Genomic DNA, 144179 nt, shown 5'->3' on the forward strand with positions numbered 1-144179 from the left:
AATCACCACCTGGTTTATCCTTGGACGCATCCTTAGGAACACTAGTACTTGCCATTTCACCCACATTAGATGTTTTTGTAGGACTCTTATTCTTAGTATCTCTTTTCTTCTTCTTCCCCGACATCGAATCAACAAAAGTAGGTGGTTGACCAGACCCGCCACCAGTTTTTAATCTATTAATACGATCAGCAACTTCTTGAAAATTGAAAGAACAATCTCTCTTCATACATGCAACAAACCATGCACACCAAAACCCAAACAGCCACGAATATCAACACAAAAACTAAAAAACCCTAAAACTAGCAAAACCCTAATCCATAATGGTACCCCAATTCAGATAGCGAAAAGGGTATATCTAGGTATAATCCCGCAGGACTGATTAACCCACAACTCTATCCAATTGAAATAACCACAATGGAAACAAGGCCGGCCGACGAAAAAGGATTGAAAAAAACCCTAAAAACTGAACAGATCCGAACGCATAGATGAAAAGAAGAACACAGAAGCTCTAAATCACACCTATGGAATTGTTAAGATCGAATCAGAATTAAGGGTGAAAGAAGGAAACGAAAATCGCCATAGTCTCCTTTTCAAAGAGTTTTTTCATAGTACTCATACCCAAACCGTATGTTCAAAACACAATGTCCAACCATAATTGATTTCGATAACATTTAGCCAAAGGCATAATTTGATGAGTAAATACTTGAGCCACTACTAAGACCCTTTCAAGTCCAAATAATGATGATAATAATTTGCCCCGATAGATTATGATATAAAGGCACATGTTGTCAATCATGTGCAATAATTAATAATAAAGGAGTCATGCCATGGAGACGACTAAATATAAAGTAGATTAGAGCACCCCACGACCGACACCGTTGAAGGCGGCCACGTAGGCGGCCAAACAACCTGTCACCGCTGATGTGAGTGAGGGGACGAAACCTAGTTGCGCAACCCTCTAACTATAGGCCTCAATGAGCTAATAATAGTGTAGTGGGGACTAGACTTTGACAGTACTCAAGCTCATCATATATACTACATTGAACATACATCATAATTTCCATTTCATAAACATTCTTTCAAAGTATCATTTCATAAAATATAACAATTTTAATTATTATGTTTTTCACCCCGAAAGTAAAACACATAAAAGAGTTGAAAGGGGGCTATACCTCACTTGTTTCGAGAGTTAAAGAGGGCTGATTAAATTCGTGAACTTCGCCTAGTGGTGTCGCCCCTCAAGCAAGCCTAAACCATAGTATTTAAATATACACAACGTAAGTGTGTGTTGCATACTAGTAAACTAGATCATGAGATGTACGCTAGTAGACTTGCCCATCTTTGGTTGTTGTTTAATTATGGAATCCAAGTGCATTATATCGTTCACATCATTTGGTTGGAAGATATTTGGTGGTGAAAGTTATTTCTCATTATACAATTTTGTACGTTTATTGGAATTTCGGTAGGTTGGCTTTGTTTTATATATAATTTCCTTTGCATACTTTGTTTAATAATCATATTTGACATTTGTGATCTTATAATATAAATGTTAATATATAATTCTGATTTTTATTCATTAATTTCATTTAATATTATTGAATTAATTAGTTATTCATTTTATTGGTTTATTAATTAAATAATTCCTTATAATTATTTTGAAGTCCTTAAATTATCTTAAAAATTCATGGATAATTATACATGGATTATTTACTGATTTTTATGCTTTTTGATTTATAGCATTTTGATTTATACATTTATTTATGCATTATTTCTATTTATTTAACAATAGTGATTAATTAGTGACTTTTATTTAATAAATTACCTTTAAATTATATAAAACTTGATTCTTCACTTGTAACTATTTTTCTCCAGTAGATTTTAGTTACTTTCACCATTAGTTATGTAAATTTGATCAAGTTTATGATTATATGATTCATTAATTAACTTATACATCCTTTAATTACCATTTTAATCCATTAAATCATAAAAATACTTAGAAATTACCACACAACCTTTTGTCCAAAAATTCCAGGCCTTTCTAGGCAACTTTTAACAAAGAAATTTCATATCAACTTAACTTCTCTTGTGCCTTGCTTGTTTGAGGACTTTTTGATCAAAAATCGTTTACCGAAAACGCGTTTTAAGCCTCATTTCTCAAGCAATTTAAGTACTTCAAAATGGGTTTTCATCCTTATTTCAATATTTATAGTAAGTCCATCATTTCAATATTTATAGTAAGTCCATCATATTTTTGTGTTTCAGGTCGTGATAGTGGTGTTAGTGTGATATGTGCAATTTTGTGCTTTCGGTTAGTGATAAGTTGACCCGAAAAGGTGATTTTTGAGCTTGTTATTGCCATGAGTCATATGACTTGAGTTTTATACATATGGAACCACTTATTTACAGTAAGTTCATGAAATTTTTATGGTCATTTGATCATAGTGCAAGTGTGTGCTTAAAATGCATTTTTGCAAGTTTTCGGTTCTTGATTTCTAGCTTATTTTAACATGTTTTGATCCAAGCTTTATTTCCTTGATATTTTATCACTTTTCCAGAATATTAACATAAATACTAACATATTTTTCAGTTATGACAAGTCCATGTCTATCTCATAATTCAGCAACAAATCCAACCTTCTTAAATCTAGCATTCATGAAATTATCTCAACATTTTAACAATAAATCTTCATCCATCTATAATCCATCAACATAAACACATATTTTTATGAAAATTTACAGAAAATATGAGTATAAAGATTACATAAAACATAATCATCTTTTCATGCAAAAGTTACTTTACAAACTAATAACATATAACAACACTTTTTGATGCAAACTTTTATAGATTTAACTTTCAACAATAAAAATCTAGTTTTTAGTACAAATTCCAGAAAAATATATCTTCAAAATATACAAAAATATAACCATCTTTCAAAGGAAAAATCACTTTAAAAGCTATTTATTCTATAACTACATTTTGGGTCTTAAACTAGTTAAATCCTTGGATCTTTCTTTATGGATTCAACATGCATGAGCATGGAAAGAAAGATCCTATCAACTTTTTCCTCATCAAGTGTATATTTGTAAGAAAACATGAAGAAAACATAATCTTTTGATGAAACCTTTTTAATATAAACATAAACAAAATAAATCTAGTAAAGAGATGAAGATATATACCCTTAAAGAACAATTTTTTGATGAAGAAAAGATGCAGATTTTTGTGGCCTTTTCTTGCTCCAACTACCCTTATTCTAACCTCAAAACAACCCTTAATCTATAGCTTGATATAACCCTCGCTTAATCTACTTGAACCCTTATTATTGATATGAGTTTAAATTGATTTTTGTCTTGCTTTTTCTCCCTTTTGGCTGCCAAAAATGAAGAAGAAAATAGAAGGGAGAAAGTTGTTTTGAGAGAGTAAATGATTTGTGTGTGTAATGTGGTGTTTAGTATGTGTTTGTGGTGCGTTCCAAGACTAAAAGGCATGTAAAATTTGAAAAGGAGATGTATGTGTGTGGGTGTATGGGGAATGGCCAAAGAGAGGAAGAATGAAGGGTTTTTTTTATATAAAAGTTGTGTAAGTATATATGTATAAGTTATATGTATTTGTTTTATAAGTGTAATATGTAGTTATTTGTTTATATAAGTTGATTAGTTAGTCTAGTGTACATATGTGTGTGTGTCGTATATATATGTATGTATGTAAACATTTTTGTGTTTTTAGTTTGTTACATGGCCCATTGGTTGCATTTTTGTATTCATAAAAGACTTTTATATATATATATTTATTATTGTTCAAGCATTATCATGTACTTAAGGAGTTATAAATATTTTTATGATGCTCATGACATTTTCATGACCAAAAGTTATTTAGTTGGCTTGATGATTAAATTGTTGGACATTTATAAGAATTTTTTATTGTTATCTCAACTTTTGAGACTTACTTTATCATTAATAAGTTGATTAATCATCAATAATATTTTTGTTCAATGACATTTTATTAAATTGAACTTAACACTAACAATAGCTTTAGATTGCTAGTTTAGGGGCATTATCTACTAGCTTCAAGTATAACTATGGCTTGCAGGATCATAGACGACCTAACTAGCATGTATATAATATTTAAAAAATAGGGTTGTTACATCCTTACCCCCTTAGAAGAATTCCGTCTCGGAATTTGAATTTGCTCGGGGAGTAAGTGCGGATATTTCTCACGTATGAAGTCCTCACGTTCCCACGTAAATTCGGGTCCGCATTTCATATCCCACCTAGCCTTGACGATAGGGATTTTGCTTCTCTTAAGACGCTTCTCATCGCGATCGAGAGCTACTATTGGCTCCTCACGAAATTGGAGCTTATCTTCCACTCGTAGTTCTTCGAGTGGGACCACTTTCGAATCATCCGCTACTCATTTCTTTAAGTTTGACACGTGAAATGTGTCATGGACATCTCCCAGTTCTTGGTTAACTTCAACTTATAGGCTGCGGGGCCTATTCTTGCAACAATTTCGAGTGGCCCAATGTATCAAGGGCTCAACTTTCCTCTCTTGCCAAACCTTACGGTTCCTTTCCATGGCGACACTTTTAGTAGCACCTTGTCGCCAACTTCAAATTCTAGGGGTTTTCTTCTTTGATCCGCATAGCTCTTTTGCCGATCTCTTGCGGCTTTAAGCTTTTCTTTAATGATTGCTACCTTGTCCGTTGTCTCTTAGACAAAATCGCGGTAGCAAGGCTTCTTTCACCCGTTTCTATCCAACACATGGGTGATCTACATTTACGCGCGTATAAAGCTTCAAAGGGTGCACATTGTATGCTAGAGTGATAGTTATTTTTATAAGTAAATTCCGCATATGGTAAGTGTTCATCCCAACTTCCACTAAATTCTAATGCACAAGCTCTTAACATATCCTCCAACGTTTGTATCATTCGCTCACTTTGTCCATCCGTTTGAGGGTGGTAAGTCGTGCTTAGTGCTAACGTTGTGCCCATTGCCTCTTGCACATGTCCCCAAAAACGTGAGGTAAATCTACCATCCCGATTGGATATTATGGACAAAGGCACGCCATGTAATGTTACAATCTTCTCAACATACAAGCGAGCTAGACGCTCGGTGTCCCAATCTTCTTTGATGGGAATGAAGTGGGCTTATTTTGTAAGACGATCAACAATCACCCATATAGCATCATGACCTTTCTTTGTTCGAGGCAATTTCGTCACTAGGTCCATTGCTATTTGCTCCCACTTCCATTCGGGAATTTTTGGTTGCTTCAAAAGACCAGATGGCTTTTAGTGCTCAGCTTTGACCATCATACAAGTCATGCATCGGCTCACATATCGAGCTACATCGCCTTTCATTCCAGGCCACCAAAAATCCCTTTTTAGGCCTTGATACTTCTTATCCGCGCCCGGATGAATTGAATACTTCGTATTATGAGCCTCATTCATAAGTACATCTCTTAAACCATTCACTTTCGGTACCCAAGCTCTCCCAATGAAGTATAAAATACCTTCAGCATCCTTATTAAACCTCATTTCCATACCACACAATGCTTCATTCTCAATATTCTTCCCTTCAAAGGCCTTTGCTTGGTCTTCTAAAAAACGATCTTTAGAGACATTCTTACTTGCAAGTGGCTAATTCTTGCCCTTGGCACTTTAGTATTCACCTTCTTACTAAGTGCGTCGGCAACAACATTCTCCTTCCCGGGATGATACTTTATTTCACACTCATAGTCATTGAGTAGCTCCATCCATCTCCTTTGCCTCATGTTCAACATCTTTTGATCAAAGATGTGTGCAAGCTCTTGTGATCGGTAAATATGGTGCATTAGTGCCATAAAGATAATGTCGCCATATCTTCAAGGCAAATACCACAACTCCTAACTCCAAATCATGGGTCAAATAATTTTTCTCATGCGGCTTCAATTGCCTAGATGCATAAGCAATGACCTTGTCCTTTTGCATAAGCACACAAACCTGGCTCTTATACCATTAGAGTTAGCGGAATAATTAACGATCGTGCAGAGAGTCAAAACGATAAAACTCAGACTGCTAAAATAATTAAAACTTATAGAAAATATAAATCTTAAAACTTTGAACAGATTATAGAACTCAAACTCAAACTTATATTGAAAATATTTAGAGAATTATCAGACAAGAGATATGATTAGGTATTAGCCGGGTGCACTTGTGGGCCCCATAGTCACTAATTTCAACCTATTATTCTCCTTACTTACACACCATTCCTTTAAAGGAATTATTACAAACGACAAGCAAAGGACTTATTACTATCTTTGCTTTGGATACACACCATTCCTTTAAGAGGAATTATTACTGACAACTAGCAAAGGACATATTGCTATCTTTGCTTTGGATACACACCATTCCTTTAGGAGGAATTATTACAAATAACAAGCAAAGGACATATTACTATTCTTGCTTTTGACAAATTCCATTCCTTTAAAGGGAATCAAACAAAGAGCATAGTAACTTGAAGATACGTGAAAATCTTGATGATTGATGATGTGGTTAGGTCCATTATTTCCACTGCTTCATATTTTGGATTTATTAAGGAATTTTGGGCTGGACTTCATTTGTTGGACCGTCTGCACCATTTTCTTCAGAAATGAATTGTGATTCACTTACTTGGTCTACTAGCCCTTTCTTGACTTCTTGGGCTTTGGTTCCCCAGTACTTCTTGAACTTTGAGTCCAAGAGATAGTATGCCTTTTCTGTTCCGAGTTCTACACCTCTTATGATTTGTGTTAAAGCAATGAGGCCTTGCTTGACTTGAGATTCTTGTTGGGCTGTGTCATAGCCCAGTTGACTTCCATCCCATAATTATTTGAGCGTTGTATTTAAAAGTTCTAGGCCTTGAGTTGTTAACCCTTGATCTTCCTGGTTAAGGCATTCTTCGTTTCCTGCAATGATTCATTAACCAACCTTGACAAATTATCGGCTAATACATTCAGCTTGCCATCAATGTGTTCTATGTGGATATGAACCCCCGTTCCGGTGAAATAATCAACAAAATTCATCAACCTAACTCTTGATGGCTTATTTTGGACAGTTTTGTTGTAGAAACTAATAATTTCTTGGCAATCTGTTCGGAGTGTTACTTCGCCTTTTCCAATGTAATAAATTTTGAAGGATTTTAATCCTTCCATGGCAGCATGAATTTCAACATCTATTATGGATTTTATTGGATTAAACCTCCCACTAGCGTAAGCACACACTTTCTCATCTCTTCCTGGGTCATTCTTCTTGCGTTTCCATTTGCAGACTGCTACCCATCCTTCCATGCATCCGTCCGTTTCGATGATCATATACGCATTCTCTGGAGGGATTTCCATATCTGGCAAGTTTTGTACTTGCCTTTTGATTTTGCGGAAGATTTCCTAGTCGGATTGCTTCATTTTTTTATCACTATGTGGACTGGTCTTTTCATACAAAGGCCCCAATAATGTTCCCAGCTTTGGAATATATGCCCGGGCATAATTAAGAATTCCAAGCCAAGAACGCAATCCCTTCTTATTTTTCAGGTTTTCTTCATCAAGTCCAGCAATTTTCTTGATGATGTGAGGTTGAAGCTTAATTCTTCCGTTACCAATTATTGCCCCAAGGAACTCTACTTCACGGACAGCGATTTTCATCTTATTCTCTGATAAGATTAACCCATTTTCCTTGCAAATTTATAACATTTGCTCCAGGTGCTTTGCATGACTTCTCTCATTATCTGAAAATACGAGTATATCATCAATATATACAGCCATACAGTTTTCATATCCTTTGAAGCAATGATCCATTTTTTGTTGAAAAATTGTTGGAGCATTCTTGAGGCCGAATGGCATAACAAGCCATTCATATAACCCATCTGGTGTAATGAAAGCGGTCCATGGAATTGAACTTTCTTCCATTGCCACCTGGTGGAACCCGCTCTTCAAATCAAACTTAGAGTAGATTTTTTAATTGCCAATCTTTTGTATGATGGTGTTAATACTAGGCAGGGAGTACTGCTCTTTTTAAGTATTATCATTGAGCGTTCTGTAATTGAACACATCCTCTCTTTCTATCTCCTTCCCGGTCTTGGGGTCAACCGATGTTCCAGAATTGACCATCATTGCTATGGTCCTATGACGGCTTTTGCTTGGTCTGATAACTCCCAATGTTAGCAAGGCTTTGATATGCTTCTGAAATTGCTCCTTCATGGCCGGTGTGACATGGCTTAGGGGTTTATCTTGAACTGTGATATCATGATTAATGATATCCAATTTGCACTTGATCTGGTTCTTTCGCCAATGCTTCAATGGTTCCTCCCCAATATAACCTTGTTGCTTTAACCTTTCTAATAAAGGTTAAACTTCTGTTGGAATGTTATACTTGTGTGACCAATATTGAAGAACACAGCTTCACTTATGGCCAAAAACTCATCTTCTTCTAGCTCCATTTCTTGTATAGCACATCCTTGTATCTCCGCTTCTGGCTTTGTCTGGATTGTTATTATTACCTTGTAGAAAGTGACTGTATTACCTTCTAAACGATCCCCTCCTTGTTGGCTTTTAAGAAAATTACAGCCAATCAGCATTTCTATGCCATCACGATCCCACATTCCCATAGGGAAACAATATGTAAACGGAATTCTGAATTTGTATTCTCCTATCTCCATTTGTCCACCTTTCAGCTTTTCATCAACTTCTTGAACGGAGTTAATTCCTGAGAACTTAACGGAGTAAAGGCATTTTTCAATGGCCTTTACCGGAACAACATTTCTGTCAACATAACACGTAGTACATCCTGTGTCAAGAATTGCTTTGACAGTGAACCTTTCGACACCTGGGATGTCAGATGTGACAGGCAGATTATACCTGTTTATGACTTTCTTCTTCTTAAGACCCATTTTAACGGTCTCTAATTCTTGCACAAGGTTAGCTTGCTCAATAATAACCAGTGCATGCTCCATTTCTCTAACCTCATCTACTTCTGGGTCGCTATCAGCGTAATTCTTCAGGTTAGCTGGGTTCGGCCCTCTTCTTTTCAGGACTTCCTTATCCTTTTCATTATTAGGATCAAGTAATCCTGTGTTCTTCTTTAATCCGCTGGTACCTTCCTTTTCATCTTTGATTTTAAGTGGTTGATTTTGTCTATTAACCAATTCCTCACATTCTTATACCAGCTCTTCTTTCTTACTTTCCTTAAAGGCGCCTTTTCCTTTAAGGTCTTCTGCATCTTGCTCAAGGCTCTTTTCCATCTGCTTCTTAAGCCTTTCATTTTCGTTTGAAAGATGTATACAGTATCTAAGCAATTCATTAAGGAGCTCATCTTTATTGTGATAAAACTTTTCTTCTGGTGGGTCTGGGGTTACTTTTAGTTGTAAGTAATACTTTGAGCATAACTTACATGCTGTTAGTAAGCATTTTGTACAGTGACTTCTGACCCTTTTTGTAGTTTTTAATCCGCAGTAAGAGCATCCTTCATTTTCTATGGCTACTTCGGAGTTTATTGCCAACTCATGTTTGATACACTTTTGCTCATCATTTAATGGCAATGATGACCTCCAATTTGCATTTGGTGATCTCGTAGGAATTTGGTTTCCTTCTACGAATGCATATCCCCATTCTTCGGGAAGCCCTGTTGTGAGAGCATTAGCTATATATTCTTTAGTCTTTCCAGCCAATTCCCCTTCAGAGAGACTGCAAATTCCATCGAAATCTTCATCGCCCATATCTACAAAAACAACATCACAGTCATCAGGTAGCTCTGTTTCTTTTAGCATGGCAGCTCTTGTCATATTTCCTCTCGAGCTTTTGCACTCCCTTGCAAAATGGCCTTCTTCTCCACAAATGAAACATTTGCATTTGCGAGTTCTCATTCGGTCAGCATGCTTTGTTTTGAAGACTCTAAGATGAGAGTCATGAGGTTTGCCTTTGTACTTTGTTGCCTTCCTTAGGCCATACTTCTTGTCTGTTGAGTATTGGCCAGAAATTTTTATTTGTCCACAAAAGGAGAGATCTTTTAAGCTTCTTTGAAGGGCAGCTTGACTGCACATCTCCTTTAGGTAATTATAAGTAAACCATATTACAAGTACTACTGCCGCTGTTGTTGATGGATGCTTTTCATACCACTTCTTTCTTATATCATTCCCCAGTAGTGGAGGCATTTTCCGAAAAAGCTTCTCAGTTGTTTCTTCAAAATACATTCTTCCGGACTTTGCAGCTAATTCCTTAAACTGGTCTAGATACCTAAAAATGTCTTTAGGGTTATCACATGTTAACCTTTCAAGATCATTATAGGCCCTATTTTGTTCCTCTGTGCTCCCTTGATAAGGATCTTCAAGCAAGAATATCCTTTTTATTTGAGAGAGGATATTTTGAGTATCGTCAGCAATTTCTACCAGAGCTTGATAATCTTCAGGGAACGCCATTCGCCATTGAATGAAAGTCTTCTTTTCAGTATCTTCGGCCTTAACCTTAGATAACTTAGTTTTTATCACATTAAGATCAAAACTTGGAATCTGTCCTGTTCCAATGGCTGGTGGATAACCAACCTGACCCATTAATGGCTTAGTAGGTGGTTTATAGCCAAAGGTTATGCTACTATAACCTCGTTCTTGTTTTGCTCCAAGCTTTTCTGCTGCTTGTACAAATTTCTGCAATGAGGGGTAATCCCAGTTGGGTTCTTCACCTTCTGTTTCCTTTTGATCCCCCGTATTTTTGCTTCCTGAATTTTGCCACCAGGTCACGATTTGCATCAAACCAAGGAGTATCAAAGGTTTCATTGTTTTCATACTTTTCCTCATAATTCTCCTTAAAAACATATGGTAACGAGCATTCATCACTGTTGTAAGTTTGTACAGGTGTGGGATTCCAGTTAACAGGAGTATTACCAGGTTCCAATTAATCGTGAGAATATCCTGCTAAATAATCTTCATCTTCAGATTCCATATCTTGAGGGTTCTGTTCCTTGCATTAGTTGGGACTGATCGGACGCAACAGAATTATCCTCACCTTGCACCATATTATGGTTTTGATAGGACGCTACGGAAGATTTACCATAAATCTCACCACCTTCTGCATTGAGATGATGATGCAAAGTTATCATCTCATCTTACCAATCATAGTCCTGCCATAGGCTTTTGTTTTTGGAAACTTTTTTTGTGCGTATGCGCCCAACACCTTTTTTTTTTTAGGTAAAGAGGCTACCCCGGTGAATTTTATAACAATCAACCAATAATTACAAGTAACGTAACAGAGTGCCACATTAGTTTAATACATATGATAGGCCATATGTATTTTGGAACAAGCTAATAAACTAGCATACTATTAATACATTACATTCAAATAGAAATTAAAATGCTTCAAAGTAAACATCTTGATTAGCCATCTTCAAGAGTGAGCTCATTTGGTAGTTGCCATTGAGCCATCAAACCTTGCACACTAACAGTAGCTTTGAATCTCATGGACATAAGCTTCAATCGTACCGTATACTTGATCACTTCAGCTAGTTCAGATGGAGTTCTTCGAGTTGTAGTGAAAAGCCAACTATTTCTCTCCTGCCAAACAAAATAAGATGTAGCTGCAACTAAAAGTTTAGCAATTGTGACCTGCCCTGATTTTTGGGGCTGCACAATTAGCCATCCAGCAATACTATCCCATATGTTTGGGAGGTTTTGTAGTCCAACAAGGGACCTGACCTCATTCCACACCTGGACCGAGTAGTAGTATTCAAAGAATAAATGCGAGTGCGAATCGAGACCATGTTGACAAAGAGAACAACACATGAGCATGAGATTAGTTTCACTCCCCACATCCCATCGTTTCATTTGATCCTGCGTTTTAAGCTTGTTTCGCATGACCAACCATAAGTGAAAGGCATGTGTTGGAATACATTGAGGAACCCAAACCAAATTAACCCATGGAATAACATCACTTCTATGTCTAATAGAATCCCATACTCTAGAAGCAGAAAAATCAGCTTCTACGCCATACCGATCACACCAAGTTATAGAGTCATTGCCATCTTGAATTTGTGCTAAAGGTATATTAATAAGTACAGGAAAAAGATCATACCATGCTACAGGAAACTTCCACTGTCCATTTGAGAGCATATCTGACACATTATCTTTCAAAGAAAAACCCGCATTTGCAATAGCTCGTGGGGATACATGCTGAATGAGTGGGCTGTCCTGGCACCAATTATCAAACCACATTGAAGTAGACATACCGTTACCTATTTCAGATCGAACAAAAGGCCTAATCAGGGGTCTAAGTTGGAGCAACTTGCGCCACCCCCAACTGACACCTTCTCGAAGAGGTACATCCCAAAAGTTCCCGTCCTTTCAGCTTAAAATCATAAACCCATTGAACCCAAAGAGAATCTCTCTTATTCAGAATCACCCATATATGGTTAGACATTAACGCTTTATTCATGTCAGCGATTCTTCGAATGCCAAGACCTCCCTCATATTTTGGAAGACATATTGCCTTCCATGCAACCTTGGCCTTACCTCTTGACGTAGTACCATGAGCCCAAAGGAAATCACGCATCTTTTGCTCAAGTTCAGCAATTATTCTAGCAGGCAGAATAAACACGGAGGCCCAATAAATATGCATTGATGATAAAACTGACCTTATTAATTGGAGCCTACCCGCAAAAGATAACAACTTGTTTCTCCAATCACTAATTCGCTTTTCCATCTTTTCGACCAGGATCCTACAATCCTGATAAATCAATCTTGAGGCAATGAGCAGGACACCCAAATAACGTATTGGCAGCTTACCTTCCTCGAAAGGCATAATTGAAAGAATAGACGACTTTGTGTAATCCGGCACATTACAAAAGAAGGCTGTACTTTTTGGGAGACTTGGAACCAATCCCGACATATCCTTAAACGCATTTAAGGAATCCATTATGATTTTTGCAGAATCGACATCACCCCGTGAGAACAAGAAAAGGTCATCAGCAAAACATAGGTTCGCAATCTTCTGTTTTTCACACCGGTTATGAAATTTGAAAGAATTTGACAATTGAACCGATTGTTGCAATAGAAGAGTCAATACCTCCATGACGAGGGTAAATAGGTAGGGTGACATAGGGTCACCTTGCGGAAGGCCTCATTTGCCTTTAAAATAACCATAGAGGTTTCCATTAATCGAGAGGGAGAAGGAAGCAGTTGACACACAAGTCATAATCCATTTCACCATAGTATCATGAAACCCAAACTCATGTAAAATAGCATGTAAAAACTGCCAATCCACAGTATCATAAGCTTTCTGTATATCTACCTTAAAAGCACAACGAGGTGGGCCTCTATCCCGATGATATTCATGCATCAATTCTTGTGTAAGTAAAATGTTATCAGAAATACGTCTATCAGGCACAAAAGCAGACTGATTTATACTTACAACATCATGCAGCCCTTCCTTGATGCGGTTCGTAAGAATCTTGCTTATACACTTATAGATAACATTACAACAAGAGATAGGTCTGTAGTCATTTACCCGTGAGGGAGTCGGAACCTTTGGAACCAAAGCCAAAATAGTATGGTTTAATTCCTTCAATAAGCAGCCATTTAAGAAGAAGTCTTTAACAGCCTTACAAATGTCGCTGCCCACAATATCCCAAGAGTTCTTAAAGAAAGCAGAAGAGTAACCATCAGGTCCCGGGGCCTTATTATCCCCGATAGAAAAAATAGCAGCTTTAATTTCATCATCAGAGACCTGTCTTACCATATGCACGGCTTTTTGAGCTGAAATCTTTTTAGTAAAGAGCCCCTGCGTAGGTAGCTGGTTCGAGCTGCCCTCCACACCCAAGAAATTCGTGTAATGATTAACAAAAACATATTGCACCTCCCCCCCTTCATACGTTACTCCATTAGCATCTGTGATCATCTCAATACGACTCCTATGATTCTTTGCTTTAACAGAGTTATGAAAATAAGAAGAGTTAGCATCACCAACCTGTAGCCATTCTACTTTGGACTTTTGCTTTAGAAACCGCTCCTCATCCAATAATGCATTCTTGTAATTATTTAAACACTCTGATTCTTGTTGACGTAATACAGAACTAGACGGATCCGCATCAATATCACGTTGGAATGCATCAAGTTGGTTGCGTAGAACTATTACTTTTTGATGAATATTTCCTTGTTTTGTAAGCAGGTTTCGCATGGGAGTTTTCATCATTCGAAGCTTCTTCACAACTTTAAACATATTATGACCATCAACCTCAGTTTTCCACCCTTTCTCCACCTCATCCTTGAAACCAGATTTATGAACTAGGAAATTAGCAAACTTAAATGGCTTCGGACGGTCACGAGAAACACTTGGAAGTTTTAGGATACACGGTGAGTGATCTGATACACGATATGGATGGAAGATGGCAAAAGAAGACGGGTATTCAGTTATAAATTGGTTATTACCCATAATTCTATCAATCTTCTTCAAAATACCCACACCCTTCTTTGGTTTCTGACTCCAAGTATAGTGTAGGCAAGAACTATTCACATCCATAACCTCTATTTGCTCAACACAATCCTTGAATTCACGCATTCCAATATTGATCGTAGAAGAACCAGCAAATTGATCTTCCAAATTAAGAGATGTATTGAAATCACCTAATACTGCCCATGGGTTATCACGAACAAAATTATGGTGCATACATAGATTATTCCATAAGGCTCTCCTGTTCTTGTAATGATTATGAGCGTAAATGAATGAACAACAAAGGACCTTCTTATCGACATTGAAATTAATCTGCACGTGCACGGCTTGGTCAGTTTGAGAAAGAACCATAAGATCAACTATATTCGTATTCCATCCAACAATGATTCGTGTTCCTTTTGAACACAAATTACCATTCGACATCCAATCCCAAGACATGCAAATCATTTTACAGATATTAAATAACCGAGAAACATCAACATGAGATTCCATAATTGCACAAATATTCAAGCGATTTTCTGTAACCACTTGACGAACCTCTTTTTGCTTTAGAGGACGGTTCAATCCTCTTATATTCCACGCTACAACACTACCCATTGGAACCTTTTTGACCAGGAGTGCTTGCCCCCTCAGTAGTAGTTTTTATATTTTCTGTTCCTTCATTATGAGTAGCTGTGGGAGTAGTCGCTGATGCCATAAACTTAGTATTTTCAGTTTCATCATAGACCACTTCCACATTTTCATCATCAGATGCTTCCCCAGATTCTAAAACAGACTCTAATCTAGCTTTTTAAGGATCCGAAACCCGCTCATTATTGGCCCCATCACCATAATCAGAAAGAAAATCATACGGGTTACTAGTTTTCACTGACGAGGTAGAAGAACCATCAGCCTTATCACTCTTGGAATGATCAGGTTGCTTGTCATTTTTCACCACTGGTCTATAAATTTTTGTCGGAGCTTGTTTTTTCATTGGAAAGCCTTTCTTCTCTCTACGACCTTTTATTACTTGAAACCCATCATCACTCGATTTGGCAGGTTCCTTGGAAACAACTTTCACTTGTTTAGGGCATTGAGCATCAACATGCCCAAAAATACAACAAGAAACACACCGGGGAGGCTTCCACTCATATTCCAATGTTACTCTAGACTTTGTGTGTCCCCCACCATCCATAGCTGGAATTGCAATATTAAGCGACTCTTTTAACTCTTTATCAGCTGAATTTTGATCATTGCTCGCGCAAAACTACTCCTGCCCCAAGACTCGGTACACATAGCAGTTGTATATGTATCTAGCATTTTTGGAATACCTATTTTAGAAGCTAGCATACTAAGCCCATCATCAGAAAACACAACTAATGGAACATCATGTAATTTCACCCATATAGGGATAGAGAAAAGATCCTCCTTCTTAAGATCAATTGTAGGTGACCATGGTTTTAATATGAGTGGTGAATTGCGAATTAGCCATGGGCCATCCTCCAATAATTTGTCCATACCATCCTTCGATCCAAACTTAAAAAAGAAAAAACCTTTTGAGTTCATCATCACACGTGTCAGACCATATTTCTTCCATGAGTTCTTCACAAAGTTTTCAACAACGGAGTAAGCTATACGTTTACCAAGAAATTACCCATATAATGTATTCATATATCGATCAGCAGTTTTCTTGATAGCTTCTAAAGGTATAACTATATCAACATCATCAGTAGAACTGTCAACATTAGTATGCCTGAAATTCACCTTAGAAGTTGTGTTTTGAGCCTCCACCACTTTTGCATACGAACTTGGCCCTGAATTGTGTTCATGTTGGACACATTTCTCCTGTACGTTCTTTTTAACCTCGGGCATGTGTAGAGAATATCCATATTTTTCATACTCCTTTACTGTCTCTACATTCACATTTTTTCCTTTATCTATAACAGAATCCAATGAACTAGCTACTGGATCATTAACAACACTACTTGGTTTACGTGGCATTGTTAAATGAGCAGGAGCTTTTTCTTGTGTTCCATCTTGTCCAGCCATCGAAATAGTTGTTGCAACCGAAGCAGGTCCAGGAGTTTTGTTAGTGGTAGGAATACCACCACCTGATGGCTGATCATTAACAACATTAGTAGCATCTGATCTTAGCAGCAGTTGTCGTCCCCACCCTTGATCCAGTTGTACTCGTATTAGGGTTTCTAAGAATCCTGCGAACAGGGACTTTCCCATCTATTTTCTTAATCTTACTCGCTAGACCATCACCTGAAGTGGTGTTTTTTGAAGCATCTGATCCCTCCATAACTAAATTACCATGAATAAGACATGCACACGAATAAACACGAGCAACAATCAAAGTGACTATATTAAGAACTGGTTCAGCGAAAAGAAACGAACCCTAACCCTAGAAAACCCTAAAATGTTAATCAGATCTCTTAATCAATTAATAAGCTCAATTGATCTAGCTGGACTAATCGAGTTAGCCGCGACCAAAAGCTTGTTAATCAATCAGAAAAAGGAAAAACGAATTAGGGTTTCAGCGACCAGAAAAGCAAAGAAAAAACCCTAAAAACACGAAATCTAAACTAAGAACAGCAACTACCTATGATCAGATCACCAAAAGAGATACAATGACCACAAATAATCACCATAAGTAGCTAGAAATCATGAAATTAGGGCTAGAAAAGGTGAAGAGAGCAGGTCGCCATTAGGGCTGCATTGGTGTTAGATCGTTTGACTCAGGAGTTCATGCATAACTATCATCTGGATAGAGGCCCTCCTCATTGTGCTCTTAAAGTTGACATCTGCGCCCAGCACCTTCATCTTCACTTTGGGTGTTGCTTGAATTATCATAACTAGCCATTTTTCTTCCATATTCTAAAATACTTTTATCTTCATCTTCTGAATATCCGACACACACTACTTTTGTTTCATCAGTATCATCTTCTCCCCAGCCTGTTGGGATTATATCTTCTATGGATATTTCTGAACTTGGTGGTGATGAGTATTTCACCATGTAATCATATTTTCCAGATGGTTCTCTGAGGGTATCCCAAACTTCCTTCTTCTTCTTTTATTGCTGGATTGATCTTTGTTTACTTTCAGCTTCATACCTTAGGATAATCTCAGGGGACATCCCATTATTAAGGAAATGTCTCCTTTCACGCTCCATGCCTCTGTTGTTGTAGGCAGGTTCTCCAACTGCTAGTGCTGCTTTATGGTTTGTAAACCTTAGAGAGACTATTCCATCTGTGTGTGTTCCAGTACTAACTCTTCTCGGAACTTTTGGTTGCACCATCTTGCTTTTCTTCAGGATCCACCTCCGGCCTTCTAATTGGGCTGTTGTCCATCTATCACCCGTGATTGCACAAATTCCATTCGATACAAGGTATTCAAATACGTTTTGAACGTTGTATCTGAATCCTGTAACACTGGTATTCGTTATTCGCCCAATCAGTGCTTTTGTGATAAGCAAGTTGGACTCTCCACCTACCCATTCTTCATATCCTCTTGTCTGGAATGAAATTTGAAAGTGATTTCAAAAATCTTGAATACTAGTCATGATATCAGGGACAATATTTACGAGCTGAGTTCCATTGCTCATATCTATTTCCATGGTACCAATAATTGACCTGTCATCGTTCCATCTTGTATCTCTTAAAGCAACAAGGACCATTGTTCCTGCTTCTCGCCTATGCATTGCTTGGACTCTAACCATGAATAGTCCAAGGTGTATACCTGATTGCTTGAGATCTTTGTATGACACATCATTAATGAGACTAATGTCCTTTTGATCACCTTCTTCTATTATGAGAACTCTTTCTTCGCTGTAATGTTGGTAGACTCTATGCCTAGATTCAGACCAGCCTCTTGATTCATATAAGACTTCTGCGGGTACCAAACTTGCTTTTCTTCTGTTTGATAGCTCCAACTCTTCGTTGGGATCTAGCTGACTTTTTATGGTCCTGTTGTAACTTCTGCTTCTTAAGGATCTTGGGATCCTCATTTGGAGTTGGTGATTGAGGCGACTTGACTGCCGGTAGTCACGAATTTGATATTCTTGGTTGGATATAGGGTTTATTGTATTTCTTCCACTAGCAGCCCTTACTGCTAAAGATTTTGACCTATTCATTTTGAGGCCTTAGCAGATTTGTCTTTCTCCCTTATTAGTATCTTGTAGGGGTCTTCAAATACGTAGAACGGGCTTTGCTTCTTTTCAACTAGTGGCTTACTAGTTTCTCCTGGCTTCCAATTCTCCAACTTTTTTACAACGTCTTCAAGTACTTCTGTACTTTTACCTTAATCAAGGAGCTTTGTTAGTCCCCAGTTTACTTCACCGAGTTCTTCTTTTGTTCTTTAGGTATCTTCAGCTACCTTGACTAGCAACTGAATAATGGTGTTGTTTTGTTTGACTAACTTATTAAGATTAGTCCCTGTTGTAGCCTCTGGTTTAGTAAAACTAATTGCTGGTGGTTCAATGCTTTCTACTGATTCAAGTGCTTCTTTATAGACTTCTGATTTTCCAGTGAATCTATAACCACTCATGTGGTGAGAAAGTACTTGATTTCGTTAGTTAGCTCTTTGATCTCTTTGTCTTAGACTTCAAGGTTTTCAGTTAACCTTAAGGCTTCAGCTTTAGCTATTTTGGGTTGTTGTGCTATTTGTTCGACAAGTTTTGTAACTTGTCTAACAGTGAGTGGTTTTTGATTTTCTATTTCTGAGGTGAATTGAGTTATCCTTCTCAGGATTTGGTCTTGGTTTCTCTTGAGGATTTCAATGTGAGCTTCATGATTTTCAAAGGTTTTATGGATTTGGTGCAAGTGTTTGAGGATTGTTATATTACCTAAATTAACTTGATAAAATATTCTACTAAGGTTATTTTCTAAAGATAAAAGATTATCTGAAATAAAGTTTAAATGAGGGTTTTCTGAGGATGAAACATGTTCAGTTTCTGAACTATGAAAACAATAAAAGGAAATATTTTCTTTAGTTACTGATTTACTATAATTTGGTAGTTCTAGATTTACATAATCAAGGCCTGCAACTCGGGATTTATCATACCATTCCTGAAGAGTATTTTCATATCTTTCGGACATAAAGAAATTTTAAACAAAATTATCTTTTATTAATTTATCCTCAACCGTACTACCTCTAGGACTTATCCATGCCTATACCTTCCAGTCTTTTGAACAAATTAATAAAACTAATTCTATAAAATCATTAAACTTGCTTGAAAGAAATTTTTAAATTAAGAACGCAGGAATTTTAGTAGACTTACCTTGTTGCAGTTCTTGAAATGGCTTAGTTAGCCATGACGGTTTTGACTAACTCTACTAAGTCCTTTATTCGACCCATCACAATACACCACAAATCCTTCCATTCCATCCGGCAGTGCTAGTATTGGCGCTTCACACAACATGTTCTTAAGTGTTTGACATGCTTGCTCTTGTTCTTCACCCCATTCGAATTCTCTCGACTTTTCGGTCAATTGGGTCCAAGGTACCGTAATTTTAGAGAATCCTTGGATGAACCTCCTATAATAGCCCGCTAAACCTAGAAAGCTACACACTTCCGTAGGTGTTTTGGGTGTCTCCAATTTCTTGATCGCTTCTATCTTAGCCGGATCCACACGGATTCCCTCTTCGTTCACAATGTGTTCAAGAAATTGGACTTGTCGGAGCCAAAATTCACACTTAGAAAACTTAGCGCATAACTTCTCGTTTCTAAGTAACTACAAGATTATTCTTAGATGTTTCTCATGTTCATCCTTACTTCTAGAGTATATCAGAATGTCATCGATTAATACTATCACGAATTTGTCTAAGTAAGGCCTACAAATTCGATTCATTAAATCCATGAAAATGGCAGGCGCATTTGTGAGACCAAATGGCATCACTAGAAACTCATAATGGCCATAGCGAGTTCTAAAAGCCGTTTTAGGTACATTTTCTTCTCGTACCCTCAATTGATGATAGCCGGATCTAAGATCGATTTTCGAGAAATGCGACGCTCCTTGAAGTTGATCGAACAAATCGTCTATTCGTGGCAGCGGATATCTATTCTTGATCGTCAATTTATTCAACTCCCTATAATCTATGCACAATCTCAAAGATCCATCCTTCTTCTTGACAAAGAGAATTGGAGCACCCCAAGGTGAAGAACTAGGTTGGATTAAACCTTTATCAAGCAATTATTGCAATTGTTCAGAGAGTTCTCGCATTTCGGAGGGCGCTAACCTATACGGTGCTTTAGCTACGGGGGCTGCCCCAGGAACTAAATCGATCGTAAACTCCACTTGCCTCGTGGGTGGAAGTCCAGGTAGTTCGTCAGGGAACACATCTAGAAAGTCCCTAACCAACGTCACCTTGTGAGGGTCCTTACTTTTTACTTGCTTATCCACCACTTGTGCCAAGTATGTGTGATATTCTTTACGTAAATATTTCCTTACCTTCATAGATGACACTATCTTGGGTTGGAATCCCGCCTTATGGCCTTGTATTATAAGCACTTCATCATTATCTAAGGGAATCCTAATGACCTTTTCATGGCAAAGTATTTCAGCACACATTTTTAACAACCAATCCATTCCTACTATCACATCAAAGCTTCCTATTTCTATGGGAATCAAGTCTATATTATAATCCTTCTCATCTAAAGTTAACTTACAATCAGAGATAATTTCCTTAGTCTTATACTTGTTTCCATTAGCATATTCAACATAGTAAGTTTCATCAAGCTCACTAGGTTTCTTATTAATTAATTCTTTAAATTCAAAAGAAATAAAACTTCTCTCAGCTCCAGAATCAAACAATATGGATGCATAGACATTATTGAACGGAAACATACCTACGATGACATTAAGGTCATCACGTGCCTCATTCGCTCCCATCGCATACACTCATCCTCTTGCTTGACCTCCTTGATTCCCGCGGTTCTGATTTGCATTGTTTCCTTGATTCGCATTGTTTGCTTGATTCCCTCCATTTCCTCGGTTCACTTGATTCCCATTGTTGCCACGGTTTGCTTGGTTCCCACGATTTCCAACATTCCTAAAGTTACCACGGTTGCCATTTCCATTCCTACGGTTGCCTTGTGCTATCCCCAACCTAGGACATGCATTCCTCCAATGGTCCATGGCTCTGCATTCACGACATCCTCCATTGTTTCATCCAATTCTTGCTCCACTCCGACAGTAGGTGGCGAGATGCCCCATCCGGTTACAAGTCATGCAATGCCTACACTCACCAAGATGGTTGTATCCACAATGATTGCACTTTGGAGGCTTCCCACGGTTCGGGTTGGGGTTAGCTTCCGCAACACCATAGTTCCTCACAATCGTTTGCCTTTTGAGTCCATTCCCCTTATGATCACCGAATCGGTTTCCTCCTCCTTGTCTTGAGCTTGACTCGCCTCGCGAGTATTTCCCGGTTCTAACCAAATCATTAACCAACCTTGTTGACAAACTCATTGCTTCTTCGAGTGTGGTGGGGTTCGTTGCCGTGACCATCAATCTTACCTCCGATACCAATCCATAAATCAACCTTTCAACCTTCTTTGCCTCGGTTTTCACCATGTTGGGTACTAACACACACAACTCGTGGAAACGAATTGCATATGCTTCCAGCTCCATTCCTTTCATAGCATGGTTCCAAAATTCGATCTCCAACTTTTGCACAACTGGCCTAGGACAATACTCCCGCTTCATTTTTTCCTTGAGTTGCTCCCAAGTCAAGGCATTCATCACGGCTTGACCCCTCGTAGTGACTTGGAGGTTCCACCAAGCGAGTGCCCTTCCTTGGAGCTTGCTAGCCGCAAACTTGACATGGTCGGCCGGTGCACAATCAATGATATTCAAGATGGCCTCCATGCTTTGGAACCATGTGAGCAAACCAACAGGACCTTCCGTCCCATAGAATTCCTTGGGGTTGCACGAACTGAAAGTCTTGTAAGCATTTATATCATTCACATTACCTCCTCCATCTTGCCTTCGAACCGTGTTAAGTGTGGCGGTCACACTCTCCGCAATTTGAGTAGCAATGGTCGGCATAACGGAGTTGATTTGTTGAGAAATGAGGTCGGCTAGCTCGGTCCTCCTTCGGGCCTCTTCCTCCTGGCGCCTAGCCTCAATACTTGTCTCTTCGCCGACTCTTCGTGGGGCCATGTCTCTACAAGGGAGAACATAGTTTAGTCATTCGTATATAGAATTATATGGCATAGACTTGACTCACGACTTTTGATCTCACACGTGTGTGCCTAAGCTTCCTAACGTATGGAGGTTTCATTTGTTCACATATGTACATATATCTCATTTCATATTCCTTTTTCTTAATCATTACTCACTCATCGCTATGAGTAAACAAGAGGTTGGATGAACTTAAAACACATTAACCATATTTTTAGGTTGTTCAGAAAATTTCCAGAATCTGTATATGAACTTTAAGCACGTAAAAGTGGCCCAAAATGGACGATCTGGGCAAAACTCATAAAATATAAAATGTAGCCCAGTGAGTTGAGTTTCTCCTCCAACTGGAATCAGGTCAAAAGACCAAATAGAACTCCAGATATGGCCGTTCTACCAAAAGTGGTCAGAACTGTTTTCCGTGTTGTAACTATAACTTTGTAATAGGTATAACTAAAATACAAGGAGGATAATGATGGTGTACCCATCCTATGACACAAAGAGCCTGCCTCTCGAAATATTAACAGAATACCCTGCGGAGCGAAGGGACACCAAATATCACACAATGCAATAAAAGAAGGAACTAATTATCCATAAATAAGGGGATTCGATTCCTTCCTTAAGAGCAGATAATTAAGGAAAAAGTTGAAGCCAATCGAAGACTTAGGAAACCCTAGAGAAAGTCTACTTTTGGCCCCAAACATTTCCCGCTCGAATTATCTCCTATAAATAGGAGCCCATAAGACCTTCAAGGCACAATACAACACGTTCACATACATACTTCAAAACAATCTTGTTCAATTGGCGTAAAGAGGCTAGAACCCTACCTTCGGGACTGATGTCTTGATTTTCCCTGTTTGATCTTGTTAATATGTCCCTCTCCTTGGTTTCTAATCAAGTGATGTGCATGTTAGAGTCTTTCTAGGGCTTCTTGATTGTTTTTCATTCGTTTCTTTTTCCAGCCAAAATCCTGATTGTTTCAATTGTTTTCCTGATCGGTTACCTTGCTTGGACCGCGGCTGCCTTGTGTAGTTTAGCTAGATCAAAGAGTGAGTTAACAGGTTAAGGGGGCAGTTTTACGATCTAGGGTTTTTTTAGGGTTTAAGGGTTTTATTTTCGTCTTTTCTGTTCTTCATTGAGGTTATTTACTACGTTTTTGGTTCTTGTCTGCATGTTGTTTATTTTGCAATGGAGAGATCGAAAACTACTGGAGGAGATTTAGCTAGTAGAATTCGCAAGATCAATGGTAAAACTACTGCCCCTATGAGAGGTGCTGTACGAAACACAAATCCAAAAAAGAGTGCGACTGAAGCTAAACAGGAGTCTATTGGAAGAGAAGGAAGTAAATTTAATGTTCCTCTAGGCAGTGATGTTACTGGTTTAACTCCTGAAGGTACTGTCGATGATCCTAAAAATCTTGACAATAAGAATGCAAGTAAGCAGGTGAATTACGAGGATTTCATAGTCCCACTTAAATCTGTTGTTGCGGAAAATGATTATCTAGCTCATGGGTATCCTAGTGTAGGGCAACATAACTTTGGGACTGTAGAGGAAAAATCTACTCCTATACCTCCACAAGTTCATACGTCTGATAGCTCTCATGTGGAAAATAGTGAGACTGGTCAGCCTATTTTGGCCGCATCAAGCAACCTATCTGAAGGAGCTGGGATAGAGAAACCCATATCGTACGCAAGAGCTGTGCAATCTGAACAACCTGAGCCTACCAAAAAGAAAAAGGTTAATTTTCGAACGTTGAATGTAGACTCAAACATTGAAGGTATTGATTTGCTTATTCCGAAAGAGACTATTATTTCAGCTAATAGCAAATACAATAATACCTTAGTTGGTTATTTTCTTGGAAAACGTCTTGCTTTTCCCGTTGTTGAAAACTATGTGAAGAATGCTTGGGCTAAGTACGGGTTTAAGCGTATCATGAAGAATTCATCGGGTTTATTTTTCTTTAAATTTGAAGAGAAATCGGGGATGGATGAAGTGCTGAAACTAGGACCTTGGTTAATACGTTCTGTGCCTCTTTTTCTGAATATTTGGACGCCGGATTTTAGTATTCCTGATGTAAAGAAGGTGCCTATTTGGGTGAAGTTACATAATGTTCCACTTGTTCTCTTTACAGAAGACGGTCTTAGTATGTTGGCAACTAAACTGGGTAGACCAATTGCTTTGGATGATTATACGAGCTCCATGTGCACTGAATCTTGGAGACGTAGTAGTTTTGCACTAGCTTTAATAGAATCAGATGATGAAAATGATATAAAAACTGAACTCAATGTTGGTATTCCGAATATGGTTGGAGATGGGTTTTTGAAGCAAATTATACAAGTTGAGTATCAATGGAAACCACCACACTGCTCTACTTGTAAGGTTTTCAATCATGAAAGTGACCTTTGTCCGAAAAAACCTAAAACGGTTATTCAAGGCGAGACTCCTGAGGATGAGGAGGGTTTTACTATGGTTTCAAGGAAGAAAACGAAAGGTAACGTTGCATACCAGGAGAGACACATCGAAGGTGTTAAGCTTAATAAGCCGAAGCCGCATTTTATTTATAAAGCTCTACCACCTAAGCAGAATGCTGCATCGGCTAGTAATACTTATGGGGTACATAATGTTGCTTCATCTAGTACAACCAACACGTCTGGTGGCAGTGGGCATATGCAAAAGCAGGATATATTTACTAGCAACCCGTTTAAAGTTCTAGACCAGGATGAAATGAATGACCAAGTGGTTTTTCTGCAAAGACTTATGATGAAAACACTAGGAAGACAACACCATATGATGATTTAAGTGATGATGATGAAGTCGAAACTGTTTTGATGAATTTGGGGGACAAAAAGTAAATACAAGGGCAAGCACTCCTGCTGTCAAGGTTCCCAATGTATAACATCGCTTCTTGGAATATAAGGGGATTGAACCATTCCCCTAAACAAACTGAGGTTCGACAGATTATTGCTGAAAATAAGTTGTGTGTTTGTGCCATCTTGGAATCACACGTGGCTTCTGATCGGCTTCAAGCTATGTGTTCTAAAGTGTTTCCTCGATGGAATTGGGCATCAAATGCTAGTTTGTGTGATAAGGGCTCTAGGATTGTTTTGGGTGGGATCCTAACATGGTTGATGTAATGATTTTGTCCCAAACTGATCAAATTATCAATGCTCAAGTTATGTTAAAGGATGATAAGAAAATGGTTATGTGTTCTTTTGTTTATGCCCATAATCAATATATTCAATGTTGTGATCTTTGGAACAGTTTAGGGATGCAAAAGGCATTTGTTCACAATCACCCTTGGTGTATTCTCGGAGATTTTAATGCGGCTCTGAATTTGGAGGATAAATCAACGGGGGGTTCGGGTATGGATATTGCTACGAGGGAATTTAGAGATTGTGTCAAGCAGATTGAAGTCTCTGATGTGAATAAAATGGGTTTACATTTTACTTGGAATCAGAAACCTAGGGGCGCTTCAGGGCTGTTAAAAAAGATAGATCGAATTATGGCGAATTCTGAGTTCACTAATGTGTTTGTTGGTGCAGTGGCGGTTTTTCAACCTTATCGCATTTCGGATCACGCACCTGCTATTCTAAGACTCCCCATGAAGTCAAAATTCAAGCCCAAACCGTTTAAATTTTCTAATGTTTTGATTCATAATGCAGATTTCAAGCAGGTGGTTTCTTCAAATTGGAATCTTGATGTGCCAGGTTTTTATATGTTTCATGTAGTTAAAAAACTCAAGACCCTGAAAAAACCTCTTCGTAAGCTCATGTACGAGAAAGGGAACCTTCACTCGAATTTTGATGTCCTTAGAAAAGAACTAGACGAAATCCAAAAAGCTTTAGATATGGATCCATTCAACAACAATTTGAGAGATGAACATGCTACCTACTTTCAAGCTTTCAATGATGCTTTGATTAATGAAGAATGACTGCTAAAACAAAAGGCAAAGGTTGAATGGCTGAGAGTAGGGGATTCGAACTCTGCTTATTTCCACAATATTGTGAAAAATAAAGCAGCAAGAAGTCGTATTGATATGGTGGCTGACTCAGAGGGTAACTTCATTAATGGCGAGAATGTGATTCATGCTTTTATTGCTCATTATACGCAGTTTCTTGGCCAAAGTCATCCTGTGGAGGGGCTTAAAATTCTGGATCTTTTTGATCGAAGACTACCTCAAGATAAAGCTATTGATATGATTCGAGATGTTTCAGATGAGGAAGTGAAAGATGCTATGTTTTCCATGGGGGATGATAAATCTCCTGGACCGGATGGCTTCTCTGCTTGTTTTTTCAAGAACTCCTGGGATACAGTTGGATCGGATGTTATTAAGGCTGTTAAAGAGTTTTTCTATTCGGGAAAACTACTTAAAGAACTGAATCACATGATTATTGCTTTAATCCCCAAGGTTCAATTTCCATCCAAGGTTACTGATTATCGTCCTATTGCGCTTTATAATATACTTTTCAAATGCATTACAAAAATTTTATCTAATAGAATGAAGGATTATCTGAACTTTCTTGTTTGTGATAATCAATCTGCTTTTATTCCTGGACGGAGGATCACTGATAATATCTTATTAACACATGAGCTTTTGCACAACTATCATTTGGACAGAGGTACACCTAGATGTGCTTTTAAGGTTGATATTCAGAAAGCTTATGACACTGTTAATTGGGATTTTCTGAGGAAAGTGTTACTTGGCTTTGGATTCCATCCACGTATGGTTTCTTGGATCATGGAGTGTGTTACTACTGTTTCGTTTTCTCTGAGTATTAATGGCTCTATTCATGGGTTCTTTCAAGGTAAGAGAGGCCTCCGCCAAGGTGACCCTTTATCACCGTATCTTTTTACTTTGGTTATGGAGGTTCTTACCCTCATTATTAAGAGGCAGGTTCGTCTTTCAGATCATTTTGTTTATCATAAAGAATGCAAACAGCAGCAAATTGTTAACTTATGTTTTGCTGATGACCTATTCCTGTTTCTGCATGGTAATGTCACTTCTGCTAAAGTGATTGCTAGAGCTTTGAATGAATTTAAACAGGTCTCTGGTTTAACACCCAGTTTGCCGAAAAGTACAGCCTATTTCTGTAATGTCTTAAATCATGTTAAGCTGGAAAATTTAAGGGTTCTTCCTTTTGTGGAAGGCACGTTCCTGGTAAGGTACTTAGGAGTTCCTTTGGTGACTTCTAGGCTTCGATATCGTGATTGTAGCGAGTTGATTGCTAGCATTCAAAATCGACTGCAAAACTGGAGAAACAAGTTCTTATCCTTTGCAGGTCGCTTACAGCTTATCAATTCAGTGATTGCTTCTATGCATGTTTATTGGTCGTCTGCTTTCATTCTTCCTTCTCAAGTCGTTAATGAAATTGAAAGATTAATGAGAGTTTTTCTATGGAAGTCTGGCGAATGTGGAAAGGGTCAATCTAAGGTCGCATGGGAATCCGTTTGTCTTCCTAAAGAGGAGGGCGGTTTGGGAATCCGAAATATTGAATCCTTTAATATTGCTCTTATTTCTACCCACATTTGGAATATTGTTGCCAGGAAGGAGTCCCTTTAGGTTCGTTGGATTCATTCATACAAGCTTAAAGGCAAGACGCTTTGGGAGATTCCTATCAGTGGATCGATGTCCTGGTGCTAGAGGAAAATCCTACAGGCTAGAGATGTTATATGTTCTCATTTGTGGTTCTCTATTGGAAATGGTTTAACTGCGTCGGCTTGGTTTGATATTTGGTGCTCGAATGGACCGCTTATTAATCAAGTTTCCTTTAGAAACATTTATAGTGTTGGTTTTAGTCCAGATGATAAGGTTGCTGATATTATTGATAACGAATCCTGGAGATGGCCTGATAGTTGGGAGTTAGGTCAAAGTATACAAGTACCGGTGTTAAATGATGGGAATGACAAACTGTTTTGGCAAGATCGTAATGCCAATCTTCTGGATTTTTCGGTAGGTGTTGTTTGGGAAGATGTTAGGACCAGGAATGTCAAAGTTCCTTGGTACTCGATTGTGTGGTTTAATCAACAAATTCCCCGACATGCCTTTATCTTGTGGCTGATTTTTAAACGAAAACTGAAGACACAGGACCTGTTATCTCATTGGGATGTGAACGGCTCCAATATCGCTTTAAGTTGCCCTTTTTGTGACTTACAAACTGATTCACATGACCATCTTTTTTTTGAATGCTCTTACTCTTCACAGGTTTGGAATTCTGTTAAAGTCAAGGCGGATCTATGCAATGTCTCAAACAGATGGGATGCGATTATGTCTAGTATGCTTCCTTTGGCTAATAAGAACCGAAAATATCCAATATTTGATTTACGATTCCTAAACACTTCGTAGGCAGTCTTCCTATGTCTCTTGACATAAACAGACTGATTTTGGGTATGACAAGCTGTAGACACTGCTTTTGCCCAAAAACTGGTGGGAAGACCTGATCCAGATAACATACTTCTTGCAGCTTCAATTAATGTGCGATTCTTTCTTTCTACCACACCATTTTGCTCTGGAGAACGAGCTGAAGAGAAATTCTGAGAAATGCCAGTGTCAATGCAAAATGACTAATTCTTTATTGATGAATTCAGTACCATTATCACTTCGCAACTGACACACTTTCTTGGTATACTTGAGTTCAATTCTTTTGATGAGTGAGATGATTTCACCAGGTGCATCACTTTTTGATCTGATGAATACCACCCAACAATATCTGGTGTATTCATCAACCACAACTAAAGTTTGAACGTTCACTGGATCAAAGAGATCCATATGTAACATGTGAAGAGGTTCAGTGATGCTGAAGTTTTGCCTGGTCTTGAAACTGGCCAATTTCTTTTTGCCCATCTCACACCCTGGACATGGCTTTTCCTTTTTAAAGGAAATTAAAGGAATCCCTTCCACCAGTTGTTTTTTTGACAACTTATTAATATTCTTGAAATTAAGATGGGATAACCTTTTATGCCACAACCAGTTGGTGTCCTCATTAGCCTTGGCATAGAAACAATGCTCTTTTGGAGCAGGTTGCATGTTCATTATGTACACATTCCCTTTCCTTGGTGCAATCATCACCACCTTCCAATCCTTGTTAAATATGGTACCTTGAGCAATATCGAACAACACCTTATATCCATCATCACAAAGTTGATTGACACTTATCAGGTTATATTTCAAACCATTAGCAAATGCAACTTTTGTGAACTGGACCTGTCCATTATCAATGACACCATATCCTTCAGTTTTCCCACTTCCATCATTACTAAATGTCACTGCCGGTTCATCTTAGACCGTGAACTTTTCTAGCAGGGGCTTACATCCGGTCATTGTCCGTCCAGTAGCACTGTCCAGATACCAGATATTCTTCTTTCGATCGCCCTGCACACCCAAGTAGATGATTAGTTATTTTTGTGAACCCATCTTTTCTTGATGGGTCCACCAGACTTCTCTTGAGAAGTCTCAGCAGATTTGCTTGGGTTGGAACTGGAGGCTGAAACTAGAGGATTATTTCCAGCTTCAGGAGTAAAAACAATTGGTTTGATGGGAACAATAACCTCCTTTTTCTTTTCAGATTTTGCTCCTTTTTGAGCTGATTGTTTTTGTTTTTGCTTTTGTTTCAAAGGAGGAGTTTTAACAATTTGTTTTTCAACTGAAGAAGACGAAGCTCCTTCCAGATTTTTGATTCTGGCAGTACAACTTTGTACCTGCCTTGACAAATTTTGGAGTTGACTCTCCAGTTTCAACAAAAAAATGTTTTCTTCATGCTGCTGAACCTTGGACTTTGGTTCAGCGGAATTCTTAGACTTAGGAGTCTTTGGCTCTTTGGACTTCTGAGGTAAAGGATTATCACCAGCTTCCTTTTTAACTGGAGCTTTAGCCTTTTTGGCTCTAGTTTTGACCTCAACAGGGGTGGTCTCAATGGATTCAGATTTGGCAATGTTAGAGGAGTCATATGGAGTCTCAACTCTAACTGATTCAGGCATCTGGTGAATCGCAGGTAAAACAGCTGCCATCTGGAGATCACCAGATTTTCAGGCAGTTTCTTAAGCATCAATGGTTTTAGAAAATGCATCATAATTTTTACCAGATGCTTGTACCCAAGATTTGATAACCATGTGTTCTTTTTCAAGATCATATTTTAATTTTTAGTTATCTCTTTCCAATGCCTCAAATTTTAAATCTGATTCCTTGAAAGCCAACTGGACACTTTGTAAATCATTAAATTGAATTTTCATGTTATTTAGCTCAGTTAAAACAGTCTCAAGATATCTTTCACAATCAGTTCTCATAGTTTCAACAAATAAATCATCATTTAATGATTCAGCAATGTCCAGTTTCAGTTATGTATCCAACTCAACATTATAATCTCTTACCTTCTTTAAAATGATGTCCACCCATCTTCCAGAAACAACATCATCTTTTACCACTGGTTGTTGATTTTCTAATGCCATGAAACACACATCTCTAATCTCTTCATCATCATCGAATGAGTTATCAGAGATTTACCATTTCCCTTCAGTTTGAGCCATCATGCACTTGTTCTTTTCTTTCTCTTTTTCTTGTTCAAGAGACATGAGGGCAATCTGGGTCTTAAGCTTCTTATATTTGGCCTTATAATCATCAGATTTGACAAAGTTTGGGACAACGGGACCAGTTTGGTTGTTCATCAGACTAGATCTGCATTCCTTCATGAAATGACCTTTCTTACCACACTTGTAGCAGATAAGATTGGTTTTATCCAGAGAATTGGAACTGGAAGCATTATTGGACCCATTAAATCGATTAGATTTATGCTTAAACCTGTTAAAGGTTTTAGCAATCATGGAAACTAGATCATCATCGTCAGTTTCCTCACAACCATTACTAAGATTAGTGGTAAGGCCAGAGTTCAGTAAGTTGTTTAACATCTCCTTCATAGAATGTAACTAGACATTCTCAGCAGACATTAAAGCAGCACAAGGTTGCCCAGTTAAGCTGGCGACCTTGGAACTCTGAGCATGGTTTAAGGCATCTTGCTCAGCCAATAACCTTGTAGCATCGTTATCTTTAATGAATCTGAAGGCTCCATATAGGGAAGCAAGAGTATGGTTGTGCAAGGTCTTACCTTGTCTTAAGACAAGAACCATGTGTGCCCATTTGGATGGCAATATATCACAAAATTTCTCAAGAAGAATATCCTTATCCTTCTCCACTCCCAAGCCTCTAAGTTGATTAATCAGGCCAATAAATCTGGTGTAAGTACTAGTTAAACTTTCATTGGGAAGTGTAAAGAAGGATTTATACTTCTTGTTTAATACAACCTTTCTGGTGACAATGGTGTCCATTCCTCCTTCAAACTGGAGAACTAATTCATCCCACATGGATTTAGCACTAGGAAATAACACAAGTGTTGGAATTAGTTCCTCAGGAACAGCAGCAAGGATCATGTTTTTCAGTCTGGAAACAACCAGCTTACGATCCTCGTCTGACCAATGTTCCTCAGACTTTTCCCTGGTACCTCTTCTCCCAGTTGGGTCTAGAAGAGGACTAACACCACTGGACATGGGTATATATGGTCCATCCTTGAGGATTTTCAACATATACCTCTCTATCCCACCAAAATGCAAGGGCATTCTAGCTTTCCATGTACCAAAGGTCTCACCATTCCCATCGAATTTGGGAACTGGAGTATTGAAATAATGTACATGGACGTGGCTGGCTCCAGGTGTAGGAGGAGGTGGAGGATTGGTATTCAAGGGAGTTGTAACATTAACATTAGGATTAGTTTCATTTTGGGGACCAGAACCATTATCACCTTCAGCAGCCATCAAGCAGACCTAGGTTATAGAATTGAAACAATTCAACCTGCCTGCTCTGATACCACTTGTAAGTCCCAACTATTACTAGATGGGTGCTGAAGACACCTCTATGTCAATGGTGAGTGTACTTTGCAACACTATCACTTAATCTGGATGTGACCAGTTTAGAGTGACTAGTGTACCAGGTTAACTGGAATGTTACTTATTAAGATGACAAGTTTGAATAAGTAAATACAATGCAATAAGGTAAATGACAAGTGAGTAAATATGGTGAGACAATATGTATTTTTCAAGTGTATTTTATTTATTGATTGTTAAATAAAATACAAGGTTGTTGCGGAACCAAGATAATACAAAGATGTAAATATCCTAACAACCTATGAAATACAATTGATCTATACTTGGAAATTCTCCTAACAATCGAAACACTTAAAGTTGTGAAATGTCCCTTTTTACTATTGAGAGAATATTGCACAAGTTCACCAATATTGCAGAATGTATGTGTTTGCAAAGTTGTTGAAATGCTTGGGCAAGGACCTTTATTTATAGTCGAAGTATGAGCATTGGGATCTCAACTTCGACGTACAAATATGGTTGACAGCACACAAAAGTATTAGTAAATAATCCTTTGTGTGTGCTAAATAAAGTAAGACAAAAGGTTACTTTATTCAACCACTCTACATCTTTGCACTTTTATCAACAGACAAGATTATTGTCCAGGTAAAAGGATGTAGTGAAAAGGTCCTCCTCGTAATTAGTGTAAAGCTTTGTAAAGGCATTTACATTGAGGGATTCTCCAATTGATTGATCTGGTAGAATGTCAACTGGGCTTCGCTGCCATTGTCATTCTCTTTCTTTCACTTGTTGTCTTCGACTTCAATTGGAATGTCTTCAGGTATACGTCTTCAGATCTCAACTGGAGGAGTCATCAGTTGCATAAACTGTACATTACAACTGGACTTCAAATATTTCGGACAATTCTTCATGCTCTCCAGATGTAACTGGAGAGATCCAGTTTTCAGCAAAACTGGACCTAACAACACGTTTGATAGAATTAAGAATAGAGCTGTTGATCGTATGAATATGGATGATTGTCATAAACCAGTTAGGGTTGCTACACCTCCAAACCCTAATGCTGAAACTTTTTCTGCTACGAATTCGGATCAATTGGATTCTACTAATGTCAATGCAGGATTCGAGGGAAAAGATAATGGGAATTTGAAGAGATCTTCGACTGATCAAGTTAATACGAATGTTGATGTTCATATTGATATGTCGAATACAAAGCATGAGTTTCCTGCCATGCCTATTCCTCCTACGTATCAATCATCTGATCAGAATCAAAAGAGTACGGAGGGACAAAATTCAGGTAATGGTCTTTATGCTTCGGTTTTGAAGAAAGATAAGGTTACTAATGGACCGAATTCTAGTGATGGCTTTTATGCTTCGGTATTGAAGAAAGATAATGTGCAGAAAAAAGTAAATTTTAGGTACATTAGTACTTATCAGGTAAAGATGGTATTGATTTGGTTATTCCTCTTAAGTCGGTAAAGGAAGTGAATAATTGGTTTTTGAATTCTTTGTATGGTTATTTCCTTGGTACCCGATTGGCATATCATGCGGTGGAGAACTACGTAAAGAATGCCTGGGCGAAATTCGGATTGAAGAAAGTTATGATGAACAGTGTTGGTTTGTTTTTCTTTCAATTTGAATTGGCGAATAGAATGAAACAGGTTTTAGAAAAGGGGCCTTGGATGATTCGCTCAACTCCTTTATTTTTGAACGAATGGACTCCCAATACTTGTTTGACTAAACATGAGTTGAAAAAGGTATCGGGTTGGGTGAAATTGTATGATGTTCCTTTAGCTGCTTATACGGAGGATGGACTGAGTATGTTAGCCTCGAAAGTGGGGAGACCGATTCTCCTCGATTCCTATACTAGTCAAATGTTCGAGGGGGAGGCATAGTTATGCGAGGGCTTTAATTGAGTTGGATGCTTCTCTTGAGTGGAAGGATGAACTGGTAATTGGGTTTCCTAATTTGAATGGGGAGGGTATAACAAAAGAAGTACTAGGAGTGGAATGTGAATGGGAGCCACCTCATTGTCAACATTGTAAAATATTTGGTCATGATGATCTTGGCTATCCATTACAGGTGAAGAAACAAAAGGAAGTGAAAGGTAAAGAAGTTCAAATCGATGATGGTTTTATTATAGTTAATCGGAAAAAGGAAAGAGAGCAGGTGCAAATAGACAGGTGGAAGGGGTTAAGTTAAACAAGCCTAAACCGAACTGGATTTATAGAGCTACAGTGAATACGATCAGGATTCAAAGCAACATAATCTTTCCCGTGAAACTAAAAAGGATAATTCAGCAAAGAATGTTGCTAGCATGTCCAATGTTAAAACTTATTGTTGAGTCTTGGATTCGCTGATAAGACTTACTCGCTGACATGTATAGTCAGCAAGTCTTCAGTGAGCCCAGTGACTCTCTTCAGCGGGATGCATGCTGACCAAATGTTTATCATGGCGGGAAGTATTCAAACCATATGAAGACAAGAGTCACATGGTGGTTCTTCCAACTGTAACATACCTTAATTGGAAAAGGTACTTGTTGGGACCAAAACTTGGGTCTTCTCTTTCATACCCATTTTGGTAAAGAAGACAAAGGCTCTTGCTTGGAAGTACAAGGAGCCAATGGAATGTCGACAACCACCATCTATCACTATCAAAGGAAGACTGTGTTGCCCTAATTCTTCCTCTATATAAAGCAACACAACCTCATTGTATCAAGTGTGTTAGTCACCTTGAAAGTGTGTATCACTTGTAATTGTTCAAGTTTTTAATGTGTCTAGACTTAGCAATTACCTCTGTTCTTTTGTATTCTTGTAAGTCAAGTGTGTAAGATCAACCATGTATTCATCGTTTAATCAATGATACATATGATTATCCTTACATTGATATATTACAATTGAACTTGTTATTGTTCTCGTTATTTACCTGCTTATTTACTTTCTTGTCTATTTTAATTACAACATAAGTTGTGCATTCGTGGACCATCAAGTGGTATCAGAGCCACCGTTCCTAAATCTTTGGAACAAGATCTGTTTGCCTCTTTGTGTTTACATTTAAAACTTCTGCTCTTTAAGTTTTCTTGAAACCCTTTCTTTCTAAAAACAAGAACATGTCTTCTGTTCCCAGCCTAGTGAACACACGTGACTTTGGCTACGTGTCGACACCTCCTAAGTTCGAGCCCAAAGATTTTGGGTCTTGGAAGGAGAGGATGCTTTTTCACATCTCTGGTGTGGAACCCTATTTAATGACCATATTAACTGAGGGTCCATACGTATCGATGTATGTCCAAAGGACTCCAGGAGCTACACCTGAAGCTCCTGAGATAGTCACTGACCTGGTTAAACTAGAGGTTCAATGGACAGATGAAGAAAGAAAGCTGGTAAATCTTGACGCTAGATTGAAAAACATGATTATCGTTACTCTTCCCACTGAAATCATGAAACTAGTCATCAAGTATCCCTCATTAAAGGAAGTATGGGACAGACTGGTCAGCACCTACGAAGGATCTGCTGACCACATCAAAATCAAGAAAATTGATTTGAAAAGAGCTTATGAAAACTTCTTCTCTCTTCCGGATGAAAGTCTTGAGAGCACCTATACTCGCTTTAAAGGGTTGCTCAATGATATGACAAATGTTGGCATTACTCATGATAACTTTGAAGTATGTCATAAATTCATCGACTCTCTTCCTCTTAAGTGGCAAAACTTAAGACAAACTCTTCGTACAACGAAGAAAATCCAAGATTTTGATCTTGAAGAACTTTTTGGCACTCTTCAATTTGAAGAGAGAGCATTGGCTCAAAACATTTGAGCCTCTGCTGATGCCAAAAGACATGTTGGCCCTTCTTCTTCTTCTTCCTCTATCAGCATCTCCTCCCATCCTCTTTCTAACCCTATCGCTCTTGTTTCTACTGAGCCCATCGATCTCTATGATGATGCCACTATTTCAAATCTTCCAGCACCTATTCCGACTCTCATTGATGAGCTGGATGATGAAGAGAAACAGGATTTGTTCAATGACTTTATGGGATTTGCCCTTATTGCTGGTAGAAAATACTCCAGAAGGTGGAACAATTGCAAAACGGTTGCTCCCCTCAAACCTCCTGTTGATAAATCACAAGAAGAGTGCTGGAGGTGTGGCAGAAAAGGCCACTACCAGAAGGAGTGCAGAGTCTCTATTCCCACTCCTGCTGCTCCCAAAACTAACCCTTCTAAATCTGCTGATGAATATGGGAACAAATACTAACAGCTGAAGGCTAAGATGGCTGAAACAGAGGATGCCAAAGTTCCAGCAAAAGGTCTAATTGTTGAAGAACATGATTGGGCTGACTCAGATGACTCTGATGATGACGATTATGTTGATGCCATGTGCCTCATGGCACTTGCTGACAGTGATGCTCTGACAAAGGATTAAGTCTCCTCTAGTCAGTGGGTAAATGTCACTGTTAAAAAGGTACACTCTCTTCTTTCTTCCTCTTCTGATCATGACAAGACCAAAATTATTGAGTCTTTGTCTTGTGATCTTCAATTCGTAGAAAGTCTACGTGCTGAACTTCAATCTAAACTTAACTCTGCTGAAGTAGAGTTAAGTGAAAAATTTGAAAAACTTGTGAAATTGAAAAATGTTCATGTTGAACTTCAATCTCATGAGTTGATGACTCAGAAACTCTAGCTTGAGAATGAAACTCTCAAGGCTGAAGTCTCTAATCTAAAGAAGATTGTGACCTCCTGGTCAAAGGCTTCCAAATTTCATCATCAATGCCTGAGTGAGCAAGTCCCTGCTCAAGTACAAGCAGTGATTGGTGGCAATTTTGATGTTGCTGGCTCTATTGCTGACTCATTTAATGATGATGTAAAGCCTGAAATCTCTATTCCTCCACCGTCTTCATCTTCCATCTCTCAAGAAGAGATGAAAAAGTGGTATTTTGTCAAGGGACAAAATGACTACCATGCTGAGATGGCTTCTAAGGCTACAGCGTCCACAAGTGTGCCCTCTACCTCAAATGTTAAAAGTACCAGTTTCTCAACCAGTACTTTTGACATGTTCTCTCATCTTCCCATAGTTGGCATGATACCACATGAAGGGAGAATACAACATTCTCCACCCAGAACCTTTAAAGGGGATATTTCAAGTAATGGGTATGTATCCATTGCTCCTCAGCGTCAAAGGTGTTGAGCCCTTTAAAAGAAGCACTATTGCTGCTCCCTATGACTATGGTACTCCTCAGCGAATTAATCAGGTCGTTCAGCAACACTCTAGTGCTCAATCTTCCTCTCAGCTGGAACCTACCCATGCTAATCCCATGTCTGAACATGATCATCTAATGAACAGATGGGTTAGGTTCGCCGATACAAGACATCAGCAAGTACTTCCCACAAAGGTTGTACCTGCTGATACTCAAACTCATACAGCATATCAATCTATGCCTTCAAAATCAAATCTAAGGCATATCACTCCTAAAAGAGGAAGACTGCCTTCACAAAATAGGTCTACCACTCCTCAGCGAGGACACTTGCCACATCAGTAGGTAAGGCCTATAACTCCTCAGCGGGGACATTTGCCACATCAGCAAATGAGACCTACTACTCCACAAAGAGGACAAGTGCCTTCTCAGCACAGTCAATCCTTAGTGTCTAACAGGGAGTACCTACCTCATAGGCAAATGAGGTCAGTGACTCCAAAACGTCAAGTCAGATCCACAACTCCTAACCATGTGAATCAGTCTCAGCAGGGTTCCTTTTCTTCCTATCCTGCTGGAAAGCAAGCATCGACCATGATTAGAGGACATCAAAAACCTCAAAATCATTATGGTGAATCCATTCTTGGTCATGTTCCTCAATTGCCCCCTCCTAAACTTAGACAAAGGAATAAATCCAAGTCCAAGCAAAAGAGCAAGGCTTCCTCTTCCTCTTCTCCTCAAATAAATGAACTTACTCAGCGAGTGAATGATCTTTCCTCTCAGCTGAGGGACTTTCTCATTCAGAATCAAGGCAACCCCTCTGACAAAAAATGCTATCTTTGTAGAAGCAAAGGACATGTTGCCTCTGAATGTGTTTTATTCAGCCCAATAGATGCTCCAGCGGTTGTATTTCAACCAAACATCTCTGCATGTACTGAAATATCTTCTTCCTCTACACGGATCAGTGAGAACCTCTCTACTGAACCAGTTATCAGTGACACCTCCTCTGTCACAAATGCAAGCATTGCTGAATACATTGCAGCTCAGCGCTTTGAAATTCCCCATTCTCAGAGGGTTATTTCAAATGCTTGGGGGCAACCTTCAATGCTGGTTGAGTATAGCGCTCCTGATGTAGTGAGCAGCTATGCATATCTTCATAGTAATGAAACCAGCATAATGCCCTCCAATGAAGATAACACTACTCCTGTCTCTGTGGGAAATCACACTACTCTTAAGGAGGCTCTCTCTGAAGAGCCATTATCCTCCCCTGAAGTACCTTCAGTTAATCCTGCTGATATAGCAATGGATGAACAAAGTGAACCCTAAATCCCTTCTTTTCATCCATGCAGGGCTCGCTAGGAAAAGGGGTGTGGTATTTGGACAGCGGTTGTTCAAAACACATGACTGGCTCTAAGTCCCTGCTGGATAACTATACAGAGGCACCTGGTCCTACAGTGGTGTTTGGTGATAACTCCACTGGACAGACTGAAGGGTATGGTCTTCTTTCCAATGGCCTCATAAAGTTCTCGAAAGTTGCTTATGTAAATGGATTAAAGCATAATCTCATCAGCATAAGTCAACTATGTGATGCTGACTACAAAGTAATCCTTGATAAACATCAAGGCACTGTACTAAACATCAACAAGGAAGTCGTCTTGGTCGCACCAAGAAAAAGAGATGTATATCTTGTAGACTTCACTCCTATCAAGACTGATAGTGAGACTTGTTTCTTTGCTAAGTCAGCATCCGAGTTAAATTGGTTATGGCACAAGCGTATGTCGCATGTGAACTTCAAAACCATAAACTCACTGGCCAAAAAGAACCTTGTTCGTGGCCTTCCTCTTCTGTCATTTGAAAAAGATAGACTTTGTGGTGCTTGTGAAAAAGGTAAATGCCATAGAGCTACTTTCAAAACAAAACAAGCTAATTCTGTTAAGGGTTGCTTTCACCTTCTTCACATGGACCTTTTTGGTCTAGTGAATGTCCAAAGTCTAAAGGGTAGCAGATACACTTTAGTAATTGTGGATGAATATTCACGATACACTTGGACAATTTTTCTTAATTCTAAGAGTGATGTTGCTGATGAAATTATCAAATTCATTAAGAAAATGGAAAATCTCAACAGCATAAGGGTCAAAGAACTCAGAAGTGATCATGGCACTGAGTATAGAAACCACACTCTTGAATCTTTTTGTGCTGATCAAGGGATCTCACAAAACTTTTCTTCTACTAGAACTCTTGAGCAAAATGGTGTTGCTGAAAGGAGAAATAGAACTCTTATTGAGGCGGCACGTACGATGCTCAGTGAGTCCTCACGTCCCAGTAGGTTTTGGGCTGAAGCAGTCAACACTGCTTGTGACACTCAAAATCGATGTCTCATTGTTAAAAGACATCACAAGACAGCATATGAAGTGTTAAGAGGAAAGAAACCTCAAATCAAATACTTCCATGTATTTGGTTGTCCTGTCTTTATTCTTAATAATAAGGATCATCTAGGCAAATTTGATCCTAAAGCTGATGATGGTTACTTTGTTGGATACTCTGCCATTAGCAAAGCTTTTAGAGTATTTAATACTCGACTTCAAAAAGTGGATGAATCCATTCATGTAACTTTTGATGAAAGCTCATCTGCTCTTAAAGATATCCAACCATCTTCTACTGAAGAGATCTTCAATGAGTTCACTAATCCTCCTACAGAGGATGCTGACTCATTTGTTGATGCTTCTTGCTCATCTCCCCTTGATTAGCAACTCACTGAGGACAGTTCAACAGATCCTGAGCTGGAGCAAGTTGCTGCTCATATCTATACTATTGAGCCAGTTGAGCCTATCTTAAGGTCAATCCATGCTGCATCAGCCAAACCTAGATCACTGGCTGATGATGTGCAAGTTGATGACTCTGCTGATGATGAGTTTCATGATGCTTCAGCTAACGCTGAAGACATGGAGTCTGCTGATGACCCCATCATTGATAACTCAAATCAGTCAAATGGCTCCACTGATCAAACTCTTGATCCTTCAATTACCATTGATTTCTCCTCTTATTCTTCTCATGCTGATCCCATATAAATGTTTTCCGCTGCCACTCTAGGTTCATCAAGTGTCCCATCACTTAAATGGACTTCAAGTCATCCTGCTCACCAAATTATTGGTGATCCTTAGCAGGGCATTGTGACTAGATCAGTGACTAGAAACACATGTCTATACGTTAATTTCCTGTCAATGAATACTCCTAAGAATATTGGAGAGGCCATGGTTGACCCATCATGGGTTGCAGCCATGCAAGAAGAACTAACACAATTCCAAAGACAGCATGTCTGGTTCTTAGTTCCTCTTTCATGGTGTATCCATATTACGCTACGAAAGGCCTGCCAAACGAACAAGTACTAACCCGTAGCGTTACGAAGGAACCTGCGTAGGAAAGGCACCCAGCTGGAAATAGCACCCAAATAAAGAAGAGATTGCCTAAATCTCTTCTTCCCTAAAATAAGGATGATCAGTTCCAACTAATTTGGGAAGTTAAATCTATTCCTTTAATCATGGGAAAACCTATCTACAAGGGGGTTTCCGTCCTCCTATGGACTCTCCTTCCTATCAATGATTCTTCCACTATAAAAAGAACATAAGACCTTCACAAGGGCAGACGAGAAGAAAGAAAAACACATACATTACACTTTGGCTTTGATTGGCGTAAAGAGGCTTACACTTTACCTTCGGGGAATCGCTAACAATCAAGACACAAACCACAAATCTTCCCTCATCAATCCCTAGCGCGATCCGGTGCACAAACATTGGCGCCATCCGTGGGACACTGCACTTTGATCCTGCAAAAAAAAACACACCATATAAACCAGTTTTTTGTACCAAATTAAGGCTAGGAAAATGGCTGACGTACCACCAGGTTTCAAATCGCAAGTTCAGCGATCAACTGGAAACGAGCCAGTTGAGAACACACCACCCACTTCTGGTCCAGCAATTGTAACACCTGTTGGCGATAATCGACAAACAGGTTCCCTCGTTGAAGGTGGCGTAGAGCGCACTACTCAAACACCAGAAGGCAACGGTAGATTCTCACAGGGATCCCTGGCAAGAAACCCAATGCTGTTTGACCCTGATTATATTATCAGGAATTATATTTATATTCGGCAAACCATGAGCCATCTTAGGAGAACTAGGGCACTAGGTAGCACCAGTAGGGTGCTAGATTTTGATGGCGAGACATATGACGATTACGATGCGGAAACTCCGCCAAGAGGGCTTCGAAGATATCCCAAAAATCCAAGATCCCGAGTTAGAGCCGGATACGGTTTTGACCTAGGTAGCGAGGGACTCGCACGTCAAGATCCTCGAAGTCGGTCACAAGGAGGAAGACCCGAGGGCTCCGGACCCAGGGATGTGCCCTCAGAAGGAAGGACTCGAGATGACACCCGCACTAGGGGTATGGGACCTGAAGATCAGCGTCCCGAAGCACCTCGGGGACAGCCCATTCCAGATCAAAATCCGTAGCACGCTACAAAAAATCCTGGAGGAAACAACAATGGCCCATCACGTGGTGTGCCATAAAACCATAGCATCCCTTCAGGGACAAACACAGGACCTTCGGGCCAAACCTACCAGGCACCTTCGGGTTACACCTATCAAAGGCCTTCGGGACTAACCTTCACAGGACCTTCGGACCAAACGTATCCAGGCCCGTATAACCAAGGATACACTGGGCAGGGTTATGGAAGCATGAGCGGTCCGCAGTATCATTCACAGCCATATGGCAATCAGGCGATGGGACCCCTACACCAGTATTTTGCACCCCAATTTGCAACACAGACCTTCGGGTCGACACCAATTCCAAGACCATACGGGCTTCAGAACTGGGGGGCTCCTACGTACCAAAACGCCTTAGAATTTAGTTTGGTTGGAGGAAGCGTCAAAAACTCACCCTTCGTAGCCTGGATATAGAATTATCCTCTCCCGACAGACTTGAAATACCCTTCGCACCTCGGGACCTACAAAGGAAAAAGCGACCCGGATGATTTCCTGGAAGCATTCGAGGGAGTAGCTGAGATGAAAGCATGGAACGTACCCATTGCGTACCGAATGTTTAGGTATGCTCTCGAAGGGGATGCCAGAGAATGGTTAAAAAGCGTAACGAAAGGGTCAATTGTTAGCTTTGACGACCTCAAAGAAAAATTTAGATCCCAATTCAGTCAACAGAAGAAACACAAGAAAATCCACGTGGCGGCCCACGGGATAAGACAAAGAGAGACAGAAAGCTGTAGATCATTCATCGACAGGTTTACCACCGAGACAGAGGATATAGTGGACCTCGCTGAATCCCAAAGGATGTTAGGACTAATTCATGGCCTCCGGTACAAACCACTGGTAGAGTTCCTATATAGGGACCTTCCAAATACTTATGAACAGGTCCAAAAGAGAACGCATGTATTCTTAGATGCAAGGGAAATAGCTTCGAAGGGGGACAATAGCCCCCCACATGACAAGGAGGCTTCAGCAAAAAGGGGAAAATGGGGAAATCATAGGGAAAAACCTAAATATAGCCCGTACCAAAAGGAAGATAGGGGATTCCACAAGACTATTCTACCAGAACTGAATAAAACCCCAAAAGAAATCCTACTCACCGAAAGCGTGGCAAAGAATTTCTCCACACCACCCCGATTGAACCCAAGGAGCAGAAGAGACACTTCCAAATACTGTGAGTTTCACCAGGATTACGGTCATGATACTAACACCTGTTGGCAACTAAAGAAGGCCATAGAAGAAGCTATCAGCGAAGGAAAGCTGTCACACCTGGTTAAAAGTGTGAGGCAGCAAAACCCCAAGAAGGAGGATGAACAAGGAGAAAAGAAAAAGGGCCCAGAAAAGACTATCTACACTATTTTAAAGAAAAAACCAGTGGAAAGGCGCCCACTCCCAAAGATGTACCGGGGCGATGAAAGCAATATATCATTTCCTTCAACATACAAGGTCTTCCGTGACCCACTGTTAATCACTGCCATCTTGGAAATATCAAAAGTTAAGGAGATAATGGTAGACACAGGGAGTGAATGTAATGTGCTATACGAGAAAGCGTTCTGGAAATTACATCCTGTGTCACGAATGAACCTCAAGAGGACAGAAACTTCGGTACAAGGGTACTCCGGAGAAACAGGTAATCCCATGGGAAAGCTATCAGTTAAAATGACTATCAGAGAGGGAAGGTGGAAGCGAACTGAGAAAATCAGTTTTCTGGTAGTCAGTGGAACTTCCCCGTTTCAGGCAATCTTGGGAAGACCCGGGATACAAAAGTTTGAAATGATCCCATCCGTCATTCATGGCATGATCAAGTACCAATCGGACAGAGGCATTGGAACCTTAGTAACAAAGAACAAGAAGCTATCCGAGGAAGGCCAGGATGGACCCCATTACCTGACATGGAGCGAAGGATCCTACCTAGGTCGTATGGATGGATACTAAGCCACCTATTAAAGGCAAGGGAATTTTAGTAAGGAAATTTTTTTTTATTTTTTATTATTACTTATTATCTTTTATTTTGAAACGCCTAGAGGATATGGTATGTAACCTCAAATATATTATTAAATAAAGGCTTATATTCCTTTTATTTGTGTATCTCTCCTCGTATTTAAATAGAAGTGCATAGGTTTGCGCATAAATTTAAAAACACACAAGGAAAAAGAGACACAACATTAATTCGCATACAATGCAAAAAGAAAATGGGGACGGCCATAAATATATAAAATAATCTTCGGAGAAAATCGCAAACGTTTGCCACAACAGACGTTGACATGTAAAGCATGCTAAGACGGTTCTCAAACCGCACGTAGCATAAAGTACCTTGCTACGTATAGGTGGTTCCCAAACCATTTATAGCAATATATAACTTGCTAGCCGATAAAAAAGGGTTTTGGTTCTCAAACCATGTAAAAGTAAAATAGTTCTCAAACCATGGAAAAATAAAATGGTCCCCAAACCAAGTGAGAAAAATTTTTCTTTTATGAAAAACTATATAAAAACAAAAGGTTCTCAAACCATATAAAAATGGTATATAACACCATATAACGATTCGCAGACAGTGTAACACAAATGCAATCTGCTGCAAATAATTATGCATATATAGCATAAATAGGACTTGGGAAAAGACTGCAGATATTAGTCATAACCACCCTGCATTATATCCACAAATGCAGCACTATAGGAGCTGCACAAAATATTCATGAACACAGCCATCTAAGGCTGTGCAAATATATGTCGATGACATCATATTTGGATCCTCCAGCAAGAAACTTTGCAATAAGTTTAGCTCACTAATGTCTTCTCACTTTGAAATGAGTATGATGGGTGAGCTAACCTTCTTCCTTGGTCTACAAATTCGTCAACTTACTGATGGCATCTTTATAAACCAAGAAAAATATATACGAGACATGCTAGCCAAATTTGATATGTCTAATATCACCACAAAGCCTACTCCCATGTCTCCTCCAAACAATCTTAATGCTGACCTTGATGGTAAGCATGTGAACCCCACCTTTTATCGTGGGATGATAGGCTCGCTAATGTATCTTACAGCGAGTCGTCCAGACATTATGTTTGCTACTTGTCTTTGTGCAAGGTATCAAGCATCACCCAGGGAGTCTCACCTTCTCGCTGTCAAGCGTATCTTCAAATATCTCAAAGGGACATCCTCTCTAGGTCTTTGGTATCCCAAGGATTCTAACTTTGACTTAGTTGCATACTCTGATTCTGACTATGCTGGTTGCATGTTAGATAGGAAAAGTACCAGTGGTGGATGTCAACTGTTGGGGGGAGGGCTGACTAGTTGGGTCTAGTAAGAAACAGCATACAGTTTCCATCTCCACTGCTGAAGTATGTGTCAGCAGCAAGTTGTTGTGCACAAGTACTTTGGATGAAAAACCAACTTGCTGACTATGACCTAGATTTCTCTAAGATCCCCATCATGTGTGATAACACTAGTGCTATTGCTATCACACACAATCCTATTCAGCATTCCAAAACTAAGCATATTGACATTAGGTATCACTTCATTCGTGATCATGTCATGAAGGAGGATGTTGAAATTTACTTCATCCCCACTGATGACCAACTAGCTGACATCTTCACTAAACCTTTAGATGAAAAGAGATTCAAGGATCTCGTCAGCAGGTTGGGAATGCTAAATGGTGAGTCTGCTACTTACACATCTCTTGTATGTTGAAATTTCTTGACTTATATCAAGATCCTCAGCAAGCTCAATTGTGTCTTACTTGCTATAAATCGAGGCAATGAAGAGCCCTAAAGTCTTCATCTAGTCCAGCAGCAAACGACTGCTGGTAAAGACATCTAAAATCCATTGATCCCTGATGCTTTGGGAAAAAGCATAATAAAAGTAATAGGTGCTGAAAGTCCCTATCTAGTCCAGCAACAAACGGCTGCTGGTAAAGACTTCTAAAATCCGTTGATCCCTGATGCTTTGGGAAAAAGCATAATATAAGTAATAGGGTGCTGAAAGTCCCTATCTAGTCCAGCAGCAAATGACTGCTGGTAAAGACTTCTAAAATCCGTTGATCCCTGATGCTTTGGGAAAAAGCATAATAAAAGTAATAGGGTGCTGAAAGTCCCTATCTAGTCCAGCAGCAAACGGCTGCTGGTAAAGACTTCTAAAATCTGTTGATGGCTGACAATTTGCCAAAAATTGTTTAATGCTCATCAGCATCCACTCTTTCTTTGTGGTGCTGATTAAAACTTGGTAACCATTTTTTTCTAAAAAATAAAATAAACTCTTCATTGGATACCTCAATCTATCTGAGTGTATTCCACTACGTATGTTTGTCAATATTTTATTATATATATCTAAAACGGTTACCTCGATTTTCTCCCAAACGGGCAACTTGTACACTGTACGCGCCGTATGAACTTGAGTACAGTTGAAATCGTGATCCAAATTGTCACATCATACTTTTCTCATACGTACATATAAACAATGTCTCACAATTTAATATTATTTTTTTTGTCACGTATGAAAGAGAGTACTTGTGACGACTCACTTTTTGAAGTCATGAGACCCATATCCATGCCATATATATGCAAATCTCTTCCTCTTCACCTTCTTTTACGTTCATTTCTTTCTCTCTAAACTTCCAAAATCTCTCATATTCTCTCAAATTTCTAAATTTCTCTCAAATCTTTCATACTCACTTAAAACATTCATCTTCTAATCTTCTTTCATCTTCACTCTCATCTAAAATGGCTTCTTCATCTGCTCCTAAACAACAAAAATTTTCTTATCTCAACTCTAAGGTATATGATAATGAAGGCATTAATCCTTCTAATCAAGTATCTTTCCAAGCTTCAAAATTGGTCATCAAGGCCAACAACTATCCCCAGATCTGAAGAGATCCCATCTAAAACCAAAGGATACTTCTCTATGTTAGATTTCATCATGGGATGTCCTGCCAGAAAGGCTATCTACTCTGATCCCAAGGAAATGTGTGTCCACCTCTTGAGGGACTTTTGGTGGACATGTGATTATAAGATTGCCAGTAGCACCATCACTGGAATTGTACTAAAAGGAGAACACACTATCTCCATCTCTGTAGACTCATTGAGAGATGCTCTTCGTCTTCCTAAACAATCAGAAGAGCATCCATATGTGGAGTTGGTCCCCATTGGAGTATGGAAGGAATGGTTGTTAACCATTGGGTATGGGACCAACATGGAACCAACACAACCAGTGCACAGCAAACCTCAGAAGAAATATCTGCCAAGAGTATGGAGGCTGCTGTTCACCCATGTAATCCAGTGTCTGGGTGGCAACATTGGCTCTTTCGATCAAGCCAATGCTGCACAAATGCAAATGATATATGCGCTGGCAAATGGTCGCAACATTGACTTTGCCAGCGTAATTTTTGAAGACCTGAAGGGGAAGGTCACAATAAAGAATAGATCAAGCTCTGTGCCCTTTGCACGCTTTCTCTCATTGATCTTTAAAAGGGAGCTGAAGGAAAAATATCTCCCTGAAGGGGCTCAATTCATTCTCTCCCCAAGGGTTGCAAGCTCTGTTTATAAGATTCCTGCTTGCGACCCAGAGCAGTTTGATTCAAAGTATGTTGTGCTCACTCCAGCGATGAAACAGGTACTATATTCTGTATATCCTGAAATCTATAAACCTAACCCTGCTGGAGCTGGTATGTTGATAATCCCCCCAGCAACCTCCAAAGCTCCCAAGAAAGCCAAAACACTTATATCTTCTTCCACTTCACCTTCTGCTGCTGTCCCAAAACAGTAGCAGCGAGTACCAAAGGGCAAAACTACTAAGGTTAAAAAGTCCTCACTACCCAAGGACAATAGAGACCCAGCCAGCCCATCAGCAGCCTCAAAAAAGGCTGCTGATGAGAAAAAGGGTAACCGAAAGCAGCCACCTCAAACTTCTGTAGGCGAGGTTGGTGAAGATCAAGGGCCACCCCAGCCCATTAGAGTTGAGTCCACCGAACAAATTATTCCCTCTTCTTCTTCTCAACCCTCTGAGTCGTTGTCAGCAGCCATATCACAGGTGATGCTAGAGACAACAAAGTCTACGGGCGATGATGCTTCGGTGGTACAACACACTGAAGCTGAGGCACCCGGTTCCCCTACCCCTCTAAATTTTTCTTTGGATGAAAGGATGAATGTTGAGGTTGAAAATATAGAGGATGAAGGAAATGTTGTTTTTGAAAAAGATGATGATGATGAGGAAAGTGATCTTGAGTTGGGAGAGTTTGTTGCTGATGAATTCCAGCTGGATTCCTCCAACCACGCTGATGAAATTGAGGCAAGTGATATGGAGGTTGATGAAGAGGCTGCTGCTGATGATGCAAATGCAGCAGCCATCAACGAAAGTGCTGAAGGAGCACCATGCTCTCCCTTGGCATGCCCTCTTCTTTCCAAAGTGTTCCTGGCTGTTCTTCTGCTGGCAAGCCTGTCACTGAACCCCAAATTGCCAAAGAATTGGGCATTTCCTACTCTACAAATTATTCCGACAGGCTGGCCAGGGTGGAGGACCAGCTCAATGATCTCACCAGTGTTGCCACGATAGCAATTGATATTAAAAATCATGAAGATGATAGACTGGTGGCGACATTGGAAAGCTGGTACAAAAGGCAAGAAGAGAATACTACCAGCATCATGAATATTAAAGACAAGTCTACTTCAATGGCTGCTAATCTAGAAAAGCTGCGCATATACTCCACCATTCTAAAAAGAGATTAGCAGGCCATTAGAAGTTCCTCTCGATCGCTGTGCAAGATTGGCATCAGCACACGTCTCTTGGCAAGAAAAGCTTCCAGCAGCAGTGACTCTGTTGCTGCTGAGATTAAGAAGGTTGCTGACCTGGTTTCTCTTACCACCCAGGTTGAAGATAACACCAAGGCTATCAATGCCTTGGAAACTACAATGGCCAGTCTTCCTCCTCCTCAAGTCTCATTCACTGAGGAAGATCGTAAGTGCCAACAAAAGTTGGAGCAAGAAGTTGGGGACATTAAGAAGATGCTGTCCCAACTTCTTCAGCAGCAGGCAGCCCCAGCAGCAACAGTGAAGGTTGTTATTAATAATACAACCTCCAAGGGGGAGAAAGTAGATGCTGAAATAATGAACCTTGTCACTGAGGAGGTAAACAAAGCAGTTGATGATATTTATAAGTCCTCTGCTGACCTGGTTCTTAAAGAAAAAGATGATACTGCTGCAGTCACCGAAACTGCAAATGAAGACTTACAAATGGTGGCTGTAGTAAATGCTGATGAAGCTCCCCTTGCTGGTGCTGAAGGGGAGATCACTGATGCTCCCCCAGCTGGTGTCGATGGGGAGACAGTTGAAGGTGCAAGTGCTGAGGGGGAGCAACAATTGATAGTTGTTGAAGCTCCTCGAAATGAAGAAGAAGAGGAAATGATTCTTGTGCAGTAAGAGAAGCTTGGGAAGCCGGATTTGCTCAAGAGATGGCTAGGGACAGATCCAGGGAAGTACTTAATATTTTCCATCCTCGCTTCCTTGGAAATGCTGAAGTCTCTAAGATTACAGCAGCACAAAGAAAGCAGTTGACTGATACTGGATTTTTCAAGAGACCCTCGTCTCTGGCTGCTCAAAATGTATCCATCACTTCCCGAGCAGGTAATCAATTCCAAGTCATAGATATCTTATCAATTACTGCTGAGGGAAAAACTCAAGAAGAGGCCCTGGAGGAGCTGGATAGGCTGAAAGCAAATAAAGAAAATGAAAAGAAAAATCTTGAATATATCAAACAGTTGGTCCTCTTAGAGAAAGATGAGATGGATGGAGAGCAAAGAATGTTGCTGACCACTGGTGGGCCTGAAGCTCTCTACAGGCAAAAGCAGCTGATGTAGAACAACTGCTAAAGGAAAAGAGAGAAAAAATTGAAGTGGAGAAGGCCAAGTGGTTGAAGATCATGGAAGATAGGAAGAGGCCTGAGAGGATAACAGCAGTTGAAGCTCATAAAGCTGCCATGGGAACAAAAACCAATCTGAAGTTCCTAAGGGAAGGACACAGCGCTCCAACCAAAATTGAAGATGTAAAGCTGACCAACTTGGGGAGTTCAGAGTGGTATGAAGTTTATATGATTATCAAAGATAAAAAGGCTGCCAGCTATGAACAACTTCAGGGGATGCTGAAAAACTACTTTGAAAAGGCACTGAAGTTCGAAACTAAGTTCAAGGTAGACCTCCCCATGCTGAGGGCAGTCTTTGGATCTCCAGCGGCTGTTTCTTCTTCAGTAGGCAAGCGTGTCCTGAAAAGAAAGCGAACTATGCAACCCTTGCCTGCTGACCTTCCTCCTATCTCTAGTGATGCTGGACTGAATTTGAGGCTTCCTCCAAGGTGTTCTTTTGAAGAAGGAAAAATACTTGAGAACCCTGCTGGCATATTCTTCCAAAATTTGAGAAATGATCAACTCTTTTTTAGAATGGCAGAAATTGAACAAGCATCTACTGGTTTCCTGATCAGCATCAGAAGAAGATTTGCAAAGGTGATTAGTGCAAGATCAGTAATCAGCAAGATTGATGAAGAATTGATGAAGCCAGCCAGAAGAGAAGATCTGGTGCTGAGAACTGCCAAGCAGGAAGACGCTTGGGAGATAAAGGCTGCAAATCTTTAGATGTCTTAATTTTGTAAAAGCTTTATGCTCAGCTTGTAGTTCACTTTGATGATATAAAAGACATCTTTTCTTTATATTACATTCTTCTTACTTACTCAGCAAGTCTCTTCAGCGAATAGGGGGAGATTGTTGAGTCTTGGATTCGCTGATAAGACTTACTCGCTGACATGTATAGTCAGCAAGTCTTTAGTGAGTCCAGTGACTCTCTTCAGCGGGATGCATGCTGACCAAATGTTTATCATGGCGGGAAGTATTCAAACCATATGAAGACAAGAGTCACATTGTGGTTCTTCCAACTGTAACATACCTTAATTGGAAAAGGTACTTGTTGGGACCAAAACTTGGGTCTTCTCTTTCATACCCATTTTGGTAAAGAAGACAAAGGCTCTTGCTTGGAAGTACAAGGAGCCAATGGAATGTCGACAACCACTATCTATCACTATCAAAGGAAGACTGTGTTGCCCTAATTCTTCCTCTATATAAAGCAACACAGCCTCATTGTATCAAGTGTGTTAGTCACCTTGAAAGTGTGTATCACTTGTAATTGTTCAAGTTTTTAGTGTGTCTAGACTTAGCAATTACCTCTGTTCCTTTGTATTCTTGTTAGTCAAGTGTGTAAGATCAACCATGTATTCATCGTTTAATCAATGATACATATGATTATCCTTGCATTGATACATTACAATTGAACTTGTTATTGTTCTTGTTATTTACCTGCTTATTTACTTTCTTGTCTATTTTAAATACAACATAAGTTGTGCATTCGTGGACCATCACTTATAACTCGTATTCTGTCCTTGAGGAGGAGGAAGTTGATAATGTTCCTGGTGGTTTACACCGTCGGGATGAATTTCCAAAAAATACTAAATCCGATTTCTTGAATGACGATAGTGACGATGACCAAACTGAGAATATTTTTGATGAATCTGTGCAGTTCAAAGATAATCAAGTGGGTACTGGGTTATGACTTGGTTCATATGAGTTATGACTTTTTCATCTAGTTTATGACTTTCTTCATCTGGGTTTTGACTTAGTTCATTTGGGATAAGACTTTGTTAATCTGCGATATGACTTTGTTCATATGGATTATGAGATGATGATAATTATGTTATGATATAAAATGTACCAAAATGCCTTTAGATGTTATGAAATATGATATGTGATTATCTGTGATATGTAAGGATAGAGTATATGCATTAATATACAATTTATGATGACCTATGATATATGACATGAAATGCGAATGAATGTGTACGATATGTAATGACACTTAATACGTATATGTGCATGTGTATATGTGATATATGATGAATTCATGGCTTGTACACCTAGTGTAACACCTGTGCTTTAAAAACTTGGATTTTTAAAAACTTTGCCAAACGGCATTTAAAATAAGCGGAAAGGATCACTTTTGAAATCTGCCCCATCCGTAACGGATGGTACCTTTAATATCGGTGTTACTAATAAGCATCATCAAAACAATAAAAGTAAATCCAAGTATGGCACCAACATAAATGCCCACTATTACAAGTCTTGAACATAATCAAAATAGCCGAAAACATAAGGCTATAAGGAAGTCTAAGCATACAATGTCTTTGCTAAGCTTCTTTATTCTTTCTACCCAAGTCTCACCAAGCTAATCTTTACCTAGCTCAAACTTGATTATCCTGAAGGCACAACATTTTCAAAGAACAAGTGTTAGCTAATAAAATTAGCTAAGTAAGATAACATAAATTTGAAAACATTTGCCAATTAAATATATTAACAAAATCTTCGTCTTAAGTTAATATCAGATATATACATAACAACATAACATACACTTTAGGTTCATCATATCCTAAAATATGCCTACACTTTCTTTCTTTATTTTTCATCTTTCTTTCATTATTTCATTGCCAAGACATAGGCTAAGTGACTTACACCACTTACATAAGGATGTGGGGTTGTGTGTAGGCGGTCATAGACCATACATGGAGTCCTCACACCCGACATGATAGGTAAACCATAAGGTGGTCCATCAGCGTCGTTAAGGAAAGACAAAGTCGTTTCCAACTGAATAAACTGTTTATGCCTTTACGCATTGGTGGTTAGTTACTCCACCCGGAATAAACAAACATAACTATGCCACAAGGAGCAACTCAAGTGACCACGTACGCCCTAGTTCCGAGGAACTAGCACGGGTTAAGTTTAACACAAGACTTTACTTTTGCTCGAGACTTCTTAACTTTATATTAGTTTAGGTTACGCTTTCACCTAAACTAATTACATATCATCTTTTACTTTAGGGCCCTTAACGTGCACATGAATATGGCAATCCTAATCAAAGGACTAGTGACTAGGTGATCAAGCCACATATGAAATCTTAACATAAACGTATCATCATTTCATGATCATATAACATAAGCATATCATCATTTCATAATCATCTATCATAATCATATCATCACATCATAATATGTATACTTACCTCACACCTTTGCAACCTGCATAAGTATGTCATACATGATAATTGATAAGTATAATATCCCTTAGCAACCTCCCATAATCATAAAACGTGCATACATATTCGATTGGGAAGTTTAACTTATAAAAACGTGTTTTGTTGTACCATCAGGTGACAAAAGATGTTATCTTACCTCGGTACAGCTTACCAACCAGTTAAGAGTATCTTAGAGTGCTTGCTAAGTGCTCCCGACTACCTATAATCATTGAACGACATAATGAGCTATCAATTACCTGCTACTTATGGTCATGACTCAAGCCTAAATATTTGTAAACATGACCCATGGCAAGACTTGATGCATCGGAAGTTCGTTTAATACTTTAGAGCTTACATAACTCGATAGAACTCAACATTCACTCACTAATTTAACCTTTCAGGAAACTTGACATCATAATAATCTTTTAGAAACATTACCATTAGAAATTAGACTCTCACGATTCCGTAGATAACTTATTTGTCAAAACGGAGTTGCGGTTCAAAAGTTATGATCGTTTAAAAAATGTTAACAAAATCACTCCCTAACGGGAGTTACAAAAACTTTAACGGGAGTTACGAAAATTTGTAACGGGAATTACAGTGGGGGTGTTATCACAAGTTACCACCTAACGGGAGTTACACAACCGTAACGGGAGATACGACGACCAAACGTGAAAAACAACTCCAAAACCTAACCAAACATATCTCCAACGACTTTAACACAACTCCAGGTCTTATGAACATCAAATAAACTTAAAATAAGACCAAAATCAATCATTGAAAACACCAATTAATCCTTGAATAATATACCAACATTATACAATCGATTTAAAACCCGTAATGACCTAAAATCGATTATAAACGTAATTCAATCCAACCCAAACCCTATTACCTGAATTAAATCCATAAAATTGACTTATAGAAATCACAAATCAAAAGGAAATCACCTATATTACCTGTAGATGATCAAAGGGATCCGGAAACTTATCAAAACTTGAAGAAAACACCTAGAAACGAAAGGATTCGATGATGGATTGCTTGAAGGAGGGAAAAGGGGTGGCTTAGGGTTCTTGTGTCGTATGTGTACAGAACTTTAGAGGATTAGGAGAGCCTAATTAACTTTTAACCCCTGGCCAACACTTCCATAACTTCATCTTAAGTCCCTCAACTTCCTAAACGTTACTTTATTTGATTAACTTTCCTACCGGGAGTCTTAATATTTTTAGCACTTAACTACTTAACTTTGCTTCAATTACTTTCATTAATCATCATATTAATCATATCATAATAAACACACATGCATTTACTCACATAATCCCATATAGGGCACATAAACATAACGGACCTAACGTTAACTAACGGGAAGTCAAATAGTCAAACATAAAATGTTTGGGATGTTACAATTACCACCCCCTTAAGAGGATTCCGTCCTCGGAATCTCCTCAGAAATGAATACATCGGGATACTTCTCCTTCATCACGGATTCAGTCTCCCAAGTTAAGCTTTCTCCATGATTATGCTTCCATTTAATCAACACGAGGTCAATCACCTTCCGGCAAAGTTTCTTTTGCTTTGTTTCAAGTATTGCTACCGGTTCATCAACTATTCTTCCCTGCGGATCAATGCTCACATCTTCAATTGGAATAACACTAGACTCCTCAGCCAAACACTTCCTCAAATATGAAACATGAAATGTGTTGTGAATTCCATCCAATTCTGGAGGTAATTCCAACTGATATGCTACATCCTTGACACGCTTCAAAACCTTGAAAGGTCCAATGAAACGTGGACTTAGCTTTCCTATCTTTCCAAAACGAATCACTCCTTTCCATGGGGAAACTTTCAGCATCACCAAATCACCAACTTTAAACTCAATCGACTTCCTTTTCTTGTCGGCATAAGTCTTTTGTCGTTCTCTTGCTACACGAAGTGCTTCCTTCACAACATTAACTTTTTCAGCTGAGATTTCAATGATTTCAGGACCCGTAAACTGTTTTTCACCGGGTTCCATCCAACAACTTGGACTCCTACATCTCCAACCATAAATCATTTCAAATGGTGGCATTCCAATGCTTGCATGATAGCTGTTATTATAAGTGAATTCAATCAATTTCAAGTGTTCATCCCATGCTCCACCATATTCTAAAACACAAGCTTTTAACATGTCTTCCAATGTTTGAATAGTCCTCTCGTTTTGCCCATCAGTTTGAGGATGATAGGCGGTGCTTAAGTTAACTCTAGTACCCAACTCTCGTTGAAGACCCTTCCAAAAGCTAGACACAAACCTTGTGTCTCGATCGGAAACAATGGATAAAGGAACACCATGCTTTGAAACGATCTCATTTACATACATCTTTGCCATCTTGGTTAGTGGTACATCTTGTCGTGTGGCCAAGAAATGAGCACTCATCGTCAACCTATCCACAATAACCCATACCATGTCGTTTCCCTTTGGTGTTCTTGGTAGCTTGGTCACAAAATCCATGGTGATATGATCCCATTTCCATTCTGGAATCTCCAACTGCTGTAACAAACCATATGGCTTTTTGTGATCAGCTTTCACACGTGCACATGTCAAACATCTTTCAACAAAATGAGCAACTTCTCCCTTTATGTTTGGCCACCAATAGATAGACTTCAAATCTGCTTACATCTTTGTAATACCGGGGTGAACCGAATATCTTGACCTATGGGCTTCTTCAAGGATCAACTCTCGGTTACCACCAAGCAATGGTACCCAAATTCGACCCTTATAGGTTTGCAATCCACGGTTATTCATTTCCATGACAAGGCGTTTCTTCTTCTTACCGATACTTTCTTTGTCAACATTCTCTTTCAGAAGAGCCTTAGCCTGGGCTTCCTTGATGCGCTTAAGCAAACCAAACTTGGCTTGGACAACCATACTCATCATTTTGCAAGAGAAATTCTGCACCTTCCGACTTAAGGCATTTGCAACAACATTAGCTTTACCGAGATGATATTTAATCTCACAATCATAATCTTTCAGAAGTTCCATCAATCTTCGTTCTCTTACATTCATATCCTTTTGAGTGAACACATATTGCAAACTTTTATGATCAGTGTACAGTGTACAATTAGTGCCATATAAGTAGTGTCTCCATAGCTTCAATGCAAACACCACAGCAAGTAACTCTAAATCATGTGTCGGGTAGTTCTTTTCATGAGGCTTCAATTGACGTGAAGCATAAGCAACGACTTTATCCCTTTGCATAAGAATACAACCCAAACCTGAAATAAAAACATCACTATAGACAACAAGATCATCGGTACCTTCAGGTAAGGCGAGGACAGGAGCTTCACATAACTTTTTCTTTAACATCTGGAAGGCCTTTTCTTGTGCTTCAGTCCACACATACTTCACTCCTTTCTTTGTCAATTCGGTCATCGGTTTAGCTATACGAGAGAAATCTTGTATGAACCTTCGATAATAGCCCGCTAAACCAAGAAAACTCTTGCTTTCCGTGGGTGTCTTTGGCTGTTCCCATTTGGAGACAGCTTCAATCTTTGCGGGATCAACTTTAATACCTTCAGATGATATGACATGCCCGAGAAACTGAACTTCTCGAAGCCAAAATTCACACTTTGAGAACTTTGCATATAACTTTTTCTCCCTAAGGACCTCAAGAACGGCTCTTAAGTGCTCATGGTGCTCAGCTTCAGACTTTGAATAGATAAGAATATCGTCAATGAAGACAATCACAAAATGATCTAAGAATGGACGACATACCCGATTCATTAGATCCATAAAAGTGGCAGGGGTTTTTCAACCCAAACGGCATGACAAGGAACTCATAGTGCCCATAACGTGTACGAAGAGCTGTCTTGGCTACATCATCCTTTTTGACTTTTAATTGATGATAGTTGGACCGCAAATCAATCTTTGAGAAGTAAGAAGCACCATGGAGCTGATCAAAGAGATCATCAATACGTGGGAGAGGATACTTATTCTTAACCGTTCGCTTATTCAGCTCACGGTAGTCTATGCACATGCACATAGAACCATCTTTCTTTTTGACAAAGAGAATCGGGGCTCCCCAAGGCGAGGAACTTGGACGTATGAAACCCTTGTCAAGTAGCTCTTAGAGCTGAGACATAAGCTCCTTCATTTCTGTAGGAGCCAAACAATATGGTGCTTTTGCAACAGAAGTAGCACCGGGTACAAGGTCAATCTGAAATGTAACCTCACGGTCGGGAGGAATACCGGGAAGATCATCAAGAAAGACATAGGAACATTCAGAAACCACATCAACATCTGAAATAGGAGACTTTTCTTTTCGTGCATCAATAACATAAGCAAGGAAGTGGTTCTTATTCTGTCGAATACATTTGAGAGCCTTCATCAAATTAATGATCTTTAAGCTCCCTCTCTTCTTGTCTCCATAAACTAAAATAACTTTACCATCTGGAGAAGAGAAACGCACGATCTTTTGGGAACATAAAATATTAGCATCATTTTGAGATAACCAGTCCATGCCAATCACCACATCAAACCCAGCAAGAGTAGTAGGCAATAGCTGGACCGAAAAGGAACGACCTTCTATCTCTATGGAACAATCATCATAACCCTCATGAATGTCACAAATAGTACCGTTAGCAATTTCAACTTCTATAGAACAATCCAAGGGTGTAGTAACTTTATCGAGCTTAGGGGCAAACAAAGTAGACACAAAAGACCTATTTGCACCCGAATCAAAAAGAACAGAAGCATGTTTTGAATTAACAAGAAAAGTACCACTTACTACCTCATCGTTATCCTTGGCAGCTTCAACTGTCAACTGAAAGGCTCGAGCTTTAGGCTTTTGGGCAGCCGTCTTCTTTCCATCATCTTTTCCTTGTGGGCAGTCCTTGATGAAATGACCGGTTTCGTGACACCAATAACACTTTGGCTTATCTTTGCATTCTGAAGCAGGATGATTGGTGCCTTAAAAGTACCACACCAATTCTTCTTCGGCTTTGCATTATTGCTGCCCCCACCCCTTAAAGATGAACCTTTCTTGAACTTCCTATTCGACCCATTTGATCCATCATGCTTCCTTTTTGAACCTGATTGCTTGTCATCATTAGCTTTTACTGCAACCTTTTCACTCTTGAAGTCATCATCCAGCCTCTTGGACTCCTTAATCGCAGCAAAAAATGTAGTATGTTGCCTACAAAGACCACGATAGCTAGCAAGGAGACCATCACAGTAAGCCTCAACCTGGTCAACATCTCTACGAACCAAATGACCAACAAACTTAAGCTTTTCCATAAACGAGTGAGCATATCCAGTTATGGCACCAGGCTTAGCGATTAAAGCTCTGAACTCCTTTTCAATCAACCTCAACTCACGAGTACCCACGTATTCTTCCAAAAACTTCTCCTTAAATGTTCCCCAAGGCATAGCAGCTAGCACCTCGGGAGTCAAAGAAACAGTAGTAGCCCTCCACCAATTTCGAGCATTCTTCTTTAACATACGGGAAGCACACAACACCTTCATATCTTCAGGGCAATAACATGAAGCAAACACAACCTCGATATCATCCAACCATTCCATGGCACCCACAGCATCTTAAGTTCCATCAAACGCTTTTGCACCATACTTCTAAAAGCTCTCATACTTAAAGTTATTAGCACGAGAAGCAACCACAACACGAGGCTCCACTATAATTTCAACACCATTTTCATCAGCAACAACATTTTCTGGAGCAACCTATGACCTTAACATGGATGGTTTGGCACGGTTTGAGCCGTTGGAATAGTTTCCATCAGTATGCTCGTCCCGTTGCAAGCTAGCTTCCTTTTCAGCTCTCACTAAGGCAAGTTCTTGTTCAGTTCTTTGTAATTGAGCTCACATTGTCCTTATTTCTTCAAACATTTAAGCTTGAGTCGGAACCTGCTCAATAACCGGGTTTGCTCGTTCAATTTTGGATCTAGTGGGTTGTTCACCGGGATAAGGCCTTCGAATAGGCGGTGGGTTACCCGGATTTCCAGCCCCATTTCGGTTAATAGGAGCGTTACTAGCGGTAGCTCCATCACGTTGACTAGTAGCACGAGTGTTAACCATTTTGTCTACAACAAAATGACGCTGATTAGAGATAAATCGAGTGAATTCAAAAGAGAGGTTAAGGCCTACTTAGCAACCTAAACATATCGTAACATATTCAAGCCTCTAACCTACACTCACACCCATCCCAACCTGTCCTAAAGGAATTTCATCATAAAGCTGGAGCATCAGTACTTAAGCCTATCATGTCTCATACGGTTTAAGTCCAAAATCCTAAGGTCTTGGTTGAATTTTGGTTCACTTAAACCATTTCTCTGATACCAACTTGTAACACTCATCGTTTAAAAACTTGGATTTTTAAAAACTTTGTCAAACGGTGTTTAAAATAAGCGGAAAGGATCACTTTTGAAATTTGCCCCATCCATAACGGATGGTACCTTTAATATCGGTGTTACTAATAAGCATCATCAAAACAATAAAAGTAAATCCAATTATGGCACCAACATAAATGCCCACTATTACAAGTCTTGAACATAATCAAAATAGCCGAAAACATAAGGCTATAAGGAAGTCTAAGCATTCAATGTCTCTTACCAAGCTAATCTTCACCTAGCTCAAACTTGGTAATCCTGAAGGCACAACATTTTCAAATAACAAGTGTTAGCTAATAAAATTAGCTAAGTAAGATAACATAAAAAAGACTTTCGACTATTCAAGATAATCCATACATGAGAATTCATTAGAGCTATTTTTGTTATGGAAAGATAGAGATTTCATTTTTTCCTTTTCTCTCTCTCTGGCAAAAATGGCGACTTGTCCATCCTTTCATGCCCTAATTTCGTGACTTCTTAACTGATTATGGTGATAGATTGTGATCATTGTATCTCTTATGGTGATCTGATCATGATTTTTTACTGTTTTTAGTTAGATTTTAAGTTTTTAGGGTTTCTTTATTCTTTCTTTCGTTCGTCTAAACCCTTGTTGTGATTTCTGTCTTCCTGATTACTTTAACAGGTTTGAGATCGCGGCTAACTTTGTTTAGTTCAGCTAGATCACCACATTCCTGTTAAAGTGATTAAGGGTTCAGTTTCGCTTCCTAGGGTTTGCCAGATTTTAGGTTTTTATTTTCTTCTAGGGTTTTGTTCGCTGGTTTTTCTCTTGTTTGTTTGCATGGGATAATGAGTTCTTCGGAGAGAGATGGTTCTATCAAGGGCAATCTGCCTGGGATTGCCTCGAAAATTAATAATATTGATGGTAGGAGGCTACCGGTTTGGAGTATTCTCAAGAATACTTAATCCAAAGATGGTAGCTCTGAAAAGAAGAAGGTGAAGGTTGATGGGGGAACCAATACTAATTTGAAGCTAGGTGGAAGTGGTAAAACTCCTAGTGTTGATTCTGAAAGCGCAACACTTTCTACCAACTCGGATAGTAGTCAAAATAAGGTTTCTTCTAATTCTGACGTAGTTCCTGAACCTGTGTCTAATCAAAGTTCAGTTTCTAGTGCTAAGTTGGGACAAGATAACGTGGAGAATGGTGTGAAAGTTTGTCATGAAAGTGAACCGGAAAAGTCAATGAACGTTAATGAAAAACCAAAGACGTATGCTTCTATGGTTGCATCTTCAAGTCAAGTTAGGAAGGTTAACTTCAGATCTCTTTCGTTGGAGAATAAGGAAGTTGTGGGGGCTGATATTGTTATACCAGTGGCGACAGTGGAGCAAGTCACTCGCAGGTTTGAAAATACTCTATACGGTTACTTTATTGGCCAGAGACTTGCATTTCCTATTGTAGAAAACTATGTTAAAAACACCTGGGAAATTTTGGATTTAAAAAAATTCTGCGGGATTTTTCTTTTTAAGTTTGGCACAAAAGAGGGCATGAATCAAGTTTTGGAGAGACCATGGCTAATTCGATCAGTGCCTATTTTATTAGATAGTTGATCTCCAAATGTAAATCTTGTGAAAAAGGATATTACTAAAGTCCCGGTATGGGTAAAAATGTGTGATGTTCCTATGGTTTCATACACTGGGGATGGTTTAAGTATGATTGCAATGAAAGTCAGCAGGCCCATGATGTTAGATGCTTACACTAGTAATATGTGTTTTGATTCTTGGGGACGGAATATTTATGCTAAAACTCTAATTGAAATAGATTCTGAAAAAGATTTATGCAAAGAGGTGGTTGTAGCTATTCCAAAGCTCGACAATGGGGAATATTCGTTAGAAACTGTTAAAGTGGACTATGAATGGTCTCCTCCGATATGCTCTGGTTGTAAGGTGTTTGGTCACACTGATCGTGAATGTCCAAAACATGTTACAATTCAGAAACTGGATCACAATGTATCGGTGGACAAAGATGGTTTTACTGCTGTTGTTCGAAAAGGAAAGAAGAAACAAGGGTATCAAAAACAAGCGAGGCATGTTGAAGGGATTAAGCTGCAAAAACCTAAACCACAACTAGTTTATAGACAAAAATCCAATCCACAACATGTTCTTGCTTTGTCAGGCTCTAAGTTTAATTCGGCTTCAAGTTCAAGTGTTCCTGTTAAGAATTCTTATGATTCGCTAGTTGGTGATAATGCGGAAGTGTTTTTAGATGACGAGGATGATCAACCTAAGGGGGCTGATATCTTGAATCAGGAGGAAGATGATAGTGACGTTGAGGTTATTTATGACGAATCAGCCTCTTTTCTGGATAATACTAGAACTTCTGAGGGGGCAAGCACTCCCATTCCAAGGGTATGTAATGTATAACATCACTTCATGGAATATAAGGGGTATGAATCTGTCCCTTAAACAAAATGAGGTTCGTCTTATGATTTCTGAAAATAAACTCTCAGTGTGTGCTATTTTAGAGTCTCATATTAGTTCTAGCAATATTGTAAATATTTGTTCGAAGGTTTTTCGTAATTGGAACTGGTCTTCCAATGGTAGTTTATATAGTAAAGGAACGAGGATTGCCATGGGTTGGAATCTGGATGTGATTGATTTAATGATATTATCTCAAACGGATCAGGCCATGCATACTCAAATTATTCTGAAAGCTGATAAAAAAGTTCTTTTTTGTTCATTTGTGTATGCTCACAACTCATATACTGAGCGACGAAAGCTTTGGGATGACTTGAGAATGCATAAGCTTTTTGTTAAAGATAAACCTTGGGCTGTGTTGGATGATTTTAATGCAGCTCTATTAGTGGAGGACTCGAGTATTGGCTCATCATCTTCTACTATAGCTATGCGGGAATTTAGTGAATGTGTTAATGATATTGAAGTAAGGGATATCAATATGTCTGGTCTTTTTTACACTTGGAATCAGAAACCGAATGGAGGTATGTGTATTTTGAAGAAGTTGGATCGAGTTTTAGCTAATCTTGAATTGTTAGATGAATTTTCTAAACCAAAATCTAATCAGTTCAAGTTCTCCAACCTCTTAGTTCATAATCCTAAATTTAAAGAGCTTGTTTCACTTGGATGGAAGGACAACGTGAAAGGAGTACATATGTATCGGGTAGTTGCGAAGCTGAAAGCATTAAAAAGGCCACTTAAAAGATTAATGTTTGAACAAGGTAATCTTCATAAGAATGTTGAGAAGCTTCGGGTGGAACTAGATGAGGTCCAACGTGCTATGGACAAGGACGCTTCTAACCTCTTTATTCGTGAAGACCATGCTGCAATTTTAAATGCTTATAACGCGGCTATATTAGCAGAGGAGAGATTCTTGAAGCAAAAATCAAAAGTGCATTGGTTACGGGTTGGTGATAGCAATACCGCTTATTTTCATAAAGCAGTGAAAGGTCGTGTTGCCAGAAATAGAATCGATGTTGTCATTGATAAATTCGGGATTAAACATGATGGTGTCGCTGTTTTTAAAGCTTTTTATTGATCACTATTCGGAGTTTCTTGGTAAGCAGGGTAATACTATCCCTTTGAATTCGTTTGAGCTTTTTTCTAAAAAAGTTTCTGATCATCAAGCTATGTAAATGATTCGAGCTATCTCTGAGGAAGAAATTAAAAATGCTATTTTCTCGATGGGGGATGAAAAATCTCCTAGACCAGATGGTTTTACTGCTATTTTTTATTAAAGTGCTTGGGACATTGTTAAGGCTGATATTGTTCTTGCGGTTAGGGATTTCTTCAAGACTGGGAGACTTTTAAAGCAAATCAATCATAATATCCTTTCTCTATTACCGAAGGTATCATCTCTTTCTCGTACGACTGATTTCAGGCCCATCTCACTGTGTAATGTGAAATTTAAATGCATCTCTAAGATTATTGCTAATCGTGTTAAAGGGTGTTTAAATGATCTAATTAGCATTAATCAATCTGCATTTGTTCCTGGACGAAGAATCACTGATAATATTTTATTAACACAAGAATTGATGCATAATTATCACCTGGATAGAGGTATTCCTAGATGTGCATTTAAAGTTGATATCCAGAAAGCATATAATACGGTTGATTGGAGATTTCTACATGACATTTTTGTTGGATTTGGTTTTCCGGGAATTATGGTTGATTGGATTACGGAATGTGTCTCAAGTACTTCTTTTTCGATTAGTATTAATGGTGAGATTCACTGTTTTTTCAAAGGACAACGAGGCTTAAGACAGGAAGACCCTTTATCTCCTTATCTTTTCACTCTTATTATGGAGATCCTTACCTTAATTCTAAAAAGAAGAGTAAGAGATTCTGAGTCATTTATTTACCATCCAAAATCTTTGGATGTGATTAACCTTTGTTTTGCAGACGATCTCTTTATTTTCTTGCATGGAGATGTGGCCTCTGCTTCTGTTATAATGGATGGACTCATGGAATTCAAAGATGTTTATGGTCTTTCACCTAGTTTGGAGAAGAGCACAACATATTTTTGCAATGTATTAAACTATGTGAAACAAGATATTTTGGGATTTTACTTTTTGAAGAAGGCCGATTACCAGTTAAATACTTAGGTGTCCCGCTCGTTTCTACAAGACTGATTTATAGGGATTGCAAGGAGCTGGTGAATAGGATTCGAAAGCGTGTTGATGATTGGAAGAACAAGTTTCTTTCTTTTGCTGGTAGATTGCAACTCATTCAGTCACTGCTGTCCTCGCTGCATGTGTACTGGTCATCTGTTTTTATGCTCCCTTGTAGAGTAATTCAGGAAATTGAACAATTGTTAAGAGCGTTTCTGTGGAGTAGAGGGCAGATTTGCAAAGGGAAGGCTAAAGTAGCATGGGAGGTTATATGTTTTCCTAAAAATGAAGGTGGACTCGGTATTTGCAGGTTAGATCTCTTTAATATTGCTTTGCTTTCATCGCTTATTTGGAGTATTATTACCTTGAAGGAGTCTTTATGGGTTCGTTGGATTCATACTTACAAATTAAGAGGACAAAATTTTTGGAAGGTTACACCTAAAGGAAATATGACATGGAGCTGGCGAAAATTGCTTCAAATAAGGCCAACTGTCCGTAAGTTCTTTTGGCATTGTGTTGGTAATGACAAAAGTACGCCGGCATGGTATGGCACTTGGTCAGATTTCGGTCCTTTAATCAAAGGTATCTTGCCTAGAATGATTGCTAATGCGGGCTTTAACTTAAAATCAAATGTTTCGGATTTGATTGACAATAGAGCATGGAAATGGCCAAGGGAATGGGATAGCGTTTTACAGAATTCAGCCCCTCCTATTTTGCATGATAAATAGACGATGTGGTGTTATGGAAAGATCGAACTGGAGGCTTGCATCCGTTTTCTATTCAGGTGGTTTGGGAAGATATTCAGACAAGAAATCAAAGATTGGCTTGGACTGATCTGGTTTGGCATAAATTTTGTATTCCTAAGCATGCTTTTCTCCTTTGGTTAGTCTTTAAGAGAAAGCTCAAGACTTATGATCTTCTTAGGCCGTGGGATGTTCAGCATTTACCTCCGAATACGGTGTTTGTCTGTCCACTTTGTGATTCTGAACCAGACTCACACAACCATCTATTTTTTTACTGTCATTTTTCTGATCAGGTATGGAGATTGGTTTTATCTTCTACAGGAATCACATCTCAGTCATCAAACTGGAATGTCATCGTGGAAGACTTAATGTTGATAGCCAAAGCAAAATCGTTTCAAACTATCTCGAAGAAATTATTATTAGCGGTTGCGGTGTATCATATATGGCAAGAGCGCAACTCGAGAATCTTCAACAAGCAAAAGAAAACGATTGCTCAGGTTGCTGAAAGTATTGTGGAAGTTGTGTTGACTCAGACCCAAGCTGACCCAGAACCAAGCTGGCAAAAGTTTGATTTATTTACAAAAATGCCACCTCGTTTTTTTTTTAAATCCACATGTCACGTTCTGATTGGTTCATAAGACCTTCTTTCCCTTCTCTCCTTAAGGCACCTTCTTATTTGATCTCTCTCCTATATATATATATATATATATAATTTCTTAAATTGATAGTTGAAATATTTAAAGTTTTACCATTCGCTGTCCTTTCCTTATTTGCGTTCATTTACAACCTAAATCCATGTCATGATCTTAAATATACTATAAGACAGTTGAACTAATAATTTATTAGCCAATCAAATCGCTCAATTTCATCAAATTGATTTTCGCTTATGTCATTATTTAGATTAATTACAAATTAAAAATTATAATAATCGTTAGCCAAATATATTATTATATTAGTATTTATATTAATTTGTAGAAAAAGTTTCATTAATTTACACTTTTTTGTTTTCCATCAATAATTTACACTTTTTAGCTCTGAATACTTAATTTATATTATTTTATCCATGAGAGAATTTATTAAAAGTTACAATCATTTAATTAAAAAAAAAGGTTCCAACATACGGAATATTGTCTATAAAAATTTATTTCAAAACTTTATGACTTATTAACAAATATTAGATTAGATTTTTATAAATTACATTTTAATATTTAGCTATCACAAAACATGGGACGATCACAAAACAAAACATGATTTACAACAGAAGATTACTTGAATACTAAATCCAAATCAATATGAAGATTCATTCCATCTCTAATTAAAATGGTACATAATTTTCTCTTTTTATATATATTAATTTTGTGTAATAATGTTTAAAGTTACAGTTGTCACTCAAATAAAGAATCCTAATTATTATCAAAAAAAATATAAAAAAAATCCTAATTGTTATCTAATTATCATAAGACAGGTGATTGAAAATAAACCTGTGCGTGTTATGGGTCCGTATCATGATCAAATACATACACTTGAATGTCAAGTATGTTTTATCTTTCATAATAATATCACATTATGAGTACAACTTGGTTTAAAATATTCAATAATAAGCATGTGCTTTGTGGAATGACTACGCAAAATAGTTCCATCAATATGTCTCGGCTTATAATGATAGTACGAACCTATGATTACTGTATAAAACTTGTAAAATATAACATATAGAACCGTATATCTTCAAAATTATAAGTTTTTATTATTTAAATTTATTAATATCGTAAACTCGTGTCCAGTTTTGAACACGGGTCTAAAATCTAAGTTATCTTAACTGGATGTCATACAACTAGGTTTTGGCATTAAACTCTTTTAATCCATTTCAACCATGTTTTACTAAATTCAATTTGTCTTTAATCCAATCTGGTTTGGATGATAATACTTAACTTTTCAAACATTCGATTTATCGAATTCTACTATTCGATAAATAATCTAACTTTGTGTTCAACAATAAATTCTCGAACTCATTATTTTGATCACAAATTTAAAATAGGTTACTAGTGAAAATGTTATCTTTTCTCTCGTTATCAAAATTCTTCCACTGATACCTATAACCATTTTTTTGTTTCATTGTTGTTGTACAAGTTCTATATAATCAGCTTGAAGATGTTTCATTATAGAATCCAGAAAATTTTTAGAAAAATATTTATTTACTTTTTGATGTGATTGTGTGTACCGCGGATAAGTTCACATCAGACATACTCCATTATTTTAATAAAAACTCAAATAACGTCGACCAATCACTTGATTGATGTTCAAGTCTTGTTACAATGTATACGTTGATTTATCCATATCAATTAGTTAGGCGTTGACTCCCAATTATAACAATATAGTTATACCAAATTATTTTCTCCCTCTTATTAGCTAGATCCAATTATAATCACATCAATTTCTATATTAAATTAACTCCATGGATCATCATCATAATCAACGGCTTCAATCTGTTCTCACTTTCGTTATCATTTCAAATTTTCTTCTAGTCTCTCACGGCGAAGTAGGCACAGCCGCGCAATATAGCCCACCATTCTTACGTAAGTTTACCCATCAATATCTACATAGATTCATAAAACAGCAAATATTGATGTCTTTGAAAGAGTTAAACTACTGCTATGCCAAAAATGTTTTGTTACAACTTTAAACTTATTTGCGCGATGTTAATTAACTAAACAGCAACAGCGTGTTACGGCTACGATTCTGGCCAGTTTCCATCTAGCAATCTATTTGCCGCCGCTGGTGATGGGATATGGGACAATGGAGCTGCTTGTGGGAGACAATATTTAGTAAAATGCATAAGTGCGACTGAGCCAGGGACTTGTGTTCCGGACCAAGTGATTCAAGTTAGAATAGTTGATTTTGCGCTCTCAACGGTTTCTCCGCCATCATATGAAGGGACAACCATGGTTTTTTCCGACACTGCCTTCGGAACCATTGCCAATTCTAGCGCTGTCTCTATCAATATCGAGTTTCAGCAGTATGTCTCTCTTTGTCCTTCCTCTTTAGTGTTTCATATTGTTTCATTGATTAATTTATGTTATTTGCTTGGACTATTATTTCGTTTAGAATAATATAAGAATAAGAATATCGATGAAGCCATATGAGGAGTGACTTATAGAAATGTGGAATATGAAGTTACCATCAACATCTAATTATTATACTTTTTAGGTGTTTATCATTTCTTTTTAAGAATTTATAATTTTAATATAACTTAATCGTTGAGAAGCTTCTACTTGCGACGTTCTAATTTGAATAAAAGTAACATCTATGCTTTCAAATTAAAATGTGATAGTTATGAAAATGGGTGCCCGCATGTTATGTTTGAGGTATTGTGAAAATATTAATTTCGAATCAAATATTTAATCGTAACTTTTATTTACATGATAGTTTTCAATAATAACAAAAAAAATTAAAATTTGACGAACAAAGAAAATTTAATTAGTTCTGCAACTTTTGTAAGAGCTATTTTAGTCATGGTCTATAATGAAAATAGAGATGTATTAAGACGAAGGATAAATTACACATACAGGTTCTTAAAAGTTTAATGAGAGAATGTCAGTTTCTTTTATACAGGGGTATAAAAATCATTATTAACTATAATTAATAGTTAGCGGTTAACATTAAAGACACAACAATTACATCCAATTAGGTAGTATTCGGAGCTCGAACTACGTATGCTTGAAATGAAAATCATAATTAACTAGATGTTTTGTGATCTCATTGGTCCCGTTGTGATTTTTTTCCTTAAGTTAATATATCTACCGATAAATTTAAACAAGATTGAGACTTCCTTTACTTGACATATGACGCTTTATTAAATTGACGCGTGTCTAATTAAAACTTATAAATTATAACATGGTATTATTTTTATTTGGAATATATATTAACTAAGTTTATTTTAATCTATAAAATATCTTAAACTAATTAGTTGTTTATAATAATAATAATAGTAATAATAATAATAATATTAATAATAATAATAATAATAATAATAATATATTTTTTTCGTTAAGGCCGTCACCCCTGGTAATTATATAAATAAATGGAAAATAAGCAACATAGCTGAGCGCTAATTGACTTTACAAAACGTCCATGTACAAACGTGCAAAACAGAAACAAATGACCATAATAGCAAAGCTAGCCAAACAAGACCTTACAACAGACTTATCACATAATAGAAGGAATCAAGAAAATACAAGTAAAGAGATCTGGAGATCCCAAGCTGCAATAAGCCTTTCCAAATGCGCCTTCCTTTTGTACTTGAATGTAAGCATCTACATTCGCACAGTAGAGAATATAATCTCAGCAAGAACATCAGGGGGCGAGCAATTTTCATAAATAATCTAGTATTCCTCTCCTGCCATATAATATAGACGCTTACTACAAGTATAAACTTATCAATGACATTCTCCATGGTCTTCTTTTTTGCCATATGTAGCAATCGATCAATAATTTGGTCCCAATTGCTAGCCCAAGAACACAAAACAGCCTTCATATTGACTTTATTCCAAACCTACATAGTATAACTACATTCAAAGAAAAGATGATTATGAGAATCCGGTTCAGTCCTGCAGAAAGTACACTTCAAATCCATGTTTTGAGCTAGATCCCACTACATTAGTTGATCTTGAGTTCAATCGTCTTCAAAATGACAACCAAAGAATAAACGCATGCCTGGGGATTGATGTGTTAAATCGAGTAATAAAATTTACAACACACTTACAGGCAGTGGAAATGGAAATAAAATACGTTGTCTATCACCCCGAAGGGTGGATACAAACCAAAAGAAGAATATAGAGAAAAGTACGGAAAATTAAATTGTTTAAACATATAATACAAGCCATCAAATAAGCTGACAGACGACTGCCATCATCCAGCAACTAGCATCATATCACTGCGGTGGAGGTGGAGGTGGATAGGGGCGGTGGCTAGGAATGTTACCAACATCAAATAGGGATCCAACCATCTGCTCAGCAATAGATGGTTTAACAACATCTGTCCCGCCAGCATCCATACCTGCCTGTGTACTTGCAAAACTACCAAAACGAACAGGCATATTTGGTCCCTGTCCACCAAGATCATGAGGAGGAGGTGTCCCAAACTGGCGCTCAGGTGGGAAATAGAAACCACCGCCAACCCTCTGCGGAGGAATGAAAATGCTAGGTGGATCATATGCTGGAATGACTGAGGGTGGGCGATACTCCTGTCCTGTAAACTGGGCCTCCAACATAGGCTAATAACATCGGGAATCATAAAGCACCCTGCCCAATCCAGAACCAACATAAGTCATATCACTACCCACCTGTTGCTGAAAATCATCCATACGGGCCTCAAACCCACCCATATTTGCCTAAAACTGCTACTGAGATGCCCACATCTGCTCAACCATAGTCAGAAGAGGAGAAAGATCAAGTGAACCTGTAGGGGCTGTAGAAAAAGAAGAAGAAGAAGCCTCCGCAGTAGGAGCAGTAGTGGCACGACACTTAGGTCGTCGTGCAGGCTCGGGTTGCGGCTCATCCGCCTCATCCATCTCAACATCAAGATCATCACCATCGTCTCCCTCTTCGCCCTCAGAAGAAACATCCCGAAAATCTATTAACGAATAAAGATCCCTATGGGTTTGGGGTTTAAGCAATCCAAACCGCTTCAAGTCAACATATTCCAAAGGTTTCATGTGCTTCCAATTCAAGTTAAATGTTGCGTTTGCCCTATCTATCTCACAATCAAAGAACTTAACCAATTTTGTGACATAGTGGCCACAAACAAGCTTTCTATCCCGCATACCCCGGGTTCCCATGTGCTTAGCCACCATGTATGGAGCACAAGCCGTCCTATACGGGGCACCTTCATGAAATAACCTCAAAAGCCACAAATCTTCCAAATAAACCTTGTCCTGCTGATTTGAACGCTGGACAACCAAATACACAATCATCTTAAGAAACAAATGCAAAATGGTGCACTGAATCGTGTTCGCCCCTTTCTTGTAATTCCAAATCTCCCCACCAGAAATCTGAGTATAATAAGACCGCTGATCACCATCAGGAAAACCCAAACCGGTCCTAGCTCCCATCTTCAATACCTTCCTAAACAATATTCTTGACTTTGTCAATGGTGCTAACATTAATAGTCGAGTGTACCTCAAGACACCATTCTTTGCAAACTGACTCTCGATTACTAAAGATATCTACCCACATACTAAACTCTTGATCTATAAGGTTACCATTAACATCATTTTCCATACCAACCAGCCGCAAAAAACCTTTAATATCCCCCCATATACCCAACATATCAAGCATATTGCTAGTCACATACCGTGCCTTCTCTATGTCCCTGTGAAGAAATTTTTCCAACCTTTCATTATACTCTGCCTTCTTTTCTTGCGAAACACAAGGCTAAGTAAGCCATTGATGCTCAGACAAGGCTGGAACAGGAGTTGTAACACTCCGCCTTACCACAACACAATATTGTCCGCTTTGCCCGCAGGCTCACGACTTTGTTTCTGGTTGCTCGGGTAAACTTCCCAGAAGGGTCACCCATAAGGCATTGCTGCCGCCCGAGCACGCTTAACTGTGGAGTTCTCCTCTCATCCACAGCCAATACGCCGAAAACGCGTTGTGTTATGTAAGATCAATGATGTCACTTATAGCCAAGATCCCCCTTGTATGTCAGTGATGTATGCTTTCACATCCCTCAACAAAACTCAACGTATTCGTTGAGTCATGTAAGTGCGCCATACACTCCTAACAATCCAAGGGTTGCTCTGATACCACTTATAACACCCCGCCTTATCACAACACAATATTGTCCGCTTTGCCCGCAGGCTCACGGCTTTGTTTTTGGTTGCTCAGGTAAACTTCCCAGAAGGGCATTGCTACCGCCTGAGCATGCTTAACTGTGGAGTTCTCCTATCATCCACAGCCAATACGCCCAAAACGCGTTGTGTAAGACCATTGATGTTAACACCCGTCATTTTTAAAACCTGGATTTAAAAAAAAAAACTTTTGCTAAACGGCGTTTAAAACGTTGCGGAAAAGGATCACTTTAAAACTTCCTCATCCATAACCGGATGGTACCTTTATAAAATGGTGTTACTAACGTGCATCATCAAAACAATATAAATGAAATCCAAGTCTTGGCACAAACATAAATGTCATTCATTATTACATGTAACATAAACGTAAATAATGTAGCAGAAACATAGGCGTTGGGAAGTCTAAGTATTCAACACTCTATGCTAATCTTCTTTATTGCATTTACCCATCTCACGAGCTAAATCTTTCTCTAGCTCAAACCTGCTTATCCTGAAGGACACAACATTTTCATAAAAGCAAGTGTTAGCTAATAAAATTAGCTAAGTAAGATACACACATTTTGATAAAACGTTCTTCATTTTACTTTAATAAAACTTTGTCATATTTACTTATCAAAACATAATCACATTACATATCATCCACAACAATCATAGATCAACCCACACCTCCCTTTTCTCACATTGCATCACATTTCATTTCATATCAACATATACATCATATCATCATATACTTACATCTTAATCAATATCAACATAGACTTACCACTTAAAAGTAACTTTATATCATATCTTGGCATATCACACATAAACTTGTCACACGTATTCAGATTAGCACATATTCTCACGTCACATTGTGATCTCATAACTTAAAGCACATATACTTCTTTCACACACACATACCACACTTAAACATATCGCACATATATGTATAGCACATGTAGGATATATACTCCTAATTGTGCCTATCAACAATAAATCATACTTATAATCAACTTAATCAACGTAAGCAACTTAATCAACTTATCAACTTATAATCTTATCAACTTTGATCAACTTTAATCAACGTATCGACTTATCAACATGTCAACTTATCGTCTTAGCAACTTATCGACTTATCAACTTTAATCAACTTTAAGCATTCCGTTATGTTTTTAACACTGGTGGTTAGTCACTCCACCCGGAAATACTAGATCAACGTAACTATGCCACAAGAAATTACTCAAGCGACTACTTTTTAGTATCCCGTCATGCTTTTAACATTGGTAGTTAGTCACTCCACCCGGAAACATTAGATCAACATAACTATGCTGCAAGGAGCCACCCAAGCGACCACTTTTTAGTATCCCGTCATGCTTTTAACATTGGTGGTTAGTCACTCCACCTGGAAACACTAGATCAACATAACTATGCCGCAAGGAGCCATCCAAGCGACCACGTATGCACTAGCTTTTCAACTAGCACGGGTTAAGCTTAACACAACTTATGCTCGAGACTTCTTATCTTTATTAGCTTAGGCTACACTTTCACCTAAACCAATCACTTATCAACATCTTTACTTTACTTTATATTAGCTTAGGCTACACTTTCACCTAAACAACATCTTTACTTTACTTTAAATGTAGGTATATTCATTACCTAATGAGTTTCACACCTACTTCAACTTATAACCACATTAACGTGCACATCTCATAACATTTCTTCGTGTATCTAGTGAACTAGACATTTCATACTTAAGTGCACATATAAGCCATCACATATCAACATTAAGGCATATCAACGACATTATCAACAACACATATCTTAAACATATCATGGAAACGTAATTATAAGCATCATACTTCATATGCACATATTTACTCTAAATGTCAACATATCAACATAAATCATTTCAACAACACATATCATAAACACTTCATGGAAACATCATTGTAACCATCACACTACACATGCATATAATTACTTCTACTTTAAATGTCATCACAACATAATTAACTACTTCAACATGCATATGTTCCCATATAACCTCCCCCATGACCCGGATAACCCAACACACATAAGATAATCCGATTAAGAGGTTAATTAAAGAAAACTACTTTTATTGTGCCTACAGCGTGAGAAAAGTCATGTATCTTACCTCGATGGAGTACTCAACAGTCACAAATTTGTTTACCGTGCTTCACAAGTGTCCTCGACAACCTATGATACAAGAAGTGTGGATATATAAGTCAACTAGACACTTAAATGCGCTTAGGAACTCTCGCAGGCTGATCTCATCGAGCCCAGAGGTGGTCTCGTCGAGTTCAAGCTACAAAATGCATCAAAGGTGAGACCTGATCACGATCTTGTCGAGCCCACTAGTGGTCTCGTTGAGTTCAGTTTCTAGAATCAGACCCGTCACTTGCAGATGATTTTTCGACCTCTAGACGACCAAATGAGTCAAAACTTCGTTCTTATGAAACGTAGGGACTTAAAAGACCTTTCCAGAAATATAAAGTTTGACTCTTGAAGTTCTATAATGAATGATTTATGACGTTTACAAGATAGGTCTGCAGAAATCGCCCGTAATTAGACCACTTTTGGAAATCGCCACTATTCGGCTATGTATGGGTAAAATCACCAGAAACTTTGTTCATATAGATTCAAAAGGACACATAGACCTTTTCAAAAATATAACATTCATCTTCTAATTCTTTGAACTAAAGGAGATATCATATTTGCAAGATGACTGGAAATTCAGATCAATGAAACCCTTTATTTTCAATATCCCTTCAACCTCCGAACGACCTTAGCAATACCCCACGACCTAAAGAACTCATATACTTACATTATATGACTCATATGATGATTTCACATGATCACTTGTTCCAGGGACACAGGATACAATAACAATACATTAGATTACCCGAAAACCCAAGTAATTGATAACGAAACGTAATCATATCAACCCTAACCCTCAAGGTCGAATTTACAGAGACATAACCTACTTTAAAACTTAATCAACAATAAAATGATGATATAATACCTGTAGGGTTGATCAACGGATCGAAAACCAAGCAAAAACCCTTCCGAAATCCCCCGAAATCGACTATAACTTGAAGAATTGACCTAGGGTTTGTGTGTAAGACTTTTCTAGGGTTTTGGATCTTATTTTTCTGCATTATGGTCATGCATCATGGCCTTTATATACTGAAGCAATTTTCCCAACTTTACATCTAGGCCCTCGCACTTCGTTATAACTTGTTTCGGCCCTAAACGGTTCTTTTAACGCCTACGGGAACACTTATCGACCCTTATATCTTATCGAGAACATTAATTGACTTTATTAATCATTATCAACTTTGATTTCATTCTTTTAAATCAATTTAACACATATCTCACGTAAATCATTTAACTCACATAAGCACATACAAAACACATAGTGACTAACGTCGCTAACGACAAGTTAACGGTCAACGTCAAAAAGTTTTGGGATGCTACAGGAGCAATTGGAGCTTGAGCGGTACTAGAGGTACCCTCACCCGAAGTGGATGAGGTAGTAGCCCGTCTTAGGTTGCGTCCGCCTGTAACTAGGAGCTGCACATGAATGAAAATCATCAAAAGTATTAAACTCCAATAAATTTGTTACCATATAAGAGCAAAGCGGAGGTCAAGTCTGAAATAGGTCAGACTGTGACGCAGTCTTACCTAACTGCGAAGCAGTCTGATCCTCGAAATCTTAAACTGTGGCGCAGTTGGTCACTGCGTTGCACTCATGCCTCTTCAAAACTGCGGCGCAACTTCGACATTGCGTCACATTCATGTCAAATCTGGGTAGAGGCCAAGGCGCGGTAACAACACAATCAAAAAAATTAACCTTCCCACAATTAGGGTTCCTCATAAAGTTAATTAAATTAATTAATAAACCATTAATCCCCATTTATCAACCAACCTTTTTATTGACAAACAAAATCAAACCCCCCTTTTAATTTCTAACCCGAAAAAACACACACACACACACACATATATATATATATAAGCAAGTAATTCGGAATTAGAGGCATCGAAACTAGTAATTAACACCATGGAGGAGAATGTATAGGGAAACAAGAAGAACTTACCTTCTCCGATCTTATCATGACGATTGAAAGTAGAAAAGAAGAAGAAAACTTCGAAGAAAATAGTAAGAAGAAGTGGTCTGTTGGATTAGATATGTGTGAGAGAGAAGGGTTTGAAAATTCTGAAAGTAAAAAGTAAAGGTAAAACAACCCTAGCCTCTTAAGGAGTTTGACCAGATCCGGACCCGACTGCGGCGCAGTCTGCACACTGTGTCGTAGGTTATTTAAATCTGATTTTTAAATTTTTAATTATTATTATTATTTATTTATTTTTTCGAATTTTTCTGAAAGACACATGGACTGCGTCGCATCATACCTACTGCAACGCACCCTTTATTTGTCGAGCATTAAACTGCTTCGCAGTCTTTGGAGACAGGGTCGCTGTCTGAACAGAGAAGACACTGCAGCGCAGTGTGAGGACTGCGTCGCAGGTGAACCCCCCCATACCTTGTTGATCTACCGCGATCGACTTACCGGGTTGCGTGCAAAGCCTCCAAACCTGCAAATCTCAATACAAACACCTTAAAAACATGAAAAATAACAAATTTCACTGAAAAATAAAGAACACAAAACATGGGTTGCCTCCCGCGAAGCGCTTAATTTATTAATGAGTCTTTAGCTAGACACAACCTCATGCTTCACTGATTCATTTCACAGACGACTCCCACATTTTCCTCCTCTTCATGGTAAGCTTCAAGCTGTGACCATTAACAATGAAAGTAATGCCATCCGATTTAAACAATTCAACATAACCAGACGGATAAATATGTTTGATCACAAAAGGACCGAACCACCTAGATGTCAACTTGGGTTGCTTAAACTTGTACTTGGAAAGGAACAACAAAACTTTATCACCGACTTTAAAATCCTTCTTTCTAAGCCTACGGTCATGCCACACTTTAGTTCATTCCTTGTAAAGTCTAGAATTATCATAAGCATGCAACCTAAGTTCATCTAATTCATTCAATTGTAATGATCTTAACTCACCGGCTTCAACTAAGTCCATATTTCAATTCTTCAGCGCCTAATAGGCTTTATGCTCAATTTCAATAGGAAGATGACAAGTCTTGCCATAAAGCAAACGGAATAGGGTAGTCCCGTTCGGTGTTTTGTAGACGGTCCCAAATGCCCATAGAGCATCGTCAAGCTTGGTGGACCAAGACTTTGGGTTGTCTCTTATGGTTTTCTCAAGAATCCTCTTTAATGCCCGATTGGTATTTTCAACTTGGCCACTCGTTTGCAGGTGATATGAGGTTGAAAAACAGTGAGTGACACCATACCTCTTTAGCACCTTAGCGAATTGGTGATTCGCGAAATGGCTTCCGCGATCACTTATTAAGGCCTTGGGCACTCCAAACCTACAGAAAAGCTGTTTCAAAAAGTGAATGACAACACGTGCATCATTCGTTGGCAGGGCTTTAGCCTCGGCCCACTTAGAAACATAATCAACAGCAACAAGGATATACAAATTCCTATTCGACGGAAGAAATGTCCTATAAAGTCTATGCCCCAAACATAAAAAACTTCGCATACCTGAATCAAGTTTTGAGGCATTTTATCACGTTTGGAAATGTTACCTTGTCTTTGACACACATCACAAACCTCTACCAAAGTTTGCGCCTCTTTGAAGATCGTTAGCCAATAAAATCCAACATCATACACTTTCTTTCCGGTGACAAACAGTCCATAATGTCCACCGGTTGTCCCATGGTGAATCATCAAGAATTTGTCGGGTTTCGCCTCCCGACACACACCTCCTTATCATGCCATCTGCACAAATTCTAAACAAAAATGGATTGTCCGAAAAATAATGTTTAATCTCGGAAAAGAATTTCTTCTTCTCTTGAGATGACATCTCTTCGGGAATCATACTTGCACTAAGACAGTTAGCAATATCGGCAAACCAAGGTGCTTCCTCAACTCCAATCTGCATTAAAAACTCTTCAGGAAAATGATCATTAATCTCATGCACTTGCAACTCCTCTCGGTGAGGGTTTTCGAGCCTACTTAAATGGTTGGCTGCCACATTTTCAGCCCCTTTTTGTCTTTTATCTCAATGTCAAACTCTTGCAGAAGCAAGACCCAACGGATAAGACGGGGCTTGGTTTATTGTTTCAAGAACAAGTACCTTAAGGCATAATGATCCGTATAAACAATGGTCTTATTATGGACCAAGTAGAGACGAAATTTATCAAAAGCATAAACAACAGCCAACAACTCTTTCTCAGTCACAGTGTAGTTTTGTTGGGCTGGGTTCAAGGTCTTACTAGCATAGGAAATATGGCGGAAATGTTTATCCTCCCGTTGGCCTAAAATGGCCCCTAAGGCAAAATCGCTAGCATCACACATCAACTCGAATGGTAATGACCAATTAGGTGGAGTCATAATAGGGCCATTTGTCAAATTTTCCATAAGTAAGTTAAATGCGTGAACACAATCTTTATCAAACACAAATGAGACATCTTTCTCTAACAGCTTAGTCATTGGCCGGGTGATTTTAAAAAAATCTTTTATGAACCTTCGATAAAAATCGGCATGACCCAAAAAACTTCTAATAGATTTAACGTTTGTGGGTGGAGGTAACTTAGCTATCGCATCAATTTTTGCTTTATCAACCTCTAATCCTGCCTTAGAAACTTTGTGTCCCAGCACAATACCCTCCTTAACCATAAAGTGGCATTTTTCCCAATTCAAGACCAAGTGTGCCCTCTCACATCTCTCAAGCATTTTATCAAGACTCATAAGACAACTTTCAAAAGAATTACCAAATACAGAAAAGTCATCCATGAAAACCTCCATTGAAGTTTCAATCATATCTTGAAAAATGGCAATCATACACCTTTGAAAAGTTCCTGGGGCATTACAAAGACCAAACGGCATCCTCCTATAGGCATAAGTCCCAAAGGGACAAGTAAAGGTGGTCTTCTCTTGGTCTTTAGGGTTTATGGGTATTTGAAAGTACCCAGAAAAGCCATCCAAAAAGAAAAAATACTCGTTTTCGGTGAGCCGTTCGAGCATTTGATCAATAAAGGGCAATGGGAAATGGTCCTTGCGGGTTGCATCACTCAGTTTCCGATAATCAATACATACCCTCCACCCCGTGATAGTTCTAGTGGGAATTAATTCATTTTTATCATTCAAGACAACAGTCATCCCACCCTTTTTAGGTACAAAATGTACCGGACTTACCCATGAACTATCCGAAATGGGGAATATGATTCCCGCATCAAGTAACTTTATAAGCTCCTTTTTTACAACATCTTTCATATTTGGATTTAATCTCCGTTGTCTTTGCACAACCGGTTTAGCATTATCAACAAAATTTATGGTGTGCTTGCAAAATTCTGGACTTATACCCGGAATATCGGAAATTTTCCACGCAAAGGCCTTTTTATGGGCCTTCAAGACGGTAATAAGTCTAGATTTTTCATCCTCCATCAAAGAAGATGAAATGACAATAGGTAAGAAAGATGTACCTTCAAGATATGCATATTCGAGATGGTCCGGAAGTGGTTTGAGTTCCAAATCGGTAGGAGGGTTTTCTACCGAGGATAGCACCCGTGTGCTACCACTAATGGTGATTTCTTCAAAAGTTTCATCTTCCGGTGGCGTTTCATCAACACTCAACGCCATGATCTCTTACACCATCTCACCAACCAACTCCTGTTCTTCTTCATTGCAAGCTAGCAATGCTTCACCTTCTTCCGTATCCAAGAAATCCATAAGCTACTTTTCCAAAGCAACTTCCGTTTCAACAACATCAATTGTGAAACAAGACTCATCACACGAGTAAGGATGTTTGAGAGCTCTATTAACATTAAAAATAACCCGGTCATCACCGACGCCTAAGGAAATCTCCTTAGCTTTAACCCGGATGATAACATCCGCGGTCATGAGGAATGGTCGGCCGAGAATTAGAGTGACATTAACATCCGCCTGCATCTCGAGAATAACAAAATCAACTGGAAAAATCATATGACCCACCATAATCTGCAAATTTTCTGCTATCCCCATGGGATATTGGAATGATCGATTCGCGAGCCTAATACTCATGCGGGTAGGGGTCAATGCACCTAACGACAACTTTTTGTAAACAGAATAAGGCATTAAGTTAATGCTGGCCGCAAGATCGGCCAATGCCTTATACAACATAGCACCAAAAGAACAAGAAATAAGAAAACTCCCTGGATCTTCCAACTTAGGGGGAATCTCGTTCTTGATGATGGCAGGATACTCGGCACTCATGACTGCCGTATTCGCCTTTTCCAACTTCTTCTTATCCGAGATGAGTTCCTTGAGAAACTTTGCATAATTAGGCATACCTGCAAGAAGATCAACTAAAGGAATAGTGATGTTAATATTTTGAATCAAATAAACAAACTTTATGAAATTCTCCTTGATCTTTGCCTTCCTCAATCGTTGAGGAAATGGTATCTTCGGTTGATACGGTTTAACTGGTGGTTTCTCAACAATAGGCTTCTCAACCGTCTCTGATGGAACGGCCGGTGTCTGCACGGCTGGGTTCGGCTCCATCTCAATCTCATCATCAACAGCTTCATCAGTTTCAACCTGCACTAGAGGAGTAGTAACATTAGGTAATGGATTTGCAGAATTATAAGTATTACCTGCTCTTGTTGTGATCGCATTCACTTGCTCATTTCGAGCATTAGGATGGCTGTACTTCGATTCCGATCCTTGGTTATTCTGCCGAGGCTTAGGATTTTGCCGAGTATTGCTCGACAGTGTACCGGGATGCCTGTTAGAATTTCCTAGCCTCTCGAGCTTCATTTCCAAATCCTGGAGAGTAGCTTGTGTGCTCTTTGAATTTTGATCCAACTTATGAGTCAACCCATCCAGACGAGTAGTCATTGAGTCCCATGCAGAATGCATCTTCTTAGATTCTTCTCCCACCTTTTCATTTGTTGCTTTCTGAGCACCGATAAAGTCCTTCACTATATCTCTCAATTCAGCAGTCGCGTTCTGCTGACTGTTAAACCTGCTGAACCTATTGCCACCAAACCTAGAATTGTTAGTATTAAAAGAAGATGAGAGATAAGAAGTACCTGATTGCCGGTTTTGATAACCGATGTTCTGGCTGTAGTTTCCCTGCTTTTGATTTTGAACATAACTAACTTCTTGAGCCGGCTTGTCCGGGCTATCTTCCGAGTAGTGCATATCTCCACAGTAGTCACAACCATCGGCTATAACCTTCACATCTCTCTCAATGCTCTTGAACCTTGCAGCTTGGCTATCAAACCTCTCATTCATTTGCTTTGAGAGTGCCTTAACTTCAGCAACCAGAATTGACTCTTCACTACTCTCCACCTTAGCCAAAGTTTTACTTCCAGATAACCTTGAGTTTTTCACGGGTTGAAAATTCCTTGGCCATATCATCAAGGATCTTATACCCTTCACTTGGGGAGATATTATTCAAACTACCTCCAAAAGCACCTGTTAGCTCCCTTTTAGATTTCCTTAGTAACCCATCATAGAAGATCTCAACAGTGGCCTCAGTATTTAAGCTTTGCCCTGGACAGTTTCTGAGCATTTCCTTGTATCTTCCAAGCATCAACTACATCTTCACCTTCATCCTGAGTAAATGCCCTGATCTTGTTCTCCAGCTGTCTTTGAGTTCTTATAGAATAGAACTCATCAATAAAACCTTCTCGAAGTTCAACCCTGTAGAATACAAATCATCTAGTTGTTCTTTGAGCCAAGCTTTTGCATCTCCATAAAGAGTAAGTGGAAAGAGCTCAAGTTTCACTAGGTCACCCTGTCCTTCGCCATACTAATACAACCTGCATATCTTTTCAAACCTTTCCAAATGGCCATAAGGATCACAGTTTGTAATTCCATCGAACTTATCTTCTTCAACACTTTTCAAATGATTCTCCTTAAGAGAGAAATTTACCCCAATGGCTGGAAGGTGAATTGGAGTGCCCTGGTTAGCCGGAACATCCCTCCTTCTTTGCCCGTAGGGGCGGTTGTTGGGATCAACTGGTTGTGCTTGATCACCCATTCTTCTATTATGCACTTGATTTCTGTTGTCCCTTGGGATTATAATCGAACTAGGTATAGGTGTCTTATCCTTGTTTTCTTCTTCTTCTTCTTATAAGCTATTACCTGATTTGAGCACACCACTTGCTTCTAAGAAATTAGTGCTGAAATGGATCCCTTCCGATGAATCTTTCTTTGAGAAATGTTGATCCAAATCAATGTCCTGTTGGACTTGTTCTGCAGTTTCTGGATTTATCTTGTTGGATGTAGAGGGCTCCATGTTATTGTTTGCACTAAGCGACGTCTGACTTTTCCCAGGTTTGATAACAGACTAACCAAAGGTCTGCCAGAAGCTTCACAACTACAACACATTAGTTGTGTTCATCAACTACAAAGAACCTTCACAATCACCACAAGACAAAACGTTAACCGCACTTGGGACAACACGAATTACGAAAAGACTGACTACAACACACTTATAGGCAGTGAACCTGATTGCATGCAGTATAGTAAATTCGGTAAATCCGAGGTCGAACACAAGGACTTTTGTAAGCAATTGTTCAAATGAAATGATTCAAATAAAAATGGGGTTTTGTGGCCGAATTGCCACGTTACAAATAGTTAGTAAAAGAGTTAGTAATCCCTTAGTATTAATCGAAAAGTAGAGTTGTTGTATTAAACAATAATTTAAAGGTCACCCATCTTGATTTCGCTCAACAACATGTTCGGATTGCATATGAAATAAAGTTCAAACTCAATTTAGTTGATTAAATAATCGAGACTCAAATTAAGCACCAACCCCGTACCCGTCAAGTTAGTGAAAGATTTTGACTCTCTTGTATAAACTAGTTCCATTACAAAGACCGGTACCACAAGACATCTTTTATAACTTTGCTAATTCAACAATGGTTTTGGTTATTAAGATAATAATTATATCTACCGATTGTACCCAACCGTTAACACATTTACTCCTATTATCTTTGAATGGTTATCTACCGTACCCGTCATATATCCAACACATACAAGGAATGAGAAACGAGTAACGGAAATACTCCAATCGTAATGAAGTTCTTCGAAGAAAAGGATTCTGACGAAAATCTGCTTCAAAAGCTCCAGAAATCGGTTGGAAATATAAGCTAGGGTTTTATTAATATTTTTGCAAGCTATTTATATTTTCCAAAAAATAATATCAAAATCGGAGCCATATTGTGTCGCAGTCTGGTGCTGACTTTCTTTGACTTTGACAATCGTTGACTTTCTCTTGGCTATGTCTAGTACCACTCCGTTGCAGTCTCACAACACTTCGAAGCAGTTTATTCCTCGAAACATAAGACTGCGTCGCAGTGTCTGTTGACTTTCGTTGACCAGCTTTGACTTGCTTTGACCAGCTTTGACTTGCTTTGACCAGCTTCTAATCTTCAGTTTCGTGCCTGGTTAAACGTCCGTAAGCACTCATTTTACTCCAGAAACATCGTTTTCTACAGATTAACGCCTAAGTACCTGTTAACACCCTGAAACACTAACAAATACCATAAACATACCAAATATATACGAAAACGACTCTTAAACCATATTAAAACAACTAATTAAGCCTTGGGAAATGGGTATAAAATACGACATATCAGGGATACAATAGTTAAACCAAACCAAATCACTCCAGTTAGCACTAGCTTGTCTTGGTCGAAGATCTTCCTAAACTACATTAACCTAAAAAGGTCTTGCAACACCATCTCTATCTTTCCAATACTAAGCATCTGAAACATTAGACAAAATGGGAGCAGATGTAAAGAAATCAACTCGTTGCAACCATTGTTGCGGGACATTCCACTGACCATCACGAGCAAGTTGCCCAACTTTAGTGTCATTGGAGAAACCAGCGGAAGTGATATTTCTAGGGGAGAATTTGTCACACAAGCGACTACGACTACACCAATTATCATACCAAGCATTTGTAAATGCACCATTTCCAATATTAACCCACATAAACTGACGAATAATGGGTCTAATTTGAAGCATTTTCCTCCAACTCCATGAAAGATTACCTCTATAAGGAACATTCCAAAAGCTTATACCATGAAGTTTATTCGTATGTATCCATTTAACCTAAAGGGACTCTTAAATAGTAAGTAAATTCCAAATATGAATTGACATGAGGGTACCACTAAAAGGTCTTAGTTTACGAATACCAAGTCCACCCTCCTTTCTTGGGAGACATACATCATCCCAACATACCTTTGCCTTTCCTTGATACATATCCCATGACTCCATAAAAAATCGACGCATAATTTGTTCTATATCAAGAATAATATTCATAGGAAGGATGAATACAAATAACCAATAGACCCATAGAAGATAGTACCGAATTAATTAGTTGCACTCGGCTTGTAAAAGATAAAGACTTATTACGCCAATCATTCAATCGTGTATAAACTTTATTCATGAGAAGCTTGCAATCACGGGCAACCAGCCTCGAGGATACAAGGGGAACACCAAGATACTTTACTGGTAAATGTCCTTTTTCAAATGGTAAAATGCTAAGAATGGTTTGCTTCACAGTGTTCGGGACATTACAAAATCAGGCAGTACTTTTAGGTAGACTAGCGGACAAACCGGAAATCATTCGGAATTCATCAAGTGAATCCATCATAACTCTAGCTGAATCTACTTCTCCACGCATGAAAATAAATAAGTCATCAGCAAAACAAATGTTAATAACCTGGAGCTCTTTGCACATTTGATGAAAGGAGAATGATTTTGAATTATGAACGTTACGCTTCAAAATACGCGTGAGAATCTCCATAACAAGCGTGAACAAGTAAGATGAAAGAGGATCTCCTTGACGTAGCCTTTGCTTACCTTTGAAATACCAAATCAACCATTGATGCTTAAATAATAGGTAATAGTTACACATAACATAATCCAATCAACCATTCGAGGAGGAAAACCAAACTCCTCCAGAATAACCTTGAGAAAATCCCAATCAATGGTGTCATAAGCTTTTTAAATATCTACTTTTAGAGCACATCTTGGAGGACCTCTGCTGAGATGGTAGTTATGCATTATGTCAAGGTAAGAAGAACATTATCCGATATTCTTCTACCATGGTCAAAACTCAAATAAGGCTTAAACATAACAGTAGCTCCAACGAAAGTATGATAAAATTCCTCATTAGCCATTACTCTAACAATTTTTCACAAAATACCTTCAGTACCTCATGGTTTTTGATTCCACGTATACTGTAACTCGACCATATTAATATCAGCAACTTCTATGTCTTCAACACAATCACGAAATTCTCTAGTCCCAATATTAATACTCGACGAACTAGTAGTAGAATCATGTAAATTCAGAGTAACATTAAAATCACTAAGTACACACCAAGGCTTACCCACAACAAACATCTTATGCTTTTTTAATCATTCCATAATGATCGTCAATCAATATAATAATTATGAGCATATACAAAGGAACCCAATATCAAATTTTTTCCTCTTTAAGAAATATTTGCACATGAATAACTTGGTCAGTTTGAGATAAAACCATAAGATCAAGCAAACGAAAATCCCAAGCCAGAATAATTCTAGCACCTTTGTTGCATAAGTGGCTATTCGATGTCCACTTCCAAGTTGAAAAAACTCGAGCACATATAGAAGAAACCAAATTATGCGACAGATGAGACTCAAGAACAACACATAAAGAAAGAAAATTATCAGAAACAACTTTTTGAACCGCCTTTTGTTTAGGGCCCTGATTCATTCCCCGTATATTCCAGATAGCGAAGTTAATCATTGGAAACCTGTTGTACGGGAGTGCTTGCCCCCTCAGAAAATAAAGAATCAGCCATATTCTTATCGGCCTCATCAAATATCACTTCATCATCATCAAACTCCGAATCAAAACCTTCTTGCTTTTTCCTCTTAAGTAAACCAGTATCCTCATCTAAGTCATCTAAAACACCAAATGTGTTTGAAGTATGAATAGAGTATTCCTAGTTATGCGAGGTAGAAGGCTGATTTGTAGTAGAATTATTTCCCTTTTTTACTTGTTCAACTTTTTCCTTATTACCCTCACCACCCTTTATCTTCTCGACACAAATCACTTTAAGTTTCTGTTTTTGCAAGCGAGCGCCCTCTCGTTGTCTCACATTTTGTTGCCCAGTTTTGCCCATTGATCGTTTACGTCCAACAAAAGTAAAACCATCATCATCAACCTTATCCTTTCCTTTCACCGGATTACGTTGTATCTTAGGTCGTAAAGGACAGTTCTTATTCTCATGACCAAATACCTTATAATTAGAGGAATGAGGTGATTTTCCATTAATATTCTATCGACACAATCTGTTTTGAAAAACCCTCACCATTAATATTCGGAATTGAAATAGTCACTTCTTCTTGTGGTTGACTCTTTGCCTCAACTTTGATTAATGCCCTTACAAAACTATGCCCATTCCATGAAGAAGTACACATTTGGCTATTGTATGAGTCCAACATCATCAGCTTACCAATTTGAGACGCAATCATGCTAAGTCCATCTTATGTAAACGCAACCATTGGAACATTAGATCAACCCAAACAGGAATAGAAGTAATTTCCTGTTTAGATACACAAGTGTTCGGAGTCCATATATTCAATAAAATAGGAACAGATTGTATATAATCCATGGCAAACTTAACCCTATTCTTACCATAATTTTCAACAACCGTGAAAGCAAGTCGTTCTCCTACAAAATAGCCATACATTGAATTTGAGAATCTATTCGTAACCTCCTTAACAGACTCAAGTGGAATAACCACATCCAAACGATCAACATTTGAGCTCCCGGAAATAAAACGGAAATTACTTTTTTTGCTATTTTTGTTATCACTAGACTTAGAGACTGTCGAAGCATAAGAATCCTTAGCTTGATTATCACTCATACCAGATTTTGCAAGATTTGGAGCAAATGTCGAATCATCTATTGACTTCAAATCATTCACCATCCCTTCTGTCGTATTAATCTGATCAGACATAGGCTTTGGCGGCAGTGGCATATCATTAATCATTTTCTCATTTGTTTTAGTCGAATTAGGGTTTTTAAGAACCCTAGCTACTTTCAGTTTTTCGTTATTACTCATCCACTTATTTTCAATGTGTTTTAATCTGTTCAAACTATGGAGTACAAAAGACGAATCTAACGAAGGAGAAGAAACAACTCTCTTCATAAATCAGGTCACCATAATATCAAGCATTCACTCGTAATAATAGTAAACCCTAACCCTAGAAAATTTTCTAACCTTGAACGATCTGTAAGATAAGATAGAATACCAGGTTATTTCAAAGAATGCTACTTCTAAGGTAATCCAAAAGAACCCAATATGCTATAAAATCCGTAGATCAAAAACAAAGACCAGAAAATTACGAAAGAGAAAAAAAAAACTAAACGAACGAACAATAAAACAAAACCTCAAACTGGACACAGATTAATAAGATCTGATCAGATTCATAAGGAATTGTTCACCATTAGGATCGAAAAGGGTTATAGAAAGGAGGAGAGAAATCGCCATCTAGGGGAGAGCATTAATAATAATCTATATTGCTAACTAATAATTTAATATTACTTATTATTCAATTATTTATCGGTAAAAGCCGTCAACCAGGTTATAATATATACGAGAATAAGAACCGACAATCTAGCTGAATACTAAATTGATTTTACAACCCATGCACTAAGTGCAACATACAAGAAAACAGAGACTGAATTTCCTACTACTATATAACAAAAGAGTAATACAATTATGAGGATAACATATGATGCGTAAAACACGCAATAACTCAAGCATAGCATAAATTAAACAAAAATGGAATTAAATATTTTTGGTATTTTCTAGGCTTATATGAAATAAATCACAAAAACAAGACGATAAATAAAAGGATAGGTAAAAGAATCCACCACCAAGATTCGTAAAGGCCAAGCCACCGGAATCAAGGATAAAGGAAACACTCCAACCCACCACTATACTTGATAAAGGTCTAAGCCACCACAAACACAGATAAAGGAATCGAAGATTTAAGATCTCACCACTATATTTGATAAAGGACGAACCACCACAAATATAGATAAAGGGATCACTCAAAACCACCAAGATCAAAGATCTATAAAGGTAAATAAAGATTTTTAAGAAATAGAGGCTGCTCTATTATTTTCATTTAATTCAATGTCCAAAACTGATTTTACAATGAGAGATAAAGCCTCTATTTATAGCCACAAAAACTATCTCCTAGGATTTAAAAAAATAATAATAAAATAAACAAAAGGTTGTCATGAGTAAAGGACAACCACTAATTTATTGGCCAATAGGAAATGGACAAACAAAGCTTCTAGAAAGATTTCTTTTGTAAGGGGACCCACAAACCGTTAGAAATAACGTGGCCACTCTCTCTTCCTTGTCTTTTTCTTCGACAGCAGTCATTCCTCCTTTATTGGACCCCACAAACAAACGACAGAAACAAACTTTATTGGGAAACTGGAAAGTGACATCTGGACTTCCACTGGAGACTTTATTTATGAAGCTTTCATCTGGTGATTGGAGCTGGTCACTGGAGCACTTCAGTGGTAATCATTTCTGGCTGCATCTGGAGACTCTTGCCACTGGAGAAGTGTTACTACTGGTGACTGGACTCGTTCAGTAAATACTTGTCTAAAATGCGCGACAACTGGTAGAATGAACATCACTTGTTCTGGTGGCATTATCTGGCCAGTTCTCTCCACTTCACTTAACTTCTTCAGTTCAATTGGGTTCTCTAGTTCATTTGTTTTCTCCAGTTCAATGAACCTGGACATTTATGCATCAATCTCCCCTTCTAAAGAAAGACTTGTCCTCAAGTCTTCGAGGTACTCATCCTCCAGATAAGGCATCAGATCACCCACATTAAAAATACTTGAAACTAACATATCTCCAGGTAACTCAACCTTGTAAGCATTATCACCAAATCTCTCCAGAATCTTGAATGGTCCTTCAGCTCTGGGCATTGATTTGTTCTTTCTTTTTCATGGAAATCTTTCTTTTCTCAGATGTACCCAGACTAGATCACCTGGAGCAAAAGTGGGCTGTTTTCTAGACTTGTTTGCTCTTGCCTTGTAATCTGCATTAGCTTTCTCAATTCTGTCCTTCACTTCTTGGTGAATTTTTTTGATTTCCTTTACTCTAGTCTCAGCTTCAATACTGGCCTTTGGTTCAATCGAAAATGGAATCAAATCAATAGGAGTCAAAGGATTGACACAATAACAAATTTCAAAGGGCGATTTAATAGTGGAATAATTAGGAGCTCTGTTGAAAGCAAACTCTGCATGAGCAAGCTTCAGATCCTAATCTTTCAAAGTCTTTTTTCACCAGTGTTCTCAACAGCATTCCAATCGTACGATTTGCGACTTCAGTTTTTCCATCAGTTTCAGGATGATGAGACATATTGAACATCCCATCAATCTCCATAATGTCTTCCAGAAATAACTCAGAAACTTGACATCTCTATCTGAAACAATAGTCTTTGGAATTCATGTAGACGAATAATTTCCTTGAAAAATAAGTTTGCCACTGCTGAAGCATCATTTGTAGTATTGCAAGTAATAAAATGAGCCATCTTTGAAAAAGGATCAACAACCACCATTACTGAATTTTTTCCCCTTTGGCTCTGGGTAGTGCAGCAATAAAATCCATGCTAAGATCTTCCCATGGTTGACTTGGAACTGGAAGAGGAGTATATAAACCCTTGTGAAAAGTTGCCTTCGCCTGGTGACAAGTTGGACACCGACTGATGATATTCTGAATATCCTTCAGTAAACTCGGCCAGTAGAAGTGTTCAGTGAGGATCTCTCTAGTCTTGTTAATGCCAAAATGGCCAGCCAAACCTCCTCCATGTGTCACCCTTATTAGTAAATCTCTGATGGAACCTCATGGAATACACAACTTACTATTTTTAAACAAGAAACCATCCTGAACAACATATGGTCCTTTCTGGTGAGCTTCAGTGAGACGATCAGAAAAGTCTGGATCAGCAGCATACAACTCATTAATGAAAGAAAATCCAATAACTCTCGCTTCCAGAATGGATAGCAACAAATATCTTTTTAGTAAAGAGCCCCTGCGTAGGTAGATGGTTCGAGCTGCCCTCCAAACCCAAGAAATTCGTGTAATGATTAACAAAAACAGATTGCACCTCCCCCCTTCATACGTTACTCCATTAGCATCTGTGATCATCTCAATACGACTCCTATGATTTTTTGCTTTAACAGAGTTATGAAAATAAGAAGAGTTAGCATCACCAACCTGTAGCCATTCTACTTTGGACTTTTGCTTTAGAAACCGCTCCTCATCCAGTAATGCATTCTTGTAATTATTTAAACACTCTGATTCTTGTTGACGTAATACAGAATTAGACGGATCCGCATCAATATCACGTTGGAATGCATCAAGTTGGTTGCGCAGAACTATTACTTTTTGATGAATATTTCCTTGTTTTGTAATCAGGTTTCGCATGGGAGTTTTCATCATTCGAAGCTTCTTCACAACTTTAAACATATTATGACCATCAACCTCAGTTTTCCACCCTTTCTCCACCTCATCCTTGAAACCAGATTTATGAACTAGGAAATTAGCAAACTTAAATGGCTTCGGACGGTCACGAGAAACACTTGGAAGTTTTAGGATACACAGTGAGTGATCTGATACACGATATGGATGGAAGATGGCAAAAGAAGACGGGTATTCAGTTATAAATTGGTTATTAGCCATAATTCTATCAATCTTCTTCAAAATACCCACACCCTTCTTTGGTTTCTGACTCCAAGTATAGTGTAGGCCAGAACTATTCACATCCATAACCTCTATTTGCACAACACAATCCTTGAATTCACGCATTCCAATATTGATCGTAGAAGAACCAGCAAATTGATCTTCCAAGTTAAGAGATGTATTGAAATCACCTAATACTGCCCATGGGTTATCACGAACAAAATTATGGTGCATAAATAGGTTATTCCATAAGGCTCTCCTGTTCTTGTAATGATTATGAGCGTAAATGAATGAACAAAAAAGGACCTTCTTATCGACTATGAAATTAATCTGCATGTGCATGGCTTGGTCAGTTTGAGAAAGAACCATAAGATCAACTATATCCGTATTCCATCCAACAATGATTCGTGTTCCTTTTGAACACAAATTACCATTCGACGTCCAATCCCAAGACTTGCAAATCATTTTACAGATATTAAATAACCAAGAAACATCAACATGAGATTCCATAATTGCACAAATATTTAAGCGATTTTCCGTAACCACTTGATTAACCTCTTTTTGCTTTAGAGGACGGTTCAATCCTCTTATATTCTACGCTGCAACACTACCCATTGGAACCTTTTTGACCGGGAATGCTTGCCCCCTCAGTAGTAGTTTTTATATTTTCTGTTCCTTCATTATGAGTAGTTGTGGGAGTAGTCGCTGATGCCATAAACTTAGTATTTTCAGTTTCATCATAGACCAGTTCCACATTTTCATCATCAGATGCTTCCCCAGATTCTAAAACAGACTCTAATCTAGCTTTTTGAGGATCTGAAACCCGCTCATTATTGGCCCCATCACCATAATCAGAAAGAAAATCATACGGGTTACTAGTTTTCACTGACGAGGTAGAAGAACCAGCAGCCTTATCACTCTTGGAATGATCAGGTTGCTTGTCATTTTTCACCACTAGTCTATAAATTTTTGTCGGAGCTTGTTTTTTCATTGGAAAGCCTTTCTTCTCTCTACGCCCTTTTACTACTTGAAACCCATCATCACTCGATTTGGCAGGTTCCTTGGAAACAACTTTCACTTGTTTAGGGCATTGAGCATCATCATGCCCAAAAATACAACAAGAAACACACCGGGGAGGCTTCCACTCATATTCCAATGTTACTCCAGACTTTGTGTGTCCCCCACCGTCCATAGGTGGAATTGCAATATTAAGAGACTCTTTTAACTCTTTATCAACTTGTATTTCGATCATTGCTCGCGCAAAACTACTCCTGCCCCAAGACTCGGTACACATAGCTGTTGTATATGTATCTAGCATTTTTGGAATACCTATTTTAGAAGCTAGCATACTAAGCCCATCATCAGAAAACACAACTAATGGAACATCATGTAATTTCACCCATATAGGGATAGAGAAAAGACCCTCCTTCTTAAGATCAATTGTAGGTGACCATGGTTTTAATATGAGTGGTGAATTGCGAATTAGCCATGGGCCATCCTCAAATAATTTGTCCATACCATCCTTCGATCCAAACTTAAAAAAGAAAAAACCTTTTGAGTTCATCATCACACGTGTCAGACCATATTTCTTCCATGAGTTCTTCACAAAGTTTTCAACAATGGGGTAAGTTATACGTTTACCAAGAAAATACCCATATAATGTATTCATATATCGATCAACAGTTTTCTTGATAGCTTCTAAAAGTATAACTATATCAAGATCATCAGTAGAACTGTCAACATTAATATGCCTGAAATTTACCTTAGAAGTTGTGTTTTGAGCCTCCACCACTTTTGCATACGAACTTGGCCCTGAATTGTGTTCAGGTTGGACACATTTCTCCTGTACATTCTTTTTAACCTCGGGCATGTGTAGAGGATATCCATATTTTTCGTACTCCTTTACTGTCTCTACATTCACATTTTTTCCTTTATCTATAACAGAATCCAATGAACTAGCTACTGGATCATTAACAACACTACTTCGTATAGGTGGCATTGTTGAATGAGCAGGAGCTTTTTCTTGTGTTCCATCTTGTCCAGCCATCGAAATAGTCGTTGCAACCGGAGCAGCTCCAGGAGTTTTGTTAGTGGTAGGGATACCACCACCCGATGGCTGATCATTAACAACATTAGTAGCAACAGTTGTCGTCCCCACCCTTGATCCAGTTGTACTCGTATTAGGGTTTCTGAGAATCCTGCGAACAGGTCCTTTCCCATCTATTTTCTTAATCTTACTCGCTAGACCACCACCTAAAGTGGTGTTTTTTAAAGCATTCGATCCCTCCATAACTAAATTACCATGAATAAGACATGCACACGAATAAACACGAGCAACAATTAAAGTGACTATATTAAGAATTGGTTCAGCGAAAAGAAACAAACCCTAACCCTAGAAAACCCTAAAATGTTAATCAGATCTTTTAATCAATTAATAAGCTCAATTGATCTAGCTGGACAAATCGAGTTAGCCGCAACCACAAGCTTGTTAATCAATCAGAAAAAGGAAAAAACGAATTAGGGTTTTGGCGACCAGAAAAGCAAAGAAAAAACCCTAAAAACACGAAATCTAAACTAAGAACAACAACTACCTATGATCAGATCACCAAAAGAGATACAATGACCACAAATAATCACCATAAGTAGCTAGAAATCACGAAGTTAGGGCTAGAAAAGGTGAAGAGAGCAGGTCGCCATTAGGGAGGAACATCGGAAAAGAACTTTTTCAAAAATAATTACAGTCCTTGCTATTTAAGGTGATTTGTGTTCAACTGCTATTTAAGGTGATTTTTTTTTGAAATTGGGGTTTTCTAGGATTTTAGAGTTTTCGTCTTTCATTATTGTTGGGTTTTGGTGTCTCGTGCTCTTTAGTGAAACATGGTGTGAAAAAGTTATGGAGGGTTCGCATACTCAAAAATCCACAAACATTAACAGTTGGTCAGCGGGTAGAATCAAAAGAATTGGTGGTAAAGGTAATGCTTAACCGATTAGATCTTATATTGAAAAACACAAAGAAGGGTTCAACTAAAAAGAAATCAGAGGTGGTGGTGCAACCTGCTAACATACCAACAAAGAATAGTGACGGTGTTCTTATTGTCAATAAAGGTAGTGGTTTTTATACGACTAAGGAAACTCCTTTAAAAGACAAGTAATATAAAGACAAGAGTGGTGCAGGCCAAAGCGAGAAGGTGAATACCAAGGAGGAGTCTTTAGCAGCATCTTATCAACAACCCCAAGTTGAGAAACAAACCAACGTCGTGGATGAGATGTAAGATAAGCCGCTGCCTTCACAAGTTGACTTGAATCGATCTAAAGTCTCGTTTGATGAAGCTGTTATCAATGATGTACACAAAGTTCATTCTGATGAACCAGTTAGAGAGGTAAATGATAGAAGCAACGGGTGCATGAAGGGAAAACTTCCTATACTGATAAGCTACAAAAAGTTCTAGAGAAGAACAAAAAAATTTTAGAAAACTCGAAGCAACGAAAGTAAGAGATGGTGTGAATGGTGTTCTTCCAAAAGAATCAGTTAGAGAGGTAAATGATCGATTTAGCAATACTCTTGCTGATTATTTTTTTGGTAAGCGTTTAGTTTTCCCGGTTGTTGATAGATTTCTGGGTAAATGGTTACCCCGATCAATATTATAACCACTGTAAGTCCCTCGGGTCTTATATTACTATCGCACCGAGATTGACTTAAGGATATGTCGAGGTGCGAAAATTCCTCGAGATAACCCACGGTTTTTATATCAACCTTTAGATGATATATATAACAATATATATATATGTATATCTATTTGCGTGAATATAAAGACTCGGGGGAATGGCTCTCCGGACGCACCTTAACAAACACGTGGTAATCTGCAGTCTACGAGCCGTTCGGGGGCCGGGTGTGTGTTTGCGGTTTGTGCACGAGACGAGTATCACCCACAAGACAAGACTATGTGTGTTCTTAGTTTTCTCTCTCTAAGATTTTCTCGTTTATCTCTCTACACTCTTGTTGAAACACGCATGAACACACACCCATATATATAGGCGCGGCCAGTAACACGCGTGTTTCTCTAGGCCTTTGGTCGGTTTGTGCGTTTCCCAAAACACGCAAACTGTTTTAGAGTTCTTGTGGTCAAGCATACTTTTGCATGTTTCCACAGAAACTCTCAAACCATTTGAGAGTTCTTATGAACAAGCATACTTTTGCTTGTTTCTTAGAAACTCTCGAATGACCATTTGAGTGTTCTTATTTGAACAAGCAAACTTTTGCCCATTCCTAAGAACCCTCAAATAACACTTAGGATATATTGACTTAATGTCTTTACTGCTGTCAAGACGCAGAACCGACATTACACTCAGAGTGAATGTCTTTACTGCTGTCAAGATGCAGAACCGACATTAACTCACTAATGTTTTAACTGCTGTAAATATACGCAGAACTAACATTAGCTTTCGACAACATTTCTACTTTTGTGAATACGCAGAAACAACGTCGTCTATATTACCTATTGGAAGTGTATATTTAATATAATGTTCATCCTGCTGTTAATACGCAGAAACACAATTATCTTAACTTCCCTTTGGAAGTAGATTAAGTCAATGACTCAACTGTTGTTAAATGCAGAAACACTATTAACTTAATGACTCTTTACATGTTATGTCTAAAACCTGCAAAATACAAATAATAAACAAACATATAAACATAAAAGGATCCCAATTGGATCAACAATATACCAATGTAATATTATTGACAAACGGTAATTACATGAAAATTACAAGACTTGAATATATAAACAAATATACTTCACATATCTAGAATGCTCATGTCACTGAGAATCATGCACTAGTCTCCCCATTGACATCAGCATCTAGATATGGTCTTCAAGTCTTCATATGTCATCCTAAGTGGTGGCCCAAAAACTCTGTCATCAGGAACGTCAGTCTAAGGTACTGGTACTGAAGTGCTTGGCTCAACTGCTGCAAGAATATCAACACTTTGACCTTCCCTTGCTCGAACCCCAACTTCTACACTTGGCTAAACGGCTGGAGGAACCATACTTTGTTCAACTCCTGATGGAACCCCTGCTTCTGCACTTGGCTCAACAATTGGAGGAACCATATTTTGTTCAACTCCTGCTGGAACCCCTGCTTCTGCATTTGGCTCAACAATTGGAGGAACCATGTTTTGTTCAACTCCTGCTGGAACCCTTGCTCGTACCCGTCTAGGTATTTCATCAAAGAATCTTCGACTGTCAGCATGGAGATACTCAGCCATACAAAACTTCACCATCCTTTTATAGACACCCTTTATGCCTACAAGGAGTTGCGAGCTTCTTAGCTGATGCCTATGTAATCTCTTCAAGTCCTTTCTTGATAGATTAATAAGCTCAAGTGGATCGTAGACTCTAAGCAACTCTTTGTGCCCAGTTGCTATTATTGACATAACAATAGCGGCTGCACTAAAGTAATCTACTTTCCAATACTCCATGTCACCAAGCATGTTTTGCGGCCACTTCTTCAAAGGAACCCTACGAACATTCTTGATCTTGTTAATGAATCTAACAATGATCTCTTCGCCATTTGTTCCTTGGGTGACACGCTTCTTTCTCGGAGTTGGTCTGAACATGAACTTTCTAGGATCTGACTCTCCACTCTGCTTGAGATGATTGTCATTCTTGATCCAGCTCTCAAACAACTTCGGATGGTTGTGATTACCAATAAGATTAAGCCCTGCAAGACCATAGAAGTCTGCCTTGGGCATTGAATTAAAAGCTTCAATGTTAGGCACAAGGTACTCACATCCATCAAGTCTCTTCATCATGAAGAGCCTCTTCTCCTTCTCCTCATCAAATGTCCAATTGAGGATGAGTTCTTGTAGACTTGATGCACGAGGATCTTTGACATACTTGAAATACCTATGTGGAAGAGGAACATCCAAAGTACAATATGGATGATTTAGATCTCCACGATAAACATTTGGTATGACGTTTATCCGTGAGACTGCTAACTACAATTTTAGCATCTTTTCCTGTGTATCTCGAAGCATTCCTTTATTTTATGGCTGGCGGTACTTTAGAAGCTAAAGACACATGATGTCTTAAGGTCATGGTATGTTATGGCTTGCACGAATCAGGATGATTTTTTGTACTCGTTATGTACATCAACTTCTGATTCTCATAAACATCTATTCCTTGAATGTGTATTCTCTGAACAGGTTTGGCATACAGTTCATGTTAAAGCTCAATTTTTGGTTAACTCGGTATGTTGGGATGATATAGTCTTGGATATGTTGTCCTTTGCACATAAAAACTCGATTAAGAATGTTGTCACAGAGCTTCTCTTGGCTGCTTCTATAGTACATTTGGCGCGAATGAAATTCAAGATTATTTGCTCAAAAGAAGATGTCACCAGATCAACTAGCTGCTCCTATTACTCATACTGTACGCTTGAAGCTTTTTACTTTTCGTTTCAAGAAGTCAAGAAGGCGGGAAGACTTAACATGGGATTTGCCTTCTTATATTACTCATGTTCGCTAATTTTTGTAATTTTTTTATTTGTAATGTATAGGCATAGGAGGTACCTATTTATTTGGATGTTGCACAAATTGCATCGGATATAATGCCAATCTAGTATTCAACTAGATTGTCTGTTTTTATTGATCTATATAATATAATCAGGGTGACGGCCTTTTACCGAAGAAAATCAAATAGACTTAGTCAAAACAGGTCTTCCAAGTGTAAATATTGTATAGATAAGAACTTGAAAGACTTTTATTATTTTAGGAAAAATAGGAGGAATTTGTTAGTCGAGAAAACTGAACTCACTCCAGTGCAAAACTAGAGTCCAAAACATTTTTCCGAAATAATATGAAATCCAGTGAACATTGTATAGTTAACTGGAGCTTCAACTCTATTCAAGATTTGACAAGAACTGAAGACATTCCAGTTGAAGTCAAAGACAACAAATGGAAGGAAGAAAAAATTCATGGCTCGAAGGCTAGTGAATGTTTTACGTGGGCCAGAAGTAGAGGTTTTACTAGTGTAAAGTACTTACAATGCTTTACACTGATTACGAGAAAAACTTTTTACCTTTACACTATTTTATCAGGACCATACACTTTGTCTGTGCTTAGAGTACAAGGTGTGTAAAGGGTGGCTGGTATAAAGTAAGACATGTCACTTCTAGAGTGACTTTATACCTTACTTTAAACAAGCATGTTAAGGAATTATCTTCAATTCCATAAATGCTCTCAACCTTATTTCTACGGAAAAGTTGATACCTAATATCTTCCTTTGCCTATAAATAGAAGTCTTTGTACAACAAAGAAGTAATTACTTTGCAAACCCTGACTTTGCTCTCTTGGTGAACTTGTGCAATATTATCTCAATTGTAAAAAGAAACATTTCACAACTTTAAGTTTTTCGATTGTTAAGAGAATTTCCAAGTCTTGCATTTCGAGGTTGTTAGAATATTTACATATTTGTATTATCTTGGTTCCACAATAACCTTGTATTTTATTTGACACCAATAAATAAAATACGTTAAAAAAAATACATATTGGTCTCACCAGTTTACTTAATTGTACTCATATTACATTGTCATTTATTTACTTGTTTAATACACTTAATAAGTAAACCTACCAGTAACTTGGTATATCGTTCACGGGCACTGACTTCAGTCGAGTCCAGTGAAATTATTGGAAAGAACTCACCATTGACATAAATGTGTCTTCAGTAATACCATATCTTGAGTTAGGACTTATAGTATGAGTACTAATACTAATATGCATGATATTAATAGAGAAGTATTGGTGTATCCTTTTAAATGAAAAAAATATCAATATTGTTGGTTCATCATTTTTATATATTGTTGAATATTTTAATTTACCCAAAAATTACTTTACAGGATATGAATGAAGAAGTTTTGGATGAAAAAAGAACGTGGCTTCATTTGATATTGTTATTAAAATTATTATGTTCTTTTGATATTGCAACTAGTCTTCATTCTTGTGTAAATCTAATGTGTAAATTTCAAAACACGAATCACCTATTTACTGACTACTAGGCAGTATACTCTTTTCGTATGTAATATAGTTTACTTTTAAAAAAATTATTAATTTAATGTACTTCAGAGTAAAAAAGGGGTTTTTTTGTCATCGTGTTGTCACATTGATTTTATAGTGGGTTAAGATTGGAATTCAAGATAGTTATTCCGAACATTGATTTTATAGTAGGTTAAGATTGGAATTCAAGATAGTTATTCCGAATAATTAATCTGTAAGAGTATTTGTAGAGCACTAATATTAAAAGTGAGCCCACTTGGAATAGCTTGCATAACAATCAGAATGTCATAATATCACACACAATGTTAAAAGACTTAAAAAGGTAATCAAAATTGTAATAACACGATTTCAGCACCGAATTCACAGATTCAACGGTGGATAGGATGTGTGTGTGTGTTCTTGGTGTTTTAGTGTGTGTTTTTTAGAGAGAGAGTGAGAGTGGAATGAAATGATTAGGATAAATGTGAGAAAAGGCTTACAAAAGTTATGATTCCTAAGGTTATGAGGGGTATTTATAGTCTAACTATACAATTATGCTAATTATCACAATTAGCTCCTCAACCTTAGTAATCATACACCTATGACTTAACTACAAGTAAGTCCTCTAATTCTAAATTACAATTTATCACTATTTTGGATTTCTAACATTCTCCCCCTTAGTGATATATTGTAAAGAATGAAGTACGTGTTATCTTGTCTTGTTGGAATGAATTTGATGAGCCTGGTGGTGAAGACAATGAGTATGTTTAATCAATTCTTGGTCTTGGACTTCTTGAAGTTAAATCATGAGGCGATTCTCAATGTTCTTTTTGAACAGAGAATAAAAAGTGTGTGTGTGTGTGTCTTGAATCTTTGAAGATTGTTGAATCATGAATTAGAGTTGTCTTTTGAAATGCGGAAGGTATAAACTTGGCTTTGATTCTTCAATCTTTGATTCTTGAGTGAATTTCAACTTTGGTAAGGAAGTATCATGAACTTGTACAAGTGTTAATGTATGACTTAAAGATCTTGAATGAAACATGTTGATGAAGACTCTTTTGAAGCTTTACTTCTTTGTCATGAATCTTCTAACCAATCTTTCAACTTTTTGTAGCTTTGATCTTTGTCACATTGACTTGAACACTTTGGAGAGTAAACATTTGAATGAAGTTTGGATAAGTTTTTTATGAAGTAATCATGCTACCCCTCAATACATGAATATAACCATATTGGAGCATCTTTAAACATTTGTTCCATCTTGAGAGAATATCCTTTCATCTTCTGTCTCAATCTTATCTTTGGAATCAATTTAGATTTCCTCTTTTTCAAAATCAAGAACTCAATCAACTAAAATCTAGTAAAAATTTGAGCTCAATTGACTGAAATGTTTTGAAAATCTTTGACAAGTTAATCTGAACAATCCATAGCTCGATTTTCATGAGAACATATTTCGGGGGCAAAAATTTGGAGTAAACTTGAAGAGACCTGAAGTACAAAATTTTTAAATTTCAATTTTATTTCTTTCACTTCAGTTTCAAACACAAACTTTTCTCCATAACTTTTCTGCATCAATTATTCTTATTTCTTCCCCAATTAATCATAATCTTTTTCTCCCCCTCATAATGACAAAGTTGGGAACAAATGTCATTATGCAAACATTGATTGATAAAATGCTAAACGAAATAACACAATCCAAAACTAGATGTATTGCACATGGAGAAATGTGACCATCAAAACAGCAACCCAAACCATTAGCCCACCCTAAAAAATCCTAAAGGTGACTAAAATGTAAGGTTGAAGTTGTTGGTACAAACGTTATAGTATGGTGTTGGTGTTTTTTGTGTTTGTGAGATGAGAAATGACACAGGATAAGAATAATCCGTTAACATGTTCAAAAATCAAAAGGATTAATGAAATGACCGATAGAAATGTATAACATTTTTCGGATTTCCTATGTATCATTGAGACATGCACCAAGCAATGCTCTAACATAGTTCGATCTGCGGCTTTTCAACCACGAGATTGCTTCAAAGAATATAAATCATGGTTAGTACAGCTGAAGCGTTCGATAACCACAATCTATTATCCTTAAAGACTTTTAGAAAAAAAATCCGAGGTCACTGTTAGACTTCTCATTCACTCAATAATCACATAAATGTAATTATGAGACCTACGTTCAACGTTGGAAAAGATGTTAGCATTGGTAGGATTTCCATTTGATCATCGTGGAATATCAAAAGAGATCACTACAAATGTTCCGGCTATATCACAAAGATAAGCAATTATATCACAAAGATATGACTCAAATGTGTCCTAAAATGAATAATGATCAAATTGATGACCAATCAAGATAGCTCTAGACACAACGTGATCAAATGAAGTCGGGGAATGGAGCAGAATGTCGCCCTTGTTCAATATTAACATCTTCCAAATGAAGAGTCAATAGAAATGTGAAAATCTCCGTGAGAAATGAAACAAGTATTTGTTAAGAAACACTTGAGTAGTTAGGTAAAGATGTGCATCGCTTCACTGGGTCTATGAAAACTTTTTCAATATCGAGATATCAACAAATAACATCCGATAGAAACGTGTTTTACCCGGCGATTTGAGAATTTATGGAAGGGTATCATTTCTTTTAACCCTTTTCTCACAACATATCACCTTAACCTCTCACTTTTCGACTTTACTCCCTCCATCCTATTTGCACTTAAAAAATCATCACTTAAAATACCTTCACTATCTAATGAAAGAAGTGAATACTCCGGGGTTAGAACTTATCAGCGATGATGAAGTTCATGGAGTAAATTTTGAGTAGAACTTAATTGCTCATGTCCAAACTAATCACCGAACTTCTTTTGATTGAAAATCATTGGAAAATCATCAAACGTGTGTATGGAAAAAAAAAATTTAAAACACATTTGAAGTTTTGAAAGATTTTGAAATCACAAACTCCCCCTTAATCTTATGCAAGAATAGATCAAAATGTTTTCCATAGAAAGGTGGAGCCAAAATTGGTTTTGTGAGATCAAAATGAGTAAAATCTTTATTGTGGTATTTTTTGGAAAATTGAGAGTCTAATGTGAACAAGATTTTTCAATTAAAAAAATTTTCTCGAACAACAATAATTCATAGTAAGACTGCTAGGGAGTACACAAAAGCGTTCAATCCTTCGCATCTTACATCAACAAGTTGGATGCAATAAAACATTTAAGCAAACTTTAACTCAATCAGTTGTTCAAGATGAGATAACTAAGGAGTACACAAAGGCGTTCGATCATATGCTTCTCATATCAACAATTGATAGTTTTTGAAAGGAAAAAAAACTTTATTTGAAAGCAAGCAACAAAAGGATCTTAAAATGTATAAACATTTCAACATAAATATAACATTTAAAAGTGGGTTACATCCAGAGTATATGTAAGCCTCTTTGAGATAAATAAAACTATGAAGCCCGGGTTACATACATTGTATATGTAAACCATTTTGAAAGAAAAAATCTTTTTGTTTGTTTTTCAAGATTTTCTATTTTTGTATTTGCTTTTATCTTTTCAAATTTTGTATTTTATTTTTCTAGAATGTATCAAGAACAAAATAATTTAAGGTTCAAGATTTAGTATGCCAAGCTTGGAGATAAGAAAGTTAAACCTCTTTTCATCCAATGGTTTGGTGAACAAATCTGCAAGTTGATAGTCAGTTCCCACAAAGTAGAGTTCGATGTCACCTTTCTCAATATGATCTTTGAGAAAATGATATCTAACATCAATATGCTTTGATCGAGAGTGATTGACTGAGTTGACTGCAATAGCAATGGCACTTTGAGAGTCACAATAAATAGGGATATGATCATATTTCAGACCATAATCAGTAAGTTGAGTTTTCATCCTTAAAACTTGAGCACAACAACTAGCCGCAACCACATATTCAGCTTCAGCGGTTGATAGTGACACACAATTCTGTTTCTTGGAAGACCAACTCACAATTTTATCACCTAAAAATTGTAAAGTACCGGAAGTGCTCTTGTGATCAAGCTTACAACTTGCATGATCTGCATCTGAATAAGCAGTTAGATTGAATCCAGTATCCCTAGGATACCAGAGACCTAAATTGGGTGTACCCTTCAGATAACGAAAGATTCGTTTCACAGCTTGCAAATGTAAATCAGTTGGAGCAGCTTGATACCTAGCACACATACATGTTGCAAACATTATATCTGGGCGAGATGTTGTAATATACAACAATGAACCAATCATACTTCGATATCTCTTTTGGTCAAATGGTTTCCCATTTTTATCAGCATTTATGTTTGTTCGAGCAGCCATTGGGGTAGAGATTGATGAACATGAAGTCATATCAAACTTTTTCAACATGTCATTTATGTATTTACCTTGTGATATAAAAATACCAGTTGGTAATTGTTTGATTTGAAGCCCCAAAATGTAGTTCATTTCCCCAATCATGCTCATTTCAAAATGATTAACCATAAGAGATGAAAAGTTTCGGCAAAATGTTTGACTGGTTGATCAAAAAATAATGTCATCAACATATATTTGGACAAGAAGAACATGCTTACCTTGTTTGCGAATGAACAAGGTAGGGTCAATTGTGCCTTTGGTAAAGCCACCTCTTAGTAAGAAAGTAGTGAAGGAGTCATACCATGCGCGGGGTGCTTGCTTAAGACCGTAGTGAGCCTTGTCTAACCTGTAGACATGGTTTGGTCTTTGAGGATCAACAAAACCTTCTGGTTGTTCAACGTAAACTTCTTCTTTGAGGTCACCATTCAAGAAAGCAGTTTTCACATCCATTTGAAACACAGTAAAGTTTTGGGATGCGGCATATGCTAAGAAAATTCGAATGGCCTCCATTCTTGCAACTGGAGCAAAAGTTTCGTCGAAGTCAATATCAGGTTGTTGGCAATAACCCTTTGCAGCAAGTCGAGCTTTGTTTCTTACAACCACTCCATTCTCATCCTTTTTGTTTTTTAATATCCACTTTGTTCCGATTGGCTCAGCTTTTCTCGGATTTGGAACTAATCTCCATACTTTCAGTCTTTCAAATTGTGTGAGTTCTTCTTGCATAGCCTTAACCCACTCTGGATCACGAAGAGCTTCAGGGACAATTTTGGGTTCGATGTTGCTGAGAGAAAGTGCAACAAGACACTCGTTTACTGAATTACGAGTAGTTACTCCGACTTGTGGATTTCCAATTATTTGATTAGTAGGATGATCTTTCAGCATACGTGACCGTTTGCGATCATGAGGAAGAGGATCTTGTTTTTGAATATCAACATCATCATCATTAAAACTTGAGTTTTGTTGAGAGATGGAATCATAGCTTGGTAGAACTGCTTCCTGAAAGGATGGATGATCAAAGTCAAGTGGCACATATACATTTGGAGTGTTCAATAGATTTGTTGTCTGAGTAAAGCAAGTAGGTTGTTCTTGAACATTCACTTGAGAAGAATTATCAGGAGAGGATGATGAAGAAGAATCATCAGAAGAGGATGAAGAACTACTACTAGAAGATGTAGCACCTTGCTCAGAAGAACTTGATGATGATTCATGATTGTTGTCAGGAACTGGATCATTGTTTGGAATTGGTTCAACGATGACTTGAGGTTCTTCATCATGAATCGGTTTGGAATTGTAGAATTCTTCAAAAAGAATATCTAATTCATCACTTGTTGGAGTTGGAAACTTCTTGAATTTTGATGATAAAGTAGAAGTCCTTGTTGAAGTACTTAAATCACTTGGATCATTACTTGTTGGTCGTAAACTTTCTTGCTCAAAACTCATGCCCGGCATCTCATCAAACCAAACATTCATTGTTTCTTGAATTGTGTTTGTTCGGCGATTGTAGATTCGATAGGCAATTGATGTCTTGGAATAACCAACAACGTAACCTTCATCACCTATCTTCTCAAATTTTCCAAGGTTCTCCCGATCATTTAAAGTGTAACAAACACACCCAAATATGTGAAAATAGTTGATGTTGGGTTTTCGTTTGTTAACAACCTCATAAGGAGTTTTCTCGAAACGCTGATTGATGATAGACCGATTTTGAGTGTGACAAGCAGTGTCAACAGCTTCAGCCCACATATTGGATGACAACTTGGAATAAGCAAGCATTGTCCTTGCTGCTTCCACTAGCGTTCGATTTCTCCTTTCAACGACACCGTTTTGTTGTGGGGTACGAACCGCTGAAAATTGGTGAGTAATGCCTTTGGATTTACAAAACTCATCAAAGACGGCATTCTTGAACTCAGTTCCGTTATCCGAATGGATGTAACGAACTGGAAGTTGAAGATTTACTTGAGTAGAATTGATGAAATCAATCAAAATCTGAGTTGTTTCATCTTTGGATGCAAGAAACTTGACCCAATTATATCTTGAATAATCATCAACAATAACCAAGATGTATCTTTTCCCATTTCGGCTTTGTACTTTCATCGGCCCACAAAGATCCATGTGAAGCAAATGAAGAGGTGCTAAAGAATTTGGAGATTTCTTCGGTTTATGAGAAGCTCGCTTAATCTTCCCAACAGCATAAGAAGGACAAATATGCTCACTTTCATACTTATAGTCCGGCAAGCCTTCAACAAGATGCTTGTTGACCAAAGTATTGATTGTTTGAAAATTCAGATGAGAAAGCCTTCTATGCCATAACTAAGAATTCTTTGATGTAGCCTTTGAAATGAGACAAATATTATCGGTTGGTTGGTTATCATCAAGATTGACGGTAAAAAGATTATCATCGCGGTCACCACAAAGAATGTCAACTCCATCTAGAGTTTGAACTTTGCAAAGAGATTGTCGAAAAAGAACTTGAAGATTGTTGTCACAGAATTGTCCAACACTGAACAAGTTATGACTTAACCCTTCAACATAGTGAACATTCTTGATGACAATTCCATTGCGTTCAATGTCTCCATAACCTAAGATAGGAGCGAAATTGTTGTTTCCAAATCGAACCGTTCCCATGAATCGTTCGATAAAGTTTTTGAGCAATGCTTTATTTCTAGTCATGTGTTTTGAACACCCAGAATCGAGTATCCAAACACAGATGGTTATTTCCTGCAATAAAGAAATTTAACCGACTTTAGGTACCCACTCGAAGACGGGTCCTTTGTGGTTAGTTAACACAGGCAGGGTATATAACTTAGGAATTGCATTCAAACATGCTTTAGAATCAGCATAAGCATTAACAAGCACATCATCAATACGCACATTTGGATAAAAAGTATGAACATTCACACATGAATTAAAAGTAACATGTCTACAAGCATTCGAATCAATCACACGAGAACAGGAATTAACATTGTTTACAATCACACAAGGCCTTGCCTTGGCACCATTAACATTGTCTATCAAAGATGACTTAAAAGATGAATTGTTTGAATTAATAGAAGCATTCTTCTTCTTACTACCAGCCTTTCTCCTTTGCATTTTCTTCCTTTTCTCAACATTAGTGAACTTAGGTACTAATGACTTAGCTACCCATTTAGTATCACTAATTATGCTCATTCCACCTGTTGAATTGACACTAAGAAGATTAGAACAAGGACTTTTGAACATTTTCATCTTTTTAGAGTCTTTTGGAGGTGAGGAAACTTCTTGTTTCTTTGGTTTATCATGAGAAAACCATCCATATCTATCCCTATATCTAGTTGCACCATTAGATATATCCCTAGTTAGCAAAACTGAGCTAGACTTAGATACCTTAGGTAAAGACCTAGATTGAGAGTTAGATGAAGAAACATTAGGATAGTCTTTCGGAAGTTTCACTTTGGTGTACTTTGTTTTGGAAGTGGTCTCAGCTTGTTTCTTTTTGACACGTTTCACCAGGGTAGGAGTCTTTGTTTCTATCTTAACTGTCTTTGGTTCAGTCTTGACGAGTTTGGTCTTAACTCGTTTCTTTGAATAATATGAAGTTGGAGCTTTGGACAAAAGATTTTGAGATTCCTCTTTTGTTTGAACTTTTATTTTGGTAGATTCAATTTTTTTTTTCAGTTTCTGAATCAAAAACATATTCTCCCTCTTTTGAAATTTTTGAAAAATCAGGAATCTTGGGGTCCAACTTCACATCATGGGTAGTCTCAGAAATTAGGTCAATTTGAACTGACACATCTTTGGTCTCACAAGAAATTTGAGTAGAAGTATCAACACCTATTCTAGTACTAAGTTTAGGGTGAACAACTAACTCATCAATAGTATCACATGTGAAAAACCTATAGTAGTACCATCTCAAAACTAAACTATGCGCAAGTTCTTCATCAGATAAATCAAATTGCACATAATCATCAGCTATAAATGTAGCAGCATTTTAAAAAGTACACTCAAGAGAATTAGTCAAGGTCTGAGTGGAGGTATTGGTAGATGAAATACAAGTAGTCTGGGTAGAATGGTCTACTAAAGAACGTAAGTCAGTTTGAGTAGAAACATTCACACAAACTTTCTTATTATCAACAACAATAAATTCATCCTCTGAATTCGGACATTGAGACTTTAGGTGATTAATTACATTTTTTTGAGATTCCACCTTTTGTTGCAAACCTTCTATTTGTTTTTCCAAAATTGTGGTTGGAACATACATTTTAATTGGTTTAGGTGAATTACCAACGGACTCTTGATTTTGAATATTTGATGCTATTTCTTCCAATTTAAAAATTGAAGATTCTTTAGATTTGTACGAAGCATTTATAGCATCATAATTAATAAAAAAATTCATCTTTAGGTATTTTCTCAACTTCAGCAGTCTCAAAATCGTTATCCAATGGACGAATAAATTGTTGTACCATACCAAGTCGAAGAAATTTTTCATCATACAAAGGTTCAATTTCCTCTTTGGCTTTTTGTAATGGAGTGATATTCTCAAATCCCAACCCGAGAAGAAGATCCGTTTTGTCAATTTTTGACTAGTTAAAATAGGCAGTGAAATCCAAAAGAGGGTTTTGTTCCACTTTATATAACTTCTCTTGATAGAAAAGTATATTCTTTTTAAATTCCTCAACTTGTTTTTCAAGATTTTCAATCTCAACGCCTTTTAGAAAACAAGTGTGATTTAAGTTGGAAATCTTTCTTTCGAGTTCAACATTGTTTGGTTTAGCTTCTTGAAGCTTTTTATTAAAAATATCAATATCCATTTGTCTTGCATTTGCCCGAAGCCATTCATTGGTCTTTTGAATTTCAAGATCTTGATTGGTTTTTTCAAGATTATGACATTTGTTCAATAACTTAGAATCAGGAGAGATATTCAACTCACATTCTTTAACCAGCAATTGGTCTTTATATGATTGAAAGTCTTGTTTAACCAGTAATTTTGAATGTTCTTCAAGAAGTTTTGAAAATTCACTTTTAGACAATGAAATACTATTTTGCAACTTTTTGTTTTTGTTGGCTAAAGACTTAATATGAGTTGTCAAGTTTGACAAAGCTAATCTACATGACTCTTTATCCTTAATTGATGAAAAAGTAGAGTCGAGATTTACCTTATCATCCGGGTACTCATCATCAGTTCTTTCTGCTTCAAAAACCTTGTCCTTGGCCAACCTCGCCATAAAGCAAACATTAGCAGAGAGATCTTCATCTTCATCATCGGAGAGCAATAGCCATTTGTCATCTTCAGCAAGCAATGCATGACCGGCCTCCACTTGTTTGGCTAACAACATCTTCTGCTTGTAGCACTCATAGTTCCGCTTCCGAGGTTGCTTGCAATCAATAGCAAAATGACCTGGTATTCCACAATTGTAGCACTTTTTGTCTGATGCTTTACCCTTCTCAACAACTTGTTTCTCAATAGCTTCCTTCTTCTCACCATGCTTTGATCCACTTGCTTCACCTTGCCCATAACTCTTAGGATGATAGTGATCTTTCTTGGGAAATGCACTTGTAGAAGAAGTGCGGAGATTTTTGTTTGTTGGCTTTGCTTTGTAAAATTTCTTCTTGAAATGCTTTGTTATTGTGGCAAGAGCTTGATATAGTTCATCTGAAACACCATCTCTTGAAGCCATCACATCATCTCCCTCCTCATCAAATGAAGAAACAACTACCATTTGCCTCTTAAGAGCTTCAGAAACCTTCTTTTCAACAATCAACGCCAAAGGATCAGCAAACACAACTTCTGGCATTTTGATTGATGAAGCTTTGTTTAGAACTTGATGTTCATTGAGTTTGAAAGATTCATGAAGATTATGGATGGTGAACTTGGTCAAATTTTGATGTTGCTTAATTTGTGTTCTAAAATCTTCCCATTCTGGACCAAGCGCTTTGATGAATTTGATGTTTAACTCAATCTCTGATTTCTTGACATTGTTCTTCCTAAGTTCATTTATGACATTGCAAAACCTACAGTAGACAGCCTCTAGAGATTGATTTGGCAATTTGCTGAAGTTGTCAAACTCAGCCAACACATTTGTCAATCTTATTGTTGAAGTCACGTCAGATGCTTCCATTTGTCTTGCCACCTCATCCCATATTTCCTTAGCTGTATCATAAGAATCAACAGAGCCATAGATTTCATCTGGTAGTGCTTTGTACAAGCATGATCTAGCTCTGTTATCTGCAGTTATTCTATCTTTTTGTTCAGCATTCAAAAGATCAAGAGTGAGTATTGCATCGGTAGTAGGATGGCGATGAACTGCAAGTCCATTAAGGATGGAATCTTTAAGCAGGTGACCATTTGGTTGACATTCCACATAGTCCATAAATCTTTTCTTCCATAGTCCATAGGAACCACGGTAGAGAACTGGAGGTCTTGTATCTGAACCCAATGCCAATGCTTCACGAGAAGCCATGAGAATGATTTTATTTGAAACTTGAATTGAATTGAGAGTTGAAGAAAACAGGAAATGAAACGATCTTGATTGAAGATCGTTATAGGTAAGATCGTCCTAGAAGATCGTCCTAGAGTAAAAGAAGAATTAAGACGATTTTGATGATGATCGTCTTGGAGAATTTGAGTGGAATTTGGTTAAGTATGAAATGAACTTGAAATTGAGGTTTGTTTTTGGATTTTTGAATAATGAAAAATGAAATGATCTTGAAAAGGATCGTTTTGAATTTTGAAAATGAGACTATCTTGGAGGATCGTTCTGGGTTCTTGAGATTTTGAAGAAAAATTCTAAGTATTTTGAAGAAAAATGGACAGAGTGTTAGTATGTATTGGAAGGAATGAAATTGAGCAAAACCAATATATGAGATCAGTTACCCAAGAAGAGTGTGATTCCCAATCACAACAACTTCGAATGTACAAACCACAACACACTAACTTTCAAAGAGAAACTAAGACGATCTTGTTCAAGATCGTCCTAGGGTCAGTGAGCTGAGACGATCTTGTCAAGATCGTCCTAGCTTTCTGTCTTAATATCTTCAAAGTTAAAACACTTTGAATTGACCAAACCAATCTGTAAGGATTAGTTAGCCACAACAAACACTTCTCAACACACAAACACTTGTCAGAACGATCTTGAGAAGATCGTCCTACAAGCCACAAAGCTCAAAGAATGAAATTTGAAGTCTCAAGCACTAAGACGATTCTGAGGAGGGTCGTCCTAGTGATGATCGTCCTGGCATCATCTCCTTCATCATTAAATCTGATATCTTCATAAACTCCATTAATAACTTCTAAAAACTTCAATATTTTCTAAATTACTTGGAGTTAGGACTTGAAATAACTTGCAAAATGCTCGTTTTCACTTCTGCTACAAATCTACGAACAAAATTCAACACAAAACACAACAGATTCGAAACCCAAAAATTGCGCCAAAATGCCAAAATTCAAACTCGAGATTTAGTTCGAATTGGAACTTGAAACTTGACAGGATTATGTTTTAAGCTATCACGAATCTATTGGTGAACAAAAAAACTATGATTTTATGAGATTTGATAGCCGAAAAATGAAGAAAAAATATCGTGAAGAGAAACGGTTTTGATTTTGAATTTTTGATGAATCTGTAATCGAATTCAGTAATGGATCGATGTCAGAATGATGTTTTTCTCTGATACCACATGTGATAACACGATTTCAGCACCAAATTCACAGATTCAACGGTGGATAGGATGTGTGTGTGTTCTTGGTGTTTTAGTGTGTGTTTTTTAGAGAGAGAGTGAGAGTGGAATGGAATGATTAGGATAAATGTGGGAAAAGGCTTACAAAAGTTACGATTCCTAAGGTTATGAGGGGTATTTATAGTCTAACTATACAATTATGCTCATTATCACAATTATCTCCTCAACCTTAGTAATCATACACCTATGACTTAACTACAAGTAAGACCTCTAATTCTAAATTACAATTTATCACTATTTTGGATTTCTAACAAAAATGAACTCTCGTTATACTCAAATTTTTAATTGCAAAAGTGTAGTTATCACTCTTGTCAATAATTTCTACCCAAACAATTAAGCATTAAGAGATGATAATCCTCTAGCTAGATCTTTCTATCATAAACGATTACACACTCAAAATGAGTTCAATTGCTTAAAATCACTATCTCTATTTTCTCTCCAACTCTAGTGATTTTAGCTTAATTATACACCAATTGACCTTTTCATAAATCAAATAACAATCAAATAAATTTATTTCGAACTTATATAAAAAATTACCAAATGATCAATATAAAAGACAAAAACATTTTAGTAATTCCAAGAAATGTGGATCATTGATCAAATATGGAAATCGTGTTCAACAATTGCAAATAACATTAAACAACCCTATGATATGTTTACAACTGCAAAGAGATGTGTTTCTCATGATGACATTGTAAGTCACAACTTGATGGTACACCTGAACACACCTCAATGTCGATGGTGAGTTCTTTTCAATACGTTCACTGGATTCGACTGTAGGCAGTTCCCGTGGATAGTATACCAGGTAATTCATCAGATAACTCATCAGATAACTTATACAATAAGGTAAATATAAAGTAAAGACTATTTTTTCCCAGTAAAAGGGCGGCACCCCTAGTTAGCTTTATATACCAACAAATAAAGTTCAGGCATACTGACTGAGTGCCAATATGACTAGTACAAAGACATGCAAAGAAACCAAAAAAAAACATGTAAACCGACAAGCCAGTCTACATGATACCCCAAACTCTAGCAACTAAAATACAAATGACGAAACATACAAACGGTAATAAAAATGCCCAACCAATTGATTAAATTAGCTGGTAGCTTCCAAATATCATATAGGTGCTCAATTCTATTATTCTGCTTGAACTAAAAAGTTATGAGCTTTAGGCGAACAGTTGAAGCAATCACCTGAATATGATGTTGAGCAAATCATTTCTTTGTTGATGATGAAAAAAGACGTTCATTTCTTTCCTGCCAGTTAAAGTAGGTACTGGCAGCAAGAACTAATCGAGTTGCAAGGCTTTCAACATTCTACTTTCTGGCCAAAAGAATAACATCTTTAATAATAGTATCCCAAGCCAAAGCTGTGATCGGAATACATGCATATGAACAGATCCCATTCCAAACTTGAGAAGAATAAGAGCATTCAAATAATAAATGGGCATGTGAATCAGCTTGCATCCCACACAATGAACATAACAAAGGGCTTAACGTATACAAGTGCGCCACATCCCATGGCCTAAGCAAATATTGAGTCTTCAACTTTTGTTTCATTACAAGCCATAAATGGCAAACATGTTTTGCAATACACCGAGCATGCCAAACAGCCGCGTACCATTGAACATGCATATTCCTAGGACGAATCATGTCCCAAGCATTAGCGACAGAAAAATCAGCCAAACTGATACAGAAATTACCAGGTTCACTGAACTGGAGAAATCGAGTGAACTGGAGGATCCAACTGAACTGAAGAAGTTAAGTGAAATGGAGAAAACTGGCCAGATAATGCCACCAGAACAAGCAATGTTCATTATGCCAGTTGTCTCCCATTTTAAACAATTATTTACTGAACCAGCCCAGTTACCAGTTATAACATTACTCCAGTGGCAAGGGTCTCCAGATGTTACCAGTAGTGATCCACCAGTTAAGTCTACTAATGAATGCTCCAGATTTAAGTCTCCAGTGGAAGTCCAGATGTCACTCTCCAGTTGCCTCAATAAAGTTTGTTTCTGAATAATAAAGATTGTCACGTGTCTGGTGGACCCAATAAGAGAAGGTGGATGACAGCTGTGATAAAGACAAAAAGAGGGGCGTGTGACAACGTTATTCCTAACAGTTTGTGGGTCCGGTTGCAAAAGGAATATTTCTAGAAGCTTTATGTGTGCTCTTTCTATTGCTCAATTTTGTTAGTGGTTGTCCCCCACCATGTGCCAGCCTTTTATTTATTTTATTTCCTTATTATTTTATTATAATTTCGATGATTCCTAGGCAGGTAGCTATCTATAAATAGGGACTCATTTTTCATTGTAACACAGATTATGTTGTTGAATGAAATTAATAGAGCAGCCTCTATTTCTTATCCAAAATCTTCATTTACCTTAATAGATCTTTGATCTTGGTGGTTTGGAGTGATCCCTTTATCTATAATTGTGGTGGTTCGTCCTTTATCAATCATAGTGGTGAGATCCAAAATCTTCGATTCCTTTATCTGTGTTTGTGGTGGCTAGACCTTCATCAAACATAGTGGTGAGTTGGAGTGTTTCCTTTATTCATGGTTCCGGTGGCTTGGCCTTTACGAATCTTGGTGGTGGAATCTTTTATCTATCATTTTATTGATCTGATCGTCTTGTTTTGTTGTTTATTTCATAAAATCCAGAAAATACCAAAAAAGTATCTAATTCCATTTTGTTTAATTTCTGCTGTGCTTTAGTTATTGCGTGATTTACGCATCAAATTGGTATCAGAGCCAGGTTTGAAGAAAAAGGTTTCTTAATCTTTTTACCCATGGGTTTTGTTGTTTGGTTGTCTGTTGTTTAGATCTGTTATTGTTGAGTTTGATTGTTAAGTATTAATGGCTTATAGAAGAAATATGACCTTAGAAGAAGCTCATAATGCTAGGAGAGATAGGCAGATTGAAGATCTACAAGAAACACTTGGTAGGGTTGTTAATCTGTTAGAAGATGGTGGTTTAAGGTTCAATAGGGAACGTGTTGTAGGTGAAAGGGATGATGAATCTCCAGATCCTAGTGATAGATCTGATAGTATTCATAGATCCTCTAGTGATTCTGATGATGGGTCTAATCAGTCTAGAAGAAGGCATAGGAGACATAAGGATGATACTAAAGATATTAAAATAGATCCACCAGATTTTATTGGTTCTTCATATCCTGAAGATTATTTTGAATGGGTTCAGGTGATGGATAGAATAATGGAGATAAAAGGGTATGATGATAAGAAAAGTTCTAAGGTTGCCATTATTAGGTTGAAAAAGTATGCTTCATCCTGGTATGATAATATGAAAGATGAAAGAAATTATAAAGGGAAAAGCAGAATCAAGACCTGGTCCAAACTGAAGGAAGTTATGCAGAAGAGATTTGTTCCTCAGTCGTACAAGCAAGATCAATATCTTCAGATGAACAATCTGAAGCAAGGCTCAAAAGAAGTTGTGGAGTATATCAGGGAATTCGAGCAACTGAAGACTCGAACTGGTGTGAAAGAAGCTGAAGAACATACTATTGCCAGATTCCTTGGTGGGTTAAATGCATCTATTACTGAGAAGATAGAATTGCAGCCCATCTGGACATATGAAGGTGCTTGCAAATTGGCTCTCAAAATTGAGAAACAACTGAAGAAGAAAGTCCAGTACAAGCCTTTTACTAAGACTTCTTCCAGTTCTAGTCAACCAGTTTTGAAGCCCAGTACAACTGGTCAACAGTCCTTCAGAGGCAAAGAAAAGGAAGCTGGAGGATTCAAGGAGCTAGTTGGAAGAAAATGCTTTTTAAGTGTCATGGGTTTGGTCACTTCCAGGAACAGTGCCCCAACTAGCGAGCACTCACTGCTAAAGAGATTGAAAGCTTACCAGATATTGACACTGAAGAAAGTGAACAAGTGTATGATGATGATGAAAGTGAAGAAACATATGTTGGTGCTGATATTGGAGACATGTTGGTCGTGAGAAGAGTGATGCATGCGAATGAAGTTGTAACTGATGCCGCCCAGAGGGAGAATATTTTCCATTCCAGATGTACTGTTAAAGGCAAGGTGTGTGATCTGATCATCGGTGGTGGGAGTTATGCTAATGCTGCTTCTACTTACATGGTAGAGAAACTAGAGTTGCCAACTGTAAAGCATCCTCGTCCATACAAGTTGCAATGGCTAAGTGAAGGATCTGAGGTAAAAGTCAATCGACAAGTTACTATCCTTTTCTCCATTGGATCTGTTTATGAAGATAAAATTGTTTGTGATGTTGTCCCTATGGATGCTTGTCATATTTTACTAGGTAGACCTTGGTTATTTGATAATTATGTATTTCATAATGGTCGTGCAAATTCTTATTCATCATTTGTAAGTGGGAAGAAGGTCACTTTGACTTCTCTGAAACCCAATGAGTTATTGAAAATTAATGGTAATCAACCCAGCAAGTCCTTATTTATGTCTCAAACTGAAGTTGAAGAAGAGTTAACTGGAGGCTCTCCAGTTATGATGTTACTGGTGCTAGAGCGTACTGGAGAAAAGGAGCTCACTGGAATTCACTGATGTTTTTCTAGAAGACCTACCTGAGGGTTTGCCGCCAGTAAAAGGTATTGAACACCAGATTGACCTAGTTCCAGGATCAGTTCTTCCAAACAAAGCTGCTTACAGATGTTCACCAACTAAAGCAAAAGAATTGCAAAGACAAGTAGATGAGTTGGTTGCCAAAGGTTATGTGAGAGCTAGTATGAGTCCTTGCTCAGTTCCAGCTCTCCTGGTTCCAAAGAAAGATGATTCGATGAGAATGTATGTTGATAGTATAGCCATAAATAATATAACTATTAAGTATACATGGCCCCAGTGTGTTTTCCAAAATTGATCTCAGAAGTGGTTATCACCAAATCAGAATGAAAAATGCAGATGAGTGGAAAACTGCTTTCAAAATCAAAGGAGGCCTTTATGAATGGTTAGTAATGCCTTTTGGTTTATCCAATGCTCCAAGTACTTTCATGAGACTGATGAATGAAGTTCTCAGACCACTTATTGGTCAGTTTGTTGTTGTTTACTTTGATGGTATTCTGGTATATTCAAAATCTGAAGCTAAACATGTTGATCATTTAAGAAGTGTGTTTGAATTACTGAGAAAACACCAGTTGTATGGAAAATTAGAAAAATGTGATTTCCTGGTGGAAAGTGTAATATTTCTTGGTCATGTGGTATCAAAAGAAGGTATGTCCGTGGATCCTTCTAAAAGTGGAAGTCATCAGATCATGGCCAGTTCCTACTACTATCACTGAAGCAAGAAGTTTTCATGGACTGGCATCTATTTATAAAGGTTTATCAAGAATTTCTCTACAGTAGTGGCTCCAATCACTGACTGTCTGAAGAAAGGCGTATTTGACTGGCCAAGTTCAGCCCAGTTAGCATTTGAATCACTGAAGGAAAAGCTCAGGTCAGCTCCAGTATTATCTTTGCCAGATTTTGATCAGTTATTTGAGTTAAAGTGTGACGCCAGTGGTGTGGGTATTGGTGCAATTCTGGTGCAAGCAGGGCGTCCAGTTGCATATTTCAGTGAAAAACTTAATGGCTCAAAACTGAAGTATAGCACTTATGATATAGAGTTTTATGCAATTATTCGTGCTATCACTCACTGGTCACATTATCTGAAGCCAAAACAGTTTGTTTTATTGTCTGACCACGAAGCACTAAAGTTCATTAATGGTCAACACAAGCTTAATGCCAGACATCCAAAATGGGTGGAATTTTTGCAATCTTATTCATTTGTTTCAAAACATAAGGCTGGAGTGGCTAATGTTGTTGTTGATGCACTTTCCAAACGATATTCGTTCTTGTCCATTCTGGAAGCAAGAGATCTTGGATTTTCTTTCATTAATGAGTTGTATGCCGCTGATCCAGACTTTTCTGATCGTCTCACCAAAAAGACCCATTTATTGTTCAAGATGGTTTCTTATTTAAAAATCGTAAATTGTGTATTCCAAGGGGTTCTATCCATGATCTATTGATAAGAGAAGCACATGGAGGAGGTTTAGCTGGTCATTTTGGCATTAACAAAACTGGAGAGATCCTCACTGAACATTTCTACTGGCCACGTTTACTGAAGAATGTTCTGAATATTATCAGTCGCTGTCCAACTTGTCACCAGGCGAAGGCAACTTTTCACAAAGGATTGTATACTCCGCTTCTAGTTCCAAGTCAGCCATGGGAAGATCTTAGTATGGATTTCATCGTTGCACTGCCCAGAACCCAAAGGGGAAAAGATTCTATAATGGTGGTTGTTGATCGATTTTCGAAAATGGTCCATTTTGTTCCTTGCAATACTACAAATGATGCTTCAGCAGTGGCAAACTTTTTTATCAAAGAAATTGTTCGTTTACATGGGATTCCAAAAACAATTGTTTCAGATAGAGATGTCAAGTTTTTGAGTTATTTCTGGAAGACACTATGGAGACTGATGGGTACCAGATTGATGTTTAGTACGTCTCATCATCCTCAGACTGATGGACAAACTGAAGTTACTAACAAAACCATTGGTATGCTGTTGAGAACATTGGTGAAGAAAACTTTAAAAGATTGGGATCTGAAACTAGCTCATGCAGAATTTGCTTTCAACAGAGCTCCTAATTATTATACCAAGAAATCACCATTCGAATTTGTTATGGAGTCAATCCTTTAACTCCCATTGACCTGATCCCATTTCAATTGAATCTAAGTATTGAAGCTGAGGCCAGAGCGAAAAAAATTAAGAAAATTCATGAACATGTGAAGGCCAGAAATGTTCGAAGATCTCGAAATGATCTTCCAGATACCTAAGGTCGGTATATCTTTGAAAGCTCAGACAGAGAGAATAAACGGAATTGAGAAAACTAATGCTGAGTACAAGGCAAGAGCAAACAAGCATAGAAAGCAGTCCAGTTTTGCTCCAGGTGGTTTTGTCTGGTACATCTGAGAAAAGAAAGTTTTCCAGCAAGAAGAAAGAACAAGTTGATGCCCAGAGCTGAAGGACCGTTCAAAATTTTGGAGAAATATGGTGAAAATGCTTACAAGGTTGAGTTACCTGGAGATACCTCCGTTTCAAGTACCTTTAATGTGGGTGATCTGATACCTTATCTGGAGGATGAGTACCTCGAAGACTTGAGGACAAGTCATTCTTTAGAGGGGGAGATTGATACAGAAATTACCAGTTTCACTGAACTAGAGAAATCGAGTGAACTGGAGGATCTAACTGAACTGAAGAAGTTAAGTGAAATGGAGAAAACTGGCCAGATAATGCCACCAGAACAAGCAATGTTCATTCTGCCAGTTGTCCCCCATTTTAAACAATTATTTACTGAACCAACCCAGTTACCAGTTATAACATTACTCCAGTGGCAAGGGTCTCCTAATGTTACCAGTAGTGATCCACCAGTAATGTTCTCCACTGAAGCTTTCCAGTGACCACTCTCCAGTCAAGTCTACTAATGAATGCTCCAGATTTAAGTCTCCAGTGGAAGTCCAGATGTCACTCTCCAGTTGCCTCAATAAAGTTTGTTTCTGAATAATAAAGATTGTCACGTGTCTGGTGGACCCAATAAGAGAAGGTGGATGACAGCTGTAATAAAGACAAAAAGAGGGGCGTGTGACAATGTTATTCCTAATGGTTTGTGGGCCCGGCTGCAAAAGGAATATTTCTAGAAGCTTTATGCGTGCTCTTTCTATTGGTCCATTTTGTTAGTGGTTGTCCCCCACCATGTGCCAGCCTTTTATTTATTTTATTTCCTTATTATTTTTATTATAATTTCGATGATTCCTAGGCAGGTAGCTATCTATAAATAGGGACTCATTTCTCATTGTAACACAGATTATGTTGTTGAATGAAATTAATAGAGCAGCCTCTATTTCTTATCCATAATCTTCATTTACCTTTATATATCTTTGATCTTGGTCGTTTGGAGTGATTCCTTTATCTATAATTGTGGTGGTTCGTCCTTTATCAATTATAGTGGTGAGATCCAAAATCTTCGATTCCTTTGTCTGTGTTTGTGGTGGCTAGACCTTTATCGAACATAGTGGTGGGTTGGAGTGTTTCCTTTATCCTTGGTTCCGGTGACTTGGCCTTTACGAATCTTGGTGGTGGATTCTTTTATGTATCATTTTATTGATCGTCTTGTTTTGTTGTTTATTTCATAAAATCCAGAAAATACCAAAAAAGTATCTAATTCCATTTTGTTTAATTTCCGATGTGCTTGAGTTATTGCGTGATTTACGCATCACAAACTACCTTGAACATTCTTCCATAATACCTCATCACAATCAGAGATAAGATATGAGACCTTGGAAGACATGTTGTAACATGCATTATGAATAAATCTAGGCGACAAGCTATTTAAAAGAGGTGAAAGATCACACCAATTGTCATACAAAGCATTTGTCAATGCACTATCTCCAATCTTGAACCAAAAGAAAGGACGGACTATGGACCGAATTTTAAGCAATTTCCTCTAGCTCCAAGACATGTTACCACACAAAGGCACAACCCAAAAAGTGTTACCCTTTAGTTTATTGATGAAACTTAGATGACATTCAAGCAGCAATTGATAATGATCATGCTAATTCGACTTTATGGGAGGATGAAATCATAATTTTGAATGCGTTTAATGAGGCTGCTCAAGATGAGGAATGTTTTTTTGAATGAAAAGGCCAAGGTGGAGTGGTTAAGTTGTGGTGATGCGAATACTAAGTACTTTCACAATATCGTAAAATTTAAAAATCATAGCTCTAGGATCGACAATATCAAAGATGCTAATGGTAATATACATGATGGTGATGCAGCTGCTAAGGTATTGGTTTCACGCTATGAGAAGTTCTTAGGTCGGAAAGGAGATAGAGTACCATTGACTCATGATGCAGTTGTTTTTACAGACTCTCGACCCCAGAAATGTCACCGACGTGACCCGCCCAATTACCCATAAGGAAATTCAGCAAGCTATATTCGCTATTGGTGAATACAAAGTGCCTGGGCCATATGGTTATTCCTCGGTTTTCTTTAAGAAGGCTTGGGATATTGTGGGTTAAGATGTTTGTCTTGCCATTGAAGATTTTTTCAGAAACCGAAAGATGCTTCAACAGATTAATCATACTATTATAGCTCTGGTAGCCAAGGTTACTATGCCAAACGGTATTAGTGACTAACCGTATTAAAATTGGCTTGGATGATATTGTTAGTACTAATCAGTCTGCCTTTGTTCCTGGTAGATGTATCTCGGATAATATTCTTTTGACACAGGAGCTAATGCATAATTATCTTAGAGATTTTGGTCCTCATCGTTGTGCTTTTAATTTTGATATCCAAAAAGCATATGATACGGTTGACTGGGCATTTTTGGCAGCCACACTGTATGGATTTAGCTTTCATGCTACAATGGTGATTGGATCATGAGAATAAAGATAAGGTAGTTCAAAATTCAGAAACTAGTAATGGAAATTCTGATGCGAATGGGTCGACTAATACCACGTCTTATGCTGCAAAATTGAAGGTTGGAACCATAAAAAAGGTGGTTAATTTCAGAAAGATTGAAAACATGATTGAAAAAGAAGGTGTGGATGTGATATTGCCTAAGGAATCTGTTCGACAAGTGCAAGATAAGTTTGCAAATACTTTGTTTGGCTATTTTCTGGGAGAACGATTAGCATACCCGGTTGTTGATTATTTTGTAAAGACAAATTGGAAGAAATTTGGGCTACAAAAAGTTATGATGAATGCAAATGGCTTCTTTTTCTTCAAGTTTGGGGATAAGCAAGGAATGCATAGTGTAATTGAAGGTGGACCATGGACTATATGTAGTATGCCTTTATTTCTTAAAGTTTGGTCACCAAATGTGAAATTACAAAAGGAGGAATTGAATGAAGTAGCAGTTTGTGTAAAGATTCATAATGTTCCTATAGCAGCATATTCAGATGATGGATTAAGCATGTTGGCATCAAAATTAGGAAACCCAAAAATGCTTGATGATTATACGAGTGCCATGTGTACTGAGAATTGGGGACGTAGTAGTTATGCAAGAGCTCTTATAGAAGTATCATCAAAATCAGATTTGAAGAATGCTTTAACAGTTGCAATCCCTGATATGGATGGTGATGGATTTACTAAGGAGGTCATGCAAGTTTATGAATGGAAACCAATGCGATGTGCACATTGCTGTGTTTTTGGACATAGCTCGAATATGTGCCCTAAACAGGTGCGTATTGCTCAAAGAAAAACTCAAGTGATTGATAAAATTGATGCTGATGGTTTTCAGGTAGTTAATAATAAGAAGAAGGTGAAAAAACATGGGTTTAGTATGGAAAAGAATAAACAGAAGCCTGTGTTTGAATACAGACCTGTAGCAAAGCCAAAAGTTGTGAATGAGGGGACAACCTCATCTAAAACATAGATTCCTACCCAAAGGAGGAGGCTTGGCTGGTCATTTTGGCATTACTAAAACTATGGAAATTATGGGTGAACATTTTCATTGGCTTTCTATGGTAAAAGACGTACAAGATATAGTCAAGAGATGCTTTACTTGCCAGCAAGCTAAGTCTACTCTTCACAAGGCTTTGTATACCCCTCTTCCAATTCCTAATCAGCCTAGGGAAGATCTGAGTATGGATTTTATTGTTGCTTTACCTAGGACTCAGCGTGGCAAAGATTCTATAATGTTGGTGGTTGATAGATACTCAAAGATGGCTCATTTCATTCCTTGCCACACTACTAATGATGACACCAAAGTAACAGCTTTATTCTTTCAAGAGATAGTTCGACTTCATGGAATTCCAAAAATTATTGTCTCAGATCGAGATGTAAAGTTTTTGAGTAATTTTGGAAGACATTGTGGAAGCTGATGGGTACTAAGCTGTTATTTAGCACTTCTCACCATCCCCAAACTGATGGTCAGACTGAAGTAACAAACAGAACCCTTGGGATGCTGCTGAGAACACTAGTGAAGAAGACTTTGAAGGATTGGAATCTGAAGCTTCCTCAAGCTGAGTTTGCTTTCAATCGAGCTCCTAATTATTCCACTGGAAAATCTCCTTTTGAAATCTGTTATGGTGTGAATCCACTAACACCCATAGACATGATTCCTTTTTTCTATTGAGCCAAAAGTTTGTGTTGACGCTGAAAGCAGGCTTAAGGAGATAAAGAAACTCCATGAACAAGTCAAAGCCAGAATTGAGAGGGTGAATGTTGATTACAAGGCCAAGGCAAACAAGAATAGAAGATAGCCTACTTTTGCACCAGGAGATCTGGTTTGGATCCACCTCAGAAATGAAAGATTCCCTTCAAAGAGAAAGAGTAAGTTGATGCCTAGAGCTGAAGGTCCTTTCAAGGTGTTGGAAAGATGTGGAGAAAGTGCCTACAAAGTGGAGCTGCCTGGGGATACCTCAATCTCAAGTACATTTAATGTTGGCGATCTGATGTCATACGTGAAGGATGATTGTCTTGAGGCCTTGATGACAAGTCCAAATTTAGAGGGGGAGGATGATACGAAAATGCCCCTGAGTTGCCCTGAACTCAGTTCAGACAGAGTCAGTTTGGACTCAGCTCAGGCCATGATGATGATTCCCTCGATGGCACACTTTGAGAAGATAATTGGTGATCTATTTACCCCGTGGGATTCACCTTACTTAAAAGGGAAAACTGAAATGTGGGGGAAGTTTGAAGATCATCTCCAAATTCGTCCAATCTAGGTCAGCTTGGAAGAAGAATCAGCTTGGGACGACTAGTCTGGGTCAGCTTGGGCGGAGTTAGCTTGGAACTGAATCAGCGTGGGATTTTGAAACACTTATCTATTTTGATGCTTTCAATAACCAGGTCAAGTCATGTGATTAGCACGTGTGTGTGGCTGTTCTACATGAATCTTAATAAGGATAAGAATTCAATTGTGTATTTTTGTCTTGTTTTGGTGATACTTGATCGTGGGAGAAGAAGAATACAAGTGGGGACCAGAGAGAGAACCGCCCACTACCCTACAGCTGCAGATTGTGTTCTCTATTCCTATTAGTTGATTTGTAACAACCTTGTACTAGTTGTCTAGGGTAGAATATTCTTTGTCTCTTGTATTTCCTCTATATATAGACGCTGCCTTTTATGGTAAAAATCAGAGTGTGTTTTATAAAAAGTTTGATAGAGCTGAATTCTATTCATTTGAAAATCTTCTTTACCTTTATGGATCTTTGATCTTGGTCATTTGAAGTGGTCCATTTATCAGTAATCTTGGTGGCTTTGCCTTTATAGGTTATTATGGTGAGATCTTAAAATCTTCATAACTTTTATATGTATTTGTTTATCAAATATATTGGTGGTTTTGGAGTATTTATTGTATTTGATTCTGGTGGTTCAGTCCTTTATGAGTCAAGTATTAGATTTGATGCGTAAATCACGCGAAAACTCAAGCACAGCGGAAATTAAACAAAATGGAATTAGATATTTTTGGTATTTTCTGGATTTTATGAAATAAACAACAAAACAAGACGATGAATAAAATGATAGATAAAAGAATCCACCACCAAGATTCGTAAAGGCCAAGCCACCGGAACCAAGGATTAAGGAAACACTCCAACCCACCACTATGTTTGATAAAGGTCTAGCCACCACAAACACAGATAAAGGAATCGAAGATTTTGGATCTCACCACTATAATTGATAAAGGACGAACCACCACAATTATAGATAAAGGGATCACTCCAAACCACCAAGATCAAAGATCTATAAAGGTAAATGAAGATTTTTAAGAAATAGAGGTTGCTCTATTAATTTCATTCAACTCAACATAATCTCCTTTACAATGAGAAATGAGCCTCTATTTATAACCACTAATGCTATTTTCTAGAAATAAAGAAATACAATAACAAAAGAAATAAAAAGGCTGTCACAAATAACAAGGACCACCACTACTTTAGACAACCAATAGTAAAAGGGCATGTGCAGCTTCTAGAATTATTCCCTTAGAAATGGTCCCCACAATTGGCACATGCAAACCATTAGGAAAGGTGTCACATCCACATGTCCATTCTTATCCATAACCCTTTGAAATATTCTTGAATATGCTCATGAAGGTTACGTATAAGGAATCCCTTTTATTGGACCAGAATCTAGTGAACTGAATTGAAACGGGTGACATCATTCTGGTGCATCTGGATTGGAGTCGGTCACTGGTAAGCTTCACTGGAAGATCTCTACTGGAGCATAGACCTGGAGGGTCTTTTCTGGAGAAGTGATCTGGAGAGTCTTCACTGGAGAAGTAACCTGGAGGATATTCACCGGAGAATGCATCTGGAGGATCTTCACTGGAGAATGCATCTGGAGAAGTGACCTGGAGGATCTTCACTGGAGAATGCGTCTGGAGGATCTTTACTGGAGAATGCGTCTGGAGGATCTTTACTGGAGAATGCATTTGGAGAATCTTCAACTGGAGCATTCCAATCTTCAACTGGAGCATTCCATCTGGAGCATTTCGACTGAAGCAACTTACTGGAGTTATTCACTGGAGTTGTCCAGTGGTTACCTTCACTGGTGGACTGAGAACTAGCTGAGACGGGCCACTGAAGTGTAACTGAAATGGATCTGATAAACTCCATCACTGGTCTGCTAAAGTATAACTTAGATAAAGCACTGATCACGCATCTCTGGCGAGTGTCACCGATAAATACTTGTTGAGGAACAACCTGCTGATGTAACCTTCTCACTGAAGTGTTACTAGCCGTTCTGAGGACTCGCTGAAGTGTTGTCCAGTTCACTAGTCATGATCAGTTGAAGTTGTTTCAGCAATAGTCGTTTCTGATCAAGTCTTATCTTGTCATTGGCGGGCAGCAAGATCAGCAAGTCTTGGCTTATCACTTCAGTACTCGACTTAGTATTAAGATCAGCATACATGAGTAGTTCAGCAAGTCCTAAAATAGTTGTAGGCTGGTGTCTTCTTGTTGCTTCAGCACATAATAGAGAATGTTGGTTGCTGATGCGATCAGCAGGTATAATGTCAGTAAAGGACATCTTGGGGAACTTTGATACTTGCTGATAGTTAATTAACAAATACACAAACCAACCTTTTATGTGGAGATGGGTCGGGGTCATTTCCGCATCAATCTCTCCCTCTTTTTGAGGACTTGCCCTCAAGTCCTTAAAGTAAGGCCTCAAGTTTCCATTTCTGAACATCTTCATGTCATAAACAAATTCTAATAACCCTCTCTCATTAACAAAGCTTGATTTATCAGATTTCTTGAATAAAGGAAATTCCAACACATCAACTTGCAAGATTGCTGATAGTGGGTGAGAAATCTTGAATTTCATTACGGATTCAAGAACCAACATATGTGACACTTAATCACCCTTTGAAATATCAACAAAGACCAGATTATCTTCTTCATTACTAGTAGTAATTATAAGCTCGTGTATCATGAGATCACATTTTTCTAGTCTTGCATACAAACCAAGCCTTCTGAAAATAACAAAACCCAGATCTGAAAATTCCAAATAACTTCCAGTAAATATAAGAATCAGATGGCTTTTCTTCTCACGAATGTTCCTACAATCAGTGCTAACCTTATTCTCGAGTTGCTGTTCCTTATCTCTTATAAGACCAGACACATACAACTTCATTTTTATCTTATACTTAACCTCTCGATCAGTACAAAGATCAAATAAAAAGTGCTGCTGATTTACCTTAGGATCAGCCAACAAATTATACTCCAGATGCCTTAATGGGTTTAACATTTCAGCAAACCTTCTCATAAAATGAGAATAAACAAAAGTATCATGTTCTAAACCCTTTCTATACTCAACTAGACTAACAAATAATTCATTTTCGACCTTAATCTTCATTTTACATTTAACCTTCCCACTGGCTTCAAGATCGAATGAAAAGTGTTGCTGAGTGGTTTTAAAATTAGCAAACAAAACAGTCTCCAAGTAGGAATTTTCAACATTCTCAAAATGAATTATCACATAAGCATCTTTCTTCATACCTTCCAAAACGATATTCCTCGGTTCTTCTCAAAATTTCAATATGAACTGTTGCTGAAAATCAGCCTTGAAGAATGCATGAGTATCATGTACTTCATTACTTAGAGTGACCAAACTAGGCATTTCAACATACTTCCTCACTTCACAAAGATCAAACATATAAGAAATTGTTCGTAAACCTTCTTTAGACTCACATTTTGATTCAGCTCGATACTTCACAGGGCTAGTTTTAAACAATGCACAGTCATCATGGGTTTCATCCGTTAGAGTATCTAGGCCAGTTTTCTGAAGCCTTAACAAACTTGACACTTCAGCCCATACTATGGCCTTATTATACTTAAATATATCAGTAGGAACAAATAATGAAGTCACTTCAGCCTTAATCATTTCATCAGGCCATAAACAATTACTCCCTCTGTCCCATATTAAATCTCATAGTTTGACTTTTTGAGTCTTTTTCTTTCAAATTTGACCGTAAATATCTTGATTTGTGTTATCTAACACTTCATATAGCATATATGAATTGATAGAGTTTTAAATGTACTTTTCATTCATATAACGTTTATCAATTAATATATAACACAAACAAAGATATTTACGGTCAAAATCGGAAGAAAAAGACTTGACCAGTCAAAATAGAACATTTAAAATGGGACGGAGGGAGTAAGAGTGACTTGCCGCTTTTGAACACACAATGAACTAGTATTCAAGTGGCCATCATGATAATCATTATCAAACATCGAAATTCAAGCATTCATAGGAATAACAAAAACTCGTACCATAATAATCGAATTTGAAAATAAATACAAGTGTTCGGTTAATAGTTGTTACCCCCATGCCTTCTTTAAGCCATTGAGTTGTATCTGGTAGTGACTGAGTAGGCACAAAGTTCTTCATTAGGCATATAGACATTGCTTGTTGAACTTGAACTGATGGATCTTCAGTTGACACTTTAGTTGGAATTTCAGTCGGAACTTCAGATGAAACTTCAGTTGGAACGCCAGTTGTATCTTCAGTTTGAACTTTAGTTGACTCATCAGTTGTATCTTTAGTTTCAACTTCAGTTAACTCAGCAGTTATATCTTCAGTTGGAGCTTCAGTTGGGTCTGTAGTTGGAGCTTCAGTGGGAGCTTCATTAGTGAAAACTTCACTGGAGTACACTTTTCGCTGGACTTCATCGATCAGTGATGATTCATCATCAGAAGCTTCTATAATCTTTTCTATACCAGTAGCATAACAAAAACAAGGCTGGAAAATATTTCCTTGCCGAGATTCATCAACAACAGCTTCATGAGAATGATTAGCATTCCGAATCATCAAGAAATCATCAAAGTCAACTTCCTTTACTTCTTCACCATCATCATCATAAACACATGGTTGAAAATTATCATCTTCTTGATGAACTTCATTCATTTCAAGTGAATGATCAGTTCTCTTGAAGATCAAAAAGTCATCATCAATATCAAACATATCTTCTTTATCATAAATAGGCTCTTGTTCAATATCGACCTCAACTTTTATCTTTTTAAAAGAAATAGGGACTGATCTAATCTCCATGAAAGTTGGATTGCAATCAGTGAGTTTCTTACGAGCATTTTTCTTTTTTGTTTCTCTCACATGATTTTCTAACACATCTAAGATTTCACCCATTTGTTTTTCAAGAGACTTAAGTTGCCTATCACTTCGAATATTCTTTAAAACAAGATTTCTATTATAACCCATTTCTATTTTCTAAATTAAAAGATAATCAAAAATAGACCTGGACAAGAGAAATCAGATCTGAGATTGGAAATCAGATTTTCAAGGAGACTGGGGACTCCGGTAAACTCCTTGTCTTCAGTATGTTCGTGCACCAGTAACATCATAACTAGAGAGCCTCCAGTTAACTCTTCTTCAACTTTAGTTTGAGACATAAACAAAGACTTGTTGGGCTGGCCTTTCTTATTAATTTTCAATAACTCGTTGGGTTTCAAAGAAGTAAAAGTGACCTTCTTCCCACTTCCCACTTACCATATAAGTTGAAGCAGCATTAGTACAACTTCCACCATCAATGATAAGATCACACACTTTGTCTTTAACAGTACATCTAGAATGGAAGATATTTTATCTCTGGGCAGCATCAGTTACAACTTCATTAGCATGCATCACTCTTTTGACTACCAGCATTTCTCCAATATCTGCACCAACATATGTTTCTTCACTTTCATTGTCATCATACACTGGTTCACCTTCTTCAGTGTCAACATCTGGTAAGCTTTCAATCTCCTTAGTAGTGAGTGCTCTCTAGTTGGGGCACTGTGCCTGGAAGTGACCAAAACCATGACACTTAAAGCATTTTCTTCCAACGGGCTCTTTTGATCCTCCAGTTTCTTTCTCCTTGCCTCTGAAGGACTATTGACCAGTTGCACTGGGCTTCAGAACTGGTTGACTGGAACTGGACGAAACCTTAGTGAAAGGTTTGTACTGGACTCTCTTTTTCAGTTGCTTCTCAATTTGGAGAGCCATTTTGCAAGCTCCTTCGTACGTCCAGATGGGCTGCAACTCTATCTTTTCTGAAATGGTAGCATTCAACCCACCAATGATTCTAGCGATAGTATGCTCTTCAGTTTCTTTCACACCAGTTCGAGTCTTCATTAGCTCGAATTCTCTAATATACTCCACAACTTCTTTAGTACCTTGTTTCAGATTGTTCATCAGTAGATACTGATCTTGCTTGTACGACTGGGGAACAAATCTTTTCTGTATGACTTCTTTCAATTTGGACCACGTCTTGATTTTGCTTTTACCCTTGTATTCCCTTTCAGATTTCATGTTATCATACCAAGACGAAGCATACTTTTTCAACCTAATAATGGCAACTTTAAAACTCTTCTTATCATCATACCCTTTTATTTCCATTATTCTATCCATCACCTGAACTCATTCAAAGAACTCTTCAGGGTTTGAAGAACCAACAAAATCTGGAGGATCTATCTTAATATCTTTTGTATCATCCACCTTATGTCTCCTATGCCTTCTTCTGGACTGATTAGACTCATCAGAATCACTAGAAGATCTGGGGGTGTCATCAGATCTCTCACTAGGACCTTGAGACTCATCATCTCTTTCACCTACAACACATTCTCTATTCAACCTTAAACCACCATCTTCTAATAGGTTAATAACTATACCAAGTGTTTCTTGTATATCTTCAATCTGCCTATCCCTACTAGCATTATGAGCTTCTTCTAATATCATATTTCTTCTAAAAGCCATTAATATTTAACAAAACAACACCAACAATACCAGACTTAAACAAAACAAACCACAATCCCAACAATCTAATCTGACCGAACTAATCAAACAACAACCAAGTACTAAAAGATTGAGAAACCTTTTTAAAACCTGGCTCTGATACCAAATTTGATGCGTAAATGACGCAATAACTCAAGCACAGCGGAATTTTAACAACTTCTTAAATTACTATTTTTGGTATTTTCTAGATTTTATAACATAAACAACAAAACAAGGTGATAAATAAAAAGATAGATAAATGAATCCACCACCAAAATTCGTAAAGGTCAAGCCATCGGAATCAAGGATAAAGGAAACACTCCAACCCACCACTATGTTTGATAAAGGTCTAACCACCACAAACACAGATAAAGGAATCGAAGATTTTAAGATCTCACCACTATATTTGATAAAGGACGAACCACCACAAATATAGATAAAGGGATTTTGGATAAGAAATGAAGATCAAAGATAAAGGTAAATGAAGGTAAATGAAGATTTTGGATAAGAAATAGAGGCTGCTCTATTAATTTCATTCAACAACATAATCTCCTTACAATGAGAAATACAACTCCTATTTATAGATAGTACTATTTCCTAGGAGTTATCGAAATAATAATAAAATAATAAAAAGGTGTCTTGGGTAAAGGACAACCACTAAACTTTATCATGGGGACAGCCACTAATTATTTCACCAATAGGAAAGAGACACACAAAGCTTTTAGAAAGATTCCTTCTGCAAATGGGCCCTCAAACCGTTAGGATTAACGTTGTCACACCTTCCTTCTTTTCTTTTCAACAGCTGTCATTCCTTCTTTATTGGTCCCCACCATACGAGACAGACTTTATTGGGAAAACAAGAAATACAATCCGGAACTCCACGGGAGATTTCATCTGGAGCACCTTTTAGTAGACTGGACTAGAGTTGATCACTGGAGAGCTTCAGTGGGAAACTCCTCTGGTGGACTTCTGGAAAGCTTCACTGGATCACTACTAGTAACATCTGGAGACCCTTGCCATTGAAGTAATGTTACAACTGGTGACTGGTCTGGTCCAGTAAATACTTCTCTAAAATGGACGACAACTAGCAGAATCAACATTGTTTGTTCTGATGGCATTATCTTGTCAGTTTTCTCCACTTCACTTAACTTCTCCAGCTCAGTTGTATTGTCCAGTTCACTTGGTTTCTGTAGTTCAGTGAACCTGGACACCTCTACATCAATAACATAAATTAATCAATGAAATAACATGAAACACTAAAGAGGAAGGACAAAGAGAGACATACTACTGAAACTCGATATTGATAGAGACAGCGCTAGAATTGGCAATGGTTCTGAAGGCAGTGTCGGAAAAAACCATGGTTGTCCCTTCATATGATGGCGGAGAAACCGTTGAGAGCGTAAAATCAACTATTCTAACTTGAATCACTTGGTCCGTAACACACTACCCTGGCTCAGTCGCACTTATGCATTTTACTAAATATTGTCTCCCACAAGCAGCTCCATTGTCCCATATTCCATCACCAGCGGCGGCAAATAGATTGCTAGATGGAAACTGGCTAGAATCGTAGCCGTAACACGCTGTTGCTGTTTTGTTAATTAACATCGCGCAAATAAGTTTAAAGTTGTAACAAAACATTTTTGGCATAGCAGTAGTTTAACTCTTTCAGAGACATATCAATATTTGCTGTTTTATGAAATCTATGTAGATATTGATGGGTAAACTTACGTAAGAATTATATTGCGCGGCTGGGCCTACTTCGCCGTGAGAGACTAGAAGAAAATTTGAAATGATAACGAAAGTGAGAAGAGATTGAAGCCGTTGATTATGATGATGATCCATGGAGTTAATTTAATATAGAAATTGATGATGATCCATGGAGTTAATTGGATCTAGCTAATAAGTGGGAGAAAATAATTTGGTATAACTATATTGTTATAATTGGGAGTCAACGCCTAGCTAATTGATATGGATAAATCAACGTATACATTGTAACAAGACTTGAACATCAATCAAGTGATTGGACGACGTTATTTGAGTTTTTATTAAAATAATGGAGTATGTCTGATGTGAATTTATCCGCGGTACACACAATCACATCAAAAAGTAAATAAATATTTTTCTGAAAATTTTCTGGATTCTATAATGAAACATCCTCAAGCTGATTATAAGCAGCTTGTGCAACAACAATGAAAAAAAAAAAATGGTTATAGGTATTAGTGGAAGAATTTTGATAACGAGAAAAGATAACATCTTTCCCTAGTAACCTATTTTAAATTTGTGATCAAAATAATGAGTTCGAGAATTTATTGTTGAACACAAAATTAGATTATTTATCGAATAGTAGAACTCGATAAATCGAATGTTTGAAAAGTTAAGTATTATCATCCAAACTAGATTGGATTAGAGACAAATTGAATTTAGTAAAACATGGTTGAAATGGATTAAAAGAGTTTAATGCTAAAACCTAGTTGTATGACATCTAGTTAAGATAATCATGACATGGATTCAGGTTGTAAATGAACGCAAACTAAGAAAAGGGAGGTGATCCCTACACAACACAATTTTGTCATACACAAAAATACATGCATCAGACAGTTGTACTGTACAACATTTTAATGCATATATTGTTGTGTATGGTAAAATTGTGTTGTGTAGGGATCATTTCCGACAACAACAGGTTAAAATTTAAATATTTCAACTATCGATTTAACAAATTATATATATCTATATATATATATATCTCATTCTATATATATATATATAACAAAGTATATATATAGTGTGCAACGGTTTCTGTACGTACGATTTTTTGGCAAATATAGCCCCTGCCGTTAAATACTCTTACAACAATGGTCGTCAACGTTAAAATAAATTAAAAACTCTTACAAGCATTAACAGATGTTAACTTTTGTTTGCGTGTTTAACGGGAGTTACAATAACGGCCACAAATCATGGCCTTTCGATAATAGGGAGTTAGGTCTTTTTCCCTAACGGGTGTTAACAAACATTGGATGTTATTTGAGTATCAAACAAGAGTTACAAAAGCAGTTGCAAATCAGGTCCATCTGTCTAGTTGGCATTAACCTATATAGTATTTATGTTAATATGATATTGTGTATCGGTCACCCAATTTAACAAAAGCGCATGAGTTTGTTTGTCTATTTTACGTTTTATTTTGTATTATACCTTTAACTAAAATTGTCACATTTTCATTTTTTATTTTCTTTTGTCATTTTAAATATAGAGTTGTTACATAATTAACATTCACTTTTTATTTCCACTATTCATACAACTCATCGTGTAATTGTTATATTTTTCGTTTGTAAGCGCTAATACATTTTTAGACACATGTTATATAAGAAAAAAAAGAAATGTATTCCTTGCCTATATTAAGATTCTTAATACAACGTTATGTCCTCGGGGCAACGCCCGGGTAACATAACTAGTTTTATATAGAAAATTCGTTGCTAAAAAAAAAAGAAAGTCGTGAATACTATCAATATTATAGTCATAAATAAATATATAAATTTTGTTGTAAAACTAAAGAAACAGAAGAATAATCACAAGAAAAGATAGAAAGAATGGAGAATTATCTATATTCATCTCATAAAGAGGCTCATATTTATAATACAATGGTGAAGTTTCCTCCAAGTAATAAATCTCTATACATTGATAAAAGATCTCCAAAAGATATGGACATCCATTCCATAATTATATATAACACTCCCCCTTGGATGTCCATTATTAAAAGACATTACGCCTCGTTAAAACCTTACTAGAGAAAATCCAATGGGACAAAAATCTAGTGAAGGGAAAAGAGTACATAATTTTTTTGATACGCTTGGGGATGTTGCCTCATTAAAAACCTTGACAGGAAAACCCAGTGGGACAAAGCCTTGCTCAAGGGAAAAAGAGTGCAACGCGTATCTTCTCCCCCTCATGATCACGTTACTTAAAATACTTATCATTCTCAAACATATTCGATGTTTGGCATATTAAGTGTCTGAATAAAATAAATCTCTTTGCTTCAATTTCAGTGATTCAGTAACACTTTCAACTCAATATTGTGATCATTATTTTGAAAGTCAAAAAGGGGCATTACAATATCATTTAACCTCATAAGCATGAACGCCATTTATCACTAAGATTGATAAACAAGACAAACCTTGTATTTAATTTCACATTTAGTTATTCAATCATCATTGGATACTCTCTCAGATTCCATTAATATTCAAATCATCAAAATACATGAAACTTATATCATATTTATATCCGGATTTCTTTATAAGTTTCAAACATAATACTTTATATTCTTGAGAACTTTTCACACGTGTTTCAATCATTTTTAATCACGAGACATGCTTCATGCATTTTATATCCCTCATGGAATCTCAATATCAAATGAACTCTTTTCATATTCTTTAGACGCGAATCAAGACATTCTCATTTTTACCAAACTTTTAATTTAGTTGCTTCCACCATATAATTTCTTCACTTTCAAATGCTTGGATTTCATGTCCCAAACTACTAGCGTCTTTTCATTTTTGGCCAATCATTCATATCATATCAATTTATGTGCATGCATACTTTCAAGATCCTCAACATATATACTCTTAGCGCTATCATATTCGTTCAATCTCGACGTCATTTTATCTATTTTCGATTCCACAAGTATCTAGACATGTCACAATTCATTGAGATCTCATTATTTACAAGTACCCGGGGTTTCTCAAAATCTTCATGTCTAGTTTCTCATCATCAATCTCTTATGGGGTCTTTTATACCTTGACTTTGACCATCTTAACTTTATGCTCCCTTTTCATTCGAGGCTTTTTATTTGAAATCAACTTTTCTACCACTTTCAAATGTGCATAGACTCATTACTAACAGGAGCATTGGCAACTTTTTGGTCAGTTCACATTACTGGCAATTACTAAATCATGTATATGAATTATCCCACAAACTTTAAGTTTATATTTATTGATGTGAGGATCTTTGATAATTCATTTTTACTTTCTTTAGCTGCTTTCCACTTTCCCTAATGTTGGGAACATCTCCCCCTAATGTTGGGAAAACTAAATCATGTCAATGAAAAACTTAAGCCACAAACTGATATTCCAATAATGGCTTTATTGAATACGTACACCTCTTTCATGTTCCAACTCATACCCAAAACAGCCATATTAATGTCTAGTTTAATCAGACAGTTTCAAACTGAATCAAAGCATAAGCCTACACACTTCCAAGGCACATCTATTTTCCCAACATTAATTCCAACATTCTTTGAAGTCTCATCTTTGTGCATTGTGGTGGAGCAACTTAATCATATATTGCACATTCAAAACTCTTATGAAACATATATGGTTTCTGACCATAAACCAATTTCAATGGGGAAAACACACAATCAATTCTTGGCATGATGCGAATTCAAATTATTGCATGTTAAATAATAACATGGCCCCAAATCTTACAATGGTCATTTTTGTCAATTACAATATGGAACATGTTCCAAATCTTACAAGACGAGCAATTAATTAATCCATCATATTGCGACTTTGGTGACCTATTTAGACGATGCATCGATTTAAAACACTAAATGGTCTTTTGGACGATGTATAGGCCTACTTACATCTCATTTGCATTTGTTCCATTATATTAAAAGGACTCAATCCTTATCTTTCTTGGCATATACGTTCTTATGGAGCAAATGACCTCAATTTAAAATAATCATTTTGAAGAATCTCTTCACTTTTCAATATATTTCGCATCATTATTGACCCGGAATGGTTCAACCAGTCATGCCAATCAATCAAGTAAACCTTGATTCATAAACTTCTTGATTCATGATGTGCTTCAATTGCACTCAACAATTATTGAATCATATCGGAGAACTCAATATATATTTATATATTTCAAACTATAATTTCTCCATAAAAATTTTCTAAGCACATATATGGCATTAATCATTCAACGAAGTGTCGTATAAGCATATATAACCACGTAACTTACTCATATACGCAAATGTCAAAACAATATTAGTCAATCAAGATATATTTTTCTCGCCTTTCATGTACGCGTCATTCTTAGCAACTTCATAACATTTACTATACACATATATCATTTCCCTGATATGACATTTTAGTAATGTGATTTTCATATTCATGATCACAATGTGTATCTATATATTGACATTTTTATCTTTTGCACATTGTCACAGCTCATTAATCTTCTCATAGCTAGTGACACCTTGTCTTATCATCTTAACCATGCCACTAATCAAGGTTCATAAATACATTAACATGTATATATATGTGCTTTGCTATAACCATAATATGCCAAAATTTTAATATCTCAATATTTTGAAACGTTTGTTTCGCGTGACAAATATACAGTAGCTCTTCTAGAGTCTTCGAATCATACAATTTAAATAGCACATATTTTATGGTTGATCAATTAATACGATATACTTTGACATATGACACCTAAGTGACATGTAGAAATCTGTATAATTCATCTTGTTAGATCTATACATCATTCATCATCAATATCTTCAGGTAACTTGATTCGTAAGTATAATTTTTCATAGTAATTTATTTATATCAAATGCACACATACTTTCTCTACGAAAACCTGGAGTTTACAAGCAATATGCATAAAACCTCTTCCTTTTCTTATATATATTAATTAATTCAAGCAAATATATCGGGTACCTTTTAGTTTAGCTGAAAAATTAACTAGGTTGAGTCAATCAAGTAGCCATATTAACGAAGCAAGTATGATCAAATAAAGCAAAAGCGGCATCCCCTTTTAAGCACATAAATATTTATACACAATATTTCCGAATAAACTTGATTGGAATACAACTAATTTAACGAGTTTTATGCATCCTCATAAGTTGTGTGTCTTTTGCAAGACCACAATCAATTAGCAATCCAAAACTTTACTTAATACTAGATATACAACTCTTTTATAATACCTTATAAAGGAAACTGAGTTCCTCCCATTTACTTAATTAAGAACCTGATAAGACAAAAATACCCTTAAATAATCTTCCTTGCTAGGCACCTTCTCATGTGATATACCAACTATGCCCTTCAACTATTTTCATCTCTAAAAAAGTACTCTCACCGCCACCACCGGACCGTCTTCCCCACCACCACCGCCGCATTGCGCGGGTACCATGCTCGTTACAAATAATAATATGTACTTGACGTAATATCAATTAAGAGTGATAACGTACGTAACCAAAATCACTCATTCATCAATCCAGAATTTTTTCAATTTCAAGTACATTTATGACAATTAAGCTATATATGTATACAAATTCCTCTTAATTCCATTGTCAATTGAAATCTTAATTCCGTTGTCAATTGTAATCTTATTTCCGTTTTTCACGTAGTTCTATTTTAGCTAAAGTATGATGCAGGTATATTTAGTATGGTCAAAGTCAATATGATGCTAGCTAAAGTTCAAGTAGCGTTATACAACTAATGACAAGACCAAACTCAGTTAATCCAGTTTAGCCTAAGAGCTTGATATGGTTCCAAACTGAGAGAGCTTGAGTCAAGTTCAAAATCAAATAACCAGAACAGTCTTGACCCGTTTGTAGCCACATTTACCCTTATATAGTACTTGTATGCAATGTCTTAAATGGTTCAATAAGAATATATACAAACCAGGTTCTTATACTCGAAATTTACTCGTTTTAAGTTCCAAGCATGTTATTTGGAATCAAAATTGATTTAGTTTGGCTAGTTAACACTTATATAGATGGCTAAGAATATATCACGTATTTTGTGCACATATCGGGTAAAACAAATTTGAATAATTTAAAGCGATATACATAGAAGGACATTTCATTCGAAACCATATAGCAATAAATCTTATCATCATAAACTATAATCTTGACTACTTTTCCCAGCTTACTTATAACAATGATGTTTAAAACTTGCAACTTAATCGGTCAAAAATTTAACTTTTTATAATCTTCTCAAATTAAATAACGTATAATGAACCAGGCAATTATCAATACTTGAGTGCACCGTTTTATTTAGTAAATTAAACATGTGAATCGATCTGTATCAATTAATTTGTTTTTATTTTAATTCTCGCATAAAAAGATGAACATATGGATACCAAATTCTTTATAAAAAAAAACATAGCAATTATGTAACCTTCTTATTAAAAGTTAGAAAGTTTCATAATAGATAGACAATGCAAATAGTTGAAATTTCTGTCAAAAACAATGTCACCGATAAACGATTGGTTGAAACTTTGATTTATGGTAACACAAATAAAACACGGAAATCCAAGTTATTGTGAAACAATATTAAAAATGTTTGCTTCCTAAGTTTTTATTATTGTAATATACAATATATGTTTGTTAGCATGATCTAGCTAACACACATCAAGCTAAAACAGAAAACCAAACACAATGAAAAATGTTGATTTATAATTGAAATACCTTCTGAGTCCCAAATACACCAACCAAAATTGTAGTATTAATAATTATTAATACTAATCGACTAAGTACTTGGTTAGTCCTCAAAGCAATTTTCAACGGTAACATATATATTAATCATACAAATATACAATAATCAGATTTATGACAAAAGGTGAATTTATTTTTCCATGTAAACTCAAATAGACGACAACAAGACATATATAATCACAATGATTGCAAAAAAAAAAATTTAATTTTTCCTTGTTTATGCATACAACAAATATAAAGTAAAGGTTTAAGAGTACTTGTGAACATATTATGGTTCGAGCAACATAGACGACACATCTAATAATCATGCTAGAGAAAAATAAGTTATGTATGTGCATATATTATTGCTGTTTGATCTTATATCAAGTATGTACAGGACAACTAATATCATACATAACAACGAGGCGCCTTATAATTATATCTAATATGTGAATCTTCAATTACTATTCAAAGATTTAAGATTTAGTTAACATAAATATTTCGACTTGATTACATATACCAAAGTGACATCGATCAATCAAATAATATTAAACGGTCAATACATATATGAACAATCATCGAACTTTGAACATATCTCATGTTACGACGAGTTTTTATATCATATACATAGATTTAACATACATAGAACCATCAGGCCAAATTTGTTTATAGAAAAAAAAACTAAAACGATTATATATGGTTCTATATAGAACTAAGAATCACATGTACACATCGAAACATTATAACATTTGTAGAATTCATACGGAATATGTAGGAACATTAAAACAGTATTATTTACAGTATAGTTTATTACTTAAACAATAAAGAATTATTTAAATAAAATATTCAAATTTGTTTATCAAGATCACACAATTATGGTTCTTATTTAAAACAGTATAGATTATTATTTGAGCATTGTATCTTAATTAACCGATTACAAATTTTATATGCGACACCTATATATGTTGATCAAGATCATGAATTAATAATCTCATCACCGTTTTACCTGCAATAATCGCATCGCATATAATATGAACAAAGTTATATAAAATTAATAAGTAACAATGGAATTAAAGTTACCTAACTCAGAAATGAATTGGTTTCTTCGTCCTTGTCATTAAACACTTCTTTTCGCACAACTTTAGCAATTAAATTCTTTTAGAACGTGCTGATAACGTGTTGTAAAACGAAAGAAACAGAAGAATAATGAATACAAGAAAAGATAGAGAGAATGGAGAATTATCTATATTCATCTCATAAAGAGGCTCATATTTATAATACAATGGTGAAGTTTCCTCCAAGTAATAAATCTCTATACATTGATAAAAGATCTCCAAAAGATATGGACATCCATTCCATAATTATATATAACAAATTTGATATATTGTAGGCTTTTAAAAGAAACTAGTTAATATATCCGCACATTGCCGCGGAATATGCTTTTTACATGGCAAAGTTTTGGATCTAAGTTTATGTCAAATATTTGAACCCAAATTTAATAAAAAAAAAACAAATAAACATGTAGCATTAACAATAAAAAAAATTGTTAAAAAAATAATAAGATGTATAAAAACATTAACAAAAACTTATATTACGAGTAATATGTTTCCCTTACTTCTGTTCATATTTGGAATTTACTTACAAATAAAGAGTCCCTTTGGGTTAAATGGATACACACGAATAAATTTCGTGGTATGAGCTTTTGGAATGTTCCCTATCGGGGTAATTTATCTTGGAGTTGGAGCAAGATGCTACAAATTCGACCTATTATTCGTAAGTATATTTGGGTTAGTATTGGAAATGGAGCCTTAACAAATGTAACACCCTGCTTTATAAAAATGTGGATTTCAAAAATTTTCAACATAAAACTTAACTCTGTTAAATAAAGTGCGGAAGCGACGTTTAAAAATCCCATTTGATCCATGGCGGAATTAATAAAACACATTAAATGTTTCAAAAAGGTGTTACCAACGATATCATCACAATAATTCTCATAAAATCCACAATCAATATAACAAATGCCAAACTGCTAAATAATGTCTACTTAAATAAATGCAACTATGGGTAACTACAGCCAACGTCCATAAGCTCCAGTAACAGCTACCCATCTCACAACCAAGCTACCGATCATCGTCTAACCTGAGGGCACAACACATTTCAACAAAACACAAGTGTCAGCTTAAAAAGCCGAGTAAGATAACAGGTTAGTACAACAAAAGGATTGCCAATTAAAACATTTCATAAGAAAGTATCTCACGCATACATATAGGCATCAAACACACATACACATTATAAACCACATAAGGAATATTAAATCCTATAATATGCCTAGCAATCCTCCACAATCCACAATATCACACTACATCCACTGCTCACGTTATCTACTTTAACACACTTTATTATCTCACATAATCTGCGTATAGTTATGCCATTTTAGTCAACAATAAAGGTTTGTGTGTAGGCGGTCAAAAGACCTCACAGGAAACCTCACACCCGACATAATGGGTAAACCTCTCGGTGGTCCATCGTCGTCGTTATGGATAGGCATAACCAATTCCATGAGTAATCCGTTAAACTCTCGAAGTGGTAAATCACGCCACCCGGATCAACTCTTGTCTCTCATTGATTTGCTCACACAAAGGTATCATGACTACCCTCGTATGATCTCACGTGCACTACGGTCTAAACAGACTAATAGTGGGTTAAGCTTAACACTTTTCTACATAGCTCACGTAATGCTCGAGACTTTACACACTTATTAAATCCACATTAATTCACAATATTTCTACATTTACTCACGATATTTCCACTTTATATCATTAGGTCCCTTAGCGTGCACCGTGACATGACAACTTAAATAAGTATAGTATACTATGTGTATAAGCCGTCAACAATAATCAACAATCACACCACAGCACACTTATTATTATTTATTAACATGCATATCTACAAACTATGCATAAATAACACCCATATATACCTTCCCATATATATCCCATATCAAACATACACATGAGAAAATTTATCAACATAAAAGATATTATATCGAAACCACATTTTGTTTTGTTGTATCCCCAGTGTGACAAAAGTATTTTATTTTACCTGAGATCCATGATAATGCAACTCAACTAACCCTCAACGAACAACAACCTATCAAAATAAATAAATACATCGCTCAAGTTACAAACATATTCTTAATACCACCGTACTGTAGTAACGCATACTATAATAACTTGTTTGTAATATAAATATTGAATATAGAATTTGACACATAGACCTTCATACTTTTAATGATATGTACTTTAGAATCAACTAGTTATGTTACCCGGGCTTTGCCCCGGGAGACATAACGTTGATTTCGAAAACCTTATACATACAGAAGATAGACTCGGTTTTTTTTTCAAACGCATGTCCAAAAATGTATGATAGTGTACAAATGTAAAATATATATGTTTAATTGAAAAAAATATTGCAAAACGGGAAAAAAAAAGAATGAAAACATACTAAAACTATACTATTATATGTGAAATATGAAAAGAAATGGAATATTGATATAAATCAATGTAGAAATTATACAAAATAGAAAGACAGATAAATGCGAATACCATATTAACTTTGTACAATATATTGTAAAAAGCCAAAAACAACTTAAAGAACGACAACTTTAGTTAAAAATATAAAGCAAAAGTAAAAACGTAAAACAAATAAACAAACTCATTTGAGTAAAATGGACATGATTTGCATTAGCTTTTTGTAAGTCTCATCTAACACTAAAATACCATCTAACGATCGTTAACACCCATTTGAGAAAAAAAATTTAGTGGTAGGTTGGAGTGTTTCCTTATCCTTGATTCTAGTAGCTTGGCCTTTACGAATCTTGGTGGTGGATTATTTTATCTATCCTTTTGTTTTATTGTCTTGTTTCTTGTTTATTTCATAAAATCCAGAAAATACCAAAAATATTTAATTCCATCTTTTTGTTTAATTTCCGCTGTGATTAAGTTATTGCGTGTTTTACGCATCATTTTCCATGATGGGGATTGGAATTGGCCAAGCCATTGGCCTAAACTATTTCCACTTTTTACAAACTTACCTACATTACAACCAGACAATAATCAGGACCGCTTGACTTGGAGGGATTATAATAGGAATGACATTAAATTCAGTACAACTGTGGTTAGGGAATCAATTGGTATATGAAGCGTAAATCACGCTAAAACTTAAGCACAACGGAATTAAACAACAACTTGAAAACTATTTCTGGTATTTTCCTGATTTTATATGAAAACAACAAAACAAAACAATAAAATAAAGAACAGATAAAAGAATCCTCCACCAAGACTCGTAAAGGCTAAGCCACCTGAATCAAGGATAAAGGAAACACTCCAACCCACCACTATGTTTGATAAAGGTCTAGCCACCACAAACACAGATAAAGGAATCAAATATTTAGAAAGATTCTTTCTACAAATGGGCCCTCAAACCGTTAGGATTAACATTGTCACACCTTTCTTCCTTTCAACAGTTGTCATTCCTTCTTTATTGGTCCCCACCATACGAGACAAACTTTATTGGAAAACTGGTAATACAATCTGGAACTCCACTGTAGATTTCATCTGGAGCGCCTTTTAGTAGAAAGGACTGGAGTTGGTCGTTGGAGAGCTTCTGGAAACTCCTCTGGTGGACTTCTAGAAAGTTTTACTGGATCACTACTTGTAACATCTGGAGACCCTTGCCACTGGAGTAATGTTACAACTGGTGACTGGGCTGGTCTAGTAAATACTTGTCTAAAGTAGGAGACAACTAGCAGAATCAACATTGCTTGTTCTGATGGCATTATCTGGCCAGTTTTCTCCACTTCACTTAACTTCTTCAGCTCAGTTGTATTCTCCAGTTCACTTGGTTTCTCTAGTTCTGTGAACCTGGACACCTCTGCATCAATCTCCCCTTCTAAAGAAAGACTTGTCCTCAAGTCTTCGAGGTACCATCCTCCAGATAAGGCATCAGATCACCCACATTAAAAGTACTTGAAACTGATGTATCTCCAGGTAACTCAACCCTGTAAGCATTTTCACCATATTTCTCCAAAATCTTGAATGGTCATTCAGCTCTAGGCATTAACTTGTTCTTTCTCCTCGATGAAAATCTTTCTTTTCTCAGATGTACCCAAACTAAATCACCTGGAGTAAAACTGGACTCCTTTTTATGCTTGTTTGCTCTTGCCTTGTATTCAGCATTAGCTTTCTCAATTCTGGCCTTCACTTCCTGGTGAATTTTCTTGATTTCTTTTGCTCTGGCCTCAGCTTCAATACTTGTTTTTGGTTCAATCAAAAATGGAATTAAATCAATGGGAGTCAGTGGATTGACACCATAACAGATTTCAAATGGGGATTTACTGAATAATTAGGAGTTCTGTTGAAGGCAAACTCAACATGAGCTAACTTCAGATCCCAATCTTTCAACGTCTTCTTCCAGTGTTCTCAACAGCATACCAATCGTTCTATTTGTAACTTCAGTTTGTCCATCAGTTTGAGGGTGATGAGATGTACTGAACATTAACTTGGTACCCATCAATCTCCATAATGTCTTCCAGAAATAACTTAGAAATTTCACATCTCTATCTGACACAATTGTCTTTGGAATCCCATGCAAGCGAACAATTTCGTTGAAAAATAAATTTGCCACTGCTGAAGCATCATTTGTAGTATGGCAGGGAGTAAAATGAGCCATCTTCTAAAAACGGTCAACAACCACCATTATTGAATCTTTTCCCCTTTGAGTCCTGGGCAGTGCAACAATAAAATCCATGCTAAGGTCTTCCCATGGTTGATTTGGAACTGGAAGAGGAGTATACAAACCCTTGTGAAAAGTTGCCTTCGCCTGGTGGCAAGTTGGACAGCGACTGATAATATTCTGAACATCCTTCAGTAAACTTGGCCAGTAGAAGTGTTCAGTGAGGATCTCTCTAGTCTTGTTAATGCCAAAATGGCCAGCTAAACCTCCTCCATGTGCTTCCCTTATCAATAGAATCACGAATAGAATGCCTTGGAATACATAATTTACCATTTTTAAATAAGAAACCATCTTGAATAATAAATGGTCCTTTCTGGTGAGCTTTAGTGAGACGATCAGAAAAGTCTGGATCAGCAGCATACAACTCCTTAATGAAAGAAAATCCAAGAACTCTTGCTTCCAACATGGACAATAATGAGTACTGTCTGGAGAGTGCATCAACAACAAAATTAGCCACTCCAGCCTTATGTTTTGAAACAAATGAATAAGATTGCAAAAATTCCACCCATTTTGCATGTCTGGCATTAAGCTTGTGTTGACCATTAATGAACTTCAGTGCTTCGTTGTAACACCCTACCGTTGGCGGAAACATGAGGTGTCATGAAAATTACAACACGACATGGAATTACATAGATACTGCTAAATGAAATAGAATATAATAAATATATTCCCTAAAAACATGAGTTCAAAGTCATAACAGTGCTAAAATAGCCTATTACAACCAAGTCCATAAAAAAACTATCCAAGGCATGTAGCCTTAAAGTCTGACAATAAATAAAGGAGTACTAAACTCTGAAGTCCAAGCCTAGCATAATAGTCTTTATCCCTGATTAGCCTGAGTACCTGAAAGTATACTAAAACGGGTCAACACAAAGGTTGGCGAGTTCGTAGGTCTTAGTTAAAAAGTCT

The 144179-nt window shown here is 37.3% G+C and overlaps 7 protein-coding genes and 1 long non-coding RNA gene across 10 annotated transcripts; 4 read left to right on the forward strand and 4 right to left on the reverse strand.

Annotated features, from left to right (window-relative positions):
- Window positions 1-11369: 11369 nt before the first annotated feature.
- LOC122591597 lies at window positions 11370-12215 on the reverse strand. The gene has a single exon (XM_043763858.1). It carries the CDS (start codon window positions 12213-12215, stop codon window positions 11370-11372), a length of 846 nt encoding a protein of 281 aa, XP_043619793.1.
- A 9368-nt stretch (window positions 12216-21583) lies between these two features.
- LOC122591599 lies at window positions 21584-22579 on the reverse strand. The gene has a single exon (XM_043763859.1). It carries the CDS (start codon window positions 22577-22579, stop codon window positions 21584-21586), a length of 996 nt encoding a protein of 331 aa, XP_043619794.1.
- A 20116-nt stretch (window positions 22580-42695) lies between these two features.
- Window positions 42696-44105, forward strand: LOC122591600. Its single transcript, XM_043763860.1, has one exon. It carries the CDS (start codon window positions 42696-42698, stop codon window positions 44103-44105), a length of 1410 nt encoding a protein of 469 aa, XP_043619795.1.
- Window positions 44106-57363: 13258 nt separating this feature from the next.
- Window positions 57364-58817, reverse strand: LOC122591601. The gene is made up of 2 exons (XM_043763861.1): window positions 58274-58817; window positions 57364-58184 (listed from the first exon to the last, which is right to left on the reverse strand). The coding sequence occupies exons 1-2, from the start codon at window positions 58815-58817 to the stop codon at window positions 57364-57366; spliced, it is 1365 nt and encodes a 454-aa protein (XP_043619796.1).
- A 2444-nt stretch (window positions 58818-61261) lies between these two features.
- On the forward strand, window positions 61262-64946 carry LOC122591602. The gene is made up of 5 exons (XM_043763862.1): window positions 61262-62002; window positions 62163-63125; window positions 63175-63239; window positions 63348-64199; window positions 64397-64946. The coding sequence occupies exons 1-5, from the start codon at window positions 61262-61264 to the stop codon at window positions 64944-64946; spliced, it is 3171 nt and encodes a 1056-aa protein (XP_043619797.1).
- A 2326-nt stretch (window positions 64947-67272) lies between these two features.
- On the forward strand, window positions 67273-98812 carry LOC122590735 (EG45-like domain containing protein). Of its 3 annotated transcripts, none has more exons than XM_043762911.1 (3): window positions 67273-67534; window positions 67680-67974; window positions 96872-97345. In XM_043762911.1, exons 1-3 carry the CDS (start codon window positions 67414-67416, stop codon window positions 96933-96935), a joined length of 480 nt encoding a protein of 159 aa, XP_043618846.1. In that variant the 5' UTR covers window positions 67273-67413; the 3' UTR covers window positions 96936-97345. The 3 variants fall into 3 exon arrangements, with proteins under 3 accessions (XP_043618846.1, XP_043618845.1, XP_043618847.1); XM_043762910.1 differs by having other exon boundaries at window positions 67279-67534; window positions 67674-67974; XM_043762912.1 differs by lacking the exon at window positions 96872-97345 and adding an exon at window positions 98563-98812 and having other exon boundaries at window positions 67284-67534; window positions 67674-67974.
- A 14805-nt stretch (window positions 98813-113617) lies between these two features.
- LOC122591603 lies at window positions 113618-117430 on the forward strand. Its single transcript, XM_043763863.1, has 6 exons — window positions 113618-114005; window positions 114087-114578; window positions 114629-114939; window positions 115265-115542; window positions 116072-116635; window positions 116737-117430. Exons 1-6 carry the CDS (start codon window positions 113618-113620, stop codon window positions 117428-117430), a joined length of 2727 nt encoding a protein of 908 aa, XP_043619798.1.
- A 12131-nt stretch (window positions 117431-129561) lies between these two features.
- Window positions 129562-131015, reverse strand: LOC122593909. The gene is made up of 3 exons (XR_006322899.1): window positions 130733-131015; window positions 130290-130590; window positions 129562-130217 (listed from the first exon to the last, which is right to left on the reverse strand). It is a non-coding gene; the product is annotated as an uncharacterized LOC122593909 (long non-coding RNA).
- Window positions 131016-144179: the final 13164 nt, after the last annotated feature.

Source organism: Erigeron canadensis, chromosome 3 (genome assembly GCF_010389155.1).
Source record: "Erigeron canadensis isolate Cc75 chromosome 3, C_canadensis_v1, whole genome shotgun sequence".
Taxonomy (NCBI): domain Eukaryota; kingdom Viridiplantae; phylum Streptophyta; class Magnoliopsida; order Asterales; family Asteraceae; genus Erigeron; species Erigeron canadensis.

Coding starts and splice junctions, on each gene's coding strand:
- LOC122591603 (XM_043763863.1), top strand. CDS start 113,618: ATGGCTTATAGAAGAAATATGACCTTAGAAGAAGCTCATAATGCTAGG. Junction 114,940..115,264: donor GGCTAAGTGAAGGATCTGAG/GTAAAAGTCAAT, acceptor TACTGGTGCTAG/AGCGTACTGGAGAAAAGGAG. Junction 115,543..116,071: donor AAAGATGATTCGATGAGAAT/GTATGTTGATAG, acceptor CTATTTATAAAG/GTTTATCAAGAATTTCTCTA.
- LOC122591597 (XM_043763858.1), bottom strand. CDS start 12,215: ATGTCTACTTCAATGTGGTTTGATAATTGGTGCCAGGACAGCCCACTC.
- LOC122591599 (XM_043763859.1), bottom strand. CDS start 22,579: ATGGCCCCACGAAGAGTCGGCGAAGAGACAAGTATTGAGGCTAGGCGC.
- LOC122591601 (XM_043763861.1), bottom strand. CDS start 58,817: ATGGAATGGTTGGATGATATCGAGGTTGTGTTTGCTTCATGTTATTGC. Junction 58,185..58,273: donor GAATAGGAAGTTCAAGAAAG/GTTCATCTTTAA, acceptor ATCCTGCTTCAG/AATGCAAAGATAAGCCAAAG.
- LOC122591600 (XM_043763860.1), top strand. CDS start 42,696: ATGAAAGCATGGAACGTACCCATTGCGTACCGAATGTTTAGGTATGCT.
- LOC122591602 (XM_043763862.1), top strand. CDS start 61,262: ATGTGTGATGTTCCTATGGTTTCATACACTGGGGATGGTTTAAGTATG. Junction 62,003..62,162: donor CAAGCACTCCCATTCCAAGG/GTATGTAATGTA, acceptor ATTTGTTCGAAG/GTTTTTCGTAATTGGAACTG. Junction 63,240..63,347: donor GTTTCTGATCATCAAGCTAT/GTAAATGATTCG, acceptor TTTTTATTAAAG/TGCTTGGGACATTGTTAAGG.
- LOC122590735 (XM_043762910.1), top strand. CDS start 67,414: ATGGATCATCATCATAATCAACGGCTTCAATCTGTTCTCACTTTCGTT. Junction 67,535..67,673: donor ATATAGCCCACCATTCTTAC/GTAAGTTTACCC, acceptor TTAACTAAACAG/CAACAGCGTGTTACGGCTAC. Junction 67,975..96,871: donor ATCAATATCGAGTTTCAGCA/GTATGTCTCTCT, acceptor TTCTCTGAACAG/GTTTGGCATACAGTTCATGT.